The sequence below is a fragment of the Emydura macquarii genome, unplaced genomic scaffold (assembly GCF_026122565.2).
Source record: "Emydura macquarii macquarii isolate MOO-44397 ecotype Brisbane River unplaced genomic scaffold, CSIRO-AGI_Emac_v2 contig_383, whole genome shotgun sequence".
Lineage (NCBI taxonomy): Eukaryota > Metazoa > Chordata > Testudines > Chelidae > Emydura > Emydura macquarii.
This window is the reverse complement of record NW_027130520.1, coordinates 1,723,199-1,867,377: the sequence shown is the minus strand read 5'-3', so window position 1 is coordinate 1,867,377 and position 144,179 is coordinate 1,723,199. Positions and strand designations below refer to the sequence as shown.

General features: G+C 41.9%; 3 protein-coding genes across 9 annotated transcripts; 1 reads left to right on the top strand and 2 right to left on the bottom strand.

Moving 5' to 3' along the window:
* Nucleotides 1–10,420: 10,420 nt before the first annotated feature.
* Nucleotides 10,421–21,037, bottom strand: PDP1 (pyruvate dehydrogenase phosphatase catalytic subunit 1). Of its 4 annotated transcripts, XM_067536455.1 has the most exons (3): nt 20,722–20,939; nt 20,151–20,185; nt 10,421–15,112 (listed from the first exon to the last, which is right to left on the bottom strand). In XM_067536455.1, exons 2-3 carry the CDS (start codon nt 20,179–20,181, stop codon nt 13,461–13,463), a joined length of 1,683 nt encoding a protein of 560 aa, XP_067392556.1. In that variant the 5' UTR covers nt 20,182–20,185; nt 20,722–20,939; the 3' UTR covers nt 10,421–13,460. The 4 variants fall into 4 exon arrangements, with proteins under 4 accessions (XP_067392556.1, XP_067392570.1, XP_067392547.1 ...); XM_067536469.1 differs by lacking the exons at nt 20,151–20,185; nt 20,722–20,939 and adding an exon at nt 20,961–21,037; XM_067536446.1 differs by having other exon boundaries at nt 20,151–20,939.
* Nucleotides 21,038–73,230: 52,193 nt separating this feature from the next.
* Nucleotides 73,231–132,558, bottom strand: TMEM67 (transmembrane protein 67). Of its 2 annotated transcripts, XM_067536433.1 has the most exons (28): nt 132,375–132,558; nt 130,449–130,537; nt 129,726–129,819; nt 127,907–128,006; nt 126,001–126,070; nt 125,811–125,885; nt 117,139–117,201; nt 115,412–115,566; nt 115,168–115,276; nt 113,850–113,936; nt 106,302–106,367; nt 104,247–104,403; nt 101,508–101,631; nt 97,344–97,449; nt 95,555–95,611; nt 95,360–95,458; nt 95,106–95,204; nt 94,645–94,731; nt 93,653–93,752; nt 93,412–93,551; nt 92,801–92,941; nt 92,236–92,316; nt 83,797–83,913; nt 82,496–82,612; nt 82,279–82,383; nt 81,854–81,956; nt 79,779–79,921; nt 73,231–78,777 (listed from the first exon to the last, which is right to left on the bottom strand). In XM_067536433.1, the coding sequence occupies exons 1-28, from the start codon at nt 132,556–132,558 to the stop codon at nt 78,697–78,699; spliced, it is 2,949 nt and encodes a 982-aa protein (XP_067392534.1). In that variant the 3' UTR covers nt 73,231–78,696. The 2 variants fall into 2 exon arrangements, 1 of the variants encoding a protein (XP_067392534.1); XR_010917681.1 differs by lacking the exons at nt 126,001–126,070; nt 127,907–128,006; nt 129,726–129,819; nt 130,449–130,537; nt 132,375–132,558 and having other exon boundaries at nt 73,231–76,879; nt 78,613–78,777; nt 125,811–125,876.
* Nucleotides 132,559–134,386: 1,828 nt separating this feature from the next.
* RBM12B (RNA binding motif protein 12B) lies at nt 134,387–140,939 on the top strand. 3 transcript variants are annotated; one of them, XM_067536414.1, is made up of 3 exons: nt 134,387–134,510; nt 137,389–137,434; nt 138,148–140,939. In XM_067536414.1, the coding sequence occupies exon 3, from the start codon at nt 138,176–138,178 to the stop codon at nt 140,270–140,272; it is 2,097 nt and encodes a 698-aa protein (XP_067392515.1). In that variant the 5' UTR covers nt 134,387–134,510; nt 137,389–137,434; nt 138,148–138,175; the 3' UTR covers nt 140,273–140,939. The 3 variants fall into 3 exon arrangements, with proteins under 3 accessions (XP_067392515.1, XP_067392522.1, XP_067392510.1); XM_067536421.1 differs by having other exon boundaries at nt 134,401–134,519; XM_067536409.1 differs by lacking the exon at nt 134,387–134,510 and having other exon boundaries at nt 134,536–137,434.
* The last annotated feature ends 3,240 nt before the right edge of the window (nt 140,940–144,179 follow it).

Genomic DNA, 144,179 nt, shown 5'->3' with positions numbered 1-144,179 from the left:
TAACTTGATCTTTCACCACTAACATAAATGAGCTGATGCTAAACTACAAGGTTAAGATGAAGATTTAAAAATTTGTCAAGGGGGAAAGTACTATTAGAGAGAAAGTATGTGTACTAATTAACAAATGAAGGAAGAGAATAAATTAATGATGGTTCAAAATAGTTGAGATACCAAACTTTAAAAAAAAAAACTTAAAAAATCACTATCTAGTATGCAATTAAATGATGAATCTAAGCAGCATGGATCTATAATGAACAAATTTTGGCAGCCAAATCTTGCAAACTGTTCAGATTGGCTTGGATTTATGTGCACTGAAGGTTTTATAAAAATAATCATGATAAATAAAAAGGATTAAGTTGGAAGGTTTCTAGTGTGTAGCTGTAAGGATTTGAGAGAGTAAACCTCAAACTTCAATGAAATTCACTGAGGTACTCAAGTTTATGACTCTGGCCCCTTCAGAAATATTGACGGGTAAGTACAAGAGGAGCTAAGATTACCTACCAGTTGAAAAAGAAGGACATACAGCACAGCAGATACACAGCTACAAAATGGCTACTTAAGGGCAGCAGTAGCTTGTATCTGCATATACAAAGGACCAACAACTCCTCAGAAGGTATACTGGGAAGAAGGTCCTAGAAAAAGTGCAACCCTGGGGAGATTTGGTAGGATCAAGGCATTCACAGCATTTGTGTGTAACAGTCTATGTGGACCTACCTGGTAACCTGACCCAACCAAAGCCCATTGTAGACAAAGGAAAGATTCTCACAAGTGGGATTAAATGGCCACACTGAGGTACTGCCCTTCACTAAAAAATTAGAGCATTGGGGAAAAAAATGGGAAAGTTTTAAATGTAGCAAACAATATTTGTGGTGTGACAGCATTTACTTATTTCTTCACAGCAGGGAAAGATTCCAGGTGGTCATTCTTCACTTCCAAAACTGGGCTGTCTGTGAAGATAATTATCCCTGAATGTGCTGGGGCAGCAGCCCTCTCCCCCTGTTAAGCAGCAGTCCTGTGTCTATTGGTGTCACAAGGAGTTTCCTCCTGCCTTTTTAACATGTCAATGTGAAGGTGAGGGGCAGATCATGGTGAAATCAGCAGCATTTTCAGACTAAGCAGAGAGCCTGCTGAGAACTTGCTTCCACCAGCTCAGCTGAGCCTGTTGGTTTCAAGATTGGAAAGTGCTGCAGAGTCTTCCAGCCCTGCTATTGGCTCTGCCACAGCTCTGCATTCCTATTGGCTGAGCAAACAGGAGGCCAGTGAGGGGAGATGAGAAGAGGAGGAAGCAATCCTCATTGCAGTGCTCCCAGTCCTGGCTGGTGAGGGGAGGGGAGAAGAGAAGAGGAGCCAAGAAAGCAACAGTCACTCCCAGCTGTTACAAAAATCAGAATAGGGCAAATGCCACACCCTGCCCTACCTAAATGTCAGGCCTGGCAGATTGCCTCAGGGAAGAGGAAATGAGGCGTAGAAAAGAGAATGCCTAGAAAAGAAAAAAACAACACCTCACATGGGAACGAAGCAAATTACTGCCACGGGCTGGACCAAAAGACAGTTGTTTATGTAAAGAAGGGGGTGGGGAGGAGGAAGCAGCAAGCACACCAATGCTTGTTCAGGAATTTCATTTTGGGTTAGAAGAGGAAATATAGGAAGGGGTTGAGAGGGAAAGTGATGCACATGGTGTGACAATACGAAGGGAAGAAATGCTGCTGAGTGAATGGGAAGGTGGTACTTGCACTCTGATACTTAAAGGGTTACCCCTGCTGTGGGGAGAATAGGGTAGGGGAGTGGTACATCTCAGACTGCTATTCCCTTTACCCCTTCAAAGCTACAAATGGCTGAAGAGAGGCTTTCTTCCTCCTAATCTTTCCATTCCTTTTGCCTCTTTCTGCCATCTCCCACCCAAAACCTCTTGGTTTCTCCATTTCCTCACACACCCAAGCTTTCTGTGGCCCCAGAACGCCTGTGGTGGGCTCTGGGAAGATGTGAATGCCTACAGCTACTTCTTCACTCTCCTAAATTCAACTGCAGTGCATTCAGAATACCAAGCGCTGTTCTCTCCAGGTTCTTACTCGTGCACATCTCTGAGGTATTGACGTGTCATACAGTATGCCTACACTGCAGTTCAACACCCGCAACTGGCTCTGGTCAACTGACTCGGGCTCATGGGGCTCAGGCTGCAGGGCTATAAAACTGCAGTGAAAAGGGTCCCAGAACCTGAACATCTACACCACAGTTTTATATCCCCGCATTCTGAGCCACATGAGCCCAAAACAGCTGCTACAGGCCAGATGCGGGTGTTGAATTGCAGTGTAGACATACCCTGAGGGCCTTGGCTTCACAGTTAGCAGAGAAATCAAGTTGCTCACAAGATTCAAGTATGAGGATGTTCCTTTTCACAAGCTGCCCTTGTCCCTTGAAAGGAGTGGAGAGGAAAAGATGGAATGGCAGATGGTCAGGGCTTTGGCACAGTACTGAGTTCAATACATTCATGGTGTGTGCAGAGCCATTGAAGGCATTCTATTACCACCTATTGCAGGGAGGCAGAAGAGAAAAATCCTGACCTGAAGATTTACTTTGAAACACCTGAGATTAGTGCTAACAGCTGCAAGTTATCCACAGACTCAGCTTTCACACCCCCAAAATGTTGGGATCTTAAAAGAGGTTTTTATAAGAGGCTAATTTTGCTCCAAGCCATCTTCTACACTAGAATTTAGGAAAGCTGGTACTGCCCCCTGCCCTGTGCATTCACCAGACTGCTAAGAGAAGAGCGAACAACTGGATACTGTGTGCTCTAAGCCTCTGGAGTCTGAACAGACTAGACACTAACATAATAAAGCCTACATGCATTTCCCTATCACAGTTTCCTCACCACTATAGAGCATTCTTTGGACTAACCTGAGAGTCCTCTGGGGGAGTCCAGGTTCCTTCTGCAGTACAGGGCTTGTATTCTCAACCATGGAGCCTCTTTCCCCAGGTCAGCTTACTATGGCCTTGGTTGATCTTGCAGATAAACTGGACCCTCCTGATACAAAAGCACACCAGTTTCTTCTGACATGAGCCAGGTAGGATAGAAAGGGAGGAAGGGGAGTGAACATACGTTACTTCCCCCATTGGGAAAGTTTTCTATAATAGAAAAAATTAAAAAGCATCGATAATATTACAGTTTTTAGTTTAACAAATGCTAGCAGTGTTAGCATTTTACAAAAGTGGAAAAAAGTTGCAATTGCTATACACAATATATGTGCTTACATAATTAATATTAGAGTACAAGCTCTGACAGGGAGGGGCAATATCTATTTGCACAGCAATTAAATGTGCTGTCCATGCTGAATAAATAATTTACCCCTGAACATAGTGGCTAGCCAGTTTTATGGGTTAAGGGAGAACCTTTAGGGGTGTCTTTGCTGCAGATGAGAGGGGAAGTGGGGACTGAAACAGGATTCAGACACACCCTGCTTTACCCATGGAATGAGAAACAAAAGAGGGAGAGTGACAGCAGTGACTCCTGCATGGCACAGATCCCAGAATTTGGAGGCTCACCACTTGGCAGGCAGTTGAGTGGTTTTCAAATGAAGATAGGGGTGGGGAGAAAGAAAGGTGAGAGGCAAGAACGGACTTCAATGTAGAATTCAAAGGATGAGTGAAAACATTCTAAAGTAGGCTTCTCTTTAAACGAACAAACTTTAAAGAGGGAAACAGGCAATTGTTCAAAAAAGTTAAGTAGCAGCTAATGAAATGACTCAAATCCCCCACTAATATGACTAACCTTTAACATAATAATAATGAAAAAGCTCTGATCCTTTAGTCTTCCAGACATTTAAAAATATTTTGAACATTAAAAAACCCCCACCAAAATGCTGCACAGAAAATGTTATTTTGCTTCAAAAGCCTGGTATTTAGAAGGGACTTTGCTTGGCCTCCTCTTTTTGCCTAAGCAAATGACTGAAAGCAGAAGTGAGGATGCAAATTGTCTGATATCTGGGCAGGTTCACTTAGGGAATGTTAAATTGGATTAGTCTGTTTGCTCTAAATACAGCAGATTAACTACAACGAACTGAAGTGTGGCCCACACTGCTTTATTATGCTGATGTAAGGTACTTTATTAATCATTGTGTCCACACAGCTCTTAACTACTCTGAATTTACCATACAGCATTCTGGGCAGATATCTCGTGGTGCAATGATCCATCACTTTTCTTTATACTTTCTGGGATTTTCTTGCATTGCATTGCATAATGGAATGCCTACCAGAAGCTATAGGAATTCTGAGACTTGGGGTCAAACTAATGGACTCTCATTATTCCTCTCCTGATATTCCATAATTCATCTTTTTTCCTACTGCCATTTTTGATTTGCTATCAGGCAGCACAGAGGGCACCTTGATAAACTCTGTGATCATGACAGTCAGTATAAAAAAAGATGAGGCACATATTGACAGTCACATAGCTGACTGGATTTGGGTCAGTGACTTTGGAGGGTTTTGGGTGCCATGGAAATATGGCTACTCATAGAATCAGAAAAGATTAGGTCTGGAAGGGATCTCAGGAGGTCATCTAGTCCAACCCCCTGCTCAAAGCAAGACCAACCCCAACTAAATCAGGCTACTGGTGGAGGATGAACAGAAGGATGAAATTGAGCAGTTACTTCTGCAGAAGAGTACTGCTTCTGAGTTCTGTCAACTAGACCTGACTGGTGGAACAGGACTGTGATACAGAATTAGGATAACCAACAGTGGTTGCATAACTTCAGGATGCTTTCCTAGAGATCTGTGCAGAGCTTACCCTGGAACTGCAGCAACAGAACATCAACATGGAGAAGCAGGTGGCCATCACCATTGGGAAGTTCACCATGCCCATTGCCTCCTGGTCAGTAATTAATCAGTCTGGGATTGGTAGGTCAACTGTTAGGGGTGTTGACATGGAGGTACTATTCAAAGGGTGCTGCCATGCCACATCAAAAAGCTTGGTGATGCACAGATTGACCTTGCAGAGAAGGGGTTCCCAGACTGTAAAGGGACTATTGATGGGACTCATGTGCTGTTCCTTTCCCACATACTAGGCTGAAGTCTTTAACAATAGGAAGGGGTTTGTCTCTCTGGTGCTGCAAAGCATGGTTGATCACTGTGGAAGTTTCACTAATAGTAACATGGGATAGTCTGGAAAGGTGGCAGGATCTTTAGAAACTCAGGCCTCTTTTCTGGAATGAGCAAGGTAATTTTTGGTTCCCCCATCCACTACAGACATTAATGAAGTTATAATTCCTCCTGCTATTCTGGGAGACCTACCTTACTCTCTATTTGCCTGGCTTCTAAATATTTTTACTAGACATCTGGACAAAAGGCAGGAGTGGATTAACTAACTATAGTAGATGAAGAAGGGAGTTTCTGAATATTATGGACTGCCAAAGAGAGTGCCTCTGAAAATTGCCCCAAGTGCTCAGAGAAGCAGGGACAAGGAGACTTTAAGCTCTTATTTGGAGACCAGCACATACCTGTATAATAAATATACTGTAACCAAGATAACACCTGAAATGTTTGTGTATTGATTTTCTTAGGACTTGATACCATAAGGATGATAATATATAATCGATGGAGGACCTGTTACTCAATGAATTTTTTCCAGATGTTATGCAAAAAAAAAAAAAAAAATTTTTTTTAGTTAACAAATAAGACTATTTGGATCATAAACAAGTCCACACTACAAACTTAAGGCTAATGGAGCCAGGGCATGTCCAGCATACAGTGTTCACAAGCTCCTATTGGTGGAGTACTTGAAACTGTTCTGCTTTTCCATCTCCAAGTGGGTTGAGTGGCATGGGAAGTACCTGCAATTAGACTGAGTGAAAGGGAAGTCACAGGATGGTATGTTCACCATAGTCTTCAGGACAGCGCAAGGGTAGGAGGCAGTGCTTGACCTTTGTAACAAAAGGTGCTGTAGCATAGTTGTTAGCTTCTGTCATGTCCCTCTCCAGGGCCATACATTGCCTTTCAAGTCTCTAGGATTGCTCCAGGACACCACCCTTCTGCCATTGTGGCCCTCTGGTCCGATTTGGGTGCATCTACCCATGGCTAAAAGCCCCACCCAGAGCCTAAGGGAAGGAGCTACTAAGCCCAGGACTCAACTAAATTCAGGGGACAACAAATGAGAAAACAGGAGCAGGCATTAAGGTCAAAAGGTTAAACGGAGGGAGCCAGAGGGGGACACCAAGCTGAGAAACCTGGAGAGCATTCACTGCTTTTCAAAGGTGTCAAAGGAGCCAGTGGATGTGGCCCAGAGGAACTCTGCCAAGATGCGTGATCGGACAGAGGAATGGAAATAGGCCCCACAGTCGCAAAGCACCTCCTCAGCCAACATCCTCTCGCTGTTGTTATAGATAGCCACCTTGACCAAAGCGAGGAAGAGGCTGACGAGGAAGTCCCACGACATTGTGGGGTTATGGAGAGGGGTGCATATAGGCAGAGGCATGGGGAAAAGTGCAGCCAGAACCTCACGAGGAGGTTCTGGAGGAGCTGAAATAGGGGCGGAAACCTGGCACACTCCAGTTATAGGTGCACCAGGGTCTCCCTCACACCACAAAAAGGACAGTTATCGGGCCAAGAGGTGAACCACATCAGGTACATGCCTGTACTTACGGCTCCATGAAGGAACCACTAGCTAAGAGCCCTAGAGGGCCGTAGAACCAAGATGGAATACAGACTGGCCCACCAGGATTTCTCACCCTCGACAAGTGGCAAAAGGACCCGCCTCTTGGTATCAGGGTGGGACACACAGGTAAGGAAATGGAAAGTGTGGAGCACAAGCCTGTACAAATTTGCTCATAGTACAGTTTGGAAAAGGAGGGGCTGCAGTTCTAGCAGCCAGCTTCGGGTGTGTGGAGGGGGCGGCCACAGTGGCTCATGGGACGGACCCAATGAAAAGATCTGAAGGGCCCTGCATGAGGGACAGACAGGGAACATGCTTCCTCAGGATCCGCTCAAGGTAAACCCGAGAGGTGGGAGACAAAGCTGCCCTTACCTCCTGAAGTATGCGCTAGGGGGATCCACCCAGTGCCCCCGCTCATAATCCAGGAGGTCTTGGTGACTCCTGTCAGGACCAACCTCTGACGCACTGATGGGGACTCCGCCAACTGCACACCTAAGTGAGGGTTGTGTAGCAGGGCCCCCAGGAGATCTGCCCCCTCACTGGCCACCACAGCCCTGGTCGCTGCAAACAGCTTCCAAGTCCAGAAGAGGTCCTTGTAGAAGACCGGCAACCCTGAGAGGTCTCACAGAAGACCTCTGGGATGGAGATAAAAGAGCTGCCGGTCACATCGGAGCCCTCAGGCGGCGGAGGAAGGTGTACACCAGTGCGCTCCATGCCAGACTACCTTCACTATAAAGGAGTCGCTGCAGGCCCTGGAGGTGGAAGATGTGGACCTGGCTGCAGAGACAGCACAGGCCCTGCTCTCCGTCCTCCAGAAGGAGACTCAGGAACCCTGCAGAGACCCAGAGCAGTCCTGGCCAAAAGAACTCCAGAATTATCTTCTGGATTAGGCCAGGAAACTCCAGGTCAGGCTGAGAGGGTTGAGCCAGTGCCAGAGCATGGACAAGACCAGCTAGTTAAGCACCAGCACCCTCCACCCTAGGAAGCAGCACCGTAGCCTTCTGCTGGGATGCAGACATTAATTCCCTGAATATTTCTGCTCATTTTGGTTCCTGCTTTAGCAGTTTGAAAGCATTTTAGCAGGTGATAAGGCTGATGTACACAGAGGCTGGGATGGTGTCAATACTAAGGGAAATCGGGGAAAAAAGCACAGCTAGTGTCAAATTGCTAGTCTTAGGACAACATTGCTAGAGTTTTTCCCCCCATTTTCTAATGCCAGTCCCATCTTCTTTTCCTGCGTAGGGGTTTGCTTTGGGATAGTGAGATATTTTCCAAGTAACTTCCTCCCCTCTAGGACTCCTCTACAAATCCTTCATGGGAGTGGCTATGGGTAAATGAGTCCATATATTAGAAGGTTACCTTCCAGTCAATTTCCGGTAGACAGAGAGGGGTCTTGTTCAAAAAGGTAATGAGCAAAGGGGGAAGATATAGTGCTGCTATTTAACAGCAGTGTTGCCCCAGCTGCAGGAGCAGAAGTGAGCACCAGTTGCATGGACAGGACTGAAGGCCACAGTGCTTTGTAATGTACATGCCAAATTGGAGCACTATCTGTTACCTGAAAAATCTCTTTTCTGACGCTTGTCACTTAGCTCAACATGCATGGCAACACATTTGTGTTCAGCCAAATTACTGAAAACAATACTGAGGAAGTGATTAAAAGCACCTTGCACTCTCTATGCATTTTGGAATTCCTGTGGAGGCTGATTTTGGCAATTTACTTCAACAGTTAATTGTACCTAAAATCTAGTAATAGCAATGTATTATGGCCCAAAGTATATTCTTCCATTGCTGTTTCTGGCTGATGCTACATGCCTAACACACACTGTTTAAGGGTTTTTTGCTGACATGGGGGGAGGGGTGAAAAAGGGCATAATGCTGACATGGGGGGAGAGGTGAAAATGGTAGACAATGAAGGAAAAGAGTGAGCAGTATGCATTTCTAACAAGATGCGATAGGGACAGTCCAGGTAGCAGGACTGGGTGTGCACCTCTTCAAAAGTGGTAATCATGTCCAGGAACTGTGAAGGGGGTCCAAGCCACAGGAGGGAGGGATTGGGGCAGCAGCATGATGTCTATCCTGGTATACAACTAGATGTGTTAACTCAGCCCTACCTTGGATCGAAGAAGAGTACATATGCCAGCATTTAAACAGAGGCAATGTCCGGTGAAGAGGATGCTCCTACTGGGGATGCGAGGGGAGACTGATTCAGACAAGAAGCAGTGCAACGTGTGAATGCCTGACAGAAGCTGAGTAATTGGGAGTGTATCCACATTAATCCTCTGAAACAGGAGTAATTACTGTATCCTAAGGCACCAAATTATATAGTGCTTGTGTGTGGGTAGAAGGCACTTCAACGCAAATAAACTAAAATTAATCTTATACAACTTCCCCACGTAGAGAACCGCTTAAGAATGCATCTGAGTACATTTACACCTGCAAAATGGTACCTCCTCTCAGTTGCGGATACAAGGGAAATAGAACACAAAAAGCCCTGTCAACTCCTCAAAACAATATCACAACCTTCAGTATCAACGTAGCCACAGGAGCAAGTGCCAGACTAAGATTAGTACTCCACTTTTCCTTTAGGGAATCTAAGCCAACAGAGTGATTATATTCATTTTAACAGGGATATATCTTCAGAATATGAATTAAATATAAATTGTAAAGATGAACTGCTTAACTTGTAGTGAAAGTGCTGTGAAATATTATTCAAGGCAGCTTCTACAGAGTTAGTGTGTTTTCTTCAGTACCTTTATGTAGGAGGTATTTATTTTTGCAGTAGAAGCAGAAGTGGTAGGGTTATTTTATAGCACTGCTAGAGGACTAACCATAGTGCACTAGGGTGCAACTCATCTATCACATAATATTGCTAGAAATAAACACCACACACTTTGAAGTTAGGCTGCAGCAAGACAAACCTACAGAAAGGTTATATTTGCATTAAAATGCAATAGTACGGTGAAGTTGCTTTAGGCAAGTTAAGAAGCAGGAATGCCTCAACAAATGTCAGTTACCACTCTCCAACAGTGTTCTCTCCCACCCCACTAAGTTTAAATGTGGTCTTCACTTAATCTGACCTGTAAACAAAATTTAGACCAGAAGTCAGTTGTACCTGACTTCAGACAGATCTTCCCATTCCCTTCTACATGCTAAACCCCACTGCCAAAAAAACTTGGGAGTCCCAGAGCAGTAACTTATACACAAATATGTAATGGTATATTAGACATTTATTTCCTCATATTCATAGTAGAAAAGGCACAGGCTAGAAGTTTAATTGAGCCTGACAGTTGGTGTTATCCTCTGATTTCTTTCCTGATCAAACCTATGCTTACCCCTCAACCATCCATGAAAACTAGCAGGAAGATCTGTACAGGACACACAAAATTGTAATATGGATGGGAGACACACAAGCTTCATGGTAGCTGGGACCAGAATTAGAAAGAGCAATATAGTCTAGTAGCCGGGGCCCTATGCTGTGAGTTGAGAGCTGCCTTCTAAAACTAGCTGTAACTTCGTGTATTACCCTGGTGAAGAAGTCACATTACTTGTCTGTTTCCCTACTGAACCCTTTGTCTACCTTGTCTATTTAGAAATAAGCTTTTCAGAGCAGGGACTGTCTCACTATGCATTTTTGTACAAACTTAACAGAATGCAGCTTCCATTCTGGCAGAACAGTAGTAGGTCTTAGAATCTTCTCCCATGGCCAAGCTTTTAGGGAAGGACAGGCAAAAGAATGTTCCTTGTATTCTGCAGAACAAAATGTTACCTTAAACACACTGATGTCTGTAGAACTCATCTTTTTATTGAAGTCCATTAGAAGATGTCTATTTAGATTGTCTCATGTAGTGTTCATTAAGTACAGTTATGTTGCTTCAGTTCACTGCATACATTTTGAGTAAATCTCCAGACCATACATAAATACTGGTTCATTTGATCCTGTAGATGTGCATCTTTTGTATGAAAGAAAGCTTTTTGTAAGTGAATACTGTACATAAAGAATCAGTATTAGGTTTAACCAGTTATGACTTGTACCAAATCCATATTAAGAGCCACACATTAAACATTTCAATATATGTACTATGTTTAACAGTAGAAAAGTGTAATAAAGTCTAAATAATGTAACAGCTTAGATACATTTTGTATTTGAATGAAAGACAGCACAATAGAGGACAAAAGAGCATACTGACCTAGCTATGACATTTAGTCATTAATATACAACATACAAAGCCAATGATGACTAACAACCAACACTTGTTTGGGGCAACATTATAGTTTGCTCCCTCCTCCCCATAAGGGCCAGTTTATCACTCACATTCCTAAAATGTGAACATCCAGACAATAGCCTCAATTTCAGGGGGGGAGTGAGCAGGGGGGAATGAAGTAAATTCTGCTGTAAAGCTCAAGTTTCCTCTACACAGAGAGAGGGAAGACCAACATATTTTGTTAAGGCTGCAGGAAGTTACAAATGCTGTGCAGATTTAAGATGAAAAATAAAGTGTGTACTATAAACAAGTTCAGTGTTTGTCATAGGAGTACTATGTGCAACAGTAAGCTTAACTGGAGTATTGTTTTTTTTAGAAAACTCAAGCGGCTTAATTATCAACCAAGACAAGAAACTTCATGTTCTTTGACAACATACTATAATATTAAGTTGACTCAGAAGATAGATCTCTAAGTAAATCAAAGTTATAATGGAGAATTCCAAAAAGGAGTAATTACAATTAAACACTTTCCTGACTCTTATTTTTTATGTCGCATAGAAGATATTGAACATGCTGACCTACAACTGCTCCAGAGTTTCCATGAACTAGATCATAACTAATATAACTAAGGCTATGTCTACACTACAGACTTTACAGCAGTACAGCTGTATTGCTGCAGTTGTGCTGCTGTAAGGTCTCCCATGTAGCCGCTTTATGCTGACAGGAGAGTTCTCTCCTGTTGGCATAATTAAACCACCCCCAACAAGTGGCAATAGCTATGTCGGTGGCAGAGCATCTCCTGCCAACATAGTGCTGTGCCCACCTGCGCTTTTGTCAGTGAAATTTGTGTTGGTCAGGGGTGTGTTTTTTCCACAAAAGTGCTAATATAGACAAAGACTGATTACATGAATTCTCCCCGTAATCAAGAAAGTTTCTACAAAAGAAGCCAGTATTGTAAGGATTTGAATTTAAGGAACACCACTAAGTGTAAAAAGGCCCACTGATACTAACTATTCTGAGTTGAAAAAGCCCTCAGTTTTATGTTATGCTGGTTTAGATAAAAAGTTAAAAATGGACTGACAACTTGATATGATTGCCTATATGCCTACTTTAGTCATGTGCCCAGCAGTTACACTTCTACAAAACTGAATCTGAAATACCATGTCAACGCCTTTTAACTTTGCAAATTCAGTCATTACAATACAGAGAACCATTTAAGAGACTTCCTTCTATCATGAAATTGTGGATGCAAAAAAACATGCATTCACTGATTGAGTTTTCAAAGGATTTTCAGTAGTTGATGCTGTAATGCCAAGAGAGCAATTATTGTTATACATACAGCATACAGGCCAGTTAGTTTTCACTATTAGTATACCTATTTACAAGCTATATTAATCTTTATGAAGTTTTCAACTTCCCAACATATATAACGTGAGTGAATTTCCCTTGGTGTTGATATTTAAGAAACCCAGTACCTGTAACCAAATTAAAAACTACCACAACAGACGTTAACATGAGTGCTAATTTACTAAGCCACCAAATAGCTAAGTGATTTTCTAGTCTCTTCAGAAGTTCATATTAGAATTTATTATATGATTAGAGGAGATTTTTGATACCAAACAATAGTATTGCCTACCAAGACCTTTAGAACAGGCACCACAGTTGTGTGACCTTTAGAACAGGCCCCACAGTTCTGACTGAAGATACTTCCATGTTTTGCAAAAGGCAGAGTCATGGTTTCATACTGCAAGCTCAAGTCTTCCATAATGGAATTTTCTTATGCATCTGATTTTTCAGTGAAGGCAGAAAGATATTATTGCCCTTAAAGTTGTGCAAAAAATCCTGCCCCCCCTGCAAAAGTAGAAGACTGTCAACACAAGGGAATTTAAGGTTGCATTTGGATAAGTTACTATGAGATCCCAATACGCTTACCCCTGTTATCTTAAATTCTGGTTGATTATGGCTTAAAGACTTGCATTTGAAAGTTAAAAATACATAATGTTAAGTGAAGACTGACATTGTCTAAGCAAAATCAGGAAAACTCTACGATAGAGTTTATCAATATAGTTTCCTATTACTTAAAGCCTCTTCCTTTCCCTAGGGAGAAAGGAAATAAAGGTCAAAACAACACACACATACATGCAGAATAACCATATCTACTTTGCAGACAAAAAGTCAGCCATATCAATTCTGATATTCAGCAAGATTCCTTTCTTTACCTAGTAGATAACAGTATATATATTTACATAAGTTTACAAGCAGGCTTCTTTCATGACTAGTCAAAACAATGTGATGATTAACAGTTACCTATCCCCTCCCTCTCTCACCTACCCCTACCAAAACCAAAATATTATTCTAGCAGCATTCATTGATTCAATAGTGCAAACTTGTTTCAAGAACCTCTTTCCAAGTTGTGCCATGTTCTTGGAAGACTGTTAGTTCAATAGCACTTTTCACACTGTTAACAGAACTTCGGGCAATGGAAGGAGAAATGCACTTTCACACATTTTAATTCCAATAAGCAGACACTCTGATTTGCTCACAAAGTATATTTTCATCTGCTGATCATACTAACCATTGTTATGACAGCTTTGGTAAATTGTTCACTCGTTTAAAATTCAGAATTCTTCATTTTGACATGCACCTACAACATGAGAGTTGAACTGCACCACAATAATTGTAATGTCATCTCTGTACATCCTAGCCAACTCTTCTGGAAGACTAAGCATCTTGGACAGCCGCTCATGATCAACAGTGCCAAACTCGTTATTTCCCACTGCGTGACGTATCAAATGAGTTGCTGCGTTCTGATCTTCAAATACTGACGAGATTCTGGCTCTCCTTTCTGTTAGGAGACCATGCATCTGTCCCAGAGTTACCTTATAACCACCAACAGCTATTGGCTGTTGGTGATGAACTCCAGTGAGATACTCTCCTACAATTCTAACCACATCCTGCCTGTGCATGGTCTCCCAAAGGCCATCTGTAGCCAACACCAGGAACTTATCCTGAGGTCTTAATTTGTGATGTATGACCTCCGGCTCAGCTGTGAGATATGGAGGAGTGTGATAGTTAGGAGGGATAAACTTAGTATATTCATTGTCGTTCAACTGATCTGGGCCTGATTCTATCACTCTTTTCTGAAGTTCAATGCTCCATTTGAATTTCACATCACCAAAAGCTCTGAAAGGCATCAATAAACCTAACAGCCTGTCTTGTTTTACAACACTTTTCTCTTCAGACTTTGGGTGCTCCAGTTTTACTCGTTCTATTTCCCTTTCATTCTGTGCATTATGATCATAGGACAGAGCTACTGCAGACCAAGATCCATCTTCTTCTTGAACACCAAGCATTGCTCTGCTGTCACCAGTATTAGCAACATGCAAATCAACACCATCTACGTGAGCCACGCAGGCAGTTGCTCCTGAAAATGCCACTCGCAGTACAAGGTAATTGAGAAAAGAGTTTGGATCTCCTACTTGAGCTTCTAATGAAATATCATTGTCAAGCCTCTTGAAAGCATTAATTAAAGCCTCTTTTACATCAGTAGTCTCTCCAGTGTTGAGGTCTATGAGTTCCTGCCAGTAAGTTCTTAAACTGTTGAAATACAGTTTGGAAGCTTCCTTACTAAAATAATCATTGGGATGCTTGTGCCACTGTAAGATGGGCAACAGGGCTCGGCCACTCTCCACTGCATTTTCTATTTCAAGTAAAGTCTCATGAGGTAACAAAGAGACAGCAATGTAGTAGAAGAGTCTTTCACTGACAGCCTGAGCACAGGCACAACCTGCGTGGCCATCAAATACACCTAAAAGCATTCCTCTTGTTTGTAAGCATGTGGCTGCACTCCTTCGGTCTTCTATTGGTGCATTAGCAGGCAACTGGTTGCTATCAAAGCCAAGAACAGAACTTACATTTTTGCCATCAAATTCTGGAACTTTAAAGCTGTATTCATTTGCCTTCAGAATGCTGTTGACCTGTGGAGGAGTGAGGTAAAATCTCTGTGGTGTGGAAACATAGCTCTTTGCATGGATAAACTGATTAAAATTCTCTTTTGGACTACAGAGCGTTGCAAGTTTCTTCTGAGATGCACATCTCAAATGATTGTGAGCCAAGTGAGGAGACAAACAACAAAGATGTTTGTGATGGCAGTAGCATACTGTACTGTATATCCTGCCAATCTCACAGTTACGAATCAATGGAAACAACTGAGTTGGTGCTGGCATGGCATCAGAGAATAATGGTAGTCTGGAGCTCCTGACAGGAATTGCTGAAAGATGAGAGAAAAACAACACTAGGTTTAGTGAAGCAGTTAACTTTAGCACAGAAATTTGTTTCACAGAAAGCTTAGCTTTAGAACAAAATAAGTGAAGAAAATGTTAAAGTTGATGAAATTGTACACCATTATACACTCACACCCCGAGTCCTTTTGAGAAAAAAGAGAAAGGCAGTGCAAAAAAATGTTTACAAAAGCATATCATCTTGTTCAGGAGCAACATTAACTATACTGTACTTAAATATTTGATCTAGGTATATTGGCCTTTTGTACCACAGGTACAAAAGTTAGGAAGTTAAATGAGTACGATCCTCGTACCATTAGAGGGTTGCCAATATAAATTTGCAGAAGTTGAAGAGGTTAGCAAATCACTCCTTGGAAGTTTACTTTCATTTCTTAGTCTCACTTCCTAGGCCAACAGGAGTCAGAGGATGGCGTGGAAAAAGCAAAATTAAATCCCAAGCTAGAAGTGGTGAGGTGAGAAGAGTGACTCAATGCTGGCAGATACAAGAAGCAGCTCTGAAATGCTTCTAACTGAGGGCATTTCCACAATGCCCTGCAATTCGGACTAAGGGGGTGCGGATAGCAGTGCACACAAAAGTGCTGTGCTGTAACTCACCCACATGGACATTGCAGGTGCAAACTTAAAGGTCCCAAGTGCACACTGATGTAGTCCTCTTTGAAGTTTCTAAAGAAATATCATTAGCAAGTTTCTTGAGAGCATTAATTAAAGCCTCTTCTACATCAGAAGCCTCTCCAATGTTGAAGCTCCTGCCAGTTAGTTCTTAAACTGTTGAAATAGTTTGGAAGCTTCCTTACTAAAATAATTATTAGACTTTGAAGAGAACATTAATGCAAATGTAAGAGTTTAGGTTTACACCCGCACTGTCCACATGGGGGAGTTACAGAGCAGCACTTGGGTGTGCACTGCTATTCACACCCTCTTGGTCTGAACTGCAGGGTAGCATAGACATATCCTGAATTCCGTGCAATCTTCAACTAGAGCAACAGTGATAACAAAATGAAACTAGAGGTGTAAAATAGGTTAGAGAGAGGGGTATATAAAAGGCTATCCAGGAACCGAAAAAGCTTGAGAGTTGGTGGTAGAGTTTTTTTAATTTCTTTTTTAAAGCCAGGAACTAATCCCCCACTTTCATAAGCATTGCACGAAATACACAGAGAATTAATTTTGCACACAGTTAGCAAGGCAACAATTATTTGTGTTGTATTAAATTAGGTTAGGGCACTAAGAGCCATGTATAGGCATCTTTTTATTATCTAATTAAGTCTTAGAGGAAGGGAGAGGAAGTACTGTGAAAGGGTAATTACAACTAAATCTTTACCACCCTTGACAATGATGCCAACTGGCATGTCTTAAGAACTGCAAGTAGATATTCAATGAAGTAATTTCTGCCACAACAAAATGTTTTTGAGATACTCACTGTTAAGGTATACGTTTACTTCCATGTAGAGTCCCCAGTCTAATTAGGCCTTCTAGAGGGGCCTACACAAAGCTATCTGCACTGACAGTTGTCCTATTAACTTTAGGAATGCCCCTTTAAATTGAGAGGTAGAAAACCAAAGATTAAAGCATAAATAACTGAGCCAATAAAGGTTCATACCTGTAGGTTAGGCCTTATAATAATGGCTTTCTGCCTTGCAGAAACATGAAAGGCTCTACATTACCAGAAATTGTAGTTTGTTCCAATGTCTTATTCTCAGGAAAAACTGTTCAGAATAAGATGTTAGTGTTCTTTATAAAGAAGATTCTCTTTACAAAAGAAGTCTCTCACTTACAAACTCACCAAGTGGTTCCCAAACTTTTCTCTGCCATAGCACACCTTGAGACCTTTAATTATTTTGAGGCACACCACCATATAGTCGCCAAACGAACTCATGAATATTCATGAGCCCAATTCAGAACTCAAGTAGTTTTTCAAAAAATTCCATGGCACACCTGTTCAGGCCTGACAGTACACTGGTTGGGAAACACTGAACTAAAAAATACTGTTAAATTAAGGCTTTTATTTGCAAGCTTTGTAAAAAGGACAGAGTGACAGATTTCAAATCCCCATCCCTCCAGATTAAGAATAAAGTGGTTTCTTGCTAGACAGGTTCAAGACAGGAGATCTACCACAAAGGATATCTAAGAATCAAGCAAAAGTATTCTACATAGCAAGTGACTAGATTACCTAAGAATATCTACCTTGAATACTAAGGTTAGGAAGCTAGAATGAAGATACTTGCACCAACTACCACCACATCCCTCCAGATCATGGCTCCTGCTAAAGTCATGCTATTAAGAATCAGTACACAATAAGTAGCTATACTAATCAGAATTGTGTGACGCAACTAACTTCACCATTATTCACTGAAGGATGCATTTGCCCAGCTATAAAGGTAGTCACAATGAGAAAAATATGTGTTGAATAAATTGACAAATACCAACATCAATTTAACATTTGGTGATTACAGTTCAACCAGACCTAACACATATTTTGTTCCTTCTCTCTCTTCATAGTTTCATTCTACTTTTTCCTCTTTTCTATAAGATCATGGTATCCCTTTTCTTCATGTGTTATCAACACATTTTCTTTTCTTTCTCTCCCCCTATTTTCCCCTAAAAGTTTCCTTCTGTATGTGTGGATATAATATATATATATAATACACACACTTCTGGCTTAGAAGTTTTACCAGAGACCTAATATGCACAAGACTATGCCTCCTAGTCACAATATGCTGCCACCCCAATCCTAAGCAAACAGGCAGCAGAGCAGCCAATGCTGCTTCCAACCAGCGACTACTTTGAAAGGGCATCGTGCTAAAATTTTTACCAGCATGCTGTCCCCAGACTCCGCTCAAGGGCTCTATCATTTTGGTCAGCCTCCAGCTAAAAGGCATCTGATAAGTTTGAAACCTTCCCCCCCCCCCCCCCCAGGTCCCTCTGGCTCTAGAAGGGATAATATTCCCTGTATTTTCTCCATCTCCTAGCCACTATGAGGTAAGTGGGTGTGAAGGTTTCCACTATTCTACCTCTCCTTCACCTTTCTGTATAATGCTACAGGGGTGGTGTCTCTGCTATTCTACTCCTTTTCTAATTCTGTTTTTGGATCTTCATCCACTGTGAATTGCTCTAGTGTCTGCCTCAATGAAAACTGATTCAGTTGTTGTCTGTTTCCATTGCACATTATGAGGCTCCTAACAGCAGCTGTGAAACCCAGAAAACTGGTTAGTTTTCACTTCTGCTCTTATTCCCAGCTTTTCCCAGCTTCAGCAGATGGACTGAAATACACCAGTCTGTAAACTTAATAAAAAAGTACTGCACTGGTTTACAATCAATTCGTATCTGCACCATAAGATCTAGTCACTTGATCTATTTATTTTTAAAACTAGAGTGAAAGTTTATAATCTGTAGAAGTTGATGGCATTCACCCAAGACAGTTTCTAATTTGACATGGGCAAGTAGGCATAAAGGACAGGCTTGAACACACACACAAAGCATTACAGAAATATGAATTGAATCACCAGAAACAGCTTTTTTAAATAATTAGCATCTCCCACTTCTCTAGCTAACTGTAATAATCCCTTCTATTACAGAAGTATGCAGAAAGCTCCATATACATACTGCTTTTGAGTGTCATGTTCATGTAACATCCTTTTTTAGCAAGAAAAAAAAGATCTCAATAAGTTCTAGGTATACTTATGGTCAGAAAAGTGGACATTGAGTGACATGTATTTGTTCTTCATCAGAAGTTTATTTCATCAAGATTTTATGACTGCTAAAGTCAATTTGTGTTCAGCTTCACAAGTCACCCTACCCTAGCATTCCGTAGTAAACTCTACTGACAGTTTTTATTGTTTGATCCATGATGAAGGAAAAATACAACTGGTGTTTTGCAGCTATGTTGGCTCTGCAGTGCCACTAGAGGTTAAGTTAGTGAAAACCTTATCTTCATCAGTTAAAAAAACCACACCCACCCATAAGATAGGGAAGACATACAGAAAGCAGATGCGAAGTTTGTGAAGCTAAAAAGAAAAAGCATTGAGAGGGTGGGCTCATGATTTCCATTTTTGTTTTTATAACTGTCAACACACTTCAGGTTTTCTTTGCCCTGTATGCTTTACAGCAGATCACATCCCATATGGACATGTGCATAAACAGCTTATTTTGCATGCAAGTTCTAATAAATCCTAGCTGATTATGCCAACAGTTAAGAGCTGTGTTGAATTCACTGACAAGGTACAGAATTACTCCAATCCTGCTCAATTATCCCTATAACAATGACAGAAAGTATGGCCTCGGATCACAACTAGTCAGGACACTTTCATGGTGGTCCACACAAAGTATTCTAAGAACCAAGCACTGAGACATTTGGTCCAAGAGAAGACAAAGAGGAAGAACGCAAAGGCAAAATTAGGTGCAAATATTACTAATCAGTTTCTCAAGTGATTAAGGCCAAGCCTGCCTTAAAAGAGTCCCCGTGGATTAATGGCCTGGAAAGGACATTTTTCAGAATGTAAATGCATTATGTATTGTGGAGAACTGTGTTATACAATTCTGTAGACATTATATTTATAGCTATGTAGCTTCTGGATTAGTGCCCATCACTATAGTAATGTACTATTTAGGTGTTACATAGAATTCCATAACATTTTAAGACACTGGAACATTTGTATTAGTTAATATATTAAAAACCACCATATTTTGGTGCTACACAAAAAATCTGGTTCCTCCCTAAAAAGTACTAATGATAGTTTTTATTCATTGCACTCCCCCCCATAGATTACAAAATGAAACCTACTCCATGCCAGTTTCAAACGCCAGACAGGTCCTGTTCATAAGAATGAACTGACCGGTCTCCTGAGATGGGGTGTGGGGGGAGAGAAGAACCATTAGGCAGGAGTTTTAACCGCCGCAGGAGCCAGCCAGCCCTTCTCTTCGGCAGTAACCAGTACATGTATTTCTCCCTTCTCTAACTGCCCCCGAACCCCAGTCCCAGCTACTCAGCAAGGATGAGTGCAAGATACATACCGATCCGCCCGGGCCCAGGGCACACACACATTCTCCTGTCACAACAAGAAGCCGCCAACATCCACAAAGCAGCAGGAGCAGCCCAGGGAAAGCAAGGCGGAGAGGTTACCACGGAGAGCGCGGCGGAGGACCAGCAGCCGCTCTCCAGCACCGAAGGGAGACAGGCGAGGCGAGACGCACACGGGCGGTTTGTGCCGCCAGCGAGCAGCCTTAGCAGAAGCCGCACATCCTGGAGGAGGATGGAGCGCGAAGAACCCTAGAGCCGCCCCCGCACTGCCCCGGCGCCAGTGACAGCCCCCGCGCACATCAGCCTCCCCCGCCGGCCGCCGCCCAGGGGAGGCAGCACGCATCGCCCCCCCACACACAGCGCGACGGGGCCAGCCCCCGTCACAGCTCCTCCGCCCCCGCCGGGCTCCGGACGAGCCGCACGGCGGGGGTGGGTGGCTGGGTGACGCGGCCCCACAGCAAGGCACAGCGGCGGGTCCGCCCACCTCGCAAGACCCCAGCGCCCCCAGTCCAGGGCACTCGCGCCGCCCGCCCCGCCCCGGCCCCAGGCTGCGCAAACACGCACCTGCCCAGCTTTAGGGACACGCTCGAGAGACCCTCCCGCGCGCCCGGGAGCGGGAGGGGAGGATAGGATGGCGCGGCGCAGCGCGACTGGCGCGCCCGGCACCTAAGCTGCAGTGGCTGAAAAACGCCCCAGAGGCGAGTGTGACGACGCGCCGCGGATTATAACCCCGGCCGCTAGGGCCGTGCCGCCCATTGGCTGCGAGGGGGAGGGACCACGTGACGCGGGAGGCCTCGATTTACCGGCGGCGGCGCAGAGCAGTCCCAGCGCATCGCCCAGTGTCTCGGGGCAATAGCGTCCGGGCGTGAGTGACCCAACCACAGCGGGCGGGGCCTGCGCGGAGGGGGGCGGGGCGCTCTGCTCCGCTCCGCTCACAGCCCGCCCCTCTGAGGCGGGACGCGCCGCTGGAGAGAGACTCAGAGCCGGGTCCTTCTTCCCTCCTCAGCGGCCGCCTATCGGGAGACTGGGCCGCGCTGCATCGGCCGTAGCCTGCAGGAGGCCGCCCGGGCCTGGTCTTTCGGCAAGGGCAGCTGCTGGGCCTATGGAGTCGCGGCCCTCCAGACTCGCGGTGTGCGGGGCAATTTCTTTTCCGCAGGCCCCCTGCCTTCCTTCGGAAACCCGCCACTGCCGCAAGAGCCGCGCAGCGCAGCCGGCCGTGCTCCTGCGAGTCCTCCAGCAACGTCCCTCCCAACGGGCACAGGCGCAGAGAGCCCGGGTCTCTGCCTGCCCTGCCCTGCCCTGCCGCTGGGACCCCGGCCCGCCCGGCCGTTCTCCTTCCTCCGCTTGGGTGCAAACGCAGTCTTGTCGGCCCCTACTTCCAGCCTGAGCGGGGTGTTCTTGCACTGCTCCCTCCCTCCCCCTCCGCCCGCACCGCCTCTCGATTTTCTTCTGGCCCTTTGCTGTGCTGTCGATTTGACTGAAAAAAGCTGAGCTACCCCTAAAGCGGCATTTACCAGCTGCCCTTCCATGCCCCTGTTGTACCTCACTCTGCTGAAAATCATCAGAAAGTACCTCCTGGGCTGGGCAGTAGACTGGAAAACTAGAGCCTACTGCACGTTACAGAAAACGCCTCTTCCTTGAATTTGCACTTCTGGTTTATGAACTAGCCTCAGACTAACTGCTGTATTCTTCTTACGTGTCTAAACCCACCGAGCTCTTCCACAAACTGCTAACCCATTCGCAACCGTCAGATAAAGTGTGGGAGATTGGGGTTTTGTACTTCACCCTCCTCCCCATTCAGAGATTTTATGCATAAAGAAAGGAAGGGGGGAAAGTCCTTTCCATCATCTTTCTTCTTCAGTACAACATTGCATCTTAATTGAATAATCTATTTGGAATTAAATTTTGAGTTTGCAGTACTAGAGATGGTATCTTCTTTGTACATTAGACATGTACAATCAGGCTGGGCAGACATTAGGAGGATCTCTGCTGGGATTCCTGCCAGCCACAAAAATGGATGATGTGAATAAGACTGAAAAGTTAAGCTAAGGAAAAGTCTGGCAGTGTCTACTCACTTGCTAGTGTAAAAATGTCCATATAAAAAAAATCACCATTAAAACTGGCATCTTTGTTGGTTGTCTCTGGAAACAAAGTTATCTTAACCCTGGAAAGTTGCCTCTCTTGATAAGATTGAAGAAGTTGAAGGGGAAGGAAAGGGGAACTTTATTCAAGCACTGCCTTTACTGCAGTTATTCTTTTGGGGAAAATCAGGAATACTGTTTGTGAGCATAAATTAATTTCAAAAAGATAAAAATTACAATACTGTTTTCCTGCGGTGTTCACAAAGTGCCTTTTAAAATAGGAACAGAAGTATCAATGCTCACCTTAACATCAGAGCAGACTATTGGAGCCTGAACTAGAAAACTTGGATATTCTGTCTTTTCACTTGGTTTATTCTTGTTTTGTCTTTGGTCAGGACCAGCGTTTTTAAGTACTTAACTTGAGCAAAACTTTTGTTGATTTGCTCACCTCTATATACAACGTAGTCTTTTCACTGTCTTCCTTCAGTCCTATCTTTAGGCTGGCAGTATGCCCATTCAAGTTGTTTGGAACTTGCTCTAGCAGCAGATGTTGCATTTAGATAACTAGCTTGTGCAATGTTAAAAGTAACATTCTTTTTGCAACTGAAACCCTTCTATGATAAAATTAAAACATTGGCACTACCCGCATCCTTATCCTTTCTTCTATCTGTTAGTGTATTTGTGAACTGAAAGCAGTAGAAGAAATAAGACCGCATGTGTTACTTAAGTGCCCAGAAAACCCAAACACCCTTTTGAGATGTCATATTGTATGTATGTGGAAACTACTGCTCATTGACACGTTGTATGATGGTCAAATAGTAGACTATCATAGAATGATCCTTAAAAATACTACAATAGTCCAAAACTTTACAGTTTAAAGTAGTAATAGTGTGGTGTGCTGGATGATTGTGGCGTAGTATCTGTGTAGGCATTTATGCCATGTCCATCACTGTTCATTATTGGATTATTGTATTGTTTTTATAAGCACAATTAATGATCAACGGATGACCTTTAAAGTGAAGATTATTATATCAAAAATACATAACTTAGCTGTGTCTAACAAACACCTCTGTATATGAAGGATTTCATCAAAGAGCCTAGAAGATTAATCATTTATATTAGTTCTTTGTAGCACATGGGTAAAAGTAGATTAGCAAAATGTGCTATGACTATAAGGGATCAGAATTTAGAAATGCTCATAAGTAGTATATAGGCAGGCCCAATCAAGACATTCATTTTCCCCATCAGTATGTGAAAAGAGGAGAGAATGGAGTCAGACTGCATCTGAATGTACTTGATTGATGATACCTGCATTCTTTATGGGAATGCAGAAATGGGTTAGTATAAAATCACCGTTGATCACATTCTATACATGGATGGAAGCATGAATTTTGGTCATGTAATGACCACCGGGTATTAGTTACTGAGTAGTTTATTGCTGCTAAGGCCACTCAGCCAGTATCTGATAATTCCTTTGAGATAACAAGATGCATCCAAAATCATAGATAGTAGTCACAGACTAACTTTGCAGCAGCAGTGGTCAGTTGTCATTCTAAAATGTTGGAGGTAAGCAACAACTGAGCCATCAAGATGTTAGAGGTAGAAGTGGGCCAAAAGAAGTGTATGTTCTTAAAGCTCCAAGTCCATTCTGCTACAAATAGAAATATGAGAGGGGCAGAGTCTTGCCCAGTTCACAGTGGCAAGATAGGTTGCTTCTGGCTGTAAAACTGGCTATTGAGGTTGTGGTGAAGCAGAGAAACCGCCCATCACCATGGAAGAGGTTAAAGAAAGTCTTTGGGCCCAGGTAGCCCTGCCCTGTTATACCTTCAGCCAAGCCTGGAGGGGAGAGAAAAGATGGGCACCTGGCTCAGTTTGGGGCTGACTGGTGAAGTGGCAGGAGCTAGCCACCTTCCCTACCTGAGGGAAGACTCACTAGCCTGCCAGCCAAAGCAGCAACCAGGAACCAAGCACTGTCTTCCTGGCCAAAAGAGAGAGAAAAAGATGCCTAGAAGCACTTGGCCTAAGAGGAACTCAGGTGACTGAAATGTGGAGACCTTGTGGGTGTTCTGATCCTGCCAGACTTACAGCTGCCCTACCTAGAGGAACCTGGGACTGCAGCAGGATGCTGCCCAGGGTCAATGAGGGGGCACTACTAGAGACAAGAAACCACAGGAACTTGGACTGTAGGAGCCAAGATCCAAACTGAAGGGGCAAATAGAAAGTAGCCTACGACAGTGAACGGACTGCTGGGAGCTCCCCTACGCAAGGGTTGTCTTGTACAGGGCCCTGGGCTGGGACCCAGTGGAGTAGGAAGGCCTGAGTTCCCCTATCTCTTGCCTAAAAGACTGAGGCACCTCAACTACATAAGCAGGGGGCAGGAAGTCAAGCACTCCAACAACTAGGTCAACTGGCCCTTCGAGCCCTCTCTAGTCATGTGGTAGTTGAAGGCTGTTGGTGCTATTTGGGCACATCAAAAACTGAAAGACTTGATGTTGAGAGGTACTGGCTCAAATTTCTTTGTCATTCTCCCTCTTCTTTTGTAAGCAATATACAGAAGGAAGAGCAAGTTGCCAGTTGAATGACTTGTGTCATACAGTAGGTCAGACTAGTTGCTCATAGTCATCCCTTCTGGCTTTAAACTCTACCAGCTGCACTGGTCAGTTTGGGGAATTGTCAGTTTGGGGAATGTAGAGCTCTTGCAGCCTTGAACTTAGTCAAAGGGAAAATAATAATTAGCTGGGGGTAGCGTGAGATTCTCTTCCTGTCAATTGCACTTCAGATTTGAGGGTTATAGTCCTTGAGAAGAGAATTAAAATGGGTTCTTGTCTCCACCTCTGAAGAGAATGATACTCCATAGTTTGCTCAGGAAAGGCCAGAAGTACAAAATAAGAGATCAACGTTGTCATATTTAGCACTTCTAATCTTCAGAGCATTTTACAACCATTAATTCTCTTTTTTTCATAATATCTGTGAAAGTAGCCAGATCAGTATTATCTAGAGCTGATCAGGAAATTTTTGATGAAACTTCTTTTTTTCTTTCAGAAAATGCCACTTCACAAGAAAAGTTTCAGGTTTGATGAAGGTTTTTCAGGTCCAGAATAGAATTTCTGGTCAGATGTAGAGAGGTAGAGAATGCCACCCCCAAATAGCCAAAAGATCAGTGGTTAGAGAACTCACCTAGTGTGTGGGAGACCCAGCTGAAAGGTCCTGCTGTGCTCAATCCAGAGCTAAGGACTTTAACCTGCATCTCTCACATCCTCTGTGAGTGCCTAACCACCTGACTTCAGCCTCTTGTTCTCTCTCAATCTCTCCTGTTGAAGCTGTTCCACTGTGTATAAATAATTAAACATACAGGGGATCAAACAGATCATGACTTTATAACTCTGACTCAGGCAGAACAGGGTCTTGAACATCAGTCCCCTGTATGCCAGTTGAGTGCCCTACCCCCTGCACTACTGGCTATTCTGGTGTAGGAGATTGCTAACTTATTTTTTCATGAAAACTTTCAGTCTCATTTTCATTCTGCATCAGAGCAAACTAATTTTAAAACCTCAACATTTTTTGTGTGTGAAACTGAATTCATATTTTCGGACCAGCCTTATCCCTATTTTATAAGTGGGGAAATTAAGTCACTCCACCTCTCCCTCTCATTCAAGGCCAAAGGGGAAACTAGCATGAGAGCTGTCAGAGATGTGACGAGGCTCTGGCTCCCACTGTTGTGCTCAAACAGTGTTAAAGTGTGGTGTAGATTGGAAAAAGTTGGAAGGTAATTTTTTTTTTTTTTTTTGGTATTGTTTGTTAAGCTAGCAAGAGACAGAAAAGGATATGGCCATAACAATCTAATATACATTCTACAAACAATAGATAAACTGTGGCCTTTAAATCATGCTAGTTTGTAGGCTTGCAAGAGCTGAGTTTATCTGTCTGAATGGAATGTTAGATTTTCCCTCTTTCCTGTATTCCTGTTGCCCAAATCATTTTGTTCTTTTTGAGCAGTTGCCCGTTTTTATAAGAAAAGTACCAAAGAATAAATATATGTTGTTCCAAGGTTGGTTAGCATTTCATGTCATTTACTTCTGGGAATGCAGGTTCACAATACTTACTATTACTTAAGACATGGCGAATCTAGCTGTTTCTCTGAATGAATCATCCAAGTGTACAGAAATACATCAGTTCCTTTCTATTGTCTGCAGCCAACAGTGGATTAATTCTGCAATGCAGAATTATAGGCAACAATGCATTATTACAGCAGTCAGAATGTTGCAGTATTCAGCCTCTGATGCAGATTTCCAGGAGAACTTTAGTGTAGCTCATCAAGACTCATTTTCAGTCAGGTGTTTGTAATAAACTTCTGCTTATTTTCTCTTCTCATATTTTATTCACAATTGTACATAATGAAACTTCTCACATTTTATTTACATAATTTTACTGAAAGTAAATTCAGGAACATTGGGTGAGACCACAATTGATTTTGCATCTCCTGCCTACTTAATGTTGCAGTATCCATCTCTGCATAGCATAAGAGGCACAATGTTTAAAAAATGCCAACATGTTCCTGTGGCTTGCATGCCAAAAAGAACAATCTATTACAACATCTCTCAAAGTTCTGTACACAAACCAACTTTTCTACTTAGCATACCGCCATACCAACTGATAGCCCCAAAATGGTCCTGCGCAAAGGATCCATAAAATATTTTGGGGGAATAGGGTGTGTGTGTGTGGTCTGAGGAAATATGGGAGGACAGAACAAAGCCAAATTCTGTAGCTCCTATCCTGGAAAAAAATGTAAATTACCAAAGAAAACTGATAGCCAAATAATCCTGCTTCAAGCAGTAATAACTTGCTATCAGCGCCAACCTGCAGCTTGATGTGGCAAAAAATAAATGTGGCAGTAGAGTTCCAAGCACACAGGAACTATGTGCAGATGGGAAGATTTGTGATATTAACTTCATTTCAGACTGCAGCAGGCTCCGAAACATCAGTTGTACTTTCCTGTACGTGGTGGCCCCCTGTTGCATTTGCCATGTGTGTTATTTCAGTGCTCTTCCTTAACACCATTGCATTATAAGGTACTATGAACATTTTAAAAGTTTTACCATTCATCTGTGTAAAGAGATATTGTCTTTTAGTATCTCTTAAGAAACCCCAAATTAGAAGTGGATGTACAGTATTGAACTGCACAATTATTGCAGATATCACTGATAATTCCTACATTTTAAATAGATATGAAGAGCCCACTACTGAGTCCTTTAGGCAAACATTGGTTTCCAAAGGATTCTATTCCCATTGATAAAATAAATCAAACAATCCCCATTAAAGCCACGTAGCTAGCCACTTTCCCATTCTTTCTGAATTAAATAGTGGACTCAAAAAAGTTTTTTTTTTTTTTAATTAATTTGAAAGCTGGTGGGAATTGGATCCACTTTCTGGAAGATTCAGAACTTCTTAATACCATCTTGTATTCATCACATTCTGCCAGAAGAAGATTAAAAATTTTTTCTCATGCATTTAATAAGAACATTACCACAGATATGCATCTTAATCTCTTTTGCCTGAGTAAATTATGCTGAATTGGGCTTGCAAAGAAGACTTGATATCTGTCTTGAGGAGAATAGCATGGGGAAAATTTCCAAGAAACCGAGTCAGCATTGTACATACAGTTTAATCACAGAAAACTTACATGGTATGGGGCAAGAATGACACACATGACAGTATCATCCTCCACATTATAAAGATGCAGTAGCACCTCTATATATAGCATATTTATTAATATATGCAACCATGCAGCTAGGGCTGAGAGACTTGCCCAGATAATTTTCCTGGCTTTGGAAAGGGAGGAGGACTCTTTGGCTGCTGCATTTAAAAAAAAAAAAAAAAAGTTGACCGGTATATCTGTGGGCAGGGTTTGGCCCATTGCCTTTTATGTGATATAATCAGCTCATCAGGCCTGACATACTCACTACACCAAACACACTGTTGTTATAATCTGTATCTAAAAGGTGTCATAAGCTATCATGGGAGAATTAATTCACTGATCATTAATATTCTTTTGTGATGTATGTATAGGGTGTATACAAAGAGTTATGTTCTTAAAATGTGTTTATCAAGCAATTCATAAGCCCAGTCTACCCTAGACAATGGAATGTATTTGCTTGGCGGAGGAGCCCAACTGTCAGTCAGAGACAATGAAGGCACATTTACATAAAAGATAAACAATTCCATCAATGTACTGAATGGTAGAGAGAATCTCAATTATAAAGGCAGAGGCTGAACATCAAATGGTAAATAATTGAATTGATTGTACACACTTTTACTGTATTATAAAAGTATATCGGTGTAAGGTCTTTTATGAAAGCTAATGACACTAATGGTGATCAATATCATTGTAAAATGTATGTATTAACACTATATGATAAATATTCACTGATATGCTTTTAAGTTTGTGACCAAACAAAGGGAGACACAGGTTCTCTCCCAGACAGGAAGGAAGGCAGCTATCTACCTGTCTCCAAAATAAATTAATATTATGGAATCAAAACAATGGAAGCCCTATTCACATATGAATCAGCATGGAGATGGGAGGTCCACAGGAAGGGAAGAACAGCATGTGGTCATCCTGCCTCTTGAAACAGAGTCAATGAACTCAGAGATATGAGGGGACTCAAAGACTTTGGGTTATCTTACATCTAGGAAGATGAAGGAAACCAGCACCTCGGACTGCTGTGGATGGCCCTGACTTTGACAAACTCAGCCCTGGCTGGAAAGAAGAAAGATTGGTAAAAAATCTACCTTAAACAAAGACTATAGCTTGTTAAGTTAGGTCTTAGCCATTAGAGAGCATATTTTTACTTTTATTTGCATTTCTGTCTTTATTCCTTGTACTTAAACTCCTTTAAAGCCTCTCTCTTTTTGATTAAATAGACTTGTTTTACTTTTTATCTAAACCAACCCAGTACTCTTCGAATTTAAGCAGTTGTTAACTCCAATTGAAGTAATAAGCTATGCATTTGTCTCTTTAAAAGAGGGTTAAAGGGCAGGTGGTGACAACTCCTGGGGTTGAACCTCAAAACATCACAATCATCTTATTTTTGCAATTGTATGGTTCAAGAGATTGGTAATTCAACAGTCTTTCATTTCTACTACAGATCATTGTAATCAAGAGTTGCTACCATCTGGAAGGCTGTTTGGTGGCCTGTATGGAGTGATTTGTTGGTATGAGTTCTGTTCCCTATGGACATGTATACATATTACAGAAACCATCAGCATAATCGGTACCATTATGGACTTGCAGTGAGGGCAACCTAAGGAATGAGGGCCAGAACGCGCCTGGCTCTTATATCAGTCCACAAGGGATGAAGAAGCTACCCCAAAGTGAGAAAGGAAGAGGTGGCGCTCTGGCCCTGACCCCTCATTCTTGCACTGGCCCAGGGAGCAGGATCAGTACAGCTCAGTAGTATATCCTGTACTTAATGAACAGGCTAGCACTGGCTGTGCTCTTACCCCTGTGCACTGGGGAGTTCAAGGAAGAATTCTTCTCCCCCAGATGTGTGTAGCTGCAATCCAAGGCTCTTTCTAAATGGGACAGCTAAGGCCTGAATGAGCATGCAGACTGAAATATCCTCTCTCTGCTAGAACTGGTGCTCCAAGTCAGGCTAGAGGCACACTGGTGGGGGCAGTATGAGGAAGTTTACATTATTGCTGTACTTTGATCTGTTCTGTAAATTAACAAAAGATTTCAGCATTCAGGAGCTGAGCACCTTCAACTTCCGTTGAGTCGAATGTTAGATGAGGGCATTCAGCATCTTGCGGGATTGGAGCTCTGGGACTCACCAGTAAAATGGTATCTTAGCTTTTTCTAATAGTATGGTTTCCAGTTCTTACTGAAATTACCAATACAGTTCCACTTGGCAAAGCCTTCCAGTTCACTTTGACCAGCTTCCTGATTCATGCAGCTCAACCCCCTTCACTTTCCTGCTTCAAAAGAATTTTTAAAAGCTGTATGTTCAGTGAAGCATTATGGTCACACACCCACTCTGTTTTCCATTGTATTGTACTGCACTATACCTACTCTTGCCTTTGTCTGTTAGCTGTTGGCTAGGGATTTTATTATTCATTTGGTATGCTGAAGATGCTAAATAATTGATAATTTTGAAATCCAGCAGAGTGAAGATGATAGAAATGTGTTAGGTAGCACTATAACTTGCTGACATTAGCAGCCTCCACCCACACACATTTTTCATAAACAAAGACTTTGTTTAGAAAGGGATTAAGGTTAAATATGACATCCCATCATTGGAAACTCTATGAAGTAAGTAACTAACAAGTTATAGGACACCTCTTAACTACACCCTAATGCCAAACAACCTGCTTCCACTAAGAGTAACAGATTCCACACTGTCACACAGAACTTTCTTCTGGCTTCAGCTGATAAACATCCACATTAGTTTATTTTACAGTATAATGCCAAACCTTAATTAAAAGCTCAACAACACTAGCAACTAGCCATGGTTGACATACGTGCAATAGTTAAGTGTGCTGTGCGTTATGGATTTGGGAGTAGGTGGAATAAAACACACAGTGTTCAGCTATTACAGTTGCCTCTATGGAATCAAGCATACATGAGAATAGGGCACCACCAGTACTGGGGAAGCAATTGGTGCCATCTCTCAGCTAGGTACTGTCCAAGTGTCCAGTGCTGTTTTCCGGACACAGAGGACTACTTCAGAGTTGAAGATGCTTATGGGAGATAGAGGATAGTCCAGAAATTCAGATTTGGATCCAGGCTTGGATTCTGAACCACTACCTCAGAGTTCAAAGGTCTTAGAGATCTGAGGTTTTAGTTTAGGTCCTATCTGCACTTATAACAATAGAGATCAGAATATTTACTAGACATAAGTGGCCTCCTACCCACTTCTATTTATTTTAGTGGGAGTAGCGAGGTAGTTATAGACTCAAGATTTCTGACTGCTGTGGCAATAACAATAGACCAAAATCTAGAAAAATTTTATAGGAGTTCCTAATTAAAAAGTACACACAATAGCAATTCCTGTACATCCACACCTTTCTTTTTTTTAGAAACTTCTTTGATATTAACCGATTGATGAGTTAGCTATAACGTTTTCCTTCTTGGTTAATAAGTATAGCTATTATCTTATGTAAACCCCTCTCACATAAATATTTACTTTTTGCTTTAGACTTTGTCTATTTAGTATATGCATATTTTTAAAAAACCAAAACCAAATGAAAGCTAGTTTTTGTGCCCCTTACCCCAAACTCTGCTTACTTGTCTGGCTAGCTGTCCTTGTAATGAGCTGTAATTATTCAGACTATAGATTCATCTCTGTAACATGCTTTTGGATCATTGTAGAGTTCTTTTTCAATTGACTGTATCTTATATAATCAGTGTTTTATTTTCCTTTTGCTTTTGATCATTTTGAAGTACGCTCACTTCTTAAATTTCAGCTGGCTCTTTTTTGCACTGTTGTAGACGTTGGTGAGCTGCAAAGGTCATGGGAATGAGTTATTTTAAAACTGACACATGCTGGGTGCCAGTCAGTTTAAGATAGCTAGAAGCTCGAGCAGGCATTTTATGGTTTACATTTCAGCTTTGGCCATCACAGCCTAATCAGACTTTAAGTCACTACAGTTTGTTAACAAACTGCACGAACATACAGCAGTAAGTAGTCCTATTTCTCTTATACTTATATTTCTCTGTATATAACATTAATGGTACTTTAAAATACCAAATATATTTACCAACACAATCATCATAGCTACATTTTAAATAATCATTCGTCTTTGATATTTATTAGAATTAATCACTTCAACCTTTGTTTTTCCTCTTTACCTTTCAAAGACAAATGCTACACTAATTTCATAATCTACAGTTTATCAAAACACCTGCTTTGAGCACTGTGTTCCATCAAACCAAAAACAGTGGGCCACATCCATCCCTCGATATTTCACTGGAGCTCCCACAGAGAGTCTGACCCAATGATATTAACACCATTCAAACAAGAAATATGAAAATGGATAAACTTGGGTGTGCTAAGTGAACTTTTCTCATTCTCGATGGTCAATATATTTAGACAGATACTGAACTATCTGGAAAATAATTTGGTTTGCAAAATCCAACATCTGCCACTTTGCTGGTAATCTTTATCTCCAGTTTCATGTAGCGACATGTTAGTCATCTTCATGTGATTGCATCAACTCTTGGCATAAATAAAATAATATGGGTGTTTGCATCAGGGAGTATTAATAAAAAATAATTTAATTAAAACCCTTGAGGATGTATAAAGAACAAACCCAATGATTTTCCTTTCCTTTCCCATTGTAATTAAATACATTCACAGCTTTAAGATCTGTGATTAAAATACTGAATGTACTTTATCATTTTGATATGTAAAGGGACACCTTACATAGAAGCCAAATGGTAATACATTGGATTCATATGGAGAGCAGTACTGGAACCTATTATTAACTAAAACTGTCTGCCTGCACCAGCAACGTACATTTCCTTAAGATACAGAAGCTTAAGGAAAAGAAATGAAAAGAAAGCAGTAAAGAGAAGGAGTCTGTCTCATTCTCCAGTACAGCAGTTTCCCTCTCACCTTACTAGAGGTCAAGCAACTGGAATACAACATGTACTGCAGACAGATCAGGCCTGGCATGCATACAGTACAGCTGTGTATCTAATGCTGTAATGCCAGATATGAGCTTGCATTTTTTAGTACTTGCCAGTTGTCAGATCTTTGAGGGCATCAGGATCACCCACAGTTGTTTCAGGGAAGGACAAAACGTGCCCAAAGGCTCCAGTTGTAGTAAATCATGCTCTTTGAAGCTTTAACTTGCACATATGCTAAGGTGCAGTATGTGTAAAAGCTTGTTGTACTGTAACAACATGAAAACAGGTGTGATGTGATGTGAAATGATAGCAGTGATCTGAGGCAGTGATGTGAAACCAGGCAGTTCTCAAAACTATCAAAACACTACACGCTTTCAAACAAAAAGGGGTTTCTTGCCATTCATTTTTCATATGGATTTAAATGGAAAGCAAATTAATCCCTTGAATAACTGGAATTGTGTTTCTACTCATTAACCTTTTATTTGAAGCCCACTGTCTTTTTGGAGTCACTGCAATGAGCTGGAAGTGACGCCTGGATCAGAAAGCCTTGCTCACCCAGGGCCAATCTTGCCCCCCCGTACAAAGTAGGTACATGGGACCTATAAAAGTGTTGGCAGAAAGAGAGTCCTTTCTCCACCCCAACCTGACGGCAGGGGTGGAACAGCAGCACAGCTACATGGGCTGTAGTAAAGTCCAGTACCCTTCATCTACATGTGGTTTTGGCTAATAAATCTATAGTCATCCTCCCTGATCCACTTCCAAATTCTCTGCTGTAGTGAAGCAGTGCTCCAATGCACATACACAGGGCACTGTCCCCCTGTCTAGACTGTGCCTGAAGGGACAAGACTTGCCCATAAAGCTTTTGTCTGTGATAGTTACTACAGGCAAGACTATCTGAACCTTACACTAAAGCTAGAAACATCAGTCAGAAAGGGAAAGCATTTAATTAAAAGGATTTTTTCTCTCCTCTCTTCTTTATCCTCTCTCAGCTGCTGAGCTCCAGGTAGCAAAGACATTCTCACCACAGAACCCTACTCAAACCAAAAATTTGCAAAACAAAAACATTTGTTTTATAAATGCCTTCCACCCACATCCACTTTTAATAGGGCTCTCTCAGCTTAAGTTACATTTTAAGCCTTTCCAGCTACATCACACAAGGGATGTATGTGGCCGTATCTTAAAGTGAGACACAAACTGAAATGCCTGCCTGAACAGCCAGGGATTTGTGATGATCCCATGTTATAGACCAGTTGGCGGCACAAATTGACATAGAAGCAGATAGTACACAAGTAGTTAAACCATGGGCTCACAGAGTAGTTGATAGGTAGTATATTGCACATTATGATCCCCAAAATGTCACAGGCTGCCCATAACAAAATGGTAAAAACACATTATTAGCACTAGCATCTGATTTTGTGTACTTGAGTCCATGACGATATTCTTGTCACAAAGGCAGAAAACAATAAAACAGAGCAGAACAACAGATATGGGAGAGGAAGGTCAGCATGATCTTTGTTGCATTCTGAATGAAACAAGCAAGGGAACTAATCATCTCATCCATCAGACCAAAACGTTTTGTCCTTGGGAACCTGAGAGGAAGATTTGGAATCTCCGGGTGCGGGGCAGAATTTTAGATATTACACCAGTCCCTTACTCAAGCTATTCTGGTACAGAGGAACACTGGGACTTGCTCACACCAAGTCAACCCCACTGAAGCCAATAGGGGTGCATGAGCTACAGTGAGAGCAGACTTTGGCTAAGTATCGCAGTCTCATGTCATACACTCAAAGAAAATCATAGCATTTTACCCTATGACTAGCATTTCTTCATTTAATTCCTAATTTCACATTTTAACTCTCCTTTGCCTCTCACCCTGAAATTTTACTTCCTTAATATTCTGCCTCTAACTGTCTGAATATATGTCCTTGCAGTCAATGTGAACAAGGAACATAATGTTAATGTCAAATGACTTATGAAAATATAAAACACACAAAGTTCCCTTAAAAAAAGTTTATAATCTTTGAAACGTCTATAAGGTAATATTATAAGCAATTTCTTCTAGTCTAGTTAAGTGTAGTAGCTTTTATACAGACTGTTAAATACAGTGAATGAAGGTTACCATAGCTACAGCTGAGTTTGAAAATTAACTTTATTTTATTATAATTTCAGCCTTTTACTGCAATTTCTCTTGCTCTGACACAGTTAAAATACATATCTGCATAATTAACCCTGATAGTCAATATTTCTCTCTCATTCATTTAAAATTGCATTTGGCTGGATAATGGCTTAAAGACTTTTTTTTAGGTCAGGAAATGCAAGAAGGTAGCTGCCAACTACTGTGAGCTAGTAGTAGCACAATATATTGTATTTCTGCTTTTCTGGTTTAAATTGGGTAGATTAGCGTCATAAAAATATATACCATAAAATAAATAGATTGAGACACTCATTTTCCAGACTTATTTTATAAAATGAGTTCCATGTTGCCTTTACGGAATTGCATTATATTAGTGAAAATAAATGCTAAGGATCTGATCAAAGCGCATTGAAGATAATGGGAGTCTTTCCACTGACTTCAGTGAGCTTTGGATCAGGCCCTAAAATGGAAGGTAGCAAGGAAGAACAGTGTATGACTTCATATAATATATACAGAAAAACAAATTCCTATTCCTTTGGATGGAAAAATAACATTCACATCATCTTATCAGAATGATGTCTCCATGAACATTTTCACAGCTGGGAATAATTGATGATAATCGAGGATCACATGTCATAATGAAAATAGATTGAGCCAGCAGTGATAGTCATCAACTTTAGGGCTTTTAGTGTATCTGGATCTACCCCTTAATTCCATTGGGAAACAGAAGTCTAATTCACGGCCACATAAGAAATCACAATTATTAGTCAGTTCCCTCCCTATGGCCTAGAGGTTAGAAGTTGTGTCCTTACGCTGCAGAAAGGGAGGTTACTTACTATAAATGATGGTTCTTTGAAAGGTGTGGTCCCTATCCAGATTCCATATGTGGGTGCGCATGCATGCCATATGCCGGAGATGGAACTGTTTGAAGTAGTCTCTGTCAACCTGCATGCCATGCGTGGTCCATGTGGTTATGTTGAGGTCTTATGAGGCTGTGTGGGTCGATGTCCCCTCAGTTCCCTCTTACCAGCAGGCTGTGAGCACATAGCAGAGGGGATGGAGGGTGGGATTGGAATCCAGATAGGGACCACACCTCTCGAAGAACCATCAGTTACAGGAAGTAACCTTCCTTTCTTCTTCGAGTGGTGTTTCCTATGTGGATTCCATACATGGATAATGTAATGAGCAGAATTCAGCTTGGAGGAGAGAGCAAGGGCTTAGTAGGAGTAAGAGTTTGCAGTACTGCCCGGATCATTGCCGTGTCTGCTGCTGCCAACTGGGTCAGAGTGTAATGAGCTGTGAATGTGTGGATGGAGGACCACTTTTGCTGCTTTACAAATGTCTTGCCATGGAACATCTGCCAGTGGGGCTGACATGGTAATTTGTGCTCTTGTGGAGTGGGCAGTGATGCCCGGTGGTGGAGTGACTTGTAAAAGAGAGTAGCAGTTTGTGATGCAGTGGGAGATCCATTTTGAGATGCGCTGGGAAGAAAGGGCATGGCCTCTGCAGTGTTCCACTATAGCAATAAAGAATCTGGGCAAGGCTCGGAAAGTGCGAGTGCGTTGGAAGTAAGAGGCTAGTACACGGTGGATGTTGGGCGAGTGTAGGGTGTGTTCTGGAGGTGGTGTGTGGCTTAGAGTAAAAGGTTGGAAGATGAATGAGGTGGAATGATTGAGGTGGAATGGTGAAGCCACTTTGGGGAGAAATGGGGTGGAGTCGTAGAGAGACTGTAGAAGATCCCCTGGTAGGGGACGGCACCGGCGGCTCTCCCTCGGTGTTAATCCCCGAGGGAGGCCACACCTCCCAGTGCCTATGGCCCTCAGGAGTCCAAATTAAAGGGGCTGCCTCTGGCTCTTAGTAGGGCGAGCCTGGGGTTCAGGCCGCTCCTCAGGGGAATAGTCTCTTGCCCCTACAGGCGGACAAACAGTCCCTCCACCAGGGATGGGCCAGCAGCGGGAAGAGCAGTCTCTAGCCCCAGAGGGCAAGGAAACAGGCTATCGCCTAGCCCTTCCACAGGGCAGGGCGAGCAGCAGTCTATGGCCTGGCCCTTCTGTAGGGAAGGCAGGCAAACACAGGCTTGGGGTGAGTGGCAATCTATAGCCCGAGTGGGCGAGTGAATGGTCCAAGGCCTGGCCCCTGAGGCAGGGCAGGGCAGGGCAGGGCAGAGGGACAGCAGTCTCTAGCCCTTAGCTAGGCGAGTAAGTAGTCTATACTCGGCCCTTCTGCAGGGCGTGGCAGGCAGTAAGGGACAGGCTCTGGCCCTCAACAGGCATTCACCCCAGGTCAGGTTAGGAAGTGGGGAGGGGGACGCAGGCCCACCTGTCTCCACTGCGTCCCAGCCCAGGGCCCTGTCAGTGATGGGGTGTCCTATCACCGGGTCAGTGAGGCTCCCATAAAAACACGCTGACTCAGAGCGAGTGTCAGCTAATCTGGACCATAGTTGGCTTCCCTGGGCTGTTTTCTCCCACCCTCTTCCTAGAGTACCTGTGGCCAGTTGTGTCGCTGGGGTAGCCAGCAAGTGGGAGTCCCACGAGTCCCTCACCATCGACCAGCGGCAGGTCCAGAAACAGTTCAGGGTTCTCTGCGGAGGGCAGTTCCTCTAGGTCCCAAGGTCCCCGGGCCCCTTCTGGCTCACCAGGGGCTGGTAGCTCAGGCAGCTCCTCCAAGTCCTCAGGGTCCCACACCATGGGTAAATCCGGCAGGTCCTCCTCCAGGTCCTCAGGGTCCCATGCCGTGGGTAGATCCGGCAGCTCCTTCTCCGGGTCATAGGATCCGGGGGGCTCCTTCGGCTCATCTGCTTCAGGCAGCTCCTCCCAGTCCTGAGGGCCCCACGCTGTGGGAAGATCCGGCAGCTTCTCCTCTGGGCAGCAGTCGGGTGCGGTCGTAGGCTCGAGCACTAGGGGAGAGGTGTCCTGCTCCCTTGCTCACTGGCCTCTGCCTGAGCGGGCAGGCCTGGGTTTTATAGACCTAGTCCCGCCTACCTGCTTCTGGTCAGGTGCTGCCTTCCTGGGTTCCAACCCCCAGGGGGGGTTTGGCTCTCCCTCGGTGTCAATCTCCAAGGGAGGCCACACCTCCTGGCTACAGAGACTTTATCCTTATGGAATACCAGGAACGGGTGATCTGCCATCATAGCAACTAATTCACTGACTTGTTGGGCAGAGGTGACGGCCACAATGAAAATCACCTTCAGTAAGAGATGGGTGAGCAAACAAGTGGCCAGAGGCTCAAAGGGTGGTTTGGTGAGTGCCGAGAGGATGAGGTTAAGGTCCCACAGGGGAGTAGGTTTTCTAATCGAGGGAAAGGTATTGAGGAGGCCGCAGAGGAAGCGTGTCATGGTTGGATGGCTGAAGACTGAGATGCTGTCCACAGGTGGAAGGAAAACAGTGATCATGAATAGGTGTACTTGAATAGAGGAGTGGGTGAGGCCTGAATGGAAAAGGTTAAGTAGATAGTTGAGGGCTGTTGATATGGGCACCGTGTTCAGGGAGTAATGGATGCATGTTGCCCACTACGTGAAGCGTCGCCATTTGACTTCGTAGCACGCCCTGGTGAAGGAGTGTCAACTGTGGGTAAGTACGTCCCTCACTGGTGTAGAGGATGCCACTTCTACTCACAAGCCCGATCCAAATACCAGGCCGTGAGATGAAGAGGGTGCAGGTCGGGATGGCAGATTTGGCCCTGTTGTTGTGTGAGGAGGCTCAGTAGAGTGGGAAGACAAATTGGTGGGCAGATCAAAGAGTGAAGAAGATCTGTGAACCGGTATTGGTGGGGCCAGAATGGGGCTATGAGAAGGAGGGTTGCTCAGTCCCACTTCACCTTACGGAGTACTTGTGGGAAGAATGGGATGGGAGGAAATGCATACTCTAGCTCCTGGGTCCAGGGGAGAAGGAAAGCATCCCTCTGTGAGCCATGTCTGATGGTACCCCTGGAGCAAAAGAGAGGAAGGTTGTGGTTGGAAGCCGTTGTGAAGAGATCCCATTGCGGTGTGCCCCAAAAGCAGAAGATGTATTGGAGAGTGGGGTCGTGTAGTTCCCATTCATGGTTGCCATGAAAGGAGCAGCTGAGGGTGTCCGCCAGGTCATTGTCTGTCCCTGGTAAATGGATTGCGTGAAGTACGACATAGTGTTGTAGGCACCAGTTCCATAGTTGTACCACCTCTTGACAGAGTGTCGAGGATCTGGCGCTTCCTTGTTCATTGATGTATATGACCGTGGTCACGTTGTCCAAGAGAAGTTGTATGTGTTTGAAGTTCACAAAAGCAGAAATGCCTGGCAGGCATGCTGGACTGCATGGAGTTCTAGGATGTTGATGTGCATCTCTGCTTCTCTGGGGACCAAAGACCCTGTGCTGTATGGCCTTGTATGTGGGTGCCCCAACCTAAAAGGGAGGCATCTGTGGTCAGACTATAGTGTGGGTAGGGGCGTTGAAAGGGATGCCTGCCATGACCTTGGATGGATCGCACCACCAGGATAGGGAGGCCAGTACCCTGGACAGAAGGAGGACTTATTTGTTGAGGTGATCCTTTTGCGGGTCGTACACTGTGCGCAGCCATAACTGAAGGCACCACATGTGGAGGCAGGTGTATGGTGTGACTCCAGTACACACTATCATATGTCCCAGAAGTGACAGGCAGTAGCAGACGCGTGCAGGGGTACCATCAGAGTCTTGTGATGAGGACTTTAAGTGTGGCAAACTGGTCTTTTGGGAAGAATGCCCTGGTTACCCGGAGTCCAGGAGGCTTCTATAAAAGTAAGGATTTGGGTTGGTACCAGGGTGGACTTCACTTCGTTGATGCATATGCCCAGGCTGGCAAGAAGTGTCCACAAGATGCGGATAGTAGCAAGGAGGTAGTTGCATGATGGTGCCACCAGAAGCCAGTCATCCAGATAAGGAAAAAGTGAATGCCCCCAGTGTCTCATCTGTGCTGCCACCACAGTGAAGACCTTTGTGAACATGTGAGGGGCAGTGGTGATCCCAAAGTGGAGTACACGAAATTGGTAGTGGGAATGGCCCACCGTAAAGTGGAGGAACTTGCAATGGGTGGGGTAGATGTCCACATGGAAGTATGCATTCTTCATGTTGAGAGCCGTGAACCAAGCTCCAGGGAATAGGGAGGGGATGATTTGGGGAAGAGTAACCATACGGAATCGACATTTATGGATAAATCAGTTCAATGCTGCAGATCCAGAATGGGACAAAGGTCTCCTCCCTTTTTCAGTATGAGGAAATAGGGGAGTAGAAGCCATGGCCCTGATATTGGCATGGGACCCGCTCTATAGCTCCTTTGTTTAGAAATATGCGGGCCTCCTGTTGGAGGAAGTCCAGTTGTGTCAGGCATGTCCATTTGCTGTGTGGCGCGAGGCAAACATATGGAATTCTATAAGATATCACCTGTGTATGACGTCTAGTACCCATTAATTGGTAATCTTACTCCAGTTGTGGGCAAAGAGAGCAAGACATCCCCCGAAGACATCCCCTGGGGAAACCAGGGAAGGGTCAGGGCTGGGTTTGCGGTTCTCTATATAAAAGTCAAAAAGATGTCTGGAGGGGTGTTGCTGAGAAGTGGATGCAGTAGAGGTGACCAAAAATCTAGACCGTTGAGATCTTTGACAGTGGCGTGTCTGGTCTTGCTGGCGCAGTGGGTAGGATTGGTAGACTGGTTGAGTGGGATAGCATGGTCTGAAAGATGATCTGTTTTGATAGTGGGTGGGGGCCAGAGTGTAGAGGCCCAGAGACCGCAGAGTGGCCCGGGAGTCCTTAAGGAAGCGTACACTCTCGTCTGTCTTGTCACTACATAACTTTTGGTTATCAAACGGGAGGTCTTCCAGCATTGTTTGCACCTCCCTAGGGAATCCTGAGGTTTGGAGCCAGGAGTCCCATCTGAGTACGACTCCTGAGGCAAGAACCCGTGCCACTGTGTCAGCTGCATCGACTGCTTCTTGCAGTGTGACCTTGGCTATTAGCTTGCCCTTGTTGATAAGGGATTGGAATTCCACCTGTTTGTTCTCCGGTAAGGAGGCGTGGAAATCTGCCAACTTTGTATACAGTTGAAAGTCATATTTTGCCAGTATTGACTGATAACTAGCTATGCAGAACTGCATGCCTGTGGAAGAAAATAGCTTCCTTCCAAAGAGGTCCAATTTTTTGGCTGCCCGGTCTGGTGGAGTGAACCAGAAGTGCTGCTGTCTAGCTCGGTTCATAGCTGTCCGTACTACTTTATGTCCTTTGCTGGAACAAAGTAGCATCTCTCCGTGTACTTCAGTGTTGGGACACAGGATGCTGGCATGTTCCAAATTGTCTGGACTGGTTGTAGTATCCCCTTATGGATGGGGAGTGCAATCTGAGATAGTCCTTCTGGCTGTAAAATATCTAGGAACTTGTCCTGGGGGATCATTCAAAGTTTCTGCTGTGAGATTGAGGGCCATTGTAAGAGGTCTTGGTATTGTCCTTGATTGTCTGGTGGGGAGAGGGCCAGAGGAAAGAGGGCCTCATCTGGAGATGATGACACTCTGGTCAGTACTGGCAGTTCCACTGGCTCCGTCAGTTCTGCTGATGCTGGGAGCATAGCAGTCCCCTGTGGCTCCTTATATACTGAGGGAGTAAAATCTGAGGGGGGTCCATATTGAGGTGGTGGTGCTCCTTAGCCACAATATGGATCTCAATGATGCCAGTAGGGTCAGGCATATTGACCCTGTGGTGGTGGCGGGCCACTGGGGTATTGGAACCATTGCTCTGTTGGGGGATCATACGATAGCTGATACAACCATGATAGTATTGTGGGTTGTGCACAGATGAGAAGGATGACTCTGGCTCTGATGACCACTCAGAGTCTGAGTGTTGCTCCAGGAAGGGTGGAGCTGTCAGGAGCAACAGAGCCAACAGTGCCGAGACCATCTATGCCAGATCTCTAGGTCTCATCTGAGGAGGTGCCTGTAATAACAGTGGTTCATCTGCCAGAGACAGAGGTCGCCCAATGTCTAGCACTTCATACTGCAGCAGGCTGTCTAGTGGCCGAAGTAGCTCCTCTGAAGGTGTCAGCGGTGAGAGTCTGCCCAGTGTGCAAGGGACCAGGGGTGTGCTCAGCATCGGCCAGAATGGGCCCAAAGGACCCGGCGGAGTAGACAGGGTTGAAGGAAACTGGCAGTGCGTTGGCTACTGAGGTGGCACCAGGCTGAGGCCTGTCTAGGTGCTTAGTCTTTTGTTCCACATTGGATCTCTTCAGAGCTGCTGCCTCAGAGTCGGTGCACAACTTCTTGCCCAGCTCATCCCGGCTCGGGGAGGGAACACTGTGCTTGGGGGCTGTGCAGCCCAGGAAGCCTCCTTTATGCTCATGGCCATGCTCTTTGTGGGCCTAAAGAGTCTTTGCCGAAGTCATTGGTTCTGCTGGTGATATATCGGAGGAAGACGAACGCACTGCCAATGCAGCCAGGCGTTCTGGTGGGTCCGTCAATGCCACTCCAGAGTGCGCATGCGGACGCATTGCCTCTTCCATCAGATGCTTGTGAAGTCTCAGTTCCCTAGCCTCACGGGTTCATGTAGGGAAGGATCTAAAAATGGAGCACTGAGTGACAATGTGGGCATTACCCAAACAGTAGAGGCAGCATTGATGTTCGTCGCTGACCGAAAATGAACGTGGGCAAGAAACACAGTTCTTGAACCTAACTTGTTGGGGCACAGTCCCCTAGAATAAATGCCCAGATAGAAATCAACGAAGCCATTTAACTATATTAACTATCTTGGTGATCAACTAACACAAATGAACTATATACACTATAACTACTGACCAACTATTTTTATTTTATTTGTTTATTTGCTATGCAGGTTTTGAAGGCAAGAGAAGAAATGTTCTGACTCTAGCTATGCAGCGGTAAGAGGGAACTGAGGGTGCGTCGACCTGCGCTGCCTCATAAGACCTCGAACGCAACCACATGGACAACGCATGGCACACAGGTTGACAGAGACTACTTCAAACAGTTCCGGCTCTGGCGCACGGTGGGCACGTGCACCCACCTATGGAATCCACATAGGGACCAACACTCGAAGAAGCAGCACAGGTTGCTACTTGGTGCATTAAAGAATCTTGCTCCACAAGTGAGAACATGTACAACTGTAATATATACCATCATCCAATAGAGGGCAGTGGGACATATATGCAGAAGTCAGTGCAGTACATTTCCTCTTTCTGTAAATGTTTTCCTTGGATTTTTCTGAAACAAGAGGAATGTACAGATTACATTAGAATACTGATCAACTGACCATTTGGGACAAACCCACTTACAGTAACACTAGCAAATACAGTTACTAACTTTGAAGTCTCCCAGAAGAATTGGACTTTATATCGTTACACACAGTACTGGTATAACATTAAGAAACCCTACATCTATCACACTTTAAATATTAAAATTAAGCTTCAAAAGAAAAAATATAAATGAGTAATAAAGAACACTGAGAATATTAAATAAATTAATCTAATACATATTTAACTTGCAACACATGTATTGTGATGGCATATCATTCACAGCAAAATTGAAATGCAGTTCAATGATCATTTCTAGGCTGCTTTCCACCCTGAGTTTGAGTCATCTGATGAGTCATAGAAGTAAAATGCAAAGGATTTCTGCCACAGAGGAAAAGCACATTTCCCCAATTACTCATAAGTAAAATATATTTGGAGCAGAGCCTAGTGTGTGTGAAGAATATTAAGGGTGTTTCTGTTTAAAAAAAAGTCATTGCTTCAGCTGCCATTGAATTCTTTAAAAAAGCATGCGACCTAGATTTCCTTATTAAATCACTTTTCATGGCTCTGTATGAAACACTCAGAATACAATATTGTCAATTTCAGGATCAAATAGAAAATGACTGTTTACTCTTTCTTCTCCACATCATATTCAAAATCTATAGCCCTATGACAAATTTGACCTGCACACTTGTCTGAAATGTGGGCTATAGAAAGCTTGTGGGCTTTAGAACCTTGAAGCTGTAGTTAGAAGATATAAAGTGAGATGACAAGAAGAATTTTGAAGAAAGAAATACATCCCTAGTTCAATTAAAGCTTCTACTGCTTTACAAAATAATGTGTTGAATTCAAACCCTGGCCTAGAACTAGCATTATGATGAGTGGTCAAATTTCCTGTACTAGCTAAAAGCCTGATGAAGGTCAGGGAAAAACAGTGCTGGAATAAAATCACAGCTCTTCAAAGAGCTTCTGCCATCAGACATTCATGAACAACTCTCATTGACTCCTGTGATATCTGTAGTTTGAGCAACCCAGAGAGCAGAACTTGGACTATCAGCAAACTTTGCAGAGGTAGAAATTCAAAGAAAAAGGGATACAAATTTATCACTGTTGTATCTTTGGATTTGATAAACCCTGTGTAAATCAATGCAGAACCAAGTGTGTAACAGAATAGTCCACAATTCAAATTCAATTCAATTCAATTCACAATTCAAATATTTTCCCTGAGTACATTACATCATAACCTCTAATACCTACAAACATTACTACGTGAGGGAAAACTGTAGTATTATAATTAGGCTATGAAAACTGAATGAATCTCTCCAAAAAGAGCACTTCCAGTAGGCTCACCGATAAACCTTCTAACAGGGTCTCTACTCAACACTGGGGTGCCTCGTTGTCGTTGTGTCTGGAGAATAGCTCCGCCCAGTCTGACGCCCCTTCCTGCCTCTGGTTCGCACTGTGGCACCTCTCACACTCCAGGAGTTGTGGTGCTTCTTCTCTATGACTCGAGATGCTCCTTCTTTGTTGGTTGGCCCTCCACCCAGGTCACTATGTGGTGTCCCCTTCTGAAGTAAGTCTCACCAGCCTGGCTATCTGGGTATCTTTCCCAGAAGTCCTCCAATTCAAAGTGTAATGCATAAGCCTCTACTGCATGAGCTAAAATACACATCTCTCTTAGCCAAGGCTGTAGCAGGCTCATCAATCTCTAGAGGGCTACTAGAGGGGAAGAGAGTGCCACTCCGAGCTAGCAGTGGGTTACATACTCCTCTCTGGGCAGAGCAGTGCATCCCTGAGCTTCAGAGGCTTTCCCAGTTGAATTGTCTGAAATCCGCATACGGGCCACCACTTGTAACACCAACCCACATAGGGGCATCAGCAGCAGAGCTCAAACTTAGGATCTCCAGATTTTAATGCATGAGCTTCTACCACATGAGCTAAAAGACACCTCTCTGTTAGCCTAGCCTGTAGCAGGCTCATCATTATCTAGGCAGTGGTTTTCAAACTTTTTGAGCTGAGTCCTTCCTCCTTTGAGTTACAATTTTTGGTCATCCCTCCCCTCCCCTTCCTCCCCCCCCACCACCCAGACAAAAAGAGAAACATGCAAAAGTATCCTTGATAGCCTACTCATAAACCAAAGAGAAACTTTAATAGAACTTTAATTAAATTGCCTACAACTCTAAGTTTTAAATACACAGATATTTAATATGAAGGGTGTGCCTATTTCTCTGCAGACAGTTTATCAATTTGTGGGGAGATTTTTTGAAACAGATACTCTGTCCTCCACTTCCAGTCTCGAACGGTACTTTGTCTTTAGCACAGCCAGCGCAGAGAATCCAATCTCACACAAATAAGATGAACCAAACAGTAAAAGAGCTTTGATTGAAAGTTGGCTCAGAATATCCAGCTTTGCCAAAGTGTTCAACCAAAAATTCCCCAAAGACAGTTTTTTAAATTGAACTTCCAGTGTCGTGTCACGCTGAAGTTCAATCAGCTTCTCCTGAATGTTATTTGAGGGATGGTACAAGGACAAGTGGGAATGTGCTGATAAAGTTTGTGGATGACACAAAGTTGGGAGTTATTGCCAATACAGAGAAGGATCGGGATATCATACAAGAAGATCTATATGACTTTGTAATCTGGAGTAACAGAAATAGGATGAAATTTAATAGTGGAAAGTGCAAGGTCATGCATTTAGGGACTAATAAGAATTTTTGCTATAAGTTGGGGACATATCAGTTGAAAGTGATAAAGGAGGAAAAGGACTTGGGCATATTGGTTGATCACAGGAGGACTATGAGCCGCCAATGTGATGTGGCATGAAGAAAGCTAATGTGGTCCCAGGATGCATCAGGCGAGGTATTTCTATAAAAGATAGGGAGGTGTTAGTACCATTATACAAGGCGCTGGTGAGACCTCATCTGGAATATTGTGTGCAGTTCTGGTACCCCATGTTTAAGAAAGATGAATTCAAACTGGAACAGGTGCAGAGAAGGGCTACTAGGATGATCCGAGGAATGGAAAACCTGCCTTATGAGAGAAGACTCAAAGAGCTTGGCTTGTTTAGCCTGACCAAAAGAAGGCTGAGGGGAGATGTGATTGCTCTCTATAAATACATGAGAGGGATAAATAATAGGGAGGGAGAGGAATTATTTAAATTCAGCGCCAGTGTAGACACAAGAACAAATGGATATAAACTGGCCATCAGGAAGTTTAGACTTGAAATTAGATGAAGGTTCCTAACCATCGGAGGAATGAAATTCTGGAATAGCCTTCCAAGAGGAGTAGTGGGGTCAAAAAACCTAGCTGGCTTCATAATTGAGCTTGATAAGTTTATGGAGGGGATGGTATGATGGGACAGCCTAATTTGGCAATTAACAGAGTATTCTTTCTCGGTGTTTGGCTGGTGAGTCTTGCCTGCATGCTCAGGGTTTAGCTTATTGCCATATTTGGGGTTGGGAAGGAATTTTTCCCCAGGGCAGTTTGGCTGAGGCCCTGGGGGGGTTTTCACCTTTCTCTGTAGCATGGGACACGGGTCACTTGCTGGTGGATTCTCTGCACCTTGAAGTCTTTAAACCATGATTTGAGGACTTCAATAACTCAGCCACAGGTAAGGAGTCTATTATAGGAGTGAGTGGGTGAGGTTCTGAGGCCTGTGTTGTGCAGGAGGGTCAAACTAGATGATCACATTGGTCCCTTCTGACCCTTGAGTCTATAAGTCACTACCTCAGCTATAAAAGTTTGGATAATCCAGTCATTCAGAGGTGCATTTTCTTTGGGAAAATATTGAACCAAACTAGCTCTGAGAGAAGTCAAGTGATTCTTGATTGGCTCAAAAATACTCAATAGTTTGGATTCTGTTTCCATGATAGCATCAGATAACAACGGTAATGGAATGTTTAAACCAGATTGAATTTTTGTTTTCCAGAATCTAGCTCTCTCTTGAACGTTGATATCTTGTTGGCAGGTCAAAAATAGTACTTTCCGCTCCTTGCAATGAGACCGTTTGTCAAAAATATCATCAAGGTAAGCCAAAAGCACAAGCCAGCGGGGATTACAACGTCTGCATTGCTGAAATTCAAATCCAATAGAAAAAAAATAATTTCTCAGTTCATAAATGCATTGCAACACTTTTGCCATGAATAGCCACCTGACTTCTATGTGAAACAACAAAGCATTGTGCTCTGCTCCCATTTCTGCATAAAGCATTGCAAAGAGAATTGCCTTTGTGCTAAAGTTCACAATTTTAATAGCAGAACTCAGAACTTCTGTAAGTTCCCAGTTCACGTTTTGAGCTGCAAGGGCTTCACGGTGTATCATACAATGAGTCCACAGCATATGTGGAGCAATTTCAAACACTTTGGCTTTGAAGCCTGCTTTACCTCCAGACACAGAAGGGGCTCCATCCATGCAGATTCCTATGTAGGCTTCCCACTTCAACTTGTGAGACGTTAGGAAGTCATTTAAAATGTTAAAAAGTTCAGATCCAGATGAATGTATCTTAATTGGCTTGCAGAACAAAAAAATCTTCCAATATTGATGTTTTGTGACAGTACTGAACATAAGCAATAAATGAGCTTCTTTTGATATACCCCGTTGTTTCATTCAACTGGATTGCAAATAAATTGGATTGCAGTCAAGAGATCAGCTGTGCTTTGATATTTTCTGACATGCCAGAGATTCGGCGGCTGACTTGTGTTGTCTGACACTGGGATCATTGTTAACTTCTCTGCAGCACTGTCACCAACCATTGTTGTGCAAATGTCAATTGTAGCTGGAAGAATCAGTTTTTCCCCAATCGTGTAAGGTTTTTTATTCTTGGCAATGTGGTAGACAACTTGAAATGATGCTTTTAAAGCACTGGCAGAGATGGATACCACATTTTTAATTGTGTTTTTTTGTTATTCATTTCTTGTAGCTTTCATGAGAAAAAAAAGAGAAGGTTACTCATCTGGTGCAGTAACTGAGGTTCTTTGAGATGTGTCCCCCTTTGGGTGCTCCACTTTAGGTGTTGTTGCGTCCCTGATTGGAGATTTTTCCAGCAGTACTCATCTGGGTCATGCGTGCGCAGCTGTTGGCACCTTTTCTGGCACACATGCGACCCAACCCCCTCAGTTCCTTCTTTACCATAGAGTCCTGTACAAGACCTCTGAAGTAGAGGGGAGGAGGGTGGGTAGCAGAGCACCCACAGGGATACACATCTTGAAGAACTCAGTTTCTGCACTAGGTGAGTAACCTTCTCTTTTTCTTCGAGTGATATCCCTGTGGGTGCTCCACTTTAGGTGACTATAGAGCAGAGCCCTTCATTTGGTGGAGGGACTTCGGGATCATTTGTTTGTACGAATGATAGAACTGTAAGTCCTAGTATGGCATCCCTACTAGATGTGTGATCAATGTAATGTCTTATGAATGTGTATGTAGAGACCCCTGTAGCTGCCTTACATATGTCTGTTATGGGAACATTGTTAAGAAATGCTACAGAAGTGGATATTGCCCTGGTTGAATGTGTTCTGGTTCCTACAGGGACTTTTAAGTTCTTTCGTTTATAGCATAGCTGGATGCATTCTTTTATCCATTTGGATAGTCTTTGACTAGATACGGCCTATCTTTTTGTGCGTTCCGCGATTGATACAAAGAGCTTATCTGACTTTCGGAATGGTTTTGTTCTCTGTAGGTAAAAGGCTACAGCTTGTTGAATATCTAATATGTGGAACGCCACTTCATGCACATTATTATGCAGCTTTGAATAAAAAGTTGGTAAGTGTATAGGTTAGTTAATGTGAAAGTCTGATACGATCTTTGCTAGAAATTTTGGATGGGGTCTAAGAGTTATTTTATCCTTATGAAAAATTGTATATGGTAGGTGGGCCATAAACACGTTAATTTATCCTACATATCTAGCCAATGTGATAGTTATTAAAAATGATACTTTCACTGACATATAGAGAAATGAGCATGTTGCTATGGGTTCGAATGGTGGTCTAGTAATGGACTTTAATACTAAATTTAGGTCCCACGGTGTGGTTGGGTTATGTACAGTAGGGAATACTTTGTAACCCATCGAGGAAGCATTTTACCATTGGGTGAGTGAAAACTGTTGTTTGATTTATATTGTTCTGGAAAACAGAAATTGCTGCTAACTGTACCTTCACTGAACTAATTTAAGAGGGTCTGATCACTTTAGTTCTAGGATATAATCTAATATGGATGGTATAGATGAAGATGCTATGAGGATTTGTCTATGTCTGAACCAAAAGTCACACCTTCTCCATTTCCGTTGCTAAGTTTTTCTTGTTGATGGTTTTCTACTATTTATTAATATATATTTAACCTCTTCTGAGCATTCTAGCTCCTCTGGGCTGAACCAGTTAGGAACCATGCCTTAAGATGAAGTTTCTGTATTTCCAGGTGATAAATCCACCCATCGTCCTGGTAGAGGAGATTACATCATAGAGGCAATGTGATTGGTTTGTATATTGACATTTGCAGGATGTCTGAGTATCATGTCTGTCTGGGCCAGGCAGGTGCTATCATTCTCACTGTTGTTTTGTCTATCCTGATTTTGTGAACAATCTTGTGTATCATTGGAATAGGGGAGAATGCATACACAAGTTGTTTGCTCCAGTCGAGTGAGAATGCATCTCCAATTGAGCTTGTCCCCAGTCCTGCCATTGGGCAGAAATGATGGCATTTGAGGTTTTGCTTTGTGGCAAAGAGGTCGACATCTGGGTAGCCCCAATGTTGAAAAATGTCGTCCAAGACCTTGTTAAGTTCCCACTCGTGATTCTGCCCAAAGTGTTTGCTCAGACTATCTGCCATGATGTTCTGTTTTCCCAGTAGGTATGCTGCTGATATGTCTATTTTGTGTTTTATACACCAGTTCCGGAGCTTTATTGCTTCGGTGCATAGGGCGGGGATCTTGCTCTTCCCTGACAGTTGATATAAAACATGCATGCTACATTGTTTGTCATTATCTTTATTGACTTGTTTGTTATGAGAGGTAGAAAGTGGTGGCATGCATTGTGAACTGCTCGGAACTCTAGTATGATTATGTGTAGTTTTGACTATCATCCCTGTATCATATGGTTGTGGAGATTTGCTCCCCATCCCAGTAGCGAGGCAACTGCGGAGATCATAATCGATGGTGGGCATTGGGGAAATTGGATTCCCAACATAGAATCATAGAATATTAGAGTTGGAAGGGACCTCAGGAGGTCATCTAGTCCAACCCCCTGCTCAAAGCAGGACTAACCTCAGCTAGATCATCCCAGCCAGGGCTTTGTCAAGCCTCAGCTTAAAAACCTCTAAAGATGGAGATTCCACCACCTCCCTAGGTAACCCATTCCAGTGCTTCACCACCCTCCTAGTGAAAAACTTTTTCCTAATGTCCAACCTAGACCTCCCCCCCTGTAACTTGAAACCATTGCTCCTTCTTCGGTCATCTGCCACCACCGAGAACAGCCTAGCCCCATCCTCCCTGGAACCCCCTTTCAGGTAGTTAAAGGCTGCTATCAAATCCCCCCTCATTCTTCTCTTTTGCAGACTAAACAAGCCCAGTTTCCTTAGCCTCTCCTCATAAGTCCATCATGTTGTTTTCTCTGGTCCACCATAGTAGGGATTTTTTTTACTTTGTCCGTTATTGTCACTATTCTGTTTAGACCATCATGTTTAGATTGTGAGGTCTGTATGCTGAAATGAGCCATCCTTGAAGGCATCACGTTTAGTAGCGCATATTGGACTACAAATGTCATTGCCGACAGGTGGCCCGGGAGTTGCATCACCATAGGAGCTGTTACTGTTGGACTGTCTCTTATTAGTCCTATAAGATCTATTATTGCCTTGAATCTGGGTTGTGGTAATGATGCTTTGGCTGCTGTCAAGTCCAGTTGTGCTCCTATGAATTTCAACCATTGTGTTGGGTTGAAAGTGGACTTTTCTTTGTTTATGTGGCGTCCTAGCTTTCAAAATAACTCTATGGTTTGTTGAGTGACTTGTGTCAACTGTGTTTTACTGGATGCTTTTATGAGACAGTTGTCCAGGTATGGAAATATTGTGATTCCCTGTCTTCTCAAATGAGCCGCAACTACTGCAAGCACTTTGGAGAAGACCCTCCAAAGACCCCGAGAGGCCAAATGGCAATAAGTTGTATTGGTAATGATTGCCTGACAAATCTTAGGAATTGTCTGTGTGCTGGGTGGATCGTAATATGGAAGTAAGCATCCTGAAGGTTGAGGTCTGAGAACCAGTCCCCGCTCTGTAGTGCTGGTATTATGATTATTGATCATCTTGAATATTTGTTTCTTCACTAATTTGTTCAGTTTTCTCAGATCTAATATGGGTCTCCATCCTCCAGTCTTTTTCTGAATCACAAAGTAGTGGGAATAGAACCCTTTGCCTGTGTGTTGTGCGGATACATGCTCTATTACTCCTAGCTGTAGGAGATGTTCTACTTCTTGATGAAGTATTTGCACACATGAGATCGGTCCCTGAAGAGGGGCGGGGAAGGGTTGTTTGTGGGAGGAATGGATGTGAATGGGATAGGGTATTCTGATTTGATTATTTTTAACACCCATCTGTCTGTTGTGATTAATGACCAGTTGTGATGGAATTTGCAGAGGCAGAATTCAAAGTTTGTGATCAGTGATGGTGGAACCCTGGGAAGGTTTGCCGAGTGTGAGGTGAGGTGTCTCAGATCCTCAACCAATGTCTCAAAATTGCTGTTTGGTCGACGTCCCTTGAGACGTTGAAGGTGTTTTTTGTGATTTTCTACATCTCTGTATTCTTTGTTTGCCTCTTTGGGCTTTGTATTGTCTGTAGTTCGCATGAAACAGATATTTGCGGGTATCTGGCTGAAACCTGCATTGTCTTCTCTTTGTTCCAGGCATGTAGATGCCTAGGGTACACAGTGTTGCCCTTGAATCCTTCATGGAATGAAGGACTTTATCCATCTTCTCCGCAAACAGTTGTACTTTATCGAACGGAAGGTCTTCTATCTTTGTTTGTAGCTCTCTGGGAAGGCTTGCTGAGTGTAACCACGAGGCCCTGCGCATAACAATAGCCGTGGCTGTAGTTTTGGTCACCATATCAGCTACGTCTAAGGAAGCCTGTAGTGATGTTCTGGCTATAAGCTGTCCTTCATTAATGACTGCTCTGAACTGCTCTCTTTTGTTCTCCAGTATGTCGTTGTTAAATTCAGGTATCTTTTCATAGATGTTATGCTCATAACTGGAGAGTAGTGCTGAATAATTGGATACTCTCATTAATAGAGAGTAGATGATGAATAAACCTTTCTGCCTAACAAATCTAGTTTCTTCCATCTTTGTCTTATGGTGTTCATTTGTAATTCATTTGTTTACACCTCTGGTTGGTGGCATCAATAACCAGGGAGTTTGGAGGTGGGTGGGTAAAGAGGAATTCCATACCCTCAGCCAGTATATAGTACTTCCTATCATTTCTCTTATTAGTAGGTGGAATGGTGTCTGCCATATGGTATTAGCTGGCTCCATTAATGATTCATCCATAGGAAGCACAATTTTTGATGCTGTTTATGTATGAAGGATTTTAAGCAATTTATGATGTGACTCCGTAACCTCCTCAAGTGGGATTTCCAGTTTTTCTGCAACTCTCTTGAAAAGGTCATGGAATTGTTTTGAGTCATCTGTAGGAGTGCATGTGGAAGGTATTACTTCTTCATCTGGGGAGGACAAAGAGTCATGTGTGGGGACAGAGGTTTCCTGCTCCACACTCGTGTCCTCTACCTGTGCCTCTTCCACAGTTGTTGTTGATGGAGCTGGGAGTGAATGTCTGGAAGATCTCGCCCTGCTTGCATGTGAACTGGGCGGTCTGCTATATGGCCTGAGTAGGCTGCCCAGGCACCCCAATTTTGCCATTGAGTTTGATATGGCATGGGGGGGTCCCAACAATGGTGGGCCATAGCAGGTGTATGGTCTGGTTCCCATGCAAGGCGTGTATTCAGGTGCCTCTAATGATGGTCTGGTGTAGAATGAGTGCTCTGGTGAAAACTGAGCTTCTTCTAACTCACTGTCTTCCCCACTGAGAGAGTGCACTGGTGAAAATGCTTCATCATGCGTGACATCCTCCCTCCTGTGAGAGATTGAGGGGACAATGTGTGATGTTGTTTGTCCTTTTTCTTTAAAGAAGTTGTTGGTGTTGGTGCCACACTGCTTGTCAGCACCATGTATGTGGGTGCCATCATTGGTGCCTTGGTGTTGGTCAGTGCAATCAGTGATTTCGGTGCCATCTTGGGTGCCGTGGTCTCGGTCAGTACTGTGCTTTTTCTTGGTGCCGTACTCGGCGCCCTGTCCCCTGTCGGTACCACAGTAGGTGCCGCTGATTGTTGTTCCAACGAGTTTTGCATCGTATCCCTCTTTGGTGCCATGCTGGGAGGAGGACTGTTTTTGCTTGTCTCTTGACTCCGTACCCGGATGTTTTGAGTCGCTGGATGTCGTACCGTGTTGCACCTGAGGAACCTATCGCCTCTTTGGTACTGTGTGAAGGGGATGTAGATATCCTTTTGGGTGACTGCTTTTTCTTTGAGGTAGTAGTTACTGGAGACGTTGAGGGTCTCTTTCTTGGAGTGTGGTCTGTTTTTTCTGAGGATGTCTTGTCCGGTCCCAGGTCAGAGGAGGGTCTGAGGGATTTCTCCATAAATATGAGTTTCAGCCTCAGATCCCTCTCTCTCCTGGTCCTGGCTTTGAGGTTTTTACAATGTGCACTCTTCTTTGGCACATGTGTTTCCCACAGGTATCGCACACATTTGTGAATGGCCATCTGATGCTGGCATGGCATCTCTGCATGAAGTGCACCTCTTGAATCCTAGAAAACCAGGCATATCCTATAATTCTAGCCTATTCTACTAAAGAGGAAAAGTTTCTAACGGAATTTTTTTTTGGGGTGGGGGGAAGGTAAGTATGGTAAGTTTCTAACTAAACTACTGTTCTTATGACTAAACTAAACAATTCTATAATACTATTTTAGGTAAGACGAGTAAAAAGTGTAGCTGCTGTTCTTGCTCCATCTTGGACCGTGGATGGTGGAGAAGGAACTGAGAGAATTGGGTTGCGTGCCAACCCAGAAAAGGAGCCAATGACGCCGCGAGGCAATAGCTGCATGCGCATGATCTGGATGAGTACTGCTGGAAAAATCTCCAATCAGGGATGTGGGACGCGATGACACCTAAAGTGGAGCTCCCACAGGGACATCACTCGAAGAAGAACTTCTCCGAACTGATCACCATCTTTTGTTTCTAACTGGCATCTTAATTTTGTTGGCTTCAGGCTATCGTTTGTTAAAGTTATTACATACATTACACATTGAGGTCTAATTTCTCCATTAACTGCAAGAGAAGTGAAATCAAAATCCAAATAAGCTTCATCATATTTTCTTGTTTTTGCAGATTTTTTCTCTCTATCAACTTTAACCATTTCAGCTTCTGGCTTTTGTTTTGGAACACAACCATCTTTTGGCAATAAGCACCGATCCATTTTTCACCACACAATGATAAGAAACAATATTAAACTCACCAGCGGAATAAGCACTGCACAACTGCTTGTTGTGCACAACTGCACAACTGTAAGGACAGCACGTGATACTAAACAGGAAGGCAGGAAAAGTAGTTGTTGCTATAGAAATGATTGGTTGGCAGAAGGGCTCCCTCTGTCAGCCCCTGGTGGCTGGTGGAGGGACTCCCCTGCTGTGAGCCCCCGGGGTGGTGGGGGCTTCCCAGTGGTGAGACCCAAGGCAGTGGGGGCTCCCCTACTGTGAGCCCCGGGGTGCCAGGGGGTGGGGACTTCTCCGCTCTCAATCCCAGGATGACAGGGGGCTTCCCACTGCAAGCCGGGGTGGCAGGGGCTCCTGCATGCCCTGCAATGTTCCTCCAAATCCTCCAGGGGGGCATGTTGCACACTTTGAAGACCTCTGTTCTAGGGGTCTTAGCCACCACTAGAGGGGGCCAGAGTGCCACTCCAAGCAAACAGGGGTTACAAAAGCTATGCCACTTCTCCAATGGCTGGTAGGAGAATCTGGGCCCACCCACTCAGAGACACTCAAATCTGCACCCAAAACACCACTTGCACTGATTAATATTAACCTCAGTGTTACACAGGGCACTTTGACTCCCCAGCAAACAATGCCACCTGTGCTGCCCTCTCCAGCCCTCTAATTTAATTGACCCAGTATACACTTTGGCAATCTGGGCTCCTTATCCAAGGGTCAGCGTAGCACACACTAAGCCACAGTGTTGGCTCCATCTGGGGTAACCCCAATAAATCACAGATACCACGTGTATCAGCATTTCATTTAAAACATGTTAATGAGTGGAAGAAACAAGGCATATTCCCTTGCACACTGCAAAAGCATTCCCCTTTCAGCCTTAGTAACATAATTCTGAGGTTGTAGGTTCAAGCAGAAATTACCCAGCTGAAGTTTGTTGTAACACAGGAAATCTGTGATAGTCTGAGCATTCACCCACCAATGCAACAGCACCAACCTTTGTTACTGGGGGAATTAACAGGTTACCCAATCAGAACTTTAAAATCTACAAGATTTTCTGAAAGCATCTAACGGGGAAGTTAGGAATTCTCTCTCCAAGTTTTTTAAAAGAAATTGAAACTTTTATATTAGGATACCTGTGAGACAATATTTTAAAGTCAACATTGCTTCAAGACTAAATATGCAGCAGAAAAAGCTATTTAAAAATGTCCCTGTTTCAGTCTTGGCCACATTACAACTTTCATTTCTCATTTATACTCTAAAGAAAAATTATATTTTATAAATATATTATTTAAACAGGGACATTCATAACTTCCCCACAAATAAATAATCCTTCATGTACATATTTTTGGAGCAAACATTTTAAGTGTCTGTGCCTCTAGACAGAAACAGGAATTAAATAATTGATGAGGTTTCAATATGTGCTTTTGTGGATTCTTCAGACATGTACATTCTCTGCAGCAGTATCTGCTGGTGCCCAAATTAACTAGTAGGGCTGAAGGAAGCCAGTGCCCCTTGTTCCAGCCTCCTACACTGCTGTACAGGTTGATCATATGTTCATAGTGATAAATTGGACAATGCCTCCAGGGGTGTGACAGAGAAGCATTTTGGGCAGGATGGAAACGGAGAAGAAAAGGGATCCCCTCTCACTTCCCTCCCCACTCTGGGAAAGAAAATCTGGGAACTGGACAATAAAGGGCAAGGTGGGAGCCACAGTACCAAAACAGTAGTAGCTTGGGCAGACACATGCTTATTAGAAAAAAATTTGAACATTTCCAATTTTTTTTAAAACTCCAAGTGATTCTTTTCAGCCATTGGTCACATTGATCCAGCTTGCCAAAGGTGTAATGGCCGGGAACACGCACAAAACAATTCAGAAGGATTTTTTTTAAAAGCAGAAGACTTCAATGACTACCTTATGGTTACCATATTTGTTTACAAACTGCCTGGGAGACAGATTGAGCCAAACTCACCTATTGGTTACATAAGCCCTATGGTCAGATAGGAGGCTGATATGGTGATGTTGTGATTGATGCACCAGCTCCTCAGTCTTAATGCCTCAGTGCAGAGGGACAGTGACTTCACTCCTCCTTGTTTATTTATATAGAACATGCAAGTGACATTGTCCATCAGGAGTTTGTATGGTTTTGTTTTTGATCATGGGCAGAAAGTGTGCATATGCGTTGTGAACTCTTGCAGTTCCAGAATGTTTATATGCAGTGCTGATTCCAAAGGAGACCGCCTGCCCTGTACTGTGAGGTTGTTTAAATAGGCACCCCAGCCCACTAAGGAGGTGTCCATTGTGATCATCACTGTGGGAGGAATTTGTAGAAAGGGGACCCCTGCACACATGTTGTGCAAATGGGTCCACCTCTGTAGCAGTCTTTTGATCTTCATGGTATGTTGAGAGGCTTGCTCAGACTGTGTTTGTGTGGGATGTACATTATCCTGAGCCACCCTTGTAGGCAGAGCATGCGTAGTCTGGCAAGTTGTACAACGTAGGTGGTTGCTGCCATGAGGCCTAATATCTGGAAGCAAGTCCTGGTAGATGTTTGTGGACTGTTCACCGTAGTATTGATGACATTCACTGCGGGTGATAAATCTGTGTGGTGATAGTGAAACTTTCACCTCCAATGAGTTTAGGTGAGCACCAATGAATTCTAGTTCTTGTACTGGTGTCACTGTTACTTTAGAATGTTTGTTTGGAGACTGAGTTTGTAAAGAGTGACATTGTCTTTTGTGTGGCTTCAACAGCTTCTTTCTGAGTGGGGACCTTGAGTAGACAGTCATCTAAATATGGGTATATCATGACCCCTTGCTTGTGGAGATGGGCCGCCACCACTGCTAGAACTTTGGCAAAGACTTGGGGGGCTGTGGAGAGGCCAAAGGGCAGTACCTTGTACTGATAGTGATCTTGTCCCAAAACAAATTGGAGGAACTGCCTGTGTGATGGATGTATGGCAATATGAAAGTATGTGTCTTACAGGTTGAGAGCCAAAAACTACTGCCCTTGTTCCTGTGCTGGGATAATTGTTGCTAGAATAACCATCCTGAACCATTGTGTTTTGATAAATTTGTTTTGGTTTCTCAAATTGAGAATGGGCCTCCAACCCCCAGTCTTTTTCTGGGTTAAGAAATAATGGGAATAAAAGCCCTTTCCTCTGAATTGTACTGGTACTGGTTCTATCACACCCAATTTCAGATGGTCTACTTCCTGTCTAAGAAGATGCTCATGAGAGGGGTCCCTGAAGAGTAACAGGGAGGGAGGATGGGTGAGGAGAATGGAGGTGAACTGGATGGAATAACCAGTAGTGATGATTTCCAGCACCCATTTGTGCAAAGTAATAATTTGCCATGCTGGGTAGAATGGCGTCAAATGGTCCATCAAAGGATGCTTGGTAGAAGTGGTTTCAGCAACTGGATTTGAGAGAGGTCTCTTGGGCCCTCAACCAAACCCTCAAATTTGATGCTTCGATCCAGGGTTGAGAAGGGAGTGGCCTACATCTTATGGATCTTTGCCTCTGCTTCTGGGTATCCTATTGCCTCTGTGGCTGTGGGTAAGGCGCTGGTCTTGAGCATTGTGATGGATAATATCTGTCTTGTTTTCATTTTTGTGCAGGTGTGTAGATACCTAAAGACCAAAGAGTCGCTCTAGTGTCTTTCAATATGTGGAAGGACTCATCAGTCTACCTGCAAATAATTTTGGACCTTCAAAGGAGAGAACCTCTATGGTGGATTGCACGTCCTTTGGGAATCCAGACAAAAGGGACCAAGAGGCCCATCGCATCACTATGGCAGTTGCGATGGATCTTGCCGCTGTGTCTGCTGAGTGTAAGGCTGCCTGCAGAGCTGTTCTTGCCAGGAGACGATCTTCATAGATAACTGTCCTAAATTGCTCTTTTTTGTCTTTAGGGATGAAATCAAACAGTTTGGAGTAATTTGCATGGTTGTATTTCACCATCAAGGCTTCATAATTGGCTATTCTGAACTGCAATGTCATTGATGAATAGGCCTTGCAACCAAAAAAATCCAATCTTTTCCACTGTTTATCATACAGGGTGGTCCTTGAATGGTGTTGCCTGCCCTGCTCGTTGACTTCCTTTACCACCAATTAATTTGGCTGGATGTGTGAAAATAGAAATTCTAGGTCTTTCGATGGGATATACTTCTTATCCACCCTTTTACAAGAAGGGGGTTGTTACGGGTGTCTGCCAGATGGTCTTAGCAGGATCCATGAGGACAATTTTAGAGGAGGCAGTGACACGCTGTACCCCATGTATACCCTTATGGTGTGATCCATGTGTCATTCATGGTCACCCCTACAGTGTAACTGTGTATTGTCTATTGCAAAGTATGTCATGTGAGGTGTTTTTTTGAATGCTCATGGCATACTGAACATTATTGTTATGGTAGCATGTTTCCTGCAGTCATACATATGTACAGATATGAAACTCTGCTGTGTCATTTCCCCAAATGTATATCTCACATGGTTTGAATAGATGCAGATGAACACAAAGCTGTGTTTCCATGCCCCGCAGAGGCATGCATACAGGAACAATGGACTGGCATAAGCACCTGTGAGCATCTTGGCTCAAGTGGAAGAAATCATGCCCATTTGATCACCTGACCCCAGGGGGTGTTGGGGAAACTTGTTAAAAGCTGAGGCATCTTTGTCTCTGGGCTCTTCCCTGGAATCCATCTTCTAACCAACACCAAAGACTGAGAATCTACCCACAGGGAGGAGGGCCCTGATTGCAAAAGGCATTGCAACCAGCCTGTGTGGTAAGCTGAATACAGACTGACACATTAGTCTTAGGTTAAGATGCGAGTTATCTTTTAGTTAATTGTGATTGTGATCCGTCCCGTGCCCAGGGAAGCCACCTGATAATGCCAAGGTCAGGGCAGGCTGTAAAAGGAGAGCAGATTCTCCCACTGCTGATGGGTGACACTGAAGTCAGGCTTTCCAAACAGCCATAAACTGCTTCTGATTTCCCCACACTGGTTAACAAGAAGCCAGTCCACAAAAGCACACAGCCCCCTTTACTGCATTCCAGTTCCTGGCTTCCAAATCAGCCACTAGGTCCATTAAAGAGACCAGTTATTTAAACACTATGCTCTTTACTAAAAAGGTTCCCTCTGACCCCAAAGGGTCAGCCACAGTACCAGTTCAATGTAAGTTTGGATCTTACCTAAAATACCACGTTGCCAGCCAATCCTTTAGTAACTAAAACTAAAGGTTTATTGTAAAAAGAAAGAAATAAACCATAAGAGAAATGTTAAAGGATTAGAGCAATCAGATACATACAAATGATTGAAAGTCCATATACATCAGCTTTCTAGAAAGATTGTGGAGTTGCAGGCTTGTATAGTTCCTCTGGTGTGCACCCAGTCTCTGGGTGGGTCTCAGTCCTTTGTTTCACAGCTTCAGTTCAGTTGTAGATGAGCTGATCAAGAGGTAATTTGGTACCTTAAGCGGAATCCTGGCTGAAGACTGATGACTGAAGACAAAATGGATTCCCAAGGCTCTGCCTTATATACTCTCTGGCCCTGGCCATGCAGTTTGTAGAGTTTTACAGGAACTAAAATGGAGTCTAGAGCCATATGGGCCAGTCCTGGTGCCTCATCAAGCATGCTGCTTGTGGAATTTTACAGGAACCAAAATGGAGTTCAGGGTCACATGGGCAAGTCCTGGTGCCTCATCAGGCATATCTCCGGCTTCTCCCCCTGGACCCCTTGCACTTGGGAATATCTTAATGGGCCATTAAGCAGGCTATTGTTCTGCAGCCATCCTGTCTGAGTCGTTACACAGACAGCACCATTTGAAATACAGATATATCAAATATATCTATAACTTCCATTTCACACATCACACATGAACTTAAGTATTATCATCTTACTTAGCATATTATAACCTTCCTAACAGTACCTGACATGACATATCTTACATGAATTAATATGATTTTGACATATTGATGTCAAAGAATATAACAAATGCTCCCCCCCCCATCTACTCAGCATGACACCCCCAACGCAAGACTGGTATAGAAAGGAGTAATCAGAGCTCCTGAATACACTTCAAGGCCCCCCTTATTCAGACAGAGTGACAATAATTAACTCCTGGACTTATTAATAATCTGACTTAGATTCACTTAACATCTTGCTGTAGTCAAACTTGTTTGTTTTATCTAAAACAGTGCATGTGGATTGAGTGTATGCAGAGACCTCCCTTAGAGTGACAGAGCTGGTGCATATCAATTTCTTTGATAAATTGACGGACAAGTGTAAATGAGCTTGCAGGGTGCAGTGTGCAGCACTGAACCCTGCAAGATGGCAGTTCCTGGGGTTGCATCTAAGACTGGGAGTGTTTACTGGGGTCTATCCCAGGAGTGGCTGGCTAGAGCGCTCCTTCACTAGGTGAGGGACTGATTACATGCAGGAGGCTGGGCGTGGGCCGACCCAGGAGTGGGTGGTTCACACAGCAAAGTGGGGTAAATTAGGGCCCAAAAGTGAAGAATTGGGCTGACACAGCTACACACCAGTCCAGATTACAGGGGGGGAACATCACAGAGGCTGATGTGTGTAATATGTCCAACAACTTGTGTTGGGACTCAGCAACCTCTTCTAGGGGGATTTGGAGCGTGTTTGCAATTCTTTTAAACAGCTCCTGAAATTGTTTAAAATTATCTCCTGTTGTAGATGGCAGAGGCATAATGGTCTCATCTAGAGATGAGGAGGTGTTAGTTGCAGGAGTGGTCTCCTGATCTAGAGATTCCGCTGTTTCCTCAAAACTCTCCTTATGGAACTCATGGGATCCTGTGTCTGATACTGATGGGGAATTGTCTTTCTCTGGAGGTACTGGGAGGCTGGGAATAATGCTGCCTATATACTGCCCACAGGTTCCAATACGGCCACTATGGCAGGAATGGCATTCATGGATGTTCATACCACCCCTGGGTACCATATTTGAAATGGTGTCCTGGATGTTCCTACAGATCTGGTCTGATGATTCCCTGGATGGGTGAAGAGTGTTGTGAAAATTAACATTTCCCTCTTCATTGTCCTCCTCCTTGCTAGAAAGAGGGACAGATCTGTTTGTTGGTATGTGTGTGGTGGTGCTGAATGTACCAACGCTATATCAGTACCGAGAATAGGTGATTCCAATGCCACACCAACTACTAAGTCCTTATGTTGCAGAAACTGCTGAATTCCAAGAGATTTTGGTACCAAAGATGGCACCTGTGGTAATGTTATGGTACCAGAAATTGTTGTAGTACCGGGAGTTGGTGCTGAGATAGAAGGGGCAGTCTTGTCTCTGCTGTCCTTCTGAGAGCCTCTCCTTCTGAGAGCTTAGGGTCTTTGGCTTTAGTGCAAATAATACGGGAAGATCCTGCTGACTTGTAGATACTTAGCCACGGCACAGTTGGTAGCAAAGATGTGGAGAGAGCTGGAGAATGCTTCTTTTCCACAACTCCCTTTGTAAAAGAAGTGACAGATCTCTTCTTTGCCCTCTTCTTGGGAGACAGGTTCCTCCCGTGCAGTGTTGGTGAGGGAGGTCTGTCAGAAGCTGAGGTAGGTGACCAAGAGGAGTTTGTAGTCCTGGTTGGAGATCAGATGGAGAAATTTCTCCATAAGGATAAGTTTAAGTTTAAGGTCCCTTGCTTTCCTGGCATGGGCCTTAAGGTTGTGGCAGTGGAAGCACTTCTGAGGTAAGTGTGTTTCCCCAAAGCAGCAGGCACACTAGGAATGTCTGTCTTGAGACTGGAATTGCCTCTCGTCAGGAGATGCAACGTTTAAATCCCAGAGACCCAGGCATTCTCAGGTGAAATTGGCCCAGAGAGGGGTGAATAAAACGTAAAATAATTTTTTTTTTAAACAGGGAGAAAAATAAGGATAGGAACAAATTCTGACTATTCTATGTACTACACTATACTCCTAATCCTATATCTAAAGGTAAGTATTGAAGAGGCACTGCTGGAGCTCCAACTCAGACCAAGGGCAGTTGAGAAGGAACTGAGGGGGGTTGGCCGCACAGTGCTAGTTAGCTACTGCTACAGGCATGAGACAGGGAGAGCACATGTGTGGCCCAACCGGGTAATGCTGTCAAAATTCTCCGACTAGTGGCACAGGGGCACACAATCACCTGAAGTGGAGCACCCACAGGGACATCACTCGAAGAAAAAGCTTTTTTTCCCCCTATAAGGAAAAGCTTTGAAGATGACAATATTAAAGTGATATTGTATTTCCAGCACAGTTTTGGGACAGGCATTTGGGAGGTGACATTTTCTGGGACACAAAATCAGTACAGTAACTCCTGCATAAAATCTACATCTACAGTATGTACAAATTTGTAGAGTTGTAGGGCTAGTTTCTTTGATGCCTCCAGCTTATGGATCCCTGTTTCTCACATTAACCCTGGGAGCAGGTTAGAGAAGTCTGGGTAATAATATACCAGCTGGGGATTGCTAAAGCACATTGTTTAAACATATTGCTACTCCAGCTACTCCTCCTAACTCCCCCACCCCACCTGACATGTTCCTTGCAGGAGGTTGTGGAGAGGGAGGTGTTGGAGCTGGCTCTGCCAGCTTTCTGCCGGCTGAAAACTCCCCACATCAGGGGTATTCCCAGCAGGTGGCACAAAGAGAGCAGAACAGTGCTGAGAATCTCATCCACAGAGTCAATGTATGTGACTTGTGAGCCTGCAGCAGAAATGGATACCTGCTCTGTTAGGAATAATAGTTTTGAGTTCAAGCAACAGAGACAGATTTGACTCCTCTCTGCTGTTAGATTCTCTCACTGCAGTGACCGTACCATCCATCAGGGCTTATCCTTGTTGAGATGAATCCAACAAAAGAGGAATGGATAGAATGTAATATAGGAAGAAGAGGAGTTTAGGTAGGTCCTTCACAGATGACCATTCCCTCAAACTTGTAAAAACACCTCAAAGGAGATTCCTACCTTCACCAAGATCTTCCAGCTCCTTAAAACACCAGAGAGGAAATTAGCACTCTACGATATCAACACAGCATACATAAAATAGATTAAGAGCGGCCTAAAAATGGCAGATCTCAAATTTAGGGGTCATAGTGGACAAGCATCTGAATGTGAGCTCTCATGGCAATGCTGTGACAAAAAGGGCTAATGCAATCCTTGGATGCATATACAAGGGAATAGTGAGTAGGAGTTGGGGAGGTGATTTTACTTCTGTATACGCCATTAATGAGTCCCATACTGGAATAATACTTCATCTAGTTCTGGTGTTCACATTGTTAAAATGTTGAAAATTGGAGACGATGCAGAACAGTCACAAAAATTATTCTAGTGTGGGAGAAAATGCCTCCACCTGAAGACTTCAAGAGCTCAATTTGTTTAATTTATCTGTTCAGCAAGCTTTGCATGATGCAGAAGCATGTCAATACAGAATTCATTTCTGCACTGAAATCTGTCTGTAGACAAGGTTTTTTTACATTAATAAAACAGGGTTACTTACCAGTAACTATTGTTCTTCGAGATGTGTTGCTCATGTCCATTCCAACATAGGTGAGTGCATGCCACTGTGTACGGGTTCCCGGAACTTTTTTTCCCTCAGCAGACCCCGCAGAGTTGGCTCTGGTGCCCCTGGAGTCCCACGCACATGCCGCGGTATATGAGGTACTGCCAACCCTACGGCCCCTTAGTCTCTTCTTTCTGCCAACTCCGACAGCGGGGACGGAGGGTGGGTGTGAAATGGACATGAGTAACACATCTCGAAGAACAACAGTTACCGGTAAGTAACCTTGTTTTCTACTTCAAGTGATTGCTCATGTCCATTCCAATATAGATGATTAAAAAGCAATACCCTGGAGGTGGGTAGGAGTTACCGGTGAGCTGCCCTCAGCATGGCTCTTCCGAATCCAGCGTCCTCTCTCGCCTGCTGAATGATGGCATAGTGGGACATGAAGGTGTGCACTGATGCCTCTCCAGGAAGGCCACCGACGAGGCCTGAGCTCTGGTTGAGTGCACTGTGATGATACCTGGAAGTGCACATTCGCCTGCTCATAGCAGCACTTGATGCAGGAGGTGATCCACGCGGAGATGCGCTGGGTGGAGACAGGTGATCCTTTCATCCGGTCCGCCACTGCGACAAAGAGCTGCGTCGATTTCCGGAACAGCTTTGTCCTGTCTATGTAGTAGGCCAGGGCTCGTCTCACATCCAGTGAGTACCATCTCCGCTCCTCCTCCGAACTGTGTGGTTTGGGAAAAAACACGGGGAGGAAAATATCTTGGTTATAATGAAATTGGGAGACCACTTTGGGCAGGAAGGCTGGGAGAGGTCTCAACTGCACCTTATCCTTATAGAATACGGTATAGGGGGGCTACGAGGTCAAAGCTCTAATCTCGGAGACCCTCCTAGTTGAGGTAATAGCTACCAGGAAAGCTACCTTCCATGAAAGGATGAGCAGAGGGCATGAAGCCATGGGCTCAAAGGGGGGCCCCGTAAGGCTAGAGAGGACCAGGTTGAGATCCCAGGGAGGCACCGGGTTGCGGACCTGTGGATATAGACTCTCCACCCCTTTAAGGAATCTAATTGACATGGGGTGGGAGAACAGGGGTCTCCCCTCCATCGGCTGATGGAATGCTGAGATGGCCGCCAGGTGGACCTTCAGGGAAGCTTCAGCTGGAGCAGGTACTCCAGGATCGCCTGGATAGGAGAGAGGCTCGGTGGGATACCTCGGGATTCCGCCCAGCAGGTAAACCACCTCCACTTAGCCCAATACACAACCTGTGTTGAAGGTTTTCTGCTGCCCAGCAGAACTTGTTGGACCTGCGCGAGAAGGCTCTCTCCCCCTCCGTCAGTCACAGAGCCTCCAGGCTGTGAGGTTCAGGGAGCCCAGGTCCGAGTGGAGCAGGCGACCCTGGCCCTGGAAAAGTAGGTCGTGTCATCTTGGGAGCTCCACGGGCGGGGCGATCAACAGGTCCATCAGCATACTGAACCAATGCTGTCTCGGCCAGGTCAGGATGATGAGTATCATATCTGCCCTGTCCCTCTTGATTTTCAAGAGGACCTTGGGCAGGAGCGGAATAGAGGGGAACGCGTACATGACGGTCCCCTTCCACTCGATGAGGAACGCATCAGATATCAAGCCCGGCTTGCGACCCCGGAGTGAGCAAAACCTCGGGCACTTCTTGTTCCAGCATGACGCAAACAAGTCCAGTTGGGGAACACTCCACTTGCGGAAGATGGAAGTCACTACCTCCGGCTACAACGACCAGTCGTGGCGGGGAAGAAATTACCTGCTGAGGCGATCCGCCTCGTTGTTCCTCACCCCTGGGAGGTGAGAGGCAGACAAATGAAAGTCGTGCCTCACTGCGAAGTCCCACACGCGAATGGCTCCCTGGCAGAGCACTGAGGAGTGCGCACCCCCCTGCCTGTTGATATAAAACATAGCTGCGGTGTTGTCCGTCAGCACTTGTACCACCCTGCCCATTAGGAACCTGAGGAACACCTTGCATGCCAGTCTGATGGCCCTGAGCTCTTTTACATTTATGTGCTGGCGCCTCTCCTCCCCCATCCAGAGCCCCTGAGTGCCCAGGTTGGCGCTGAAGTGGGCTCCCCACCCCACATCCAAGGCATTGGAGACCAGGGTGACCAACGGGGCCAGATCCCTGAAAGGGACACTCCTCAACACTGCTTCGGGGTCCTCCACCAGTTCCGGGAGGCTAGGACTGACCGGGGGACCGTGACCACCCTGTTCAAGGGGTGTCTGCTCGGCACATACGCCGAGGCCAACCATGCCTGTAGCTGCCTGAGTTTGAGGCAAGCTAGCCACACTACGTATGTGCAGGCTGCCATGTGTCCTAACAGCTGTAGGCAGTGCCTGGCTGTTGTCGTGGGGCACTGGTGCAGCTGGGCAATAATCGCAACCATAGCCTCTAACCGAGGTTGCGGGAGGAAGACTCTGGCCTGGGAAGCATCCAGAGTGGCCCCATTGAACTCTATGTGCTGCACGGGGGATAGAGTCAATTTCTGCTTCTTTATGAGCAGACCCAACCTGCTGCATGTGGCACCTGTCTTTGATTAGCCAGTCGTCCAGGTAGGGGAAAATCTGCACACTTCTGCGCCTCAGGTGGGCAGCCACTACCGCCATACACTTGGTGAATACCCTGGGGGCCGACGAGAGGGCAAAGGGCAGGGCTGCAAATTGGTAATGGGAACCAGCCACCATAATTCGAAGGAAGCGCCTGTGGCTGGGAAGGATAGATACATGGAAGTATGCATCCTTCAGGTCAAGGGTTGCATACCAATCTCTTGGATCCAAAGCAGGGATAATGGAGGCTAAGGAGACCATGTGAAACCTGAGTCGCCTGATGTATTTGTTTAGCCGGCACAGGTCTAATATGAGTCTCAGACCCCCCCTTTGCCTTGGGGATGAGGAAATACCTGGAATAGAATCCTCTCCCTTTTTCATTTTTGGGGACCATCTCCACCGCCCCCAGATTGAGGAAGGTGACAACCTCCTGCAAGAGGAGTTGCTCGTGAGAAGGGTCCCTGAAGAGGGAGGGGGGGACGGTTGTTGGGGGGCGGGAGATGTGAATTGGAGGGCATATCCCCGGAGAACTATTCCGAGGACCCAACGGTCTGATGTAATGTTTGCCCATTTCCTGTAGAAGGGCCTTAGTCTGTCCAAGAAAGGACGGGGCGGATCCAGGAAGACGGTAGGAGTGCTACCCTAAGGCGCACCATCAAAATCACCCCCTCTTATTGCCCGAGCCCTTGGGGGGCCATTGCTGGGAGGCTGGGGATGAGCTAGGAGACCGGTTTCACCTTCCGAACCCCGTTTCTGTCCCTGCCCCTATTGGGCTGGAAGGGCCTAGGCGGTGGCCTAGGTTGTTGTTGGGCCTGGGGCCGCAACTGCCGCCTAGAAGCCTGGGGTGTATACAGGCCCAGGGAGTGAAGCGTGGCCCTTGAGTCTTGAAGGCCATGCAGCTTCGCGTCAGTTTTGTCCGAAAACAGGCCTGACCCAAAGGGGAGGTCCTGAATCGACTGCTGCACCTCCTGGGAGAGCCCTGAGGATTGCAGCCACGAGCACTGCCTCATGGCAATGGCAGAGGCCATGGCCCTGCTTGCCGAGTCTGCAGTGTCACTGGCGGTTTGAAGTGCCGCCCCAGCCACTGTGATCCCCTTATCGAGGACCATAGCGAAGTCCACTGCCTGGTCTTGGGGCAACGCCTCAGCAAACCTCCTAAGGAAGTCCCAGAGGTTAAAGTTATACCTTCCCATTAGGGCCTGGAGGCTCGCAATTCTAAACTGCAGTGCTGCAGTCGAATAAACCTTTCTCCCAAACAAGTCCAGTTTTTTGTTGTCCTTGTTTTTGGGAGTGGACCCTTGATACCCTGTCTGTCCCGCTGGTTGGCCACATCCACCACCAGAGTTCCCGGGGCTGGGTCGGTAAAGAGAAACTCAAACCCTTCAGCTGGGATGTAATATTTTTTCTCGGCCCCGTTAGATGTAGGTGCGACCGAGGCCGGGGTTGCCACAGGGCCTTGGCAATTTTAAGGACCCTGTCGTGAACTGGTAGGGCTACCCTTGATGGACCTCTGCCCCCAACACGCTGAAGAGGGTATCCTCTTCCTTTGCTAGTTCCTTAACCTCAAGGTTCAAGTTAGAGGCCACCCTCTTAAGCAGCTCCTGGTGCGACCTGAAATCTCTCAGTGGCGCCCTGTGGTCCCTGGAGGCTGCTTCATCTGGGGAGGAGATTGCTGCCTCTCGTCCTGCTGGCGACGGGTCCCCCTGGAGGGTCCCTCCCCTGGGTCTGATTCCTCGTCCAAGGAATGGCTCTTGCGATTCTCATCCGGTGTGGGGAGCACCAACTGGACCCCTGATGATGCAACGGACACTGTTCCTTGTCCCATTTGCACCCTCCCATGGGCCCCAATAAGGCCATTGCCACTGACCTTGGGGCCAGCCCGGGGCTGGCATCGGCACTGGCTGAGGAACCTCGTGGTGGCATTGGCTGGTCCCCCGAGCGTCCTTGCTTTTCTGGGATCCCGAGCAACTGGAGCAGTGGCACCAAGCTCGCCTCCGGCTCTTGGTGCCGCTCCGTGCCGGGGACCGACCTCTCAACAACTCCGAGGTGCCAGATGAGGATCACCTCTGCCTCCTCGAATGGTGCCGACGAGAGGAGGCGTGCCCTGAAGAGCTCGATGAGGATGCCCGCTGCCTCGGCCCCGACGACTTACAGTGCTGCTTGTCTCTAGGGGAACAGGAGCGGTGCCGCCAGGAGCCTCGCGGTGCCAAACCCGACTCCGAAGACCGGGATCTGCATTGCACCGGGGTGGGCGAGCCCTTTGGTGCCAGGTTCCCCGCTGGTGACCGGGTCCAGTGCTGCCTGGTCGTGGAAGAACGGCTCGGTACCGGGGACTGGGAGGGCGAACTGTCCCTGTACCGCGAGGTGGCCCTCGAGTGGCGCTGCCTTGTCCGCGTTGCCTCTGGCACTGGGGACCGACTTCGGTGCCGCGGGGAGGATCGGCTCGAGGAGTTAGACTCGGAGCTGCTGAGAGGGGAGCCTGCATGCTCTATCCTCGGTGATCGTCTGGTGAGAGACTCTTCCACCCTTGCCGGGGGTCTCAACCAGCCTTTGGGGGGACCCAGTGCAGGCTTGCCCCGGGACACCGGCCCTCTCTCCCTCAGCAGAGGGAGGGGCGGAGGCAAGGCCATCAGGGCTCTTGCCTTTTGACAAGCCTCCCATGTCGACAGCACCTGCAGGGGCACTCCCCCAATCCCAGGAGTCGGGGGAGGCTCCCTGCTTGGAGATGCAGGCGCCGGAGCAAGCTCTACAGGCCATGGCTGGTGCACTTCCACACTTGACCCCGCCCGTACCGATGGCGCAAGGGAGTGTGTGTGCTCCGTGCACTGCCTCTTCTTTTTCTTTGGCACTGGAGATGCCTCTCTGCACCAGGTAGACTCCGGTGCCAGTGGTGCGCTCTGTACCAAGGAAACGCTCGGCATCGAGGTGGATCAAGGCGGCTCAGAGACCGGGCGGAGCGCCGCTTCCATCAGGATGGCTTTCAGCCTAATGTCCTGATCTTTCTGGGTTCTTGGCTAGAAAGCCTTACAAATCTTGCATTTTTCCCTCCGGTGCTGCTCTCCCAGGTACTTGAGGCAGCGATCATGAGGGTCACTAAGCGGAAAAGCCTTGCTGCAAGAGGCGCAAGGCTTAAAGCCAGGTGACCCGGGCATGGCCCGGCCACCCTAAGCCCTTGAGGGCTTCTATTCTATTACTAAACTACTCTACTTAACAGTACTTAACACTTAACTAACTATGCAACAACAACAAAGTTCAACAAGGGGAATGGTACTTGCGAGAAGCAAGAGACGTTCCAGCAACCGTCAGGGCGGAAAGAAGGAACTGAGGGGCCGTAGGGTCGGCAGTGCCTCATATACCACGGCATGTGCGCGGGGCTCCAGTGGGCACCAGAGCTGACCCTACGGGGTCTGCTGAGAAGACAAAGAGTTCCGGGAACCCGTGCATGGTGGTGTGCACTCACCCATATTGAAATGGACATGAGCAATCACTCGAAGTAGAACATTTAACATTTTCTACATTGGTATTACTTATGATGTTTACTACTGTATAAAATACATTAGTTTCCAACATTAGTAAAAGTTATTAATGCACGTTTGACAGATTTTAGATTAGCCATTTTGATCATTTCAAATTGTGGAGTTCAGATTATTTTTAAGCAATGAGAAAAAGTTATACTTATTTAAAATGAGAAGCGCAGCTTTTACCTTTCTAGAACTCAAAGCAAATACTGCTCAAACTTAAAAAAATAAATATCTAGCCTGAAATTTTCAGGGATTATGAAAATTAAAAACAGGGAATTATAACAAAAACACTGACATAACCTGATCTATAATAGGAGCTATCATAAATACTGGACTTCCAGAGAATAAACTGTTTTCAATACAAATATGTTAGCACAACTATTCTCACATTTCAAAGATTCAATACTGAGTCTGGACTATGCTGAGAATCAAGAATAACATTTAAATCAATATGAGAAGTAGAAAGTAAAGCTTTTTGAAACAAAAAAGGCTGAACAACATACATTCACCATACCAAATGACTGTCTTCATGCATTCACTGCCATCTGCTGCCAGACATTTATACTGAGGTAGCCAATGATTCTGTGCACAAAACAGGCTGGTAACACAAAAAAACCACATGGTATATTTAGGGTTCATAATGTTTTACGTAATCTAACCTTTGAAATACAGATGTTCTTATAACTACAAACTAATAGTATTACTATATATGTTACAAATGGTATTGCTATATAGTGTCACAACTTCATACAATCTAAGATTTTGATAAATTTATCATGAACTTTTATTTTATTACATGAATGTAAAGGCACAACTTTCTTGAAAGTTTTGTTCTTACTTTGGAGCATGATTTATTGAGATATATGTGCAATTCCCCTCTTCTCTCTTTGTGCCAGATTCTTTCTTTCAGAGTACAGGGCACATGAATTGTAGGGCCCTGACTGAACATTAAAAGTCCCTGCTCCCTGACATACTCAGATGATGGGTACTTTGACTTTGCCAACTCACAAGAACAGAAGTCAGTCGGAATGAAACAATGATTAGAACAGCTCTGAATCCCCTGATCTGTTTGCTGTTGGAATTTCTGGTTTGGAGAGCTGATGTAAATGACTCATTTAACATTTTTAAGAAAAAAAATTTTTAATTAGACAAAATGCATTTTTTTTTGCACTAAGTGTCCTAAACAATATTGCTTCATTTCAGCTTCCTCAAAGCTGTACTAGCTGGCCAGCTCCCGTACTTGCTCTCAGTAATCAGCCCCTCACCCTCAAAAAATAAAAGCATCATTCCATGAGGTCACAACTACCTTGGCATATGGAGCTGTCCAATGGAAATTCAAGTGACCGTCTATTACAAAGGACAGCTTTGCAAAACCTGTTTTATATCCCAAGAGCTAAACTGCTTTTTCCTGAAAGAGGAGTATGGGGGGGGGACGGGGGGTGTTTGCTGGAAAAGTGTCTATTTTAGTTCCGCCTCCTGTATATTTTCTAAGTGTAATCTTAAAAAATAAAGAAAAATCAGGGTTTCTTCTCTCTGCTTAAATATATCAGCTGCTTTTGTTATCACAGTAGAACATAAGGTGTTACAGTGAGACTGGAGTAGTTGGGGGTCAGGTTCCAAAGAGAAAGTACACTGTACCATCACCAGTTTCTGCAGCATTTAAACTTTCATTAAAAGAAGTTTCTATCCTTAATATTTAAAGAGAAAATCTCTATGTGAAGCAATATAGTGCTGTCTGCTTGTGCCTGCAGATCAGCCAAAACAGTAGCCAAGTTCTTTTTAGCCGATACTGCTGAATAATTTTTAAATCAGCCCCATGTGCTTTTACCTATGGAGTTCCGCAGGGGTCAGATTTATAGACACTGTTGATGTGAATGAAGTCACCCAGAAGTGATAGGGCAGTAAAATCTCAGTGTCAACAATATCTGAAGGCCTAATCTACATTGCTGCCACACCCAGTCACAGATTATTAAGAAAGTGGACAAGAGATAGCTTGTTGAAACTTCACCTGGATATGATGATGGGAATACATTTCATTTGGTGATGATGACCCTATCTATGCAGGAAAACAAAAGGGTGGGTAATTTGGGGCTAATTTTAGTCCATGACTTAATTATGGAAATTAAGTTTTCAGTAGCAGTCAGGAATTGTTTTGCCATCTTTTAAGTAATTGGAAGCTGCAACTTTTCCTCAGGACAGTGATCTCACCATGCTGTGAGACCCACAAGCTGACTTGCTGTACTGTTTTACTTGGAATGACCTTCTACCTCAGAACATAGTAGCACGACTGCTCAAGGGCTTTTGCCTGAAACAATTGGTGGCACCTAAGCTCTGAGACAGACACTATCTATAGTTCAGCATGTGTATTCAAAATCTTACTAACGTTGGAACTGACTACATGTAAGGAATTTGGTTGGGGTTTTGTGTTTGATTCATTCTTCCCTTTTGATGTATGTAAAAAATTTAGACTTTTCCTTTTTTATTGTTTTCTAGTATTTGTATATGGATCTTAATTTTCCTTCCTTCAGACTCAGTCCCTATTCTAAAATGTACCTGGGGATATAACCCAGTCATATAACCCAGCAATAAGCTAATTCATCCAGGAGGTATGGTGACACACAATATAGCAGAGCACCCATCTACACTCACCATCTACAAAGCCCAATTCCAATGATGCACCTGTGAAAGACCTTCAACAGGTTGAGGAACAAGGAGGATATCACAGAAGCATCATTTCTTTCCACTTCCACTCTGGTAGAGCTGGTTCCTCTCAAGCTCTTTTAAGTTGGAGGGATGATACAACCCTCCATCATCATATAACAATTACTATTGACAAAAAACATCCACAAATCCTTGAACATTCCCTTATTCCTCAGAGAGAGACAAGTACAACAGAAAGATGGAGATACCATATGATTTATTATAAAATGTTTACAAGCATAAAGTAGAAATCAGCTTACTAAATATGAAAAAGATCCACTATAATTAATGTAATTAGTAAAAAATATGTAATTGGGAAATTCAATTATAATGTTATTTCTTGAACAAATGTCCACCAAAATGAGAACAAAGCACAACTAATGCTTTTCAAGTAGTCATTATAAAGCAGGTATGAAAGAACAATTAAGTGCCTAAAGGAGGTTTAAACATCTGCAATTATTTCATAACTGTGTGGTTTCAACTGAGACACAAAATGGGTGAGGTAACATATTTTATTGGATCAACTTCTGTTGGTGAGAGAGACGAGCTTTTGAGATTACACAGAGCTCTTCCAACTTTCAGCTTGGTAGCTTTAGTACCCTCTTTCTCACCCAGATGCTCAAAAAGAAAAATCAATACACAGAAGGAGAGATATTTAACTAACTCTGAAAGAACATTTTTGTATTCATTTAGAATTTGTTTCTAAAAAATGAAACCCTTCCCTTCAATAAAATCCATCCAAACTGTGACGATTCTAAAGCTTTTGGTTGCTCTGCCAAAATGTTGTATGAAGTGTTGTAGCCATGTTGGTCCCACCATATCAGAGAGACAAGGTGGGAGAGGTAATATCCTTTACTGGGCCATAAGTGGCATTTAAGTTACCCAATATCTTCTGGTGAATTCAATCTCAAATTAACAAAGAATGAGTGGAAGCTGCATTTCAAAGAAAACTGACCATTTAAGGAAGAGTGAAGGAAAAGGTTATTTTCTATTCTGAGAAGTGTTTAAGTCAAAAGTAAGCCATGGATAGAATCCCCATCCATCCCCTCACATAGCCAAGTGCTCTTTGAACAGCACTTTAACCTGATCTGAGAGCCAATTACAGAGATAAAAATGCTAGGCAATGCATCCATTCAAGGACAGATGGTTCTACTAGTACCTAATGAGTCTTTTAAATCTAAAGTTACTAAAATGACTATAAAATGTGGTACAAAGCTTGAAAAATATGCTAAAAAATAAAAAGGGCTAAATTACAAACCAAATTTATAATATAAAACACACTAGAACTTCAGAAATGATATAAAAAGCTAACTTTATTGTAAGCAAAGTAACACTATGAGAGCATATTTTTAGATGTACCTGAGTTGTGATTATTGTGTGATACACACAAAGACTGCCATGCAGTACCTCCCCACTGAATTTTTTCCAGACTATACTGGTGTAATGAATCTTAACTACTTTAGATTAAAGCTTACTAAAATCAAATTAAGAGGTATCATAATTTAATAATTTGGACTGAAGTAAGCCATAAATCAAAATGTTTTGGAGAAGGTATGTTTAAAGAGTGGTTCTACTCTGAAAAGTGACTATATAAAAACAGCATTTTCTTACTCAACAGATCTGCATTGCATGCATACAAGGTCAATTTGCTTATTTTAGTGGCAAAAATGAGTTCCTAGAGCTTTCCATACCTGTTAGCCTGTGGTTAAAAATTATGGTAGTCAAAACTCAGTAAGATAGAGGATTATAGACCATTTTGTACATCAGCAACAAATTGTTTAGTAAGATCTGCTAAGTTATACCTATGCAAAGGCATTCAAGGGAATGGTGATACAAGAGATTTTTAAGTTGCTTTAACTCATATAAGATGCTCAGCACCAGAGACAGCATTTGATGTTATAAGCATACAGCAGGGAAAATGCAGGCAGAGAAGGGACAAAATTAGCGAGGATTTTATCTGCTTTAAACACGGGAATAAACATAGTGATGGTATTATAATGATTAGCCATAAATAGTTATATAGTTAGCTTTAAGATTAAGGTTTCTGATAAGTAGTAATTAGTTATAGTTTAGAGTAAGTGTTAAGTAGAAATCAAAATGGTGGCTGATGAGAAGCATAGACGAATAGCAAGAAGTCAGAAGTGGGATGAGAAAAAGTTAATTCCTGATACCTGAGGGGAGGGGACAGCACATGAGAGGATGTAGCGGGGTGGAGTCAGGTTTGAAGTAAACAACTGATCTCATCCCTTAGCTGATAGATTAAAGATGATATCACTAGGTAGGAGGGCAGGGGGAGGTCCGAGCATATCAGGTAACTGATTGGCTCAAAGTGATCTCATCTTGGAGCCTAATTAGCATAGTAGGCACAGCCTAATTAACATAATAGGAGGGGCAACTGACAGTGGGAGAGCAACCAATCAGCAAGGATCTTTAAAAGGTCAGACAAACTGTATATAAGACAGAAGGCTGAGAGGCTTGGTGTGTGGGTGATTGTGACTGTTGATGAAGACCTGGGCAGCAGCAAGAGCAGCAGATCAGCAAGAGAAGACCTGAACAGCAGCAGCAGCAGCAGCAGCTTCTGGGAATAAACTAGACAGAACAGAAAGACCATAGATGAAGCAGAGGGAAAGATACAGGAGAATTAAGGAGGACCTTTCCTTAATAGTAAGGAATGCATATGAATGATTGTAAATAAAGCTAGTTGCCTGCAACTTGATCGACCCACCCATTCTATGACTGTCTGATCAACACTCAAAGAATGTTAGATAGTTTATAGTTGTACTAATATTGTTAAGAATATTATTGTAATATTACTGTATGTGTATGTATTACCTGCCACATTGTAATATTCTCCGAATATTGCAGTATTCTAAGGATTTATACATATGTATGTAGGATTTTCTTATGTTTCATGCTGTTACTTTGTATTTATGTTACACAACGCCTCCACAGTTAAGTATTCATGACATTGTAGCTTATGCTAAAGGAACACCATATTATGTTGTGAATATTGCGATCTTAAGAATTTATAATATTCTGTACTGTACTAAGCACTTATTTCTATATGTTTTATTGTATTGACTTTCAATTTAAAACCATAAATGTATTAAAATTAGTAGTTAATAAAGAGACATTTTGTTTTCAAAGTATTTGCTGTTTAAGTGTCAACCCTTTGATTGGAGGGCTGTATCTGTGTCCTCTCAAGGGTAAACCGAGGTAGGCAGGTCTAGGGAGTTTCTCTGTGATTATAAAAAGAATCCCTGGTAAACCCTTGTAAATCCTCTAGGGCAGACCACAGTAGTTACCCGCTTATAGAAATAGAACTGGGAATAGTATTTTCAGTATACCCAAGTCAGCGTAAGGCCTTGTGGGTCCCGGAGTTTTAAGGTAACAAATTTAGTTCCCTGGACAAGCCTGGCATTGAAAGCATTATGCTAAAAGCAGTGACAAAAATATTATGCGGGTAACAATGGGGCTGCACAGGTCTCATAAGCGCATAACTTTGGGTGGCAGAACTTTTGTTACTGGCTGTGATGCATAAGATGGTAAAAGGCTCAGTTTGCAGAGTTGGAAGTTAGAAAAAAAATCTTTATACTTTTCAATAGAGCACATTTGATAACGAAATAATTGAGACACAAAATCACAACATCACAATGTAATTTATACAGTCACTATCCAAAGGAGAGCCATGCTTTAAAGCTATCCTAACAATGAACAAACCTACAATAAGCCCTAGTTACTGTACCTGATTTCCCGGCTATGGCCTCCAATTTGTCCAGATCAGCACACACGGTTTTGTGAACTAACAGTTGTTCACACAGGGGTTGGCATTTTCACACTCAAAACTCTTTGGGACAAAATATGCATGAACAAAGTAAGTACTGTGCATACACATACAGTATTAGCATCAATCATCTGTGTGTTAGTGCACAGATGTTAGGATATCGAAAGTGTGTCTGGAGGTATATGCTTGTGATAGGCTGCATGTGAATAAATGGATGCCCCACTGAAAATCAGGCCCTCAAATTATACCATCTCACTTCACCATGACCTCAGGAGAGAGTCACAACATTTTACCAGTTAATGATAACTAATCTGAACTAGTAAGCAGCATTTGTTTTTGCAAACCAAAAGAAAACATACTGGATCTGTAATGGCTTTGAAACTTAAATCTATGGTATCCACAGTTTAAAGACATCATATGGCACCATAACAGATATCTTCCTCATTATGTAGCTAAGAAGAACCCAAAATATAATACCTATACAAGATATGTTAGCCCCAAGTCAGATAAGCACGTTTAAAATTAAACATCTGTTTAAGCCCATTGTCTTAAATGGGACTTAAGCGCTCTTCTTAAATTGGGATGCTTTTCTGAGCTGGGGTCTTTATGTTTTTTGCTGATGCATGTTCCCTGCTGAATTATTTTAAGACAAATAGCATGACTATGAAACAGTGACACCATGCAGTGGAGTAATCATTTACTGAAAAATTAATGTTATTGTAAAATGCACTAGCGGGTGGATTTTTCAAATTCAGGCACTCAGCTGCCTTTGGAAATCTCCCTGAATCCTTAGTAAATAGCACTGCTACAACTATTCAGCTGATTACATTCCAATGGCTGAAGCAGTTTATATGGGATTTGATCACAATGTTAAATCATGAGGGAATGATGTCAGAAAATGGGATAATCAGAGAATATATTAAAACAATAATATTAGAAAATGCACTTGGCACAGCCCTTTTCATACACAGCACATCTCAAAGCAGTTAAAAAATGATTAAATATCAGCACCTCAATTTCACTGATATGGAAACAAGCATAGAGAAGTCAAGTAACCTGCTTACGGTCACATTAATTCCACAGAAGATCAGGAATACAACCAAGGCCTCTTGCATCTCCGTCCTGTGCCCTATTCACTAGGTCACATAGCTGTATGGTTGCAAGACTAGCATATGTTTAAACACACACGTGCTATGCTATGTGCGATCAATGCAGAAAAAATAGCAACACTGCCCCAACGATAAACTAGACAAACCCAAAGGGTAGGCTAAAATGGATGACACTGCATCAGCAAACGCACAGTTTAAACTTTCATGATGAAGTTATTTTAGGTGAGTGAGAAAGGTTCAACTACTTAGTCCTTAAAGGTCATCTAAATATTTGTTTAAATACTAGTTAGGAATTCAGAGCAGATTCTCAGTTGTGGTGAACTTGAAATATGTTTGATGAACATTGTATTTTATAGTAAATTCTAAAAAAAAGGGACAATTTCTTTAAGCTATTTTGGACACACATGTAAACATGAGGAAAACTACAACCCCAATCAGCAGCAGAAGCACTGAAATTATCTCCTAAAAAGAAATGGCATATACTCTCACTGAAGGCAATAAATGGATTTTATCTTGTGTAAATGACAGTGCTCAGCTTAACTTCTGATTGTCTTGGCGTCATGTGCCATTTGCTTCTAGACATATGGTTTACTATTCACAACACAAACATCTGCAAGTTATACAAAAATAAAACTTTCTAGCACACAATATAAAAGACAAAATCAAAACATTTACACTAATATTTACATAGCACTGCAGACTAGTCTGAAATTCATGACTGTTTCGTTCCATGATTAACTCCTGGACAAAGTATTTCATCTTTTGAGTCAATTAAATAAGAAATCTTTCATCCACCAAGGTTTTGGATGCCAAATTCTTCTGCCCAGCAGTATTACGAATAAACCTAAAAATCTAAAAATAATATTAAACAAGTTTCATAACAAAGGAAGAAATATTTTAAATAATTCCATTTCTATCATGATGCAAAATAATTAATCAATTATATATTCTGTCAAATGTTTGGACTTTCCACAACAGTACAGCTTCATTAGACAGGCTGCTATACTAACACTAAGCTTTTTTATTTAGGAATCAAATGTTATATGACAGGAATTATTACACCTCAACAGTTAAGAGGCTGAGCCAAGGAGTCTCTAAAAACCAGCGTGATCATGATAATTGTGATAGCATATGACCTGGATTATCCCTGTGTCCCACTAATGATACCATAATACAATGTTTTTCCAAGAGTGGAGAATCAAGCAATCAATGTCCACAATATGAAGAGCCTTTAATTATATTTGTAGCATCCCCTGCCTTCTGAGGAAGAGACTGAAACCCCCAGATGTTTATGGTATTTTTATTTATTACATCAGAACTTTCTATTAATATCTTAAACTGTTAATATTCCATATTCCAAAAATCTTTGCTACTGGTGACATTTACAAACATGATCAAGTTGATCATATAATGAAATTGTGTGAAGGAGAAGGAGGGAGAAACTACACATTCATGGAAATACATTAATTTTGGCCCATATTTTCAAAATGAACCTAAAAGAGTTAGGTACTTAGCTCATTGAATTTCAAGGGGATTTGGGCACTTATCTCCCTGAGGCCCCTTTGAAGGTCCCAGCATTAGATATTCTGATACTTTGATTAATTTTCATTGCTCTGTGTATTTTCTTCTGAGTGCTGTTATTTGTGTCCTATACATACATGGTGCATAAACATGCAGTGTAATTTTTTTTTTGTTCCTAAGTCTTTTCTTATTTTATGAGAAAATCCAGTATTTTTTTAAAAAATAGACTGTTAGTATAATTTTCTGTGAGCACATCCTGAAATATATAATATATAAATTATATAAACTACCTTATTTTTAAAATATAGGAGTTTAAAAAAATTCACATTTACCTCCTGTTGCAAATATGTGAGAACAGCTGCTAGGACAAAACTTTGGGAAGCCAGATCCACAACAGAGAAGAACAGTATATCAAAGATGAGAAGTGAGGCCTCATTGCCGTAAAAGAGAACATCACTGAAAGAATGTCCTTCATCTATAGAAAGAAAATAACTTGTTGCAAAAAATATAAATTAAATCTGAATTTCTGTGATAATATTTTGTGACGTTCTCGAATACGGATCAGCATACCTAAGATTACAAAATAATTCATAAAACAAGAATGGAAATTCAAGACAAGGAAATACAACACAGACACAGTGTCATGATATTGTTCTCAACCAAAAATAACATAATAGCTTTTAAATATAGTATACAATATAGCTTTCTTGCCAGAGTGCCAGATTTTCAAAAACAGGTGTGCCAAATTCACAACTGCATTCATATACCTACATGCACCTAAATCTGAAAGTCTGAACCAGATTGTCCAAAAAGGCTGGTTGTTGGTAAACTGAGCCATTTTTATGTCATACACACATCTGAGTGCTGACTCTGGCCCTGATTCAGCAAAGCAATGAAATATGCTTAAATGCTTTGCAGAATCAGGGCCTCAGTAACAAGAGGTCTTTAATTATGTCTCCTCATTTGGTTTTTAGAACAGAGTGGTCCCTTTATTTTAATGTAGTGTGTTTTCTGGCCAAGCCAGTTCAGATCACTTTGCTTCTATGTCTTTTATCTATATGCAACATTCCCTACAGAGAAACATGAATTTACACACAATAATATCAATGAAAAAGAAACAATATAAAAAGATCAGAAAATATTTTATCCAGGAAGCATAAAATCCAGTAATTGTAGAAGAGAGATCCTCCTCCAATTTTTGCACAGCTTCAAAGGAGGCATGTGTCTAATTTGGTTTCCCTAACTGTGGCTTGGCACATTTCATTTTTCATTTTATTCTCTAAAGAACTTGCCAAACAAGGCCCAAACCCAATTTACACTGGCTGTGATTAGCATTCCAATCTCCTCCTCTCTGTCATTTTGTTCCCCTAGGTAATAACATTCAACTGTTCATGTCATCTTTAAACTATCCCACGGCTGCATATTATAGCTATAGCATATGTACAGGTAATACAATACTGACCTCATAGCCACATGAAGTAATGTGTGGTTACCCCTAAGTTAAATGGGGAACACATTAAGTCTCTCTGCTGGATTTTCATAGTGCAGGATTTATCAACAAGTGCAGCTGAAATCCTGTAATCTCCCTGTAACTGGTTTCTCTTGTACCCTTAAGAAAAGTTATTGTCCATACTTGAAGTACAGTTGATGATCTTGTACATCTGTGAGCTACATACCTTTGGCACCACTGAGTTTCAGGAACTTTCTAGAAAGCAGTACCTGTTGGGGCTGCACAAGGGATCTCTCCCAGCACTGAGTATTTGGAGTGGAGGCTATAAAAAAAGCTGTACAGACTCAACCTTCTCATTTCCTTCCACTGACTAAACCCTGGAGTCCTAGAGAAACTGAACTTAAAGAGTATTGGAGTATTGTGAGTGGGCACTGTGAATATGAAGAGGCAAGAGTCTCAAAGAACGATAGTTCCTGATGAGTAACCTTGCTTTTCCTTCAGAAAATGGCTTCTGCAAATTCCCCACTTAAGGGAGTTTAACAAGCAATATAATCACCAACTATGCAGAGAGGGGTTCTCATTAAACAAACTGCCAGCCAGCTGGTTGGCCTGCCCACTCCCCACAACGTGAGCATCAAATCTAGATGCCAAGTCAAAAGAGTGTTGTGTAAATGTATACACAGCTCCAGATAGCAACCCTTCAGATACCTAAGAATGAAACATTACAAAGGCATGATACTAAAGAAAAACTTTCATGCCCAGAGGTACTGTCATCCTGGTTAACACATAGCAAGTGTCTCCGATACCTTCACAACTTTCACTGTCACACCTCTCTATTGTAAACTACAATTTAGACTGTGAACCCTGAGGGCAGGGACATGACATTTTATTTGTTTGTATAGCACCCTGTGCACTTACAGTGATATAATTAATAAGTAAAAGAGATCAATCTGATACCATTATAAAAGATACTCTTTTCCATTGGTTCCACGAACTCCATGCCAATAATTCGTTCAAGCAGCAACTTGTCCTTTACAATATAATCCATATCCTTATGAACCTATAAAAGGAAAAAAACAAAAAAATTACTCCCAATACTTAGCAATACTTAGAGGAAAATGTTAGAAGTACACTTTACAAAGGCGGAGTATAAATACTTTGAATTCATACTATGACGGGAATTGCTACAGGTGAAAAGTGTGTTGGCATTACCGGGCAGTCATTTCTTATTATTTGTTTGTCACTTACTTTTTGCATCCTGCAAAGTAGTACAATAGTCACAATACAGTCTCTAATCTTATATCCCAAAAGGAAAATTACAATCTCTCAAAGTCATTCAAAGTCATTCTATTTTGCCTTATAAATAAAGTCTGTATACATACATGATCAATAAAGGAGCCAAGAAATTTGTTCATGGTATGGTACGCCTTAGTACTCTGTTCAAAAGTAGTTGCAGATGAATTTAAAAGTCTAGCAGGACCATGTTTCTGAAAAATATTGTGATGCAAAAATTAATTTAAAGGACACACAGACCTCTTTGGTGTGTCATGTTTTAAATATAACATAGCAAAAGGAAAGTGTAAAAAATAACATACATACCATTGTTAGAGTTTCATGAATTCTATCATACTGTTGTCTCATCTTGCTTGAAATGGAAATTTGAAATGTCTGGCCATCTGTGTTGGGTAATAAACCTCTTTGACTACACAAATTTTCCTGAAATTGAAACAACAAAGAAAAGCATAAAGAAATGGAAATGTGTATGTACAAACGAGAAAATTAAGGAGTTTTTCCATTTCCCCTTTTTATATAAGTATTTGAATCCTTTGGCATTATTAGGTCTATTACAGGAGAAGTGTTTCAGGACAAGAACCCCTGACCGCAGTTGTTGCAAGGATATATTCTACTTTTGGCCAGCACACAGTTTGTTAGCTTTAGAACATCTTTGATCTTCGCTCACACACTTCACTTATTGTTAGGAGTTTACAATTTATTCAGTTATTTTCCCTTATTTTTTGCTTTCCCTCACCCTCCTCCTTTAAATTCCCAACTTTTTCCATCTTTTTCTTTGTTCCTATTTAAAAGAAAACCCCCCAAAAAACTAACAGCAAAAGAGGAAAGACTGATGTTTCAAAACCTGATGTTTCCACAGAATTGAATTGATTAATTTAAAGTAATTTAGATAGAAGCATTTCCAGGAAAAGTGGGAGGCAGAGGGGAAAGGAAATCAATTTAAAGGGAACTTTTTTAAAAATTTAAATTAAAAAATATGTAGTTTAAGTTTTTCCTTGTCTCATTCACTAGATTATCAAAGTTCTTTGTAGCTTTTTGGTACTCATCTTTTCTTCCTACTTCATCCTGCAGTGATGCAGAAGAGCTGAAATTTAATGACAAATCAGTAATATCAAATTAATTTCACTCCAGGATTAAGCAGTTGGATATTTTATGATGAGGGAGAAAACATCTATTCAAGCTGATTTCTACAATAATTAGTAATGCCACTAGAAGGGTGCATTTGGAATTGAAGAATGCAGGCAGAGCGAACTGTTTTCTGTATAAGTGTTTTTCAGATTTGCCTCTTTATGAAAGTCTCTTAGTAGATACTTCTTTACAGAGGGCTATGAGTCTAAAAGAGGCTGCAGTATCAAAACAATAGTATCTAACTACATGAAAAAAATTCATTTATTTTAGAAAACCAGGACTTTCTATAATCCAGGGAATCAGTCCTTGAAGCAGAAGAGCTAATAAGCAATTGTTATTCCAGAACCAAGTCTTACAATTCTTTCTTCTCTCCAGAAGGAGAGAACAAACTCGGAGTGCAATACGGCATACATCTGTTATGCATAAAATTTTCTACATTCAGTTACAAAAAGATATATATTTGTATTTCCTTTGCATACCGCTTCTCTCTTTAGGTTCATATTCATTTCTTCCATATTGGTATCTGCATGACCATGCACAGACCGACCATGGATATAATACCCAAAGCATCTGTGTGACAAGAGAAATATTGAAATCTAAAAGATGGAGAAGGAAAAAAAATAGTTTATTTAAAACATGGATACAAAACTAAAAAGATACTAATAGTTACCAACGGAGTCAGGATAAAATAGGTAATCTCCTAAAGTACCAAAATATATGTGTCAGAAAAACGTTTAACTATTTATGTACAATACATACAATTACATTTGCCTAGGGCTACAAAACCCTATTTGCCAGCCCTACAGTTCAGATTATTAACAGCAAATGTTACTAGCTGTTCTCCTGAGTAGAAAATCTAAGTCAAGGACTCTGAACAAAAACTCTAGTTTTTATCCTTATAAAAAAATTCAAAAGGCATTCAGTGAAGTAGAATAAATAAGTTCAATGGTTTCAGTTCAACTCTTAGCAAGATATATAACAGAAATTTAGTCAATAAGAAACATCATTTGTCTGTCACACTAAAAATGGCATCTTAAAGCTATCTGGATCACCTCCATGCAGTAAAATTGAATTTAGCGCTCTCCAGCCTAACTTACAAAACAGAACTGGGTTCAGGTCTCAAACTCCATAGGCTAACAAAATCCAGTGGTAGTGGAAGTGGTAGGTTTAGCCCAGGAGGGCTCAAACATAAAAAATGTTGAATGATATTAAAAAACACTTTTTCTGGTCAAATAAATGAGCTGTATTGACTGGTTCTTGTTGTATTCTACCTTGGTTGAAAAGAGGATAGCTACAAAGTCTCAAGGGTGGGGGGTTTAAACTGGAGGAAATCTGGGGTGGATCCAGATGGCAATCAATAAGTGGAGATACAAGAGAAAGATGACATCAGTAAGGGGTATTTAAATACGAGTAAAGGAAAAAAACAGTTACTAACCTTCCGTAACTGTTGTTCTTCAAGATGTGTTGCTCATGTCCATTCCAAGTAGGTGTGTGTGCACCGCGTGCACAGTCCACAGGAAAATTTTCCCATAGGGTTGGCTGTGGAGCCCCCTGGAGTCGTGCTCTATATAGGTCTCTGCTGACCCTCCCTTCCTCTGTTCCTTCTTGCCAGTTAATTCGGACAGTGTGGTAGGTGGGCAGATTTTGGAATGGACATGAGCAATACACCTCGAAGAAGAACAGTTACGGAAGGTTATTTTCTCCTTCAAGTGCTTGCTCATATCGATTCCAAGTAGGTGACTCCCAAGCCATACCACAGGAGAAGGGGTTGGAACTCAAACTCCCGCAGACTGCAGAACTGCTCTTCTGAAAGCGGCATAATTCCTGGCCTGCTGAGTAATAGCATAGTGTGTTGTGAAGGTGTGAATCAAGGACCATGTTGCCATCTTGCAAATATCCTGAATTGGTACCTGCGCCAGGAATGCTTCAGAAGATGCTTGAGCCCTTGTGGAGTGGGCCATTATCACCAGTGTGGGCACTTTCGCCAGGTCGTAACACTCCCTGAAACATGAAGTGTTCCAAGATGAGATGCGTTGAAACAAAACTGGCTTCCCCTTCATTCTGTCAGCTACCACTACAAACAGCTGAGACGTCTTCCTGAATGGTTTGGTCCTTCAATGTAGAAGGCTAAAGCCCTTCTGACATCAAGAGAGTGCAGCTTACACTCTCTACTATTAGTGTGCGGCTTCGGGAAGAAAACCAGGAGAAAAATGTCCTTATTTGCATGGAAATGAGAGACCGCCTTTGGTAGAAAAACTGGATGAGGGCAAAGCTGGACCTTATCCTTGAAGAAAACCATGTAGGGAGGCTCCGAAGTCAGCGCTCTGAGCTCGGATACCCTTCTGGCCAATGTTATGGCTACCAGAAAGGCCACCTTCCAGGACAAGTCGAGAAGTGAACAGGACACAAGGGGCTCAAACGGAGGGCCCGTTAGCCTTAAGAGGACAAGACTGAAGTTCCATTGGGCCATCGGCACTCATCTTGGCGGGTACAGTCTGTCCAACCCTTTCAAGAACTGTTTAACCATGGGGTTAGCGAAATGGAATGCCAAAATGGCTGCCAAATGGAGCTTAACCGAAGACCACGATAAGCCCTGCTGCCTCAGGTGGAGCAAATAGTCTAATATTGCCGGAATTGGCACCTTCGGAGGTGAGATACCTTTTGTTGCTGCCCAAATTGAAAACTGCTTCCACTTTGCTAGGTAGGTAGCCCTAGTGGAGGGTTTCCTACTACCAAGGAGGACCTACCCGACCTGCTCTGAACATACTACTTCCCTAGGGTTCAACCACGGAGGTTCCACACTGTGAGGTGCAGTGCCTTGAAATCTGGAAGAAGAGGCAGAGTGATTGGCGTTTCCACTGAAAGATAGAGTAGTGTAGTAAGCCAGTGCTGATGGGGCCAAGCCGGGCTATTAGAATTACCATGGCCCTTTCCTGCTGGACCTTCACCAGCACCCTGTGGATGACAGAGGTCAGGGGAAAGGTACAGAACAGCTGGCCCATTCATGGGATGAGAGAGGCATCTGCAATGGACCCTGGGCTGTGCTTCTGAAAAGAACAAAACTTCCTGCACTTCTTGTTGAGCTCTGTGGTGAATAGGTCCACCTGGGGAAACCTCACCTTCAAAAAACATTGGTCAGCACGTCCGGTCGAATCGACCACTCGTGAGTGAAGAAGGACTTGCTGAGGTTGTCTGCCAATGCGTTCTGGCACCCTGGTAGGTATGATGCCACAAGGTGAATCAAACGAGTGATGCAGCATTCCCACAGATTGAGGGCTTCCTGGCACAGGGGAGAGGAGCGAGCGCCGCCCTATTTGTTTATATAAAACATCGCTGTTGTATTGTCCGTCAGGACTGATACAACCGTGTCACTTAGGTGGTCCTGAAAGGTGTGGCATGCCAGACGTACAGCCCTTAAGGAAGGGCAGTCCAGCACATACCCGTTGGAGCTGGCACCACCAGTTTAGAGATGCTAGAATCTCGGGGGGCAGAGACACCATCTTGTCTATGGTGTTGTGTGTTGGGCGATACACTGTGGCTAGCCAGGGCTGCAATAGGCTCAGTCATAGCCTTGCGTGCTGGACCCATCAGTGCACGCCGCCATATGCCCCAGCAGTTTTAAGCAGTTCCAAGCTGTGGTGAGGGAATACCTTTTCAAGTCAAGGGCCAGGAACTGAGCTTGGGGAAGGGACGCCTTGGCCTTTCCCGAGTCCAGCACTGCTCCATTGAATTCTATTCTCTGCGTGGGAACCGTGTCGATTTTTGCTCGTTGATCAAAAGACACAGCCTGTTGAAGGCGGCCCTTATCACCACAAGGTGCGACTCCACCTGTGCTCTGGTGTGCCCCTTGACTTCTTCCCTTGAGATAGGGAAACACCCGAATCTTCTGCCTCCTCAAGAAGGCCACAACCACTGAGAGGCATTCGGTGAGCACCCGGGGTGCCGCCAACAGACCGAAGGGCAGGACTGTGAACTGTAGATGCATCTGATCGACTACAAAGCGGAGAACCCTCCTGTGTTTTGGCACAAAGGCCACATGAAAGTAAATGTCCTTCAAGTCGAGGGCGGCATACCAGTCTCCTGGATCCAAGGAGGGAATGATGGAGGCCAGGGAGACCATGAGGAACCTCACCTTCTTCACGAATCTGTTGAGGTTTCACAGGTCCAGAACAGGACAAAGCCCCACTTTGGCCTTTGGAATTAGAAAGTAACAGGAATAAAGCCCCTTTCCCCTCAGATCCCGCGAGACCTCTTCTACTGCCCCTAACCTTAGAAGCAACTGCACTTCTTGAAGAAGCAGATGCTCGTGAGAGGGGTCCCTAAAGAGGGACGGGGATGGAGGGTGGGAAGGAGGCAGGGAAGAAAACTGGAGCGAGTATCCCAATTTTACCATGCGCAAGACCCACTGATCCGATGTAATCTGGGACCTGCTGTGCCCTGCTGTCGTCCGAGATGGAAGCCAGGGTAGCTCCCATCACTGCCTTGTCAGGGAACGAGGAAGAGGACTTTCTCACAGGCACTGAAGATTCCTGCCCCTCGGCACCAGCTGGGTCACGTGGTGCCGTCTCACTCCCCGCAGTGCTGGACTCCCGGGGCTCGTTCAACTCGGTGCCCAGGTCCGAGATGTCTCCGGCATCTGGTGGGGCACTCGTCGAATGGGAAGGTCGAGGTCTGGATTCCAATACAAAGGAATATGACTTGCCCGACTGGGACCCTTGGGCCTGGTGGTACACCCACGAGATCCAAAATGGCCAGTGCAGTGGCATCTGCCATTGGCGTGGCCACTGCCTCAAAGGGAGGGGAGGCCCCTCCGCCCTCTGCCTGCTCCAGTACCAGCATCTCCTAGATGTAACAGACTCTGCCTCAGAGTCCAAGGAGAGCCTCTCCTGTGTGGGAACCACAGTGGCGTGGTGCCAGACAGTGCTAGGGAGAAGTGCTGAGGGGAGCAGGACCTGGCCATCAGAACTGGTTTGCCCGTGGACGGTACCGAGGTCGTCTTCAGTGCCAGGGCTTGCACCCACTTTCGCCTGGGGTGGGCTTATGGCGCTGTTTCTTCTATCATCTCCCTTGCTGCCACAAAGTCTCAGGAGTGGAGGGGAGTTGCAAATCCTCCTCCAGTATCTTCCACTGCAGAGACGCCTTGGACGCTGGACTCGACAAACTCCTTCACAGGGCCAGAGTCAATGGTGCCGTGCTTTGTGGCTTAAACCAGGGCTTAAGTGGCCTGGCACGGGTTGCACTTTGCTCACTTCTCTTTCCAACAATCTTGCTGTCGGTAAGCGCCCCCTCTCTGACCTCTTCTTCTTGTGCGGCACTGGGGAATGGGATCGGTGCTGCTGTGCCCCATGTGCCGGGGCCTTTGGTGCTGGGGAGGTATGGCGGTGCCACGGCTTCTTAGCAGAGAGTCCTTTCTATTCAGCCCCTCTCTCATCGATGCTGAGGCACTCAGCACTGAGGCGGATGTGCTGGGACCTTGCTCCACTGAAGCGTCTGTAGGAAGAAGAGCCTCTTCCATCATTAGGAATTTCAGTCTTTGGTTCCTTTCCTTCTGGGTGCTTGGACAGAAACTCTGACAAATTTTACAACACTCCCTCAGGTGCGACTCTCCCAGGCACTTAAGGCAGGATGAGTGCAGGTCGTCTCTGGGCATATGCTTCTTGCAGGACCCGCATGGCTTGAAGTCAGGCATGCCCCAACCCTGGGACAGAGAGGGAAGAACTGGAACTGCCCGCTAAATCAGGAGTACTATCCTAATCTACACTAACAACAACTACATCTTAACTAATTTAACTATTTACAGGTACTTAACAGAGAGAACAATAGAGGGGGAATTACTTGCAAAGCAAGAGAAACTGGTTGTTCCAGCGGCCCTCATGGATGGCAAGAAGGAACAGAGGAGGGGAGGATTGGCAGAGCCCTATATAGAGAGCTATGGAGATGCGACTCCAGGAGGCTCCACAGCCAACCCTACGGGTACTCTGTGGGAAAAATTTCTGGCGGACTGTGCATGCAGCATGCACACACTTACTTGGAATTGACATGAACAAGCACTCAAAGAATCAATGGACAATCAAAGATAGCAAGTAGAAACAAACAAATAGAAAGGCCTACAATAAATGGACTGTATGTCTTCCTTCTATCCTGATTTGTTATTGCTTCATTCTCAAATAAAAACATGGAGAATTAGTTATATGCCTACACGGAGTCACATGCATAATACCCTGTATGATGTTTATGATAGTTTACTCTTTAGAACCTAATCTCTATTACAGGCAATTTGAAGCCTTCTTGTAGACCATAGCAAAAAACAAAAGCTTGCTGAGGATACACATGATGGTAAAAAACATTAGCTTTGAATATGAGCTAGTTCACAAGACCTGATTCTCATGGGGGACTTCAATCACCCGGACATCTGCTGGAAGAGCAATACAGCAGAGCACAGACAATCCAGGAAGTTTTTGGAGAGTGTTGCAGACAACTTCCTGGTACAAGTGGTGGAGCAACCAACTAGGGGTCATGCTTCTCTTGACCTGCTGCTCACAAACAGACAAGATTTGGTAGGGGAAATAGAAGTGGGTGGCAACCTAGGCAGCAGTGACCATGAGATGGTCGAGTTCAGGATCCTGACAAAAGGAAGAAAGGAGAACAGCAGGATACGGACCATGGACTTCAGAAAAGCTGACTTTGACTCTCTCAGGGAGCTGATGGGCAGGATCCCCTGGGAGGCTAATATGAGGGGGAAAGGAATCCAAGAGAACTGGCTGTATTTTAAAGAAACCTTATTGAGGGCACAGGAACAAACCATCCTGATGTGCAGAAAGAATAGCAAATATGGTAGGCGTCCAGCTTGGCTTAACAAAGAAGTCTTTGGTGAACTTAAACACAAAAAAGAAGCTTACAAGAAGTGGAAGCTTGGTCAGATGACTAGGGAGGATTATAAAAATACTGCTCGAATGTGCAGGAATGAAATCAGGAAGGCCAAAGCACAATTAGAGTTGCAGCTAGCAAGGGACGTGAAGGGGAACAAGAAGGGTTTCTACAGGTATGTTACCAACAAGAGGAAGATTAGGGAAAGTGTGGGCCCCTTACAGAATGGGGGAGGCAATCTAGTGACAGAGGATATGGAGAAAGCTGAGGTACTCAATGCCTTTTTTGCCTCTGTCTCCACAGACAAGGTCAGCTCCCAGACTGCTGCACTGGGCAGCACAGAATGGGAAGGAGGTGAACATCCCTCAGTGCTGAAGGAACAGGTTCAAGACTATTTAGAAAAATTGGACATACACAAGTCCATGGGGCCAGATGCAATGCATCTGAGGGTGCTGAGGGAGTTGGCTGATATGATTTCAGAGCCATTGGCTATTATCTTTGAAAGCTCGTGGCAATTGAGGGAGGTCCCTGATGACTGGAAAAAAGCAAATATAGTGCCCATCTTTAAGAAAGGGAGGAAGAGCTGGGGAACTACAGACCGGTCAGCCTTACCTCAATCCCTGGAAAAATCATGGAGCAGGTCCTCAAGAAATCCATTTTAAGGCACTTGGAAGAGAGGAAGGTGATCAGGAACAGTCAACATGGATTCACAAAGGGAAAGTCATGCCTGACCAACCTGATTGCTTTCTATGAAGAAATGACTAGCTCTGTGGATATGGGGAAAGCGGTGGACGTGATATACCTTGACTTTAGCAAAGCTTTTGATACTGTCTCTCACAGTATTCTTATCAGCAAGTTAAAAAAGTATGGGTTGGAAGAATGGACTATAAAATGGATTGAGAACTGGCTAGAGCATAGGGCTCAACGAGTAGTGATCAATGGCTCCATGTCTAGCTGGCAGCCGGTCACAAGTGGAGTGCCCAGGGGTCGGTCCAGGGGCCGGTTTTGTTCAACATCTTCATTAATGATCTGGAAGATGGGGTAGATTGCACCCTCAGCAAGTTTGCAGAAGACACTAAGCTGGGAGGAGTGGTAGATACCCTGGAAGGTAGGAATAGGATACAGAAGGACCTAAACAAACTGGAGGATTGGGCCAAAAGAAATCTGATGAGGTTCAACATGGACAAGTGCAGAGTCCTGCACTTAGGACGGAAGAATCCGATGCACAGCTACAGACTGGGGATCGACGAGCTAGGTAGCAGTTCTGCAGAAAAGGACCTGGGGGTTACAGTGGATAAAAAGCTGGATATGAGTCAGCAGTGTGCCCTGGTTGCCAAGAAGGCTAATAGCATATTGGGCTGCATTAATAGGAGCATTGCCAGCAGATCACAGGAAGTGATTATTCCCCTCTATTCGGCATTGGTGAGGCTGCATTTGGATTATTGTGTCCAGTTTTGGGCCCCCCACTACAAAAAGGATGTGGAGACGTTGGAGAGAGTCCAGCGGAGGGGAACAAAAATGATTAGGGGGCTGGAGCACAAGACGTATGAGGAGAGGCTGAGGGAACTAGGCTTGTTTAGCCTGCAGAAGAGAAGAATGAGGGGGAATTTGATAGCAGCTTTTAACTACCTGAAAGGGGGTTCCAGGGAGGATGGAGCTAGGCTGTTCTCAGTGGTGGCAGACGACAGAACAAGGAGCAATGGTCTCAAGTTGCAGGGGGGGAGGTCTAGGTTGGACATTAGGAAAAAGTTTTTCACTAGGAGGGTGGTGAAGCACTGGAATGGGTTACCTAGAGAGGTGGGGGAATCTTTGTCTTTAGAGATTTTTAAGCTGCGGCTTGACAAAACCCTCGCTGGGATTATTTAACTGAGGTTAGTCCTGCTTTGAGCAGGGGGTTGGACTAGATGACCTCCTGAGGTCCCTTCCAACTCTATGATTCTATTACAACATTATATTTAAAGCTAAAAAAAATGGAACTTCTTCATATTCTCTAATGTATTAATCCATTTTTAAAAAAAGCAATTGCAGGGATGAAATCAAGAAGTACTTACGTTGCTCACAGAGCATAAATCAACAAATTGCCTTATTTTATCTTCTACAAATCTCTCATAAAATACAGCAAAGAATATGATCTGAAACAAACCAGATTTTTATTTATTAGTTCATCAGCTTTGACTATCTTTTCTTAATTATGAACTGCTATCTTACAACGTAGTTGTCACAAATGACAAACTGCAGGAATTGTCAGCTTCACATTGGGCGCAGTGAAATCTCACTGCACTTTCTAATTCCTTTTAGAAGGTTGGTTTAAAATTTGAAGACACTCCAAGCCTATTTAAAAATAAAATAAAGCAGTTAAGGAATTCTTCTCATATAGGGAATTCAAGATGGTGACTGCAAGGCACGATCTTGTGTAAGCAATGAGATCCCTTGTGACTTTGACAAAATTTTAAAATGATGACATGCTAAATAAGCTATAGGTCCTGATTCAGCAAAGTACTGAAGCAGAACGTAAGGCTTTGCTAAAAGGCAAATTACTGATGTTCTTAAAGTTAAGTGATTTTGGCTAGCTAGGGCCATAATGATGATTCAGAGTTACGTATGACAGAGCTATACCTGTAACATGGCAATGACTAGCCAGAGGACAGTAGACACACCAAACCTCAGAATGCGGCTCCAAGGAGCTATGTAACCCTCACTGCTTCTTGTAAGACTGGAAGAAGAATCCATTAATGCCAGGTTTGAAAATCCAACAACCTGAAGAGAGATTAGAGAAAAAGCTTATTTTTAAATCAGGCACCTATACATAATACAGAAATCAACAGCATAATCAAAAGAATCTGTTATTTTCATTCTAATTTCCTCTTCTTGAGAGTTTCAGTAAGTAATAAAAGTTAATATAAAACAGGGTCTGGGAAAGCAGGGTCTAATTTGGACAGTTTGTGCACAACACATGGGTGACCTTTAGAAATCACATTCCTCTAACGTGTACCAGCCGCTGTTCTGTGTAGACATGCCATAACAGTAGGGTTTTTTGATTTACATAATGGACTTTAGCAATGGCACATAAAGCAGTAGGTATGCAATGGTCCATACCAAAACACTGGTTTCTTCCACTAAGTCATCTTTTCCAAGTAAATCTTTGAAGGTCGCCTCCCATTGCTGTACGGATTGCAAACATCAAAAGCTGGCCCTGATATTATATCAAAATTTGATTTAAAAAATACCTCTAAAAAGAAAAGAACTGCAAGCACTTGAAAGAGTGGATTTATCTTCCTCACAGTCTGAATTTCATTCCATTCATTCGCTATAAAATATGACCTCCATATGCTCACAGGTGCAGCAGCACTTTTTATGCCACCTTCACCTAGAAAGAATACACACAGTAAAGCTTTCAAAATGTTGTTCTTTGAGAAAGTAATGTCTGAATTTAAGCAAAGTTATACAAACAAGTATGCTTTCAGTTACCTTCAACAGCTTTAAGGACTTTGCCTTTCGGTCGCTCCCAGTCAATAAAGAAAATATCTGTAGTAAGTTGAGAAACTAGCAAATGCAAAAATTGCAGAGCCTAAGAAAACCATACAATGAAATGTAAATAAAAATCAACCTGCAGTAGCATTTAGGAAAAGATAAAGACATTACAAACAGGTATTCATCATTAAATGTAACAAAACCATGAATAATACTCCCAACTGTACATGAGGTTGCAACTTCATTATGAAGTTCTGGTGACATCATAAATTAGTTTGTAAGCATTTGAAATTGTGAAGAGTTACATATTATTGTAAATCATGAGTACAGCTCATCTATGGCACCTCATACTTAACTGGCACAATGGTGATATGTGCAATGTCTAGCATTATCATTATCAAAAAAATGTAAGCAATGTAAAATGCATGACAAAAAGTGACTTGTTCCAGTCATCTTTCTAGAGAAGAAAAGTTTTTTCCTGATGGTACAATAGGGCATATTACTATTTTTAGTACAAAACAGTATCCAACATAATTGAAATAATTTCCCCATGTAGGGGAAAGTAAATTCTGAATCCTACAAATAAGTTGCCACTCTACAAATGGAGAGTTTAACAAATTGTACTTGGTAGTTAGGAACCTTTTGGCCACAATTTGATATAGTGATATTTAGTCTTCACTTCAGAATTAAATATTTTGGTTTCTGATACAGTTTTGACTATTATTTTACAGGTCCTTCTTCACCTGGCACTCTTAGTGAATAATCACCCATAGGAAGTCTTTCATATTCATCTGTTTTCCTTCAAAAGACAGGGGAAAAAATCAATTTTTATGGAAAAATGATTTTGCCCAAAAGGATAAACTTAAAACAATTCTTTCTTCTATAAAATAATAAAATGCAATATTCACGATATTTGGAAACAGGCATAATGAAAAGCAACAGAGGCATGTATTAAAATGTGATGATTGCCATTAGAGCTAAATATCTACCTTTAGAGCAAAAGCACATCCTACATATGTAACAAAATCCTCTTCTTGAGATGGAAGTGGTAAAAGAACTGAGACAAACTGCTGTGCCTGTAAGTTAAAGGGTACAATTAAATAATATAGACTGCATATGCAGTATCACACTAAATTCCAGAGCTGGCTGAAAAACAGTGAACGTTTTTTGGAATAAATTTTGTTGAAATTTCTCATGTAATAATTTTGAATTTTTAAAAGATTTTGACTAACTTTATTGAATACACTGCAAGCACTATGAAACCTAATGGGAGGGGAAGAGGGAAGCACAAAGGTTAGGCACAAAACACAGAGTATTATGTATATAACTTGCCTTGACAGTCTGACCAGAAATGGCAAAGAAGGAAAATAAAGGTGTGTGTAAAAATATGAATACAATGTATTTACTCAGAAATTAATATCTGTATCACAAATCTGAAAATTATACTTACTTTGAAGAAAATAAGCCAGTAAAGCCCTATTCCCACTGTGATGATAAAGAAAACATTGGCCAGGTCTCCAGCATAAAACAGCAAAAACTTCAAAACTGTCTGTAATTATAGAAGTGTATTTATTACATATAGCTCTAAAACAGAAACATCATTTTATATATGCATGTATTATATACATAATATAAGTTATATAGTTCATTTGGTAGCTAATACTATAGTTGAAAAGTGGTTTCCATTACAACTTGTTTTCATACCTGCAAGTCAATTATAGGGCTCCCTATACGCCTCTTCCAGCCAGCAGTTTTCAGAAGTGACCATAAAACTGCCAGCCCACCAAGCACACCCAATGCAATCTAAAGAGAATGAAAACAAATGTTTGTAGATTTGTTCTTTTTTATATAAAAGTTAGCAAATAAATATGCTGACAGATTAAGGGGGGCATAACTTACATTTGTCTGAATTTGAGCCTCTGACTGGTTCATTTCATAATTAACTGAGAAGGAAACCTAAACATTAAGATACAAAAAGTAAATAAATACATTTATCAAACTAACTTCATTCAGATGTTACAACCAGTGTTCCAGTCATCCTCATAATGGTGTCCATCCTTCCCACTCCCCAGAGAAATTACTGAGTGCTTGATATTGCTCCTTCATAAACATGAATCAAGGGTAACTTCACTGAAGTAAACCGAGTTACACTGATGTAAGGGGAAAAAAAGCAAGCTCTAAATAATTAGTTTGCTCAGTCACGTATGATTTTCCACCAACATAAAGGAAACCAAAAACATTAAAGGATCTAAAATTGCTCTTCCCAGATTGTACATCTGCCCTAAAAAAAAAAATGACTGAGGTCAAAAGAATATGTAAAGGAGATAATAAATCTTAGTCCTGGGATTTCTGACTGAGTCTCTCTATGTTTTGAGCTTTGAGACTTTTGGAAGATCTAAAGTCTAGAAGAATGTGGAAGAGGATAGTACATTCAATTCAATAAAAGACTGAGGATAGTGGCTGTTGCCTTGGTTTCTGAAAACATGTGTGGCTGTTGCTGGGAGAACCAACATGGTCACTTAAACGGGATTGGATACTAAAAATAGTTAGTTGCAGGAAGTCAAGAGTTCATAAAAGGTAGGATATACTTTCAGAAGTGATTTTGTTAAGTAGGTCTCGTGTCCAATTTGTCTAAATGGGAGAGTGTCCCATCACAACTGACAGAGTAGGGGACAAAACTGTAGGTGCACCAGGCCCCCACATTTTGGTTTAAAAAAAACAAAAAAAAAAAAACCAACTTTCCCTACTTTCTGGTATCAGATGATTTGGCCCACCCTGCTCCTGCGCTTCTAAATGGCTTTTCTAAAGGCAGTTTTCTTGTCTGATTGGAGGCATTGTTTTAGACAAGAAAAAAAAAGTATTCTCTCTCATTTTTCTACATCTGCTGTCTCCAACCTCCTTTTACCTCATGCCATCCAGCCTGAGCAGCTCTGACATTCAGCTCAGTGAACACTTCCAGCACCAAATGCTTCCAACCAAAAGCCTATCAGTATCAGAGGCCTGAGTTGTTTAGTAAAGTAAGTAAGTAAAAAAGTAAGAATGAAAGGATATTTTGATACTAGCACTTTGTGAATATTTATTCTCTGTAGAACAGCTATTCTACTACATGAAATCTGAATTTTTTCCATTCTTTAATGCTTAGTGATCTATTGCAAGAAACATAATATCAAAGGAAAAGACACTTGCACTGTAGTATTTTTGATTTGTTACCAATACTTGAATTTAGTTAAGCCAGAACACCCATGCCATATTTGCCTGCTGTTAATGCATGGACTTTAAAGAAAAAATATGCTATTTCTTGATCAAAATATTATATTCAGTGCATTTACTTCACAAAAGAGTTGCCTTTTTTGTTGTTGTTGCTGCAATTCTTCATACACACATTGGTTTCTATTTTTTTCTTTGTATTTTGGCATGCTATACCACTATAAAACAAATACACAACCTTAGATTACTTGCTTTTTAATATATAGGAGGTTCAAATAAGGGACGTGGAAGCAGAAATCATTTGCAACTGCTTTGTTTTAAAAATGTATTATATTCTATTGATATCTGCAATCTTAATATTGAATAAATGTAGAAATTCTGCTGATTTCATCTTTAAATTTGTAAAGTGCTAACTCAAATGTAACTATGAGAGAATGGTCAGCACAAAATAATTGTCAGACAACAACAGAGAAGAACTCACCATCACACTCTGGGTATCTGGGTTTTGGACAAGAACATCTGTGTAGGCAATGGTAATCAGAGGGGGATAGATAATTCCTCTCTGAGTATTGGGAACAAGACGAATACTGCAGAAATACAAACAGAATATATTTTTAGCTGGAAAACACAAACTGATTGGAAACTAAAATACTAAATATTAATAAAATATCTGATCAATAAAATTGGATTTAGAAATACAACAATATATGGCAATTTAAAAAGTGACTGGAATACAAAGGTGCACTTTCATCCTCTCTACCAAAGAAATTTACCATAGTAACTGATTCTCAAAGATGATTTTTCATAGGGATATGCTCTTACCACAGTCTGGGAATCTTCTAGAAAGCCATTTGCCCCTTCCTGCCTCTTAGAGTTCTGAGAGTACACAAGCAGGAGTAACTCTACATGGCCTTTCAGTGTCTTCCATTAATTCAGGAGACTCTGAAGAAGTGGAGAAGTTATGGGAGGAAGTGTTGATTCCATATGGGCAATCATCTCAGAGACTCACAATTACTACGATAAGTAATCATTTTTCCTTTCTTTCAAAACTTGCGCCACTCTTAACAGATTAACAAGCACTAGTGATCCTCCAAGAGATGGTCCAAACTCTGTAGTTAAAAGCAACTGCATGACTACCCTTTCAGACTGGGCATGAGAGCTGGAGGCAAAATGTGGCAAAAGAACCTATACATCTCCAAGCAGCACACTTCCATATTTAATTGATAAGATACAATGCACATATATTTAATAGAGGCTGCTTTAGATCTACTTAAATGTTAGGGGAATGAAACAGCTTCCATTCAGGAGAGATTAAAAAGACTGGAATTGTTCATCTTAGAAAAGAGACAACCAAGGGGAGATTTAATAGAAGTGTATAAAATCATGAATGGTATGGAGAAAGTGAATAGGGAAGTGTTATTTACCCCTTCACATACCATAAAAACTAAGGGTAACCCCATGAATTTAATCAGCAGCAGTTTTAAAATAAACAAAAGGAAGTACTTCTTCACACAGTGCTGTCAACCTGTGGAACTCATTGTCATCGGATGTTCTGAAGGCCAAAAGTATAACCGGGTTCAGAAAAGAATTAGGTAAGTTCATGGAAGAGAGTTCCATCAATGACTAATGGAGATGCAGCCCCATGCTAGAGGTGTCCCTACATCTCCAATTGCCAGAAGCTGGATTGGACAACAGTCAAAATTGCCCTGTTCTGTTCATTCCCTCTGAAGCACCTGGCAATGGCCACTCTCAGAAGACAGAACACTGGGCTATATGGACCATTGGTCTGACCCCATATGACTGTCCTTATGTCTTCTAGTATGCACAGCTAGTTGAATGACTGCCAGCTTGTAGCAATTATGCATAGACTGATCCATCTGCCAGACCAACTTGATCTCCTTTTTTGAGATGATAACATTTTTTAGACAAAGAGAATGCAGTTAATCTAATTTACCTGATTTCAGTAAGGCATTTGATATGGTTCCACATGTGGAATTATTAGTTCCATTGGAAAAGATGGGGATTAAAATGAAAATTGAAAGGTGAATAAGGAAATGATTAAAGGGAGATGACAACATGTCATACTGACAGGTGAACTGTCAGGCTGGAGGGAAGTTACTATTGGGAGTTTCTTGGAGATCAGTCTTGGGATCAATCTTATTTAACCTTTTTATTACTGACCTTGGCAAAAAAAGTGGGAATGTGCTAATGAAGTTTGCAGATGACACAAAGTTAGGAGGTATTGCCAATGCAGAAAAGGACTGGGATATCATACAAGAAGAACTGGATGACCTTGTAAACTGGAGTAATAGAAATAGGATGAAGTTTAATAGTGGAAAGTGCAAGGACTAATAACAAGAATTTCTGCCATAAGCTGGGGACACATCAGTTGGAAGTGACAGAGGAGGAGAAGGACCTGGATGTATTGGTTGATCACAGGATGACTATGAGCCGCCAATGTGATGTGGCGTGAAAAAAGCCAATGCGGTCCTAGGATGCATCAGATGAGGTATTTCCAGTAGAGATAGGGAGGTGTTAGTACCATTATACTAGGCGCTGGTGAGACCTCATCTGGGGAATATTGCGTGCAGTTCTGGTCCCCCCTGTTTAAGAAAGATTAATTCAAAGTGGAACAGGTGCAGAGAAGGGTTGCTAGGATGATCTGGGGAATGGAAAACAGGCCTTATGAGAGGAGACTCAAAGAGCTTGGCTTGTTTAGCCAACCAAAAGGAGGTTGAGGGGAGATATGATTGCCTTCTATAAATACATCAGAGAGATAAATACCAGGCAGGGAGAGGATTTATTTAAGTTCAGCACCAATGTGGACACAAGAACAAACGGATATAAACTGGCCATCAGGAAGTTTAGACTTGAAATTAGATGAGGGTTTCTAAGCATCAGAGGAGTGAAGTTCTGGAATAGCCTTCCAAGGGGAGTAGTGGGGGCAAAAACCTAGCTGGCTTCAAAACTGAGCTTGATACATTTATGGAGGGGATGGTATGATGGGACAGCCTAATTTGGCAATTAACTGATCTTTGACTACTAGTGGTAAATATGCCAATGACCTGTGATGAGATGGGTTCTTACTTACTATAGAGAATTCTTTCTTGGGTGTCTGGCCGGTGAGTCTTGCCCACATGCTCAAGGTATAGCTGATTGCCATATTTGGGGTCGGGAAAGAATTTTCCCTCAGGGCAGATTGGCAGAGGCCCTGGGAGTTTAATCACCTTTCTCTGTTGTATGGGGCATGGGTCACTTGCTGGTGGATTCTCTGTACCTTGAAGTATTTAAACCATGATTTGAGGACTTCAATAAGTCCATCATAGGTTAGGGGTTTATTACAGGAGTGGGTGGGTGAGGTTCTATGGCCTGTGTTGTGCAGGAGGTCAGAATAGATTATCATATTTGTCCATTCTGACCTTAAAGTCTATGGGTCTAACTGACAGCCTTTGAGCTGAGATGGACTAACTCCTGGGTCCTACCTTCACATGCCACAAAAATCTGGGGAACCCAGAGAGAGGTTTGGCTCAATATAGATAACAAATTTAAGTCCCTCTGAACATCTAAAATATTGGAATATGACCTTCATCAATGCAACTATGGCTTGGGAGAAAAAGATATAAACACCATTGACAGGTTAGAAGCCTGTCTGAGGTGGAAATCAGAAATGACTTTACACAGGAATTTAGGGGGAGGGCCCAGGAACACTTTTTCCTTATGAAACATAGTGAATCAGTACTCAGGCTTATATCTCTGATTCTCTGCACTGATGTTAGGCTTTAAAAAACAGTGTCTTCACAGACAGCTGGTAGAGAGAATAGATTGACAAGGGTTCAAAGAGATGCTCAGGAGCATTGCAAGAATCTTATGATCCACATCCCAAGGCAGAAGTGGTTCGTTGCACCAGAGGAAGTAAATGGAACAAGCCTTTCAGAAATTTGGCTTCTGCAGGTTGTCATTCTGTCTACCATAAGTTGGAAAGATAAAATATCCAAGTGGACCCTAAAAGCTCAAGACTGTTTTGACTGTTTCAAAGTAATACACATACAGTCTATGATAAAAGCATTTGACTCTCTTGAATCTACTATGGCTTGGACTGTCCACATGGAGAATCTCTTCCACTCTACTGACTAGGTTTGGCAGGTCAAAGGCTTCCTGTTTTCCAACAGGATCTTTTAGACTTCAGCAGAACACTAAGTCTAATGACCTCAGCAATCCAGAAGCCAAGCTGTCAGCCTGAGACTCCCTTGAATCTGCATTTTCCTATACAGAAGGAATTTTCCACTGGCCATCTCCTGCCATTTTAAGTTCACTTTGTGCACAGTTTACATGGTGCAAAATGGACTTAACAGACTGCAGAATCCGGACCTGAATTTTAAATGGTGGATGAGAACCAGAGTAACTTCAGGACCTCTAAGTCCAGTTTTGCACAGTCTCACTTTGATGAGAGAGAGCCCTCAAACTATCCTACAGAAATTTTGGCTATTTCCTTCTATCTATGCAATGAGAAAAGTAGCATGAACATACATTGATACAGGCCTTTGTTCTAGTGATGCAGTCTGTAGGCTTGGCAGAAACAGTGCAACTGCATTTCATAAGGTCATCTTCATCCTGTGTACACAACCTACATTATGCATTTATTCACCTTATTGTTATTTTGCTAGCAACTCGAATTATTCTTGGTTGGTTTTCCAAGTCATTCTCTTGTCCACTTAAAGTATCCACCAAAAATATCCGACGAGTCAAAAGCCAATTGTTTATATTGCTGCCTATGAAAAAGAAATGGTAAAACCATATAATGCTTTAAAAATAGTTTTTCAAAACTAACTGAAATGGAATAAATCTGACTAAAATTGAAATTATTTACATTATTGTATTCATGATATACATATTTATTGCTATTTGAATAGAATTATATTAAGACATTCTTTAGATGATTCTTTTATGTTAGTTTTATGTCCATTTAACCACATATCTCTAAGTCAAACCCCTCCTCACCACTCCTGACCCCACAATAATGTACAACAACCACAAAAGCAAGGAAATTCAGATTTAAGGATGGGAACATAGTCAGCATGGTGTCTCCCACCTTGGGTTTAAAGTGGTTTTCACCCTCCTTTTACCTTTGCCCTGTCTTCCAGGACAATACAATTAGATGAATTAGATGTAATGGGTATTAAAATTTTCTAACTTTTCTTACATTTTCTTTCTTCCTTGGTTCTCTTTCCATTTCTTTGTTTTCTTCCATCTCTCACACTTCTCTTCCTCCTTTTTATTTTTTATCTCCCCCCCTTAAATTATTTTTCTCCTCTTCCTTTCCTATCTCTTTTACTCTTCAGTACACACTTTCCTTTCCACCATCTCCTTTCCAATAAGCTTTCCTTTTCTTACCTCTCAGCTCCTCCTGACTTTCCTCTAATGAGATTGGTCCACTTCCCGTGGTCCAGAGTAGGCTAGAGTATAGCCTAGGAGATTGCCAGCCAGTCCTACTGAAAAGGCAATTAATGTGCACTTTAGCTTCTTATCCCTCAGACCCACCCAAGCACTGCTCTTGCTGTAAATGGTCTCTCACCTCAGGCTAACAGGTCTAAGGCCTCACTTCACATGAACCTAAGGCTAGGCTCCATCCAGAATGAGAGCAAAAGGAGGGGAGAACATTTACATACTGCAGAGAGGCAACTGGTGCTAGCTTAGTGGTAAAATGAGCTGCAAAAAATGCAAGCAGTTCTACCAATTTTAGCTTTGATACAAGATCTACATATTTGATGTATGTTTGGAAAGCTCTGGAATGTCAATGGGCAATAGGGAGTGTAAAAGTCACCTTATCTGTGGATTTCCTTGGCTTTTGTAGGTTTCAATTAAATTGCTATTTTCTGAAAAATGAACAACAAAAAACTGATTTTCTTTTTATATAAATACACATATATATGATTGTGTGAATTGGTTTATGACAGAAACATATACTTTACATAATGGCCTAAATTCACTGGATTGGCTATGCTCTATTCTGCTTCAGTAGTGGTATATATTGGGGAGGGGAGCACAAGAGCAAAGGTGGCATTAAACCTGGGATCAGCAGACACCAGCCCTGGTCCCTGGCACAAGACGGAAAACCTCAGATCTGTTCTGTATGTCTGAAATCTAGGCCCTTATATGTTCTGACAGCTGGGAATCAGGCAGATGTAGCAGCTCCATGGCTGCACCTTCTTCACTAGGTGGGGGAAACCTCTAGGTAGCTGGTTAAACTGGCTTTAAAAGTCTCCTTTGTGCTTCCAGAGCAGAACAATACTGATTCAACAGCCCACTGGATCTGATCCAATTTATTAGCACATATATCAATCAAGCAACAGGGTAAATGGATGGCACTATTGTGCTTGAATGAAAGAGGTAGTGGGATATCTACATTTGCCGTAATACAACCTTTTCATAAGCTTGAGGTGGAAGGCTATGTATTAAATTAAAAAAAAACAACCTACCTGTCTTGTACCCATTATGACTGATATTTCATATGCTTATAAGAAATTCAAAGCGTCTCCCTTTCACAAATGTATGCAATCTTCTTTTATCTACATGGCAATTCTGTATTATTAGTTTCCGTATGATGTTAATGTGCTATGCAAGATTCCTGTATCTATTCTCTTATGTACATGGGATCACACTTTTAAAGATATGCACGCTCATTCATCTGGATAGCCGTACTTGAGGCCAAATCCTCTATTCAGTGTGTATCTCAAGTAACCAGGTAGTGCACTGAGGAACTCAGTAGAAGTGGCAAGGGTGGAGGTAGGAAGTAATCCTTTCTCCCAGGTCACCTGAACAGAAGCAGGATCATTCCATTGCTCCTGTTGCCACCTCAAGTCTGGAGCAGCTCACATTCCTGCTATGCCATCACTACCTATGTAGGAGAATGGATAGTGGATCCCTATTACTGACTCTACTTCATCTATTCCACCCCCCTCACAAAAAAAAAAAAAAAAAAAAAAAATCCACCTTCATGTTAGGGTGGCGGGATGCCCTTCAGATCTGAACTCCAAATTGAACTGCCAGCTCCTTCTTCACTTTCCAAATTCCAGAGATCCTCCATGAGCCTTTATGCAATGGCTGGACTGTGTATAATATCAGTCAGGTCAGGGTAGACCAAAAATATGCAGCCAATGCCTCTTACTCCAGCACTGAAAAAGGGTCAGGTTTTGGCCCTAAAGTATTAAATTCCTAATACACATTGGTGATTTTTAAAACAAGGGTAAACTGTGATATTTTTAAAATGGAGCAGTGATTTTTAGGAGCAATAAGAACTATTGATATACTCATTTATTTATATTTATACTGATTGTATGTAAACTAATTCAATTCACAGAAAGTGTAATCAGTATGATATTCCTACCTTGATTCACAGACATTTCATTGTATTGAAGATTTAAGTTTAAAACTGGCACGGCCCATAGATACTGCTGTCCACTATCATCATGATATTTAAGGTACACATCATAAAATACTGGATTAGCAAAATCCATTAACATCTTGGAAACAGAAATTGTACACTATAGAAAAAATGTGATTTAAATAAAAAGGTCACTTTCCTCATTTAATTATTTCATTACATATTTTGAAATTGTGAATTCCTCCCCCAACCAAATTAAGAAGTCTGCCTCTTACAAAGAGCCTGGGACAAGACATTCCAGCAATTAAGTTACTTAAAAATTATGGATTTTATACAAGCCACTTGCACTTTATTATGTGTGAGGAGACTTCAAACTCAGACAGTAAGCCTCTAGCTGTTTCCTCCTTTCTTGTTTTATATACTTTTTTTAAAAAAATCTAGGAAATACCATAGCCAAAACAATGTTAACACAATGCTGATTTTTCAGGAATAAGCACTCAAATCTGGAAATGCCAAATTTAATGTGGAAACTTTTCTTCTTTGTGTACAAGAATTAAAATACAGTCTTTAAATTAAATGATCACATAACATTTCTTAAACACATTTTTTTTCCTATAGTCTTCGAGAAACATATGGAACAAATATTGTTGCATTTAACAATTTATTTTTTTCTGTTCTACCTCAGAACTTGAGATGGTTCTAACCATTGGATAGTTTCGAATGCAGCTTAATATGTAAGGACTACGATATGGATACCATCTTTATTATCCAGTTTCAACTACTGAATCTATGTCTAAGGGTATGTCTACGCTGTAGCTGGTAGCATGCTTCCCAGTGTGAGTAAACAGACGTGCTAACTCCACTAGAACAAGAATGCTAAAAATAGCAGTATAACCACCGATGACGCAGGTGGCAGCTCAGGCTAGCTGCCTCAGTACAAATCCACCTATACCCCAAGAGTATGTACATGGGTGGTTAGCTTGAGCTGCTGCCCATGCTTACCACTGGCTACACTGGTATTTTTAGCATGCTAACTCTGCTCAAGCTGCTCAGCTCCAGATGTAGTGTAAACATATTCTTAGTTACAGAATTTACATCCAACAAAGGGATTCATGTGGCTATATGCACTGCCTAGTCACAGACAAAGAAACCAGCTTCAGCAAGTATCACTCAAAACATGAAAACAAAAAAAACCCAAACAGCACTACAGAGGGATGAACTAAGCTGCCATAATTCAATGATCCACACTAAATGGCAAATAGCTTTCCATTTCTATCTTCAATATCTGAATTCAGACAGTAGAGTTCACTTTTATCATTATAAATGTGTAAAACTGATAAAGACTATTTAAAGAGTTCAGAGACATTTGTAAAAATAACTGGGCAAATATTTGTGTGAAAATTAAAGTGTTGTACTATTAGATTTTCACATCATCCAAACAGCAGCTAGAACGGATCTGCTATTATACAGCAATATAAAATGCACTTTCTTTGCTACTTCAGTTAGGAAAATGTTCCAAAGTGCAGATAAATTAATTAACAATAATTATAACAACAATGAATAAATAAACCTGTGCTAGGTGTGTTACAGTTCCATAAAATTTTACAAACATTAACTGATATACCAAAGAAAACCCCCATGAGGTAAGTAATTATTATCTCTATTTTATAAAAAGGGAGAGTGAGACAAGTTAAAGGTGAAATGCAACAAATTTGAGTGTAGGGATTTCATGCATATTGTGTCTTTCTATTAACAGTGAGTCAGTAGCAGAGTACAGATTTAAAGAAAAAAGAATCCCTCATTGTGTCAAGTCTCATGCTTATTTCACTGGCTGTATGGTATGTAATGCTGCATTGTTTCATGATTGGTATCTGAGACTCAACAAATAAACTTGTTTCACTCAGTATACTAAAAGGTAGAATAAGCAAAAATTTCAGAAGAGAAAAAGCAGTGCCACAACTCATGGCTCAACTTACTCATTTCTTTCCATACGTCAATGACAAGATTTAAAATTTACTCAACTAAAAGTTCCAAAATAACATTTTGCTTCATGCTTACTCTTTGTTGATATGTTGTTCCAAAGGTATAAGCAGCATTCAGTCTACTCAGTGTGTCAGAACAAAGCTGCACAAAAAAACCATTAGGTTAGACATTTTTATGTATGTTAATTCAAAGGTATAACTTTCTCAATTTGTAGAATATACAATATGTACATAGTTTATATATCTGCAGTTCTAAATAAGATTTAATTAGTTTAAAAAGAGATATTCATTTTAAAATCTGAAAACAGAATAAAACCAATTATTTTCTATGGTACTTTGAGTGTTGTCTCTGCTTATTCACACTTGTGGGATGTTCTCTGTGCCACCACTGAACTTCTGAACCCTTGTGGAAAGCAACGTCCAAGAGGACTGCAGGAACACCCTCTTATGGCACTGAATGTTCAGACCTGGGATTACAAAAGAGCTATGCAGCCTCACTGCATCAGTTCCTGCTGCTAAACCCCAGAATCCTGTCAGAAAAGAATTCCAAGGGAGAGAGGAAGGTGAATGGACAGTATGACTATGATGTGACATTCTGAAAGCACCAGAATTACCATGGCAAGAAGGGATGGTTACTCACCTTGTGCAGTAACTGAGGTTCTTTGAGATGTGTGTCCTTGTGGGTGCTCCACTCCAGGTGTTGGCGCGTCCTTGATCGGAGATTTCGCTTGCAGTGCCTGTCCGGGTTGCGCATGCGCTGTCCCCATCTTGTGACGCCATTGGCGCCCTTTTCAGCACACGCAACCTTGGCCACTCTCTTCTTTCTCTATCATACAGCCGTAGTGTTTGACTCCGAATTAGAGGGGAAGGAGGGTGGATAGTAGCACCCACAAGGACACACATCTCGAAGAACCTCAGTTACTGCACAAGGTGAGTAACCGTCTCTTCTTCTTCGAGTAATGTCCCTGTGGGTGCGCCACTCCAGGTGATTCTTGAGCAGTGCCCTCAGTTGGAGGAGGGGGCTTCGGAGTACTGATAGTCTGATTGCTGCATCATGTCTTGATGCTTGATCAATGGCGTAGCCTTTTATGAAAGTGTGGACTGAGGCCCAGGTAGTGCTTTGCATATTTCAGTAATTGGTACATTATGCAAGGCAGTGAATGTGGCGATTGATCTCGTTGAATGTGTCCTGACCCTTTGGGGTGGTGTTAGCCCTGACTGTGTGTAGCATGTGTGGAAATCCGCTTTGAAAGTCTTTGGGTAGATATGGTGTTGCCTTTGGAACGTTCTGTAATTGATACAAAAAGTTTAGGAGAGTTCCTGAAAGGTTTTGTTCTTTGTAGGTAAAACGCAATGGCTCATCTTATGACCAACGTATGGAGGGCTGCATCTTGTGCATTAGAGTGTGGTTTCAGGTAAAAGGTAGGTAAATTAATGTTTTGGTTAAGGTGGAATGATGATGTTACTTTGGGGAGGAACTTCGGATGAGGTTGTAGCGTCACCTTATCTTTGTGAAATACTGTATACGGTGGGTGGGCCATAAGTGCTCTGAGTTCACTCACATGGCGTGCCGATGTGATTGCGACTAGAAATGCTACCTTCATGGATATGAGCATTAATGAACAAGTCACTAAAGGCTCGAAGGGTGACTTGATAATTTCCCTGAAGACTAAGTTGAGGTCCCAAGGTATATGGGAGGATGTATGTCTGGGTACACATTCTGTATACCAATCATGAAGTATTTGACAATTGGATGTGCAAAAATCATGGTATCATCTATGAGATCATGAAAGGTGGTGATAGCTGCTAGGTGTACTTTAATTGAGCTAATCGCTAATCCAGATTTTTTTATTTCCAGGAGATAGTCTAATATAGTGGGGATTGATGCTGTTAGTGAGTTGACCTGCTTCTGTTGACACCACAAGGAGAATCTGCACCATTTCTGAAGGTAAGTTTTTCTTGTAGCAGATTTTCTGCTATTTAGTAAAATATTCCTTACTGGTTCCAAACATTGTAGTTCAGATTTTTGGAACCAGTTTGGAACCATGCTGTGAGATGTAAATTCTTCACGTGTGGATGGCATATGGTTCCGTTGTCCTGGGAGAGGAGATCGTCGACTAGTGGGAGAGCGATTGGTTTGTGGATCGACATCTGTGTGACGTAAGTGAATCATGGTTGCCTGGGCCATGCTGGTGCTATCATTATCACCTTCGTATTGTCCTTGTGTATTTTGTGTATGGTTTTGGCTATCATGGGGGTAGGGGGAACGTGTAGAGGAGACCTGTGTTCCAGTTGATGAGGAATGCGCCCCCTGTTGAATCTAGACCAGTTCTTGAGCAGAAGTAACGGCATTTGTGATTCTTTGTTGTCGCAAATAGATCGATTGTGGGGTAGCCCTACTGATGAAAGAGGTTTTCTAGGACTGTGTTGTATAATTCCCACTCGTGATTGTTGCCAAATTTTCAGCTCAGGTTGTCTGCAGTGGTATTCTAAGTACTGGGTAAATATGTCACTGAAATGTGGATGTTGTGGGATATGCACCAATTACAAAGTCTCATTGCCTCTGTGCATAGGGAGTTGGATCTTGCGCCTCCTTGACGACGCAGTGTCATTATCTTTATAGTTTTTCCTGCTATCAGAGGTAGGAAGTGTATACAGGCATTGCGGAGAGCTCGTAACTCCAGTAGGTTTATGTGTAATTTAGTTTCCTGTGGTGATCATTTGCCTTGAATGGTATTCCCCTTTAGGTGCACTTCCCATCCAATTAGTGATGCATCTGTTGTGATCATAATTGAAGGTGTTTCGCTTATGAATGGAGTTCCTGTTTGAAGGTTGTTGGGCTGTGTCCACCATTTTAATGATTGTTTGATCTTTTTTGGCATTGCTACCATTTTTGTATAGAGATTGTCTATGTGGTTTGTAAACTGTTGCGAGCCACATTTGAAGTGGTCTCATGTGCAATCATGCATTTTGCACTACAAAAGTGACAGCTGCCATATGACCCAACATTTGAAGGCATGTGCGAACGTTCAGAGTTGGCCTGCTTTGTATTGTAGATTCCAGATTTACAGTGTTCTGAAATCTGGTCTTTGGTAGAAATGCCCCGGCAGTGTGGGAATCCAGGTGCGCACCTATAAACTCCAGTTGTTGCACAGGCTGTAGGGTGGATTTTTTGTCGTTTATCGTAAGTCTTAGTGTGTGAAATACTGTCCTTGCAGTGTGAACTGCATGTACAGCTCCCATATAGGTGTGTGCCCTTATTAGACAATCGTCAAGATATGGGAATATGGCGACCCCTAGTTTGTGAAGGTAAGCTGCTACTACAGCAAGGACCTTGGAAAAGACTCTTGGAGCAGCGCAAAGGCCAAACGGTAGCACCATGTATTGATAGTGGTTGTTGAGCAGTGTGAATCTAAGGAATTTTCTGTGGGCCGGATGAATAGTAATGTGAAAAATATGTGTCCTGAAGGTCGAGGGCTACAAACCAGTCCCCCTGTTCCAGCTCCGGCAATATAGTAGACAGAGTAACCATCCTGAATTTTTTGTATCTTTGTGAATTTGTTCAATTTTCTTAAATCTAAAACAGGTCTCCAACCTCCGGTCTTCTTTTGGGTGAGAAAATAATGAAAATAAAAGCCTTTTCCTCTGTGTTGGGAGGGAACATGCTCTATGGCACCTATTTGGAGTAAATGATCGACCTTCTGTTGTAATAGTTGTTCGTGAGATGGGTCCCTGAACAGGGACAAGGAAGGAGTTTGGATTGTAGGTATGGAGGTAAAGGGAATAGTGTATCCAGATCGGATAATTTCTAGTACGCATTTGTCTGATGTTATGTTCACCTAGTGTTGGTAAAAGGGCCGTAGTTGATGTTTGAACAAGATGGACTCTGGCTGTTGAAGGTGGGGGCGGTCATAAAGACCCTCGACCAAGTCCTCAAAATTGTTGCTTTGGAGGGGCAGCCTGGGATGTTGATGGCTGCGGGTTTGTCTGTCGATGTTGCTGTAGCCTTTGTCGGGAGCATGACTGTTCATATCATCTGTTTTGCGAGTAATGTTGGTATCTGGAATTATATGGCCGATACCTGAAGGGTCTTCTTCTTGTTGCAGGTGTGTAAATTCGAAGGGTGCAGAGCGTAACCCTGGAATCTTTTCATGGTATGATTGACTTCATCTGTTTTTTCTGCGAAGAGCTTCACTTTATTGAAAAGAAGATTCTCGATCGTTGCCTGCAGTTGTTTAGGCAGAGCCGCAGAGTGAAGCCATGATGCCCTATGCATGACAACAGCAGTTGCAACAGTTCTAGTCGCAGTGTCAACCATGTCAAGGGAAGCCTGCAATGCTGTTCTTGCGACCAGTTGCCCTTCTTTGATCAGCGATTGAAATTGCTGTTTTCTATCTTCCGGGAGAAATTCAATAAATTCTGATATTTTGGAACAATTTTCGTGATCGTAATTTGATAGTAAGGTGGCGTAGTTTGCTACTCTTAATTGAAGAGTAGCTGATGTGTAGACTTTTCTGCCCATTAAGGCCTTTTGTCATCTTTGTCATATGGTGTCGACTTATGCTGCTGCTGCTTGTTCCTCTGGGTAGCAGCTTTTATAACCAGAGAATTAGGAGCTGGATAGGTGAAGAGGAACTCAGTATCTTTGGCAGGGACTTAATATTTTTTGTCAGCCTTTTTGGGTGGTGGTGGGGGTCTGCCAGATGTTATTTGCTGGCTCCATAAAGGCATCATCCATTGGAAGGGCGATTTTGGTAGAAGCTGAGGTCTGCAATATTTTAAGCAGTTTGTGTTGTGACCCTGCCACTTCCTGGAATGAGATTTCCAAACTGTCCGCCACCCTCTTAAACAGTTCCTGGAACTACTAAAAATCATCTGCAGTCATCGGAGGTGGGGGAACTATGGTCTTGTTGGGTGAGTTGTGTGTGGTTGGTGGCATTTCTTGTCCACACTCACATCCTGTTCGTCAGCAGGGCCAGTTATTTCGGGTCCTGTTTGAGTAGGTCTAATAGGTGATCTGTCTCTGTGCCTATGTGAGGTTGATGATCTACTGTGCAGTGGAGAGTAGACCAGGCGTCCCAGCCAGGCCAGTGCATATGGTATTGTGGTGAAAACCATGGAGGCGCAAACCATGGATATGTTGGTTGTCTGTGATGTGGCCAATGTCTGGATAGGTGGCCTCTGGGTGATGATTGTTGTGGAGAAAAGGTAGCCTGTTCACCATCATACTCCTCATCACTGGAGAAGGGATGGGAAACATGGGCTGCTCGTGAGTAAAGTACACTGGAGAGGTGTCAGTCCTGTAGAGAGATGATAGCAGGGAAGATGTTACAAATTCCTCCTCATTCTTGTGATGTTTGCTCTTCTGAGCATGTTTTTGTGGAGCCAGAGTTGTCAGCTCCGTTGTCAATGACGATGCCCGAAGTGTGCTCCGTAGCCTTTTCCGGTGCAGACATATCCAATGGCACCACTGGTGCCGTGGGTGCCCTCGATGCTGTCTGGTGCTCAGGCTGCATTGGTGCTGTCGGTACTGTGTTTTTTGCTGGTGCCAATGTAGTCATGGTTAGCATGTGTCGGTGCTGTGTCACTTATCGACGCCGAGGTCTGAATTGGTGCCTCTGTGGAGGCAGTTACAGTCATTGTGTGGACCGTTGCTTTAGATGGTGCTGTGTCGGCACGGGGTTGTTTAGTTTTGTGTCTCAGCTCTTTAGAGGAGCAATGGGAGTCTTCTTGTAGAAAAGGTCAATGTACCCGAGGAACCTACAGCTTCTTTGGTACCGAAACTTTTCTCCTTTTCTGGTGACCTCCTTTTCTTGGCATGCTCAGTTGTAGGCAGAGTAGAGTGCTTTTTCTGGTGTTTTCTTGTGAGGAGCCATTACCCTGCTCAGGGTCTGAGGAAGGTCTTAGCGACCTCTCCATCAGTATTAACTTCAGGCGGAGGTCCCTGTCACACCTGGCTCTGTTTTTTAGATTTGTACAATGGATACATTGCTGGGCAATATGCCCTTCACCGAGGCATCTGATGCACTCGGAGTGTCCGTCTGAAGCCAGCATAGCATCCCTGCATGAGGTACAGCGTTTGAAGCCAGGAGAACCCGGCATAATCTTACTTATAAAGGAGGGGTAAATCTGAGGGAATTTTTTTTTTTTTTTAAATGGGGAAGGATTACAGTAAAGTAAACTAAATTACAGGTACTCAGGTTTACTGAGTAACTTTAAGGAGAAGAAAAGACTTATTGAAGATTTCTAGTGGGCTGTGAAGAACTGCTGGGAGCGCTGTGTTGGACTGTGGACAGTTAAGAAGGAACTGAGCGCCTGGGTCACGTGCACTGAAAAGGGCACCAATGGCGCTGCGAGACGGGAATGACACATGCGCGACCCGGGCGGCACTGCTGGTGAAATCTCCGATCAAGGACATGAAGACGCGTCAACACCTGGAGTGAAGCACCCACAGGGACACTACTTGAAGAAACAATTCTTTCCCCTTCAAGGGGGCCTCTTCATTTCCCCCACCTGTGGGAGTATAGCAAGCAATGCAACTCTCAGGAAGATGAGCTGAGTTCTAATTAAATGAGGACTGTAGAACCATCTTGCCAAAGTAAAAATTTAAATGGAGAGAACAGAACAGTATAAATATATGACTAGAACCTCAGGAATCATTACAGGCATACTATTGATATTGCTATGCTTTTAAAATATTGACCTGTTAGATTATGCACTGAGATGTGATGCTAATACATTACAAAAGGTACCCTGAGTACCCTGAGTTCCCTTATATTGGTTCCCAAAGGCTAAAAAACACTTGTATTTAGGAAATAAACAGTAGTCTTATTCAAATAAAAACTCGAAGTCTTCTTAGCACCTACGATAGTGTCTACTTTCCCATGGGTGATAATGAGCTTTGGAGTTTAGAGCTCTGAATCAGAAGAAACTCAGACACTACATTTGCAGTAAATTTAGGAGGCAGTTGCAGGACAATCAGGGAATACTATAAAGAACGATAAAATATTGACACTTGCAACTCACTCAGTCTTCCACAATGATAGCAGAGTTTGAGATTCTCCAATAGCTATCCTGATGAGCCTATCAGCTCATACTATGAAAACTCAGAGACCTAAGGCTCTGCTAAAACTCCTTCCCAATGTTAGGATCCAAGAGTCAGACTCCAGAATGTTCTCCAAAAGAGTATGTATCTGAGAGCTCAACCATACACTGTTCACACTAACCACAAATGGAAAAGGAGAAATCATGGGCCATGCACACACAGCTGCCTGTGAAAGGGAAGGTGTCTGGGACCATGGCTCTAAGTGATTGATGCCACAAGAGGCCAACAGGCACTGCTTTCTAGAAGGTTTCTAGATTCTTAGGAGTTAGAAGATGTGTTCTTACATCCCACAAGTGGGAATATGAAGAGGCCACCTTGAACAAGAAATCACCTCTGAAAGGTTATTTTTATTAATAAAATAATTTAATTTTAATAATTAAATAAGGTTGCACTGAGGCAACTGTAGTTATATGAACACTCAGGTGTTGTATTTGTGCTCCTCTTCATTGTGGTCTCTTTTCTAGAAGGCAACCAGTATTTTGATAGTGCACCAAAAACATAACCAAAACCCACACTTACCTGTAAAACACCTCCTTCCAAATTTTGCCATTTAAGAAAATTTCCCTCTGCATCATATGAAGCTGTGATAAACTGCAGTTTTATATTCTGACAACAGAAGATAAAAGTGTTTAAAAGACTGAATAAATTTTAGGCACACCAACTTCATTTTTCAATACTTTACTAGAATGCTGGATAAAACATTTCATTTTTTCCTTTTCTATTTTGTAAATATAAATATTAACCTTGGTTCCATGCTTTTTTAATCTACTTTTCAACTCTTCTAATATCAGCATCAGTGTGATGTGAGAAGTAAGCTTGGTAGGAAAAATACTGACTAAACATTTTTTCCATAAGAATTTGCTGATTTGTTGAAATCAAAATGTTCCAGGGAAATGGTTTGATTTTGATGAAGTTCTTTTAGAAATCAGGCAGGGTTCCAATGTACCCAAAGCCAGAAACCCCAGGGCTTCCAGGGTCTGTAGCCCTGGGACAACTCACCAGGCAGATTACCTCAGTCAAGGACTCCTTTTTGTGAAGAATTTTGAAATTTTTGTGTTTTGTTACAAATCAGAATGAAACTAATTTTTAAAAAAGCAAAATCCCTCGTGAAACAGAATACTTTTCTTCAGTCAGCTCTAGTGAGACAGTAGTTGGTTATTCCCTAAATATCATGGGCCATATTATGCCATGAATTTTTAAACAAAAAACTTAATAATCAATGGACTAATATATCCCTCAAGGTATATTTAAGGTGGCTGCTGATGAAGAATAAGTATAAGGAGAACAACATTGTTTTGGGCTAGGCTCTAAAAACATTAGCCAGTTTGTTTTTTTATTTCTCAGCAACAGAGTATGGAGAAGGGCATATTTTCTAAATTGGTTTTTAATATCCAAAGCAAATTATTGTTCCTTTAAAGAATTAATTAAATTATGACTTAAATACACTTAATCATAACATGAAAATAATGATTTAATCATTAAAACACAAAAGCATTGCAATGTTAGTTAAAAAAACCTGACTAAATTGTATGTGAAATCTTGATGATGGTTGTTGTTTCTCAATTCGACTACATGAAAACTTAAGATACATTTGAAAATGTAATTGCTAAGCAGCTTATTATATAACCAGCAACCTTTTTGATACTTTGTTCTAATTTTAGATAACTATTTAACTTAAACAAATGTATGAGGATTGTGTGCAAAATAAGGCATCAATTGCATATCCCATAAGAAAAGGACAAACTGTTGGGCCAAATGCATGCCTGGTGCAACTCCATTAGCTTTAATGGAGTTATACCAGAAATGAATTTGCCCCCTTAAATATCATTATGCTTACCTTGTTTGTTCCTTTAAAACTGAAGCTTGTAGGGAACTGGGTTGTATCAAGTACTTGGGATGCTAATCCTGGCTGGTCACCATAGTACAGCCATGGAAGATTCTGTCTCCTGCAAACAGTTATATTTTGTTTTCTTCACAGGGCCTTAATATTTTATGTAAGACTACACATTCTGCTAATTTCTATGTAAACATTAATACTAAAAAATGTTTGAATTGATAGAGTTATAGAAAATGTAACATACCAGAAAGATACTGAATGAACAGTGCCTAGCCCTGCTGTATTTGCATAGACATACTGAAACAGACCACATGCATCAGTACTGGTAGAGCTTAATGAGTTCATATTCATCACACACATATTTCCAAGTGCTTGGCATGATGTTAGATTGGAATATAGCTGTAAAGAAAAAATAGTAAAGAAATCTATTGCTGATATCCACACCTGGTTGGTATGGCAAAATTGAGGTAGTTTTTAATCTTAACAATTCATCCCTAAAGCATTATCTTTACTCTGAAGTTTCTTGCTTCGTTTACCTGTAATGTTTTCCTCCAAGCACAAACTCTATTCTATATTTATATTTGGATTATTATGGCAACATGCAGTCAGTATTATCACCTTTTTATGCAAAGACCACCTTGATTTTCAGATTTTATATGTTTTTTAATTTTAGGTTAAAGCAAACAGATAACATAATCAATAGTAATTTCAAAGTTTGGGGATAAAAAATCCTGGTTTTAGAATTCAGATTGCTCAGGTTTTATGTCAAAGATGATTTCTCCAAAAGATCAATACACATATAACTTAAGTAAGTTGACATGGATCATCAATTTCATCTTCAGTGCATGTAGCATGCCAGAGATTTACATTGCATAGGGAAAAGCAGTGAAGGCAGGCTCTGTGGTGATTATTTCTGTTCGTAGAGATTAAAGCACAATGAGTAATTGAAATCCAGTTGGTAAAGCCACAGCCAGTCATCACTGAAAATTTGAACCAATGATGAATATCATCAAAAAGCCAAGGTAAGATGACTGCTAGTCATACAGGATTTTTTTTTTTTATTTTAAATATATATCCGATTTCTAGTTTTTTTCAAATAAGCCCTTATTTATATATTAATATCTTTCTTTGTTAAATTCCTTTGTTCTTGTCATGTGCTGTGACTTCTATATGATCTAAAACTATATGTAGGCATTTATGTGGCCCCATCCCCTCAGAGTCCAAGCACCTCAAACATTAATGAATTAATCACAACAACAACAAAAAAGTACTATTATCCTCACTTAATACTGTACATGGGAAACTGAAGCACAAAGAGTCTAAGTGATTTGCCCAAGGTCACAAAAGAAAGCCGTGGCAGAGCAGGAAACTGAACTCCGACTCTTCTCAGTCCCAATCTAGTGTCTTAACCATAAGTGCTCTCTTCTCTATGGTCAGAAAAGGCTCCAATTAACAAAAGCTGAGTTAATAAAATAAAAAGCAAACACTGAAGTAACAAAATATGTATTAAAAAAATCAAATTTAAATCTCAATTTTCAATAAAACAAATTTATTATATGTAAATTAACCAAAGCCTTCACCTTTAGTGACAACCTTTAGGGTAAATCAAACTAAAGGCCTATACATTCTCATAATCTTTTAGTCTTTTTTGGGGGAGGGAGGGAGAAAATGGGGAAGAGGAGGATAGTCTTGCAGATAAGATTCTTAATTTCTTTGGGAATTATTCTCCTATACTATAACTCTCACTAGCATTGATTACTGTCCAATATTCTTTTTAAAAACACAGTATCTATTTTCTCCTCTATGTATATGATCATCTCAAAATAACTTTTCTTTAAAAATAAATACAATACATCAAGTTTCAAAATTTAAAGTTCCGGAGGTTATGTATTTCAAGATTTATCAAACCAGATTAATAATTTCTTCCAAGTAAAATACAAGATACAAATTCAAAACATGCTCAAAACTTACCCAACAAGCAGCTGCTGATGCTTGTAGGTTTTTCAGAAACCATGCTGATATCACTGTTATACCCTGTAAACAAGGAATCATTAAAGTATCTGTTTTCAGCTGTGAATGGAAAAGCAATTAACTCAATATATCCTTGAGAAATATTGTCCTTTTGGAATTGATCTATCACTCAAAGCTACAGCTTGGTACAAAACAGGTCAACTACAGCAGAGCAAAAGTTTGTGCTGCTTCAATTAGTTGTATATTTCCCAAGATATTGATACCTGAACCAAAGAAGAAAGACTTAAGCCTTGAACCTGCACACTGCTATAAAGGAACAGATCTTACTGCTCATGAGGAATGCCAATGACTTCAAAATACCCTTTGCCGGTATAAAGGCCCACGTATGTGGAACACCTTCACAGCCTTATTTGATAAAACTTGCTGAGTTTGATAACAGTAATAAAAAGGGAAATAATAGAACTAGACAGATCTAAAGTGAAAAAAGGTATCTTTTGTCTATGAAATGTACACTGAAGGCCTATGTTTTCAGTAACTGAAACTATTTAGAACAGAGATTTTCAGAAAGCGTGACCAAACTTGTTTTAAACAAACTACTTTTCTCCTGCTGTCTTTCATAAAGCACTCTTCAATTCTGAACATAAGAATGGCCATATTGGGTCAGACCAATGGTCCATCTAGCCCAGTATCCTGTCTTCCAACAGCGGCCAATGATAGATACTTCAAAGGGAATGAACAGGACAGAGCAATCACAAGTGATCCATCCAGCCCCAGCATCTGACAGTCAGAGGTATAGAGACACCCAGAGTATGGGATTGCATCCCTGACTATCTTGGCTAATAGCCATTGATGGACTTATCCTCCATGAACTTATTTTATTTCTTTTTCGAATACAGTTAATAGTTCTGGCCTTCAAGGCATCTCCTGACTGTGTGTTGTTTGAAGAAGTACTTCCTCTGTTTTAAACCTGCTGCCTATTAATTTCATCAGGTGAACCCTGGTTCTTGTGTTATGTGAAGGATTAATAACAATACTTTCCTATTCACTTTCTCCACACCATTCATGATTTTATAGACCTCTATCATAGCCACCCTTAGTCACCTCTTTTCTAGGCTAAACAATGCAAGTCTTTTTAATCTCTCCTTATAGGAGGTGTTTCATATCCTTAATAGTTTTTGTTGACCTTCTCTGTACCTTTTCCATTTCTAGTATACCTTTTTTGAGATGGGTGACAAGAACTGCACAGAGTATTCAAGATGAGGGGCACCAGGGATTTATATAGTGGCATTATGACATTTTCTCTTTTATTATCCATCCCTTCCCTAATGGTTCCCAACATTCTGTTAGCTTTTTTGACTATTGCTGCCCATTGAGAAAATGTTTTCAGAGAACTACCCACAATGAATCCAAGTTCTCTTTCTTGAGCAATAACAATTAGACCCATCGTTTTGTACGTATAGTTGGGATTATGATTCAACTTCAAACGATTCAGCATTGCTTTGGTGCTGTTTGCATACCTCAGCTCTGTATTACATAGTTTACATTTAATGGTGTCTTCTGTTACTTTTGTGAAATAATTCCAGGTATTACTCCTTCTTTTCGATCACTCCATCTTCAAACAGTGTGCACGCCGTTTACTGCTCTGGAAAAGCAGTTGCTAAAAATTGTGATAACCTACGTGATGTTGTTTGAACTTTGAAGGTTTAATGCTACCAAACTGTAAAGTCAGTTCCATAATGGTCCTAACAACACGGAAGCGGAACCTAGTTCCACAATACATATGATATGAAATGTAAAAAAATAAACAGGCAAGGAAATAACACCCACAGAAAATAATGTCACTTAAATTAAAATTCAATTCTCACAACACAATTGCTACATATTTGCTGGTATTGCTGCAGCATCTTTAATGTGCACATTAGGTAACATTTACTGCACTAAATGGTAAGAACAATATTTTCCAGTTAACTGTTTGATGTTTTACATCCCTAGTTTCCACAAACAATACACATTCATTAGTTTTGGCATTTTGAGGAGCCACATATTCTCATGCACAGAAAAACATTTTCTTCCATCATTAACCACACCTTTGTGTGTATATCCAGCATTTTTGTAGATAGCCTCAAATCTTATTTGTGTCCATTTTCTTTTATTAACACTAATAGACTGACAATGGACATGGTAAATCAGTATCCTTTCAACATTCTAGACCTTGTCAGTTAGTTGTCTTAACATAAACTACAAAATATTAGATCATGAAGTTTCATAGACTCATAGACATTAAGGTCAGAAAGGACCAATATAATCATCTAGTCGATCACCTGCATTACACAGGCCACAGAACCTCACACAATAGCCCCCTAACCTATGACTGAGTTATTGAAGTACTCAAGACATAGTTTAAAGACTTCAAGGTACAGAGAATCCACCAGCAAGTGACCTGTGCCCAATGCTACAGAGGAAGGTGAAAAATCCTTAGGGCCTCTGCCAATCTGTCCTGGGGGAAAATTCCTTCCCAACCCCAAATATGGCAATCAACTAAACCCCTGGTGGGCAAGACTCACCAGCCAGACACCCAAGAAAGAATTCTCTGTAGTAACTCAGAATCCACTCCATCAAACGTCCCATCACAGGCCATTGGCATATTTACCAGTAGTAGACAAAGATCAGTTAATTGCCAAATTAGGCTGTCCCATCATACCATCCCATCCATAAATTTATGAAGCTCAGTCTTAGACTCATAGACTTCACTATAAGGTCAGAAGGGACCATTGCGGTCATCTAGTCTGACCTCCTGCACATCGCAGGCCTTGAAGTGAGCTAGGATTTTTGCCCCCACTGCTCCCCTTGGAAGGCTGTTCCAGAACTTCACTCCTCTGATGGTTAGAAACCAACATCTAATTTCAAGTCTAAACTTCCTGATGGCCAATTTATATCCATTTGTTCTTATGTCCATATCGGTGCTGAACTTAAATAATTCCTCTCCCTCCCTGGTATTTATCCCTCTGATGTATTTATAAAGAGCAATCATATCTCCCCTCCACCTTCTTTTGGTTAAGCTAAACAAGCCAAGCTCTTTGAGTCGCCTCTCATAAGGCAGGTTTTGCATTTCTCAGTTCATCCTAGTAGATCTTCCCTGCACCTGTTCCAGTTTGAAATCATCTTTCTTAAACATGGAGGACCAGAACTGCACACAATCTTCCAAATGAGGTCTCACCAGCTCCTTGTATAACGGAACTAATACCTCCCTATCTCTTATAGAAATACCTCCTCTGATGCATCCTAGGACCGCATTGGCTTTTTTCACACCATATCACATTGCTGGCTCATAGTCATCCTGTGATCAACCAATATGCTCAGGTCCTTCTCTTCCTCTATCACCTCCAACTGATGCGTCTCCGGTTTATGGCAGAAATTTTTGTTATTGGTCCCTAAATGCATGACCTTGCACTTTCCACTATTAAACTTCATCCTATTTCTATTACTCCAGTTTACAAGGTCTCCAGTTCTTTTTGTATGATATCCCAGTCCTTCTCTGTGTTGACAGTACCTTCCAACTTTGTGTCATCCGCAAACTTTATTAGCACATTCCCACTTTTTTTTGCCAAGGTCAGTAATAAAGAGGTTAAATAAGATTGGTCCCAGGACTGATCCCTGAGAAACTCCAATAGTAATCTCCCTCCAGCCCGACTGTTCACCTTTCAGTAAGACCCATTGTAGTCTCCCCTTTAACCAGTTCCTTATTCACCTTTCAATTTTCATATTAATCCCCATCTTTTCCAATTTAACTAATAATTCCCAATGTGGAATTGTATCAAATGCCCTACTGAAATCTAGGTAAATTAGATCCACTGCATTCCCTTTTTCTAAAAAATCTGTTATCTTCTCAAAAAAGGAGATCAGGTTGGTCTGGGACGATCTACCTTTTCTAAAGCCATGTTGTATTTTGTCCCAATTAACATTAACCTCGATGTCCTTAACTACTTTCTCTTTCAAAAATTTTTCCAAGACCTTGCATACTACTAACTAACAGGCCTATAGTTACCCAAATCACTGTTTTTCCCTTTCTTAAAAATAGGAAGTATGTTAGCAATTCTCCAGTCATACGGTACAACCCCTGAGTTTACAGATTCATTACAAATCCTTGCTAATGGTCTTGAAATTTCACATGCCAGTTCCTTTAATATTCTTGGATGGAGATTATCCAGGCCCCTGATTTAGTCCCATTAAGCTGTTCAAGTTTGGCTTCTACCTTGGATGTGGTAATTTCTACCTCCATATTCTCATTCCCATTGGCCATCCTGCCACTATCCCCAAGCTCTTCATTAGCCTAATTAAAAACGGAGGCAAAATATTTCTTTAGATATTGGGCGATGCCTAGATTATCCTGAACCTCCACCCCATCCTCAGTGCTTACCGATCCCACTTCTTCTTTCTTTGTTTTCTTTCTATTTATATGGCTACAGAACCTTTTACTAGTGGTTTTAATTCCCTTTGCAAGGTCCAACTCTACTTGGCTTTTGGCATTTCTCACTTTATATCTACATGTTCTAACATCCAAGAGGTAGCTTTCCTTGCTGATCCCTCCCATATTCTACTCCTTGTAGGCTTTCTGCTTTCTCTTAATCACCAGTCTGAGATGCTTGCTCATCCAGCTTGGTCTACAACTCTTGGCTATAAATATTTTCCCCTTCCTTGAGATGCAGGCTTCAGATAGTTCCTGCAACTTTGACTTGAAGTAATTCCAAGCTTCATCTTCCTTTAGGTCCATGAGTCCAGCCCACTTCCCCAAGTAATTCCCTTAATTTTTTTAAATTATTAATTTTGAAGTCAAAGACCCTAGTCATAGATCTAGTCATAGATTTTTGTTTATCCTTCTATTTAGTTTGATCTGACTTAGCTCATGATCACTCGAACCAAGGTTGCCCCCTACAACCACTTCTTCTGTGAGGTCCTCACTACCCACAGGTACCAAATCTAAGATGGCATCCTCTCTTGTTGGTTCAGCAACTATTTGGTGAAGGAATCCATCAGCTATCACATCCAGGAAAATCTGGGCCCTATTATTATTACTAGCGCTTGTCCTCCAGTCTATATCTGGGAAGTTAAAGTCTCCCATAATCACACAATTCCCAGCACTATTTACTTCAATAAAACATTAAGGAGGTCTCTATCCATATCTTAATCAGATCCCCGTGGTCTGTAACACAGCTCAAGCACTAGCACAGCACAGATTTTTGCCCAGACAGACTCTGTCTTATCCATTCCATCACTTCTAATTTCATTACAGTCTACCTTATCATTGATATACAATGCTATTCCACCACCTTTGCCTTTATTTCTCTTTCCTAAGTAGCACATACTCTTCAAGACCTCCCTGTGAACTCTGCAGCAAATTGGATATAAACTCTATGGAAGATCTCTGGTTTCTGTGGTGCATTGGTGTGGCGGCCTAGAAATTCTGCAGCAGCCTTATTTAAATTTAAAATATATATATATCTCAAGGTTTTAAAATAAATATTACAATTATTACAGTAGACATTTATTCTTATATTGAATATATTTAATCTTAGGCCATATCCACATTTTCAGTTTTGAAGATACTCATAACATTAGTAATGATATTCTATAAATGGCTGTCACTAAGGCCTGTATCTTTTGATCCCACAGTACCTTCTGAGAAGGTGAACTAGCAGCTGATGATCCCTTAAGTTTACCTTGATGACATTTATATCACATAGTCAATACCTGGTCAGCCTGATGTATTTATATGGTGTGAATGACACATTCAGTTTTCACAGACTCTAGCTTTTCATTTGATATTTTTCATGTTTTTAAGTTTCTACCCTTATGATTGTAAGAAAATATGTTTCCAAACATGAACTGAGTGTAAATCAATATAGAGCTGTCATTGAGCCTGCAGACAGCATGAAAACAACACTGAGAGGTGTGAACTCCCCCCAATGCTCATTAATTTTATTGGAGCCTTAATGCTCAAGCCCAATGATGAGAATTAACTACATAATTGTTGATCACGATGGACTGAGGAAGGGTCAGGAGGGTATGTGGGCAATTTTTTTTTTTTAGCAAATCATAAATTTGCTGAAAATAAAGTTTTTGGGGTTTCAAAAGTATTTGTGAAATCAGGTCAAATCTGACAAATAGTTTCAGCTGAAAAAAGGCTAAAACGAATTTCAGAAATGTCAAAATGAACCATTGGACATTTTATTTTGAATCAACATTTTGGTTTGATATCTTATTTTGAATCAAAATTCTAAACATTTTGTTTGACTCAAATGAAATTATTTCAATTTTTCATTTTGTGAAGAGGACAGAAAAAAATTCAGTTTCAGTTCAACTACTGAAATGAAAAATCAATTATTCATTCAGCTCTAGTTGGGAGTTAAGCACATGGAAAGGGGAATTTCACATTAGTACATGAAAGAAATAAGTAAGGAACGATAGAGGAGATGCATAAAGACAGCAGAGGGAGAGAAAAAAGGGAGAGGAGAATGGAGAAAGGAAAGACAGGAAAATAATGTTAGTCTTAAATTTTCTCACTGAATGATGCTAAATAAGGTACTGAACAAATAGTGGTAAATAAATATTTAGTTTTAAATTTTTTCTATATAAAAGTATATTCTACTCTGGATCTTCATCAAACCTCCAATTTTTAGTTACTACAAAAAAAAAATCATATTCAGATCTGGATCTTTATGCAAACCTCCAATTTATGTCAGTGGGAGAAACCCTGTGAATTCAGGGATTAAATGTATACGTTTTTCCACAGACCATTATTAAAATAAGATTTCATCTTTCTCTTTCATGTTATTGTACACAACATAGAGAAAGATAAAGACTGATGTAGAAAGAGGGCACCTGACTTACATAATCTCTGTGGTTTATAAGAGAAGAAAGTGAGCACCGTTTTGAAACCTGGCCTTTTCTTTTTAATTATAGTTTTATTTTATTGATTTCTGGAAAAGCGAGAATAAGTGTTCCCCCAAAGGATCTCTCCAACCCCTTCTTATAACCCAAACTACCCTTATACTGCACCACTCTTTCCAAAGACCTGTGTTGTAGCAAATTTCCCTCAATGGAAGAATCTAACAATGATATTACATGAGTTCAATAAGGATAAGGGGGTGATGGAGAAAATGAAAGCTAAACGTGCTACCTCAGTTTGTGCTTGCAGCATGTAGGTAGCTATGTCCTGAACTTTGGCATTTATTACTCCTTTGGATTACCAGGCCAGCCCCACAAGGGTGAAAAGGTTAGTGTGGCGATTGCTTGAAGAACATATTTTAAATCACTTCAACTATTAGTATGAATCAACAGTTGACATATTTATATCATATTACACAGAATGTTGCTACAATTTTAAAATAGGCAGCAACCGTTTTCAGTCTTGAATGCAACTTGGCACTAATAATGGCTTTTTTGAAGACTGCTTCCAATGGAAGCAATGGAGAATTTAATTTGTATGGTTCTAACTGAACTTACAATAATCTTGCAAATAGTTGTCATCGCATGTATCTTCCCCCAGCCTAATGTAAACTGAGTTAACCCTCACAATTTTTTGGGAGTGGAATGGATACAATCTGTTTTGTGTAATTCCACATGGATTAGCTCACATCTCACTACAGCTAGAAGATATCTATTGGATGCAGGGCCATAGAAAGGGTAAATAGTGATATTAACTATTGCATCAAGAGGATAAAATCTATTTGACAAATCTTGCAGATGCCCTGAACCAAATTCTACACTGATTTACATGATGATGTGAGTACACAACAGTCTACAGCCAGCCTAAAAAGCCTTAAAAGGAGAGCCAGTGTGAGCGATACCATTTGCTTCAGGCTGAAACCCATTTTGTGTTCACACACAAACAACATACACTTTTAAAGGCTATTAGAGAGATATCAACACCAACTGCAATTTTACTCAGAGACTTGTTTTGCTATCAGGTCTGATTGGAATTGTTGTTGTCTCTAGCACTCTCTCATCTGTGGGCTGAAGTCCAACCTGCACTAGTTGAATTGGTTTTGCTGGTCAATATTCTCACTAAATCTTAATAAAGAGCACTTCCTCCTCTGTAAGTTATAGAGGGGCTGTCTGGTTGGCTTTAGCACCCCTTGACAAAGCACTATTGAGTTAAGATGGATAACTACCTTTCACTTATATAGTGCTTTATATCCCAGGACCTCAAAGTACTTTTCAAAAGGTAAGCAAGTGTTATTTTCCCTTTTTACACAGAGAGAAATGGAGCCACTGAAAATTTAGGTGCCTTGTTCAAGGTCATACAGCAAGTCATTCACAGAGTAAGTATTATTACACAGATCTTTAGACTTTCAGGCCCTAATTAAACCGGTTGACCATGCTGTTTCCTTGATAGACAAATACTTCCTCACGTAAGCTATCTCAACTGAGAGAATCTACTGTATGTGTAGCAGAATGGGACATAGCATGGAGAGTGGTCAGAAGAAACTGACTTTGCTATATATACACAAGTAGACGAAGAACTGAAATAATACCAGGCATGAGCAAATGTACCATTAAAATTAAACTGGGTAACAAAATACTCTTTTTACTTGAAAACATTTCAGCACGAAAAACCTAACTATAATATATAACATGAGGCAACTTGATAATGTTTTAAGAAAAACACTTACTAGCTGTCCATAACGTACAGTTGCAATTGCCTTTGAGGGGAAGTTTCCGCTGTTAGTGAAGCATAACCCTCCTGTCTGAAAAGATAACATTAAAAGACAGAAATTCCAATTAAAAATATATACACATAAGACACTTTACAACATAACTTTCTTCCTTCATACTTTGATATAAGCTGTTTGTTTCACTTACCAAAATATTTGGGTCTGAACAGTCACAAGACTTGCTTATATTGATGAATGTTTGTTCACATCTTATACACCTATAAATCACACATACAAAAAATATAAACATGAAGAAAACACTTAAAAATAGGGTTAACAATAAGACTTTATAATGTTAAGTGAGAACTGCTAGCAAGGTATTCTCTTCAAATGTTGGCTTAGAATAAGTTTGTTCCATTACAGAGTTACTATTATTTCCTTAACTCTAATATGTAGCAAAAACCACAAAAGATGAACACTATTTGTTGGAGAAGAGTCAGCATAGCTTTTGTAAACAGAAATCATGCCTCATCAATCTATTAGAATTCTTTGAGGGGGTCAACAAGCATGTGGACAAGAATGATTCAGTGGGTACAGTGTACTTGGACTTTCAGAAAGCCTTTGACAAGGTTCCTCACCAAAGGCTTTAAGCAAAGTAAGCAGATACAGGATAAGAGGTAAGGTCCTCTCATGGATCAATAACTGTTTTAAATTGGAAACAAAAGATAGGAATAAATGGTCAGGTTTCATGATGGAAAGTGGTAAATAGGAGGGATCTGTATTGGGAGCTGTTCTGTTCAACACAGTCATATATTATCTGGAAAAGGGGGTAAAAAAGTGAGGTGGCAAAATTTACAGACAATACAAAATTACTCAAGATCATTAAGTCCAAAACCGACTGTGAAGAATTACAAAAGGATCTCACAAAACTGGGTGGCTGGGCAACAAAATGCCAGATGAAATTCAGAGTTGATAATTGCAAGGTAATGCACACTGGAAAAAAATCCTAACTATACATAGAAAATGATGCATTCTACATTAATTGTTACCACTCAAGAAAGAGATCTAGGAGTCAGTTATAAATAGTTATCTGAAATCATCTGCTCAATGTGCAGTGGCAGTCAAAAAAGCTAACAACAAAAAACAAAAAAGCTAGGAACCAGTAGGAAAAGGATAGATAATAAGACAGAAAATATCATAATGTCACTATATAAATTAATGGTATGCCCACATCTTGAATACTCTGTGCAGTTCCGGTCATCCCATCTCCAAAAAGACATTGAACTGGAAAAGGTATAGAGAAAGGCAACAAAAATTATTAGGGGTATGGAACATCTTCCACATGAGGAGAGATTAAAAAAACTGGGACTGTTCGCCTAGAAGAGAGACAATTAATGGGGGATATGATAGTTTTAGAAAATCATGAATGGGGTAGAGAAAGTGAATAAGTGAAATGTTATTTACTCCTTCACATAACACAAGGGGTTCTTGAACGAAATTAATAGGCTGCAGATTTAAAAACAAACAAAAGGAAGTACTTCTTCACACAACTTCTTCACAGTCAACCTGTGGAACTTGTTGCAAAGGCCGAAAGTGTAATTGGGTTAAAAAAAGAATTAGTTAAGTTCATGGAGGGCAGGTCCATCAATGAGATAAGGCGAGTGAAATATCTTTTACTGGACCAACTTTTGCTTGTGAGAGAGACTTTCCAGTATACACCGAGTTATCCTTCAGCTCTGTGTATGCTTGAAAGCTTGTCTCTCTCACCAGCAAAAGTTGGTCCAACAAAAGATATGACCTCACCCTATGTTGTCTCTTTAATATCCTGGGATCAATATGGCTAAAACACTGCAAGTGCGTTTCAGCTTAAGTATACAAAAAGTGTTCTTTTCTGTTTTCACAGCACAGTGTTTATTAGAGGCTTGAGTCAACTGCCAATGGTCTTCAATGGGAGCTGGACTGGGTTTTAAAAATTTTTTATGTTGCCTGTTCATTTCCACAACTATTCCATTAGCACCAAATAAAGCAATACATTATTAATATAAGAATGCATTTGTTCTCGCTCCACCACCAGCTTTGAATACACCAAATTTAGAAGAAGTAAGAATGCTTACCTATTTCCTAAGACATTTGAAGCAGAGAATGATGGTTCGTTTCCATCACAGCGTATACACAATGCTTCATTCAACAACGTGCCATTAACATCTCTTTCCACTGCATGAAAAAAATGCAAATATGAGCAATAATATGATATACAATATTCTGCATAGGTAATAAAGCTGCTTACAAAAATAATTATTTAAAGGAACACATCTTTTGGAAAATCTTCAGAAAATGTGGTTCAGAAATTAACACTAATACTAACACACACACACAAGTTTCTCTACACTGGTATTAAGGAGGAACTTGTCTTCAAAAGAACAGGATATTTATAATAAAATTGCAAAATTTTGGAGTAAAGTAATTCTCTTTGAACAGCATGTAACCATAATTTTTATGGAACAAGAAAGAAAAATTTAGAAATTGAAGCTTCCTAAGAAGACTAATAAAACCACAGATTAATGGTGTTAAAGAACTAAATTACAGATTCTGTGCAAAGATGGTGCACTTATGAACATGTCACAAATGTAAGAATTTTTTTCAAAGCTCTTTGGGGTGATTTGTTTAAGTTTTTGCATCATTGTACTTTTACTCTTTTGACTGTTTGCTATGGGGATGAGCAATGTGTTTTGTAACTCTCATGATGCTTAAGAAGGGATTTTTCAGCTAAAAACGTTTTTTGGTTCTTAGGAATATATTAGCAGTTTAATATTAAATGACAGTTGGGTGTATCTTAAGGCACCCTCAAAACCACATTTTTAAGACTTAAATCAGTGATCAGGAAGAATCAGCCTAGTACAAAGATATCTGATTTCTGTTGAAAAATGTAACTGTTTGGATAACAATATTAAAACATTTCTGTCACAAGTTCCTGAGTCTGGTATATAGCCAGAAAGATCAGGATGACATTGTGTCTTCTCTGAAAATAGGAGCAATGCAAAAATTAATAATTAGCCTTCTTTGCATCCAAAAGAGTCTGAAATAGGAGACATTTGATTCAGTTATGATAATTCCTGTTAAGAGAGTTTTTTTTCAGAACTGACCACCTGGCATCACAGACTAAGACCTTAAACACAACAAATGGACAGAAGCATTTCAGGTGTCAGGCAAGTCTATAAAAATCAGGCTATACAGAGATCACATTCTACTCTTGCCTTTTTATTTAAGAAGACATGTTTCAGAAACAACATAAATGTATATTTGATATAAATGAATATTGAAGTGCATTTACTGTGTCCACTGATATGCATCAGAAATTTTCTTGGGGTGGACACTCTAACCAGCTATGGGCTTAATCCTGCAACCCTTACTTATAAAGTCAGTGAGACCATTCATATGACTAAGGGCTGCAGCACTGGGCCATGTGTATCAAGAGAGACATGGGATGAGCTATTCTTAATCCAGGGTAGTTTGTTTACCCAGACTATCCTGCTATTTCTAATGATGGATGAGTCATTTCTGCATTACACAGCTTTAAAGTCTTCATTATCTTTGCATTTAACTAGTATGTTTTTGATAAAGTTGATGTCATTATCCCATTTTTTCACTTCAATCAGAATTGCTGCCTGCCAGGGATGGGCAAAGGGGTCTGGTAAGACTAATAATTCTTTAGTTTTACTTGCTACTTTCAAATGGAAGGAATAATGGCTAAAGAACACTGTTCTGTCTGCTATGGGTTTGTGGGTTTTTGGGGAGATGGTTTTAAAAACCAAGAAGAATACCCTTTTAACTTTGGCTTGCTGTTTCTTATTAATGTTAGTAATACACACTATGCTGTTTTGACAAACTCAGATGTTTAAGATCAACATTTCATATTGTGTATAAATTTCTTACCTAAAATTTCGTTAATGGAGCATTTACATTTTCCTTCCGTAGTTAAGCCCTTAGGACAAGTAATACAATTCCACCCATCTTCAGTAACTCCACTCTAAAGAAAGTTTAAAATATTTGTAAAATCCTTTATAAAAGTCCACTAGATCACCTGAAATAGAAGTCTGACACATACTTTAATTAAAATAGAAAGTATTCAAGTATTCTAACACGGATAACATTCACAAAGCTGTCTGAAGAACATGCTAGAGATCCTAGTACGGAGAACCATCAATGTATTCAATGGGCTCCATTCAGACTTAAGGATCTGCATAGATGGATCTCTTCGGAGGTTTGGAGTCACAATACTGTACCTAGTTAGAGTATAAGAGGCATTTTTAGTTAGGTTTTTTTAAAAGCATTAGTTGAAACCCATTTATGCATCTTGAAAATAAAGTGTTGTTTAAAAGTGCTTGGTTTACAATAGAAATGAAGTAACTTCATCTAACAAAAGTTTCATAGATACAGCACTCAGAATTTTATTCTTACCAATACCTGAACACAAATTTTCAATAGTTCTAAATAAAAATATTGCTGTCAAAATATTTTCTTAAAGTTAAAATTTTCCAAACAAAATTAAATAAGAAATTTTGTAATAAATTAAAAAAGAAATCAAAACTTATCAAAGACTGCAAACTGCAAAAATGTATCATCATCACAGTACAATTTGTAAAGTCTAATACTTGCCATATTCTGTGGGCATTTTTCACAAATAACAGAAGGCCCACCATTATTAGAAACCATCTTGAATCCTGGTACACATACACATGAAGTACCTAAAAAGTAAATAATACATTTTATTTTTCATCCCATACAAATAAAAACGCAACTCTATCATATAGCAATTGCTACAGCTCTTAAATGAAGACTCATTTAATTTCCTGCTTAAACAAGATATCTGAATAAGAACTGCAGTAAAAACACTCTACTTCTTTTAGAATGTTTATGTTAGAGTTCAGTTTTTATCCTTCAAAAGTAGAATTACTCTGAAAGATTAAAGATAAGCAACGAAAACCATTTTCTTTGTGTGCAAAGAGCATTAAAGTTATTTTGTAAGCTGTTTTAAAAATTCAGTAGTTTTTAAATATAAATTTTCCTTTATTCAAACATGAATAGTAAAATAACCTATCCTCAAATACTGCAAATACTATTCCATCAGCTTGATCCTGTGAAGTTTTCAGCACTTGCAACTTTCACTGATTTCAACTGTGAAAGTTGAGGGTACACAAGAATGGCCCCCTAATTATTATTTACATTTATTGTTATTTCTAATGCAAACAAAACCTGACATAAAATTAAACAAATAAAATATTGAGCTTTGCTCAATTTGAGAAACTTTTTTTTAAATGGCATTGTCAGAAAATTTTCTCAGATCCCTGTTACTCCCTTCTTTGCAAGAATCTACAACTCATGTATCTACAGCATGAATTTTTAATGTATATACACATACATTTCAAAACATAATCTATTCTAAATGCTTTCAGCTCTGGACAGATCACATAACACTGGACCTATCTGATCAAGTACACATTTGCAGAAATTTACAAGTGTCCAAGACCCACAAATACTCATCAGCCACATACTAGGAAAAAGCATCAATCAAGGTTATTAATTCTTCAGTTAATGAGCACCACATTGATGCACATTTAACACAAAAAGGAAAGAGACTAAGGCCTTGTCTAAGCTAACACTGATGCCAGCAAAACTTTTGTCATGCAAGGGTGTGAAAAAACACACCGCTGAGTGACAAGTTTTGCTAGCATAAGCTAGCAGTGCTTTGTTGGCAGGAGACACTCTCCCACCAACATAGCTACCACCACTCATTTAAGTTGTTTCATTATCTAGGTAGGAGAACACTCTCCCGCTATCATAACACAGCTACACAAGCGCTCTTACAGTGGCACAGCGGTCTCATTTCTAGACTTGTTGTTTAGGGCAACTATTATATGAAATGAAAAAGCTGGTCACACCAGAATGACATTCAGCTCTTCAAAGTGATACATTTAATGTGTTTTTTCTAACCTTCCTCTTTCTCTGCTTCTTATCTGTCCAAAAACAACGAGATTTCTGTGGCACTTTAAAGACTAACAAATTTAATTTTTTATAGGCATAAGCTTTCGTGAGACTCAGCTCACTTCGTCAGATGCAGAGGTAGAATGATACAGTAAATAGGAAACATAGATATACAAGTGCATAGAGAACAATGGGGGAGATGGATGAAAGCCGGGTACTTGAGGGCTAATGACAGTCATTGAGTATACTCCCCCTGTCTGCCCTTGTTAGGGTGACACGCTGCTCGGCTCCCAGGATCTGCCACAAACACGGCTTTAAAAGCCGCTTTGTGATCGCAGCCTCCAGGCAGGTGCCTCAAGCTGATCCCGTGTCTGAGCGGAGACTGGCCTCCCAGCCCCACCCCCGAGATGGGTGTTCACCCACCTCCAATACCTAGACAGACGGACGGCAGGCTGGACTTACACATCCCAACCCCGCCTACTAGGAGACAGGACTCCCCCCATCCTCCGAGGCTGCGCCCCTCGCTCGCTCCCTCTCCTTCCCTCCAGCGCGGCCCGGCGGGGAAGGGGATGGGACTGGGAGGGGAGGAGGGGCTCTCACCCCAGGCGCTCCGCCCCTGGTGGGGCCCGCACTGGCCGCACGCCAGGCTGGAGATATCGAAGAAACGGGCAGCGCCGCAGTCCTGGGGTTGGCGCAGGGGCAGGGAGAAGCTCTGCCCGGCCGAGAGTCGCGCGCTGAACAGCAGGACCAGAGCAACGCAGCCATAGCGCCCCGCCGTCGCCATGGCTACTCAGTCTCAGCACCCCCCTTCCTCCGCCTCGCCCGCGCTGATTGGCGAAACCCGCCTCCCAGACGATTAACGGACAGTCCCGACTACGGGCAGCCAGAGGGGCCAGAATCCCAGAAAGAGCAGGAAGGGGAAGGGGGGAAAAGGGGACTGGCGGCACTGACCGACCGTGCGTCTCACCTCCCCGCGCCCCCGCCCCCTGAACGGAAGAGCAGGTTTAGAAAAACAGCGTGGTGTGATGTCAGGACGGGGAGCAAATATAAGAGACTGCCAGACCAGTGAATTACAGATGGGTGAGCGGTGGTGTGGCGGAAAGAGGGAGGGAGGAATAGGATGAGAGCTGAGGAAGAGGTGCGTACGCTGAAGACTGGAGAAAAAGGAAATATAAAAGGAATATAAAACCAGCACAATATATACTATATATATATATTTATTATTATTATATAATACCGGAGAACCCAGTAAGAAGATCGTGCTAAGGGAGAGAAATAATCTTGGCTCAAAATAGATTTTTTTTTTAAATAGACCTGGGTCTGCAAAGCAAGGGTAAAATAAAAAGCAGCAGGGAGAAAACAGCAAAGGGAACAGAGATAGACACCTATACCTCTCATGCTCTCTAAATCTTACCAAAACTTCTGTACGTTGGATGTCTTTAGGATTATTCCTGACTTTCCTTTTCCAGGCACCAAATCACATCTCAGTTTATGATCCTGTGTGCTATTACTGCTTGGAAACCCAACCCATATGCTTATCACACCAATTGCTTTCTAGTAGTTCCCAACTGGATACATGTTTCAGCAGTAACTGTGACTTAAGGGTCCAGTTACCAGTGACAGATTGAGACTTCTATCTTCCTGCTCCAGTAGCATCTTTTCTGGAGATAGCAAATGGAGGCTCAACTGTCAGTTACATAAACTCAATCCCCCTACATTTGTTCCACCAACTATCATGTATTTTTCACAGTAAAATAATAAGAAAACGATTACTTGAAAGTTGGAGAACCGCTTCCAGAAAAACTGGCACCTATTTCCAAACCAAAATTGAAGATAGTTGCTACTTATATGGAGAGCAGAATCCTGACTTTAGGAGTATTATGCTTAGTCTCTAAGGTACCTATCACCCACAATAAATACTTCATAACCCATTAATTCATCCTGATACCATCACTGGTATTCTATCCTTCCCGCCAGAAGGCAGCCACTCAAACCTCCAACCAACCCCATGTCAATGCTATTCCAGCCAGCACCAAAACAGGATTAGAGGACACCACCCTGGAAACAAGGGGCAGAGGTGCTAACGAGGCTCCAGAATAGACTGTGAGACTGAAGGCTAAAAGGCTCCGATCCGACTCCGCACGCTCAAGAGTCAAGACAGAGGCCCTTTCCCTTTGTTCGCTATGCGGGAGAGAAGGTAAAATCTTTTCCGCACTGCCCACAGAGATGATTGAAAAAAGAACGGAGCAGCGGAGCACAGGACACTAGCGGGAGATTCTACGCATGCGCATTTGTGAACCAAGCACGGGGAAAGCAGCGGCCGTCTAGCAAAGCACAGACGCATGCGTACTGAAGTCCGATGCGCCGCCGCCTATGACTTAGCACATGCGCAGTGAGAACGCAGGAGATGAAAGCTGAAAAGGTCACGCACGCATGTGCACTGGTTCCGGGTACCGGAAGAGGTTGCAGTGACACCCTCACCCTGCCGTAGGCGGCAGTCTAGATTGTACCTGCGTAACGATAAGGCGAGCGGGAAGAGATGCGGGAAGGGTCGCGCATGTGTAGTGCAGTCTGAACTGTAGCGTAGGGGGCGCGCATGCGTGTGGGCCTGGTCAGACTCAGTTGGGAAAAGGGGAAAGACGCCATCTTGTTACTGCTTGAGTCCGGAGCTGCTGCAGCGGGGGACACGGAGCGAGGCGCTCTGCGGGGAGCTTCTCCCTCGTGTAGCGGGCAGCGGTGTGTACGGTGGGTGGGGCCATGGAAGTGGGGTGAGGGAGATCGGCTCCCCCGGGCAGTGCTCTCGGTCGCCCGCTGGCCGGGCGCCCGTCTTGGGGGCGGAGGGTCTGCGCTGGGAGATGGCCACGGCACGGGTCCACGATACGTTGCTGGTTTCTCCAGCTGCCTGGGCGGGCTCCGCTGGAGTCCCGTCCTAGTGCCTGCGATGCTGTCGCCCGTGGAGGCCTGTCGGCCGCTCCGGATGGTCCTCCTCATTCGTGAGCTTGGATATCGGCCCCCCGTTCCGTCCCGTCCCCTCCCGCCTCGGTACCGCGGGGAGGCCGGGCTTGTTCTCCGCAGGATCGGATCACAAACGGCCTCTGGCGGGACTGGGGCGCGCGTGGCATGAGGCGAGCGACCCCCTTTTTCCTCCTCCGTATGGGCTGGGTCCCGTAAGTCTCTGGATGGAGGATCCCAGCGAACATGCGGGCCGGTGCTGGAGGCACCCGGGTCGTGCCCAGTTTGGAGGCGGAAGGTGCTTTGCTTTCTAGGCTTGAGATGCGTCGTCAGTCGCCCTAATCGGGCTGCGGAGTGTGGGATGCTGCGAGTAGGGGCGGCCCCGCCGCGCTGTGGCCCAGAGTTTGTGGGACCGTTGGCTCATGCTCGACACCTGCTGGTTTTTCCCAAATGGCAGCGCCACGCCGAAGTCTTCCATCCGTTCCGTGCAATGGGCTTCTCTGCAGACGTGATTCAGATGTTGCTCCAGTGAAACTAAATTTCCGAGTTGATAACGCCTTGCTTTGGCTGTTAAAGTCCATTTTTGCCAGCAGCTGAGATTGGGAATTGCTTACTGACCTACCTTTTTAAAACAAAATTAATAAACACGTCATTGTTCATTCACTTCGGTTTTAGTTTCAGTTAGTGCCATCTGCTGGATTGTCTTCAGTCGTGCTTTCCAAGCCATGACTTTGATTGCATGGGACCTGGGTCTGAGAAATCATAAGGTGATAAGTAACCATCAACCTTATGGAGACCTAGTTTTATGAAATGTTTGTCTCTTTTTGATTGGTAGTGAAAGTGAGCATGGTATCAGGTTTTGCCAGGTGATGAGATGAAAGTATAGTCATAATGGCCTTGTGTGCTGCTTATTGATATTTTTTAAAAGACGATATTTAATGTAAGCTAACAAAGCCTTTGTGGTTTGAATTGGTGAATACATAGGGTTTTCCCAAAAGCCTTATCCATTTAGTATCTGAATATTTGTTCTTCTTGGAAAGCCTCACTCTACTGCTGATTTGGACTTACGTGTATTTTAAGAAAAAGCTTGTCTTTTTTTTTTTTTTTTAAGACTACATTTCAGTTTCCTGGGTTATTCATTTAAGCCATCTGATGACTTGTCTACATTTGTTACCATCTCTTGATTGTTTGGATGAACAGCTAGTAAAAAATGTATTGGATTAACTTGTACTTGTATTGTGGAACAATTAACAGTGACTTAATTTTATGTGGTGATCTGAAATTAATTTGTCTGGTTTAAGCACTAGAAGCTGTATATTATGTCCATGGTGTATGATGGATAACTTGACGGTTGTCATCACAGGAGGAGTACTGAGCATAACTGGTTCTGGGCTGACAACAAAATACCAGGAAACGATTTTTGGTTGTAGGAACACAGAAAGGTGCTAGAAAACTGCTGAAATACTCCATCAGAATCCTACATGAATTAGTGGGCAAATGGACTTGACTTTTCAAGAAATGAAGGCCCTTTCAGAGAATTCTCTCACCATTGAATTCTTTTCTTGCACGTTGGCATTGCTATTTCATCTGTTGAGAAGATAGCTTATACAGATGTGGGGAGCTGTTTATCTACAAGTGCAAACATTCAGTCTTCCTAGTTTACAGGCATGTCTACAGAAAGCAAGTATTCAGACAATTTAGAAGTAAAATAAGATCTGTCAGTTACAGAAATTTGGGCTTCTATTTTTTTTTGTGCTAACTAAATACAGGTGAAGTGATCAGCTTTTGTGATTAGTAGATGTCCGTAGATCAGAAATCTGAGTAATTTATAATGGTCTGCATTGTGTCTTACAATTGTGATAAATTAGGGCTTTCTGTATAATGTGGTGGCATTTTTAACTACTTGTCAGTAGCAGCTTGTTTAAAAAGAAAATAATTTGGTAGTAATTCAGTGCATAAGTTTGCCTTGTTTCTGTAATGTAGATCTGTGTTATCCTGTAGCTTGTCAGAGCACATTCAGTGGTTCGTGGTTACATGTTTGAAATGCAGCAAGCATTTGTGAGGGAAGAACCATGCAAATGAGGTTTGTTTATAAATTCATGTACTCATTGAAATCTGTTTGGAATTTTTGGCTCTTTCATATGATTTGCATTGAAGATAGACATAGTGGACTGGTGATGATTAGTATGTTTTGTCATGCACATCAAAAGCAGGTGGATTTCAGAAGAATTGGACATGCAATCTTGAGCTGGATTTATACACCTTTCAAGGACTGAAGTAATAGAGGGTTTTTCCTCTACCTTATTGGCAGTTCTATTGCATTTCAACAGTTCAATGTGGCACAATTGATGACCGATTAATCTCAGCATGTTTACATCATTTCCAGAAGTCACCCTTAACTTTTGAATTTTCTTTCCTACTGCTAAACGGATTCACAGGCAGAGATGCAAGTCGTAGCATTTTGCTGAAGTACAGTATGTCTGACTTATATTTCTCTTGGAACAAGGAAGGAATTCTCCATAGTACTCAAACTTGTGGTTTCATTACAGTGCTTGGCTGTTAATGTTATCCATTGATATGGACATGCCACAGTAATGTGGCACAAATTGTGAACTCAAACTCCGATATCAGCCATTAATTATGTTTCATTTTCTTTCCACAGTTAAGTTGATTTTACAGAATTTATCAGGTCTTCCAAGCAAAAACAGGTAAGCTGCCTAAAGCTTAACGCTTATCACTGAATATTTTTAAAGATCACGCACAACCTTTTCTCACATACTTATGACTGGGAAGTAGGACATACTCTCCTGAGTGCATGTGGCTGATGTAGTTAGCATCCTGACTACTTGAAAGAGGCAATGTTGTTGAATGCTGAATAAATGTACCCATCGTTGAGCAGAACTGGTCAGTTGGTAGACCAGCTTGTCTGAAAGTCTAAATTCATCATTGCGGATGAATTACTTTAATTATCAGTGAAGTAGTTATCCTTTTTGTCTGTAATCTACCTAGAGCTCTCAGTGCTATGATGGAAAGTGTCCTATTAACACTGAAACAGAAGATTTTGGTCTTTAATATCAGGTAGAGACCTCTGGAAGGTAGCAATCGTGCCATGAAGGACTTGAGGCATTCCTTATTTATCTTGGATGGCGAGAAAAGTGACTTCTTTGGATTTTGTTGCCCTTAAGATAAGGAGTATTGACAGTTCTGTGCGTACCTCTAGGTGGAGTAGTGAATTGTTCTGACTACTTAATCAACTTTAAGATTAAAACAGGATCACTGATTGATGTGAATTTGAGAGTTTTTGATTTCATAAATCTTGACTGAGACAGATTTTCCTTGAAAAGGCTCTAGCTTAAGTATTAAGATACTGTAATAGATGAGTAATAAAGACTTGCTATCATGTGTACCTTTTTGTCTGCAGGTGATTTTTGCTGTGGGTTGAGCTCAGAATGGCTGTAGTCATCCGTTTACAGGGGCTTCCTGTTGTTGCGGGTCCTGCAGATATTCGCCGTTTCTTCTCGGGATTGAATATTCCTGATGGAGGAGTGCATATTATTGGAGGAGAAATTGGGGAGGCTTTTATTATATTTGCAACAGATGAAGATGCACGACGTGCTATGAGCTGTTCAGGAGGCCTTATCAAAGACTCCCCCACAGAGCTCTTTCTCAGCAGCAAGACCGAAATGCAGAATACAATAGAAATGAGCCGGAAAAGATTTGATCGCGGGGGAAGAGAGCCAATGTCTGGGTCTAGACGAACAGGTGGTAGTAATTCTGGTGCATCAGGAGTTGGGAACCTTTCAAATTTAGTTGCAGCTATTACAAAAGGAATAAATAAATCTGGTTATGTTTCATCAAATCACCCGGAGGCTGGCTTTCATACCAATGGTACAAGACATGGTGATACAAGTATACCTAAATCAAACTATAACCAATCAAGAAGGGAGTCATTTAGTTCAGATGATGTTTATTTATTTCTACATGGTATACCATACTCTGCAACAGAAGATGAAGTACGTGCTTTCTTTTCTGGATTACGAGTAGATGGAGTGATCTTTATAAAACGGCAAAATGGCCTAAACAATGGTGATGGTTTGGTAAAATTTGCTACACCTCATGGTGCCTTAGAAGGACTTAAACGGCATAAACAATACATGGGTCCAAGATTTATAGAAATAAGTCCAGCTACTGAAGAACAGTGGATTGAATATGGTGGCACAGTGGACATGAAGAATGAAATTGCTCGTTACTTAAGTAAAGAGCGTTCTCCAACAAGAGGTTCAAACTATACTTATTCAAGAAAACATTCTCATTCAAGATCTCCCCCAAGATCTCCTCCAAGGAGACAAAGAACACGCTCTCGTTCACCTCACAGCCAGGAATTTTACATACACTTAAGAAATCTGTCTACTAATCTTGAGAAGAGAGATCTGAGAGCTTTCTTTGAAGACCTGGATGTGTCTAACTACCAGATCAAGTTTTTAATGGACAAGCATCAAAGGAGAACTAGAGATGCATTTGTAATGTTGAAGAATCAGAGAGAGTATGAAATTGCTCTGGGATTTCACAGGATGTTTCTTTTCAATCGTCCTGTTTACATTTTTCCTATTTCTAGAAGATCCATGTTGAAACTAATTGAATCATATGAGAAGAAGAGATCACAAGAAAGAGATCGGCCTGGTCAGGCTATGTCAGAAAAAAGTTATCGGGAGGGGCATTCTGGCCCAAAGATGTGCATATATATAAGAAACTTCCCATTTGATGTGACAAAAGTTGAAGTGCAAAAGTTCTTTGCAGGATTTGCTATTGATGAAGATGATGTGTACTTGCTTTATGATGACAAAGGAGTTGGGCTGGGAGAAGCATTGGTAAAGTTCAAATCTGAAGAGCAGGCAATGAAAGCAGAAAGTTTAAATCGTCGAAGGTTCTTGGGAACAGAGGTACTGTTAAGACCTATATCTGAGGAACAGATGCAGGAGTTTGGTATACATGTTCCACCATCAGCACCAAGTGGAAAAATGCAAGTTCATTCGCAGGCATATGACAGAGATGAGCATTCCCGTCCAGCTGGTTCACCACCTGGACAACCACAAGGACCACCCATGCACTCATTTGGCCCTCCTGGGAGCTTTAGGCATCCTCCTGATGTTAGACAACCTCCTGAGGATTTTAGAGGTCCTCCACCTTTTATGGATTTTGGTGGTGATGGCGAACCTTTTGGTAGGATGGAGTATGGAAACAATAATACGGGAGGCTTTCCTGAGGGAAGATTTATGCCTGATCCAAATTTCAGTGGTGGTTCTGATCGTGTAACTCCTATTAGATTAAAGAATTTGCCATTTAGAGCCACCCCTAATGAAATTTTGGATTTTTTCTATGGATATAGAGTCATTCCAGAGTCTGTTTCTATACAGTGTAATGAACACGGATTGCCTTCAGGTGATGCTATTGTTGCTATGACAAATTATGAGGAAGCCATGGCTGCCATTAATGAGCTAAATGATAGACCAATTGGCCCACGCAAAGTTAAACTAAGTTTGCTTTAAAGAGGGGAAAAGTGTCTCAAATGAAAAATTCTAGACATCACAGTATTGATGCAGTAAGGTGGATTCTTATTTACAATTTTTTGTTACTGGAAGATGCAAAAGAAACATTTTCCATAAACAGAGGAAGTTGTAAATAGTGTCATGTTTAGTTATTTTGCATTGGTTCAAATTGACATCTGTAAGGTTTTTTAGAAAACATCTTAGAATTGTATTATGCTCATTTTTATTTTTATGGCAGATGGAGAGCTCAGTATCCTACTGGATTGTTCATTGACTTGTAAGGTGCATATCTTGATATTAAGACCTACAAACATGGAGTCGTAATGCATTTGGGGTTTTTTAGTTTGCTTTCATTCCATGGTTCCATGACTCTCTGCATCATATGAAAATGTAAAAGTGCTGGTTGACTTGATTGTACAGACAGGTCAAAGAGAACTTTAGTGCCACTTTCATTAGTAAATACTCCTGGGACTATAGTCAACCCTTTATATTTAGAATAGATAAACTGTAAACATGAGTAAATTTCTTAAGTGTAAACTGTTTAGTCTTGTTCAGTTTCATGTGGTCACAGGCATCTCAAGTTATTCTCATAAAATTAGTTTCCTATTCATGTTAGCTGGCTGTGCAACTTTTTAAAAAAATAAATAAATAAAAGGATTTACAGCTATGTGGATTATCTGTTGAACATTTATTTGTGTACACTTGTTCATCTAAAGCTTTTACTTAACACTTGGTCACCATCTTTCGTGGAAGGGGTGAAAAACGGATATTCAGTATACACCGCTCTTTGCACATGTTGGTCAGTTTTGGCTCTAAAATCTGTTACTCAAAATTTAGTGAGATTTTCTGTTCTATCTGAGCATAGTATATTGTCAAGGGTAGAGAGTGAAAGTAGGATATAGGTTTTTTAGTGTCCCATATCCACATTCTTGAACCTACTATTGGGAATAAGTTTTTAATTATAACAAAATTCTTAAATGCAAATTAATTCAGTGACCATGCTATGTACAAACTTACATTTGTCCAGCATGTCAGTGGCAACTGCCCATTACATCCAGTTATTTACTGACCTATTCCTATATGAATAAAAGAGACTTTGGCTTAAATCGAGATGTTTAGAATGCTTTTCTAGATATTAATATTTAAACAAGGAATAGAAAGTGAGGTGCTTTTTGTGTTTCTTTTGTAGTTCAGGAAATAAATTAGGTTCCTTCTAATTGTGATATATTTTGAATCATGAGAAACAAGAAGATAATAACATTACTGTTTAAATTGAGTGGGAGATTTACCAAACTTAATAGAATTTAGTTGCTTGAAAGTCCACCCTGTTTTATCGGTCAGAGTTCCCCACAGTATCATTTTAATGCATGAGTTCCCTACTGTAACTACTTTCATAAAATTAAAGGAATAAATATTATTATTGTATGTCATGTATCCCCTCTGTTTTCAAAGTGTAGAAAAATGGCTTTCAATACTTCTGCTTTAAAGGTGGAAATGGCAGTGCCCTGCCTGTACATGGAGAGACCTGAGAGAGGAGAAACTATAAGATGCAGTAAAACTTTCAAAAATGACTTAGGATCCTGACAGGCTCATTTAAAAAATGTTACCTATTGTCTCACATTTACATTTCTAATTGAAAGTATCTTCAGTAGTAAGGTGGTTTTGAATCGTCCTGCCATTTTTTATTTTGAAATAAATATGCTTTCTCTCTCTGGTTGCAGAGTAAAAGATTTGTACAGTAGAGGAATCTGGCTTACTTTATATGGAAAATATCAAAACTCCCACTTCAGAGACTGGTCAAAATAAAGTGAGAATAGTTTTGTCAAATCTTTGAGTTAGAAAAAATTTCCAGACAGGATTGCAAATAAGATAATGTCCTTTACAATAGGAAAGAGCTACTTTTATCTCTCATTGCAGTGACAAATACAAAATATAATGAATTTCAGCTGGAAAAAGCTTTAGGTAAAATCTCTATGCTACTTTTAACTTATTTTAAAGTCCACGATTCTTCCAGTACTTACAAAACATAGCATCTCAAATACTGGAAAAAATTGCTAACCCTTTCAACGAGATTGCTGCAGTTTTGAAGTTACAGAACCTTTATGCTGCTTAATAACAGGCATCTGGGAAGTAAAAAATGTGTAAATCATAGATTATTAGGGTTGGAAGGGACCTCAGGAGGTCATCTAGTCCAACCCCCCGCTCAAAGCAAGACTAACCCTAACTAAATCATCCCAGCCACGCTTTGTCAAGCTGAGCCTTAAAAACCTCGAAGGATGGAGATTCCATCACCTCCCTAGGTAACCCATTCAAGTGCTTCACCACCTCCTAGTGAAAAAGATTTTCCTAATATCCGACCTAGACCTCCCCCACTGCAACTTGAGACCATTACTCCTTCTGTCAGCAACTTGAGACCATTGTTCTCTCACAACATATTTGCTGTTCCTTTGGGCTGTAGTTCTGTGCAGTTGTCTATATAAAATGGTTTCTCTATCTCCTGGACTGTAGTTCATTATATATTTTACTGACAAGTTTTGTTTATCAATAAGCTAGAACCAACAGCCATGATAGGAAAAGCTGGATTCTTTTTCAGTAATTGTACACAGAAAGAGATAAGACTGAATGTAGGGGGGAAGATATTTTGGTTAGATTATTTAAAACTAAATTTTTTATCATGTTTAACTCCTGGGACTAATGAACAGTGAAAAGAAAAGATGGCTTTTATAAAGATTCAGATCTCTGCCCCTTTACCATATAAACTCAGACTCCAGAGACAGCAAAGAAATCCTGAGGAAAGACCAAACTTCTTGTTCCTGATTTCTTTAAGACAAAAATCTTACAGGTCATCTTCATGCACTATTAAGAAGCAAAATTTAAACCCATTGCAGGTTACCCTTAAGTTATAATTATTGTCTTGGATGCAATAGTAAGCACTGATCCCCGGTGACCTGCAGTGATAGAAATGCCAGAAGAACATTATTTAATTAAGAAATAGTTGCGTATTTTTCATAGCAATATCATGGCTTTCTTAACATGTTGGGGCTCTTTCAGGTGTTACATTTTGGCTTTTTAGGCCACATTCTATCATGGTTCAGTTACTTTCAAACACATCATACAAGTCCTAGATAGATTCTTTAGAAAAGTACATTGCAATCCTCAATTCATCTGGGATAAAGAGAAACTACTAGGAAAGGATGCTCATGAGCAGCAGTACGGTACTAGGAAAAGCTGGGATGCTAGTTCTCCAGTAATTTTACATATTACCTACTTGCTTAGATAAATTCTTTATTTCCCTGGTAGCAAAGAGCTGGGGGCACTGCATCCAGACTGAACAACCTCAAAATCTAAGTCTCCTTGAGTTGGATCAGGTCTGCACTGATGCAGGCAGTGGTGTAACAGAGCATTCTTGGATGGCTTAAGCTATAGCATTGGGTATGTATCTTAAGAGACACTGGGCTGGTATTTTAGTGTTCTGCAGATATATCTGGCAATACTGACACTGGTGGATTCTGAGGCAGAGAAAACAACAATTATGGTCCTCCTGTCTTTGATGCTGTTCTGCTGTGCTGACAGGGTTTGAAGCTGCTGAGCAGTCTTCTGAGATGCTATGCCTGAAGTAAAGGAAATAATCATCGGCAAGGGAAGTGTTGGATCAGTAGAACAAATGCTAACCTCACTGAGCTAGGTTCAAGCAGCAGTATGGCTTGGGAAGACCACCACCACCAAGCTAAAGATCGGGAACAGGTAGGTCTCAGATACCAAAGATTAGTGGTATACCTGTGCATTAAGGCAACAAGGTATATTTGGGATCTGGTTAAATGCTGAGGTTTGCAGGAGTGAGTGGTATGCTCTGTTTCTGATCACAGTCAAGAAGGAACTGGTGACTGGAATTTTCTGAAGAGCAGCA

Bases quoted from the DNA above. Each gene is read 5' to 3' on its own strand.
- RBM12B (XM_067536414.1), top strand. From the start codon at position 138,176: ATGGCTGTAGTCATCCGTTTACAGGGGCTTCCTGTTGTTGCGGGTCCT.
- TMEM67 (XM_067536433.1), bottom strand. From the start codon at position 132,558: ATGGCGACGGCGGGGCGCTATGGCTGCGTTGCTCTGGTCCTGCTGTTC. The intron at 104,404-106,301 runs GTAAGCATGAAG...TTTTTTCTATAG, and splicing joins GAACAACATATCAACAAAGA to TGTACAATTTCTGTTTCCAA. The intron at 95,205-95,359 runs GTATGAAAACAA...CTATAATTACAG, and splicing joins GCCCTATAATTGACTTGCAG to ACAGTTTTGAAGTTTTTGCT.
- PDP1 (XM_067536446.1), bottom strand. From the start codon at position 20,211: ATGTTGGCGGCTTCTTGTTGTGACAGGAGAATGTGTGTGTGCCCTGGG. The intron at 15,113-20,150 runs GTATGTATCTTG...CTCATCTTTCAG, and splicing joins CCCTGGGCCCGGGCGGATCG to CAATTCCTGTCAGGAGCTCC.